General features: G+C 44.8%; 6 protein-coding genes across 7 annotated transcripts; 2 read left to right on the forward strand and 4 right to left on the reverse strand.

The window, feature by feature from the left end:
- The first annotated feature begins 1,310 nt into the window (after positions 1 to 1,310).
- Positions 1,311 to 8,351, forward strand: LOC108707775 (fibrous sheath CABYR-binding protein). The gene is made up of 4 exons (XM_018245753.2): positions 1,311 to 1,664; positions 2,613 to 2,664; positions 3,133 to 4,131; positions 8,098 to 8,351. Exons 1-4 carry the CDS (start codon positions 1,416 to 1,418, stop codon positions 8,289 to 8,291), a joined length of 1,494 nt encoding a protein of 497 aa, XP_018101242.1. The 5' UTR covers positions 1,311 to 1,415; the 3' UTR covers positions 8,292 to 8,351.
- A 2,303-nt stretch (positions 8,352 to 10,654) lies between these two features.
- Positions 10,655 to 22,872, reverse strand: pknox1.L (PBX/knotted 1 homeobox 1 L homeolog). The gene is given in 11 exon segments (NM_001096382.1): positions 10,655 to 11,647; positions 11,731 to 11,906; positions 12,133 to 12,209; positions 12,650 to 12,778; positions 12,984 to 13,081; positions 13,178 to 13,268; positions 13,601 to 13,765; positions 17,319 to 17,490; positions 17,598 to 17,713; positions 17,936 to 18,048; positions 22,812 to 22,872. Coding segments are annotated over 10 exon segments (1,287 nt in total). The 5' UTR covers positions 17,987 to 18,048; positions 22,812 to 22,872; the 3' UTR covers positions 10,655 to 11,435.
- A 1,722-nt stretch (positions 22,873 to 24,594) lies between these two features.
- On the reverse strand, positions 24,595 to 36,458 carry cbs.L (cystathionine-beta-synthase L homeolog; the record flags this gene model as incomplete). Its single annotated transcript, NM_001087147.1, is given in 16 exon segments — positions 24,595 to 24,946; positions 25,174 to 25,258; positions 25,891 to 25,999; positions 26,548 to 26,682; positions 26,766 to 26,843; positions 27,276 to 27,381; positions 27,534 to 27,618; positions 27,913 to 28,038; positions 30,298 to 30,389; positions 30,551 to 30,620; positions 31,009 to 31,143; positions 32,011 to 32,090; positions 33,108 to 33,242; positions 34,634 to 34,740; positions 34,862 to 35,064; positions 36,410 to 36,458. Coding segments are annotated over 15 exon segments (1,698 nt in total). The 3' UTR covers positions 24,595 to 24,788.
- Positions 36,459 to 46,099: 9,641 nt separating this feature from the next.
- ptgfrn.L (prostaglandin F2 receptor inhibitor L homeolog) lies at positions 46,100 to 69,097 on the reverse strand. Its single transcript, XM_041581153.1, is given in 11 exon segments — positions 46,100 to 46,669; positions 47,883 to 48,179; positions 48,502 to 48,609; positions 49,574 to 49,612; positions 49,615 to 49,984; positions 50,426 to 50,796; positions 51,634 to 51,984; positions 52,063 to 52,485; positions 53,070 to 53,377; positions 53,379 to 53,424; positions 69,070 to 69,097. Coding segments are annotated over 11 exon segments (2,511 nt in total). The 3' UTR covers positions 46,100 to 46,499.
- Positions 69,098 to 72,536: 3,439 nt separating this feature from the next.
- On the forward strand, positions 72,537 to 92,893 carry LOC108707776 (immunoglobulin superfamily member 3-like). Its single transcript, XM_018245754.2, has 10 exons — positions 72,537 to 72,732; positions 74,234 to 74,611; positions 75,100 to 75,507; positions 83,594 to 83,971; positions 84,415 to 84,807; positions 84,947 to 85,330; positions 88,666 to 89,070; positions 89,329 to 89,724; positions 91,254 to 91,658; positions 92,143 to 92,893. Exons 1-10 carry the CDS (start codon positions 72,690 to 72,692, stop codon positions 92,415 to 92,417), a joined length of 3,465 nt encoding a protein of 1,154 aa, XP_018101243.1. The 5' UTR covers positions 72,537 to 72,689; the 3' UTR covers positions 92,418 to 92,893.
- An 8,958-nt stretch (positions 92,894 to 101,851) lies between these two features.
- trim45.L (tripartite motif containing 45 L homeolog) lies at positions 101,852 to 113,308 on the reverse strand. Of its 2 annotated transcripts, none has more exons than XM_018245755.2 (6): positions 112,485 to 113,308; positions 108,497 to 109,233; positions 107,979 to 108,105; positions 102,839 to 102,953; positions 102,612 to 102,762; positions 101,852 to 102,231 (listed from the first exon to the last, which is right to left on the reverse strand). In XM_018245755.2, exons 1-6 carry the CDS (start codon positions 112,877 to 112,879, stop codon positions 102,086 to 102,088), a joined length of 1,671 nt encoding a protein of 556 aa, XP_018101244.1. In that variant the 5' UTR covers positions 112,880 to 113,308; the 3' UTR covers positions 101,852 to 102,085. The 2 variants fall into 2 exon arrangements, with proteins under 2 accessions (XP_018101244.1, XP_018101245.1); XM_018245756.2 differs by having other exon boundaries at positions 102,636 to 102,762; positions 112,485 to 113,307.
- Between the last annotated feature and the right edge of the window lie 1,118 nt (positions 113,309 to 114,426).

Raw genomic sequence — 114,426 nt, forward strand, 5'->3', positions numbered from 1 at the left:
CCACTGAGATGCTGCTGGGGCAATTAGGTACAGAACATTAATGGGGTAACACTCACTGAACCCCTTTACACTGACACCACTGACAGATCAATATGAAGGCAATTGTGCCAATAAAGCATTCATTTCTTTATTAAAACATCATATTGGTTATAAACTCAGTTAAAACTCTCAGCTGTCAATAATATATGACTTCCACTTTCCATTCTGTAATCTCTAGATGTCACTGCTTTCCTTACATTTAGTTTTGTAGCCAGTGAATAAACAAGATTTTGGCATGAGCTAACGCTTGTCTGAATAACGGTGTCCACAAAATGGCTGCTGCCTGTTTCAAGTGATTGTCAATTCCAAGACTCCAAAAGAAACAAGATTGAATTTTTTTTTTTTTAGTATAAGTGAAGTTTATTTTGTTTGACTTAACATCATAGAAAGGATTTGGAATGGTTGTTTAGGGTAACAGGTCTCCTTTAAGTCATTTACTTACAGATAAATCACAGACGGGTTGTTCTTGTTGTGGTGCCCCTGTGGGATGAAACATGTAGTGCTGCTGTGTATCTTTAAATGAACAGTTCAGTGTAAAAATAAAAACTGGGTAAATAGACAGGCTGTACAAAATAAAACATGTATCTAAGATAGTTAGTTAGGCAAAAATGTAATGTATAAAGACTGGAGTGAGTGGAGGTGTAACATAATAGCCAGAACACTACTTCCTGCTTTTCAGCTCTCTAACTCTGAGTTAGTCAGTGACTATAAGGGGGGCCACATGGGACATAACTGTTCAGTGAGTTTGTAATTGATCCTCAGCATTCAGCTCAGATTCAAAAGCAACAGATATGTCCCATGTGACCTCCCCTCAAGTCTCTGATTGGTTATTGCCTGGTAACCAATCAGTGGAAAGCAAGAGAGCTGAAAAGCAGGAAGTAGTGTTCTGGCTATTATGTTACACATCCACTCACTCCAGCCTTTATACATTACATTTTTGCCTAACTAACTATATTAGATATATTATTTTTTCTAATTGATTTACCCAGTTTTTATTTTCACACTGAACTGTTCCTTGAATGACCTTGATTCTGTACAGGACACATTTAGTGTGGGAGAGCAGGAAGAGACCAGTGTTTGATCACGTGACAGTTGTCCATGTCTCACCCTGGGGCTGCACTCGGCTTCTCCAATAAACTACAATCCAAGTGGGAGGGGCAGCGGTCAGTCAGGGACCAATGGGATGAGTAAGGGACAAAGATGTGTCACATGGTACAGAGAGGTGAAACAATCAGGGGCAACAAGAAATGTTTAACTACAACTCCCACTGGCTCCTTTACAGCTCAGCCTCAGTGCTGGGGAGGCCTGAGTGACACTTCAGATATTCCCCCTCCCCCACACATCTGTATCACGTGACAGCACAGGCGGGGCCCCACATGAGAGCAGAGAGAACGAGTGACAGGAGAGGGGGAGAGAATATTGGGGTTCAGTACAGGAGACTTTACTCGAGGCGAGTGTTTCCTACGAGCAGCCTCCTGTCTCCTTTCCTGTCCGCCACCACCACGTGTTCTCCCGTCGGGCGCGCCTCATTGACGTCACTAGTGTCCCTCAATCCCCGCGTCATCAGCGCGCGCCTCAATCCCAGGGTCAGAATGGCGGCTCCGGCCGGGAGATCTCTGCGCCAGGTACTGGGGAATGAGACAATACAGGGGACCCCGGGTGCGGAGCTTCTCTCTGGCCGGACTGAGTTACACTGAGGATCTATTAAAGGGACACTGTCATGGGAAATAATGTTTCTCACAAAACACACCAGTTAATGAATTCTGCACTAGAATCCATTTCTCAAAACAGCAAACAGGTTTTTTTATATTGAATTTTACAACCTGACATGGGGCTAGACATATTATCAGTTTCCCAGCTGCCCCCAGTCATGTGACTTGTGCTCTGATAAACTTCAGTCTCTCTTTACTGCTGTACTGCAAGTTGGACTGATATCACCCCCTCCCTTCCCTCCAGCAGCCTAACAACAGAACAATGGGAAGGTAACCAGATAGCAGCTCCCTAACACAAGATAACAGCTGCCTGGTAGATCTAAGAACAACACTCAATAGTAAAATCCAGGTCCCACTGAGACACATTCAGTTACATTGAGTAGGAGAAACAACAGGCTGCCAGAAAGCAGTTCCATCCTAAAGTGCTGGCTCTTTGTGAAATCACATGACCAGGCAAAATGAGCTGAGATGCCCCTACACACCAATATTACAACTAAATACACTTGCTGCTTCAGGAATGACATTTTATATTGTACAGTGAATTATTTGCAGTGTAAACAGTGTCATTTAGAGATAGAAACTACACCATAAAAATCCTGACAGAATCCATTTAATTAATAGCTTCTCCCAGCCATTGGGGAGTAAGTGCAGGGAGGCCACACAGCTCCATTATAAGAAGTGGGAGAGGAATATGAGAGGGATTAATTCTTGTACATTTGGCTGAAGGGAAGAGGAGAGGCTGCTGGGAGAAATGGGATAAATTTCTCTGCAATATGGGGGAACAAACGGGTTTTCGGGCCAGTGGGAAGGAGGAAGAAGCTTTTCCAGTGTCACTGATTGTTTTTTTTTTCTCTTCTCCAGGTTCTTCTTCTGCGCATGATCGCTGTCACTCCAGCCCGACCCAAAAGTGGAGGTGAGTGTCTCCTTCATACCCTCCCCCCTCTGTCGTTACCACTCCCCTCTCTGTCATTTCCCCCTCCCCTCTCTGTCATTTCCCCCTCCCCTCTCTGCTGCCCCATTAGCCCCTACATTGTCCCACCATTGAGCAACATTCAGATGTAGAATGAATTGGGGAGCAAATGAAGAATGAGAAATGTTCCTGGGGGTGCATAATAAGTGCCATGATTGGCTATTGGTAGCCCCTATGTGGACTGGCAGCTACAGGAGCCTCTGTTTGGCAGCACAGCTGGTTTTTATACAACAAAACTTGCCTGGCATTCAAACATAAACAACTACTTGGGGGCTACTGGGAGCAACATTCATGTTGATCTGCCCTATAGTATCTACTCCATTAGCCCCTCCATTGAACTATATCCTCCTGTACTGCTCCCTTAGTGCCGTATATCCACCTATATCAGTTTTGGGCTCTCTTTTTCCCCAGGTAAGGGATCCCCACAGCACAGAGCAAGCAAGACCTTGGTTTCTTTTCCAGTTAAATTCTCTGCAGCTTCCCAGGACTCGGTGACAGGTGAGGGCAGAAGTGATGTTCTCTCCAAACTTACCCAACCTGCAGCATCCATTGCTCTTAAGGAACTAGGAGCCCAGGGGGCAGCAGAACATTTCCCTAGTATGAGTTTAGGACCAGAGGGTGTGCTCCATCCTGGAGAAGAAGGGTCACAAGAAAAAGCAAAGAGTGTGGGCAAAGGTCCTGAGCAGGATGAGGATTCATCATCCAGTTCTAGTTCTGATTCTAGTTCTGACTCTAGTTCTGACTCTGAAGATGAAGGAGACATAGGTGCCAAGGCAGGGGTGAAGGCTGCAAGTGAAGCACCAGGTGTCAAAGAGAATGCATTTTTCTCTGTTCATCCTGAGCCCAAAACATCTGATCCTAGAGTGGATCTCCTAACCCATGATGGGAGTACTCCAGTCACAGTACATCCAGAAGTCCATCCAGGAGAGGGCATCACTGGGAAACAAACTGAGCAACTGATTGACCAGGCGCCAGTCATAGACACCAAAGAAAAGGCACAAGACAAAGAGCCTCCACACAAGACTGAGGCTTCAGCATTCACAGGGGCACCCGGTCCTGAAGATGCTGAGACTGAGCAGTCTTTACCAGAAGCTGGGCCTGTGCTACATCAGGAATGTCAGCCAGAAGAGGAAAGAATAAGAGATAACAGCGAGCAGCTGATGGACCAGGCGCCACTCATAAACATCAAAGGATTGGAACAAGACAAAGCTCCAGAGACGCTCAGTGCTCCAGTTGAACATGTTCCATTAACAGAGGCTCCAGGTCCTGAAGGAGTTGAGATGGAGAGGTCTGGAGAAGACAAGGAACCTGCAGGGGAAGCCTCCTCAGCCACTCAGAGCCCAGTTCCTCCAGCAGAAGTGTGTGAGGCAAATCCTGTGGGTACAGAAGAAGAAATCGCACCAAAATTATGTGAGCAAAGACACAAGTCATTCTTATGAATCAATGTCTTTTGTCCGGCATCTTCCTCTCTTCTCCTCTTGGTGGCCTTGTTTCCCTGACCTTCCATCCCAGACTAAACACTTTATTAATCCCTCAACACTTAATTTATCCCTCAACACTTCATTAATCCCTCAAAAGTCTTCTGACCCTTAACCGCACTCCTTAAATCTTGAATTTGTTTGAACTTCTTCCTTCATCCAGAGGAAAGCAAACCAACACTTATTCTTATCATGGGGAAATGTCTTGGGATGGGCAGAATCCAGTGGGGCAATTGTTCTTCTAACCTGCTTTTGCATTTATGTGCTGGTATTAACTGTATATATGCATGTCTGCTTGCTGAAAGGGACTTCCATGACATGAGGATAAGGGCAGTTCTATATCTGCTCAGAGGGGAATTGCTAGGTGTTTTGTAGTCTCTTTGGTGCCAGACACAAGGTGTCTCTCCTTAGTTTGGGGACATGACTGCTCCCATTCCTGATGGTTCAGAACAGCTGGGCATTTAGTGTCTCAGAACTCACCAAACCCAACACCATTTTGTCCTCATCGGCAGAAGTGTGTTTGCCTCATATATAACATTATTGTGGGTAGAGACTGTGTGCAGCCCAGTAATTGGTCTGAAAACCCATACTACCCCTACTGTATCCTTCTCATGTCAATCTAATGTATGGACCTGAATGAGCTTGCACCTATTATACAGGATCATTATAGAAGAAAGAAAATTCTGGCTAAATATTTGGAAGGAGTTTGTTACAGTGAGAGCTGTGAAGATGTGGAATTGTCTCCCTGAATCAGTGGTACAGGCTGATACATTAGATAGGTACAAGGAAGGGTCGGATGCTTTATTCACCAGTAGCTCCTCCCAGCAGACAGGAGGGAGCCAATGAGATTAGAGGAGGGAAAGGGGTGATACAGGGAGAGCTGGGAAGTGAATCAGTGGTACAGGCTGATACATTAGATAGGTACAAGGAAGGGTCGGATGCTTTATTCACCAGTAGCTCCTCCCAGCAGACAGGAGGGAGCCAATGAGATTAGAGGAGGGAAAGGGGTGTTACAGGGAGAGCTGGGAAGTGAATCAGGGGTACAGGCTGATACATTAGATAGGTACAAGGAAGGGTCGGATGCTTTATTCACCAGTAGCTCCTCCCAGCAGACAGGAGGGAGCCAATGAGATTAGAGGAGGGCAAGGGGTGTTACAGGGAGAGCTGGGAAGTGAATCAGGGGTACAGGCTGATACATTAGATAGGTACAAGGAAGGGTCAGATGCTTTATTCACCAGTAGCTCCTCCCAGCAGACAGGAGGGAGCCAATGAGATTAGAGGAGGGAAAGGGGTGTTACAGGGAGAGCTGGGAAGTGAATCAGGGGTACAGGCTGATACATTAGATAGGTATAAGGAAGGGTCGGATGCTTTATTCACCAGTAGCTCCTCCCAGCAGACAGGAGGGAGCCAATGAGATTAGAGGAGGGAAAGGGGTGTTACAGGGAGAGCTGGGAAGTGAATCAGGGGTACAGGCTGATACATTAGATAGGTATAAGAAGGGGTTGGATGGTGTTTAGCAAGTGAGGGAATACAGGGATATGGGAGAGAGCTCATAGTACAAGTTGATCCAGGGACTGGTCCCATTGCAAGTCAAGAAGGAATTTTTCCCCCTCTAAGGCAAATTGGAGAGGCTTCAGATGGGGCTTTTTTGGCTTCCTCTGAATCAACTGGCAGTTAGGCAGGTTAAAATAGAGTTAAAAGGTTGAACTTGATGGACGTGTGTCTTTTTTCAACCAAACTTACTATGTTACTATTATATGTTCTATTGTCAGCTGGTTCCTTCATAAGTAACCCTACTGGGAGGTTCCCTCCAGCCTACAGCCCAGCCTAGCTCTAGGGTTACTTCTTACCAATCCCGCCAGGTGGTTCCCTTCAGCCTATAGCCCAACTCTTGAGGTACTTTCTGCCAATACCCATTGACCAGTTCCTACCAGCCTAGAACAAGCCATCATACTTACTAACAATGCCACTCAATGAGGCTTCTAATATAGAAGAACAGAAAGTGTATATTAAATATAAAGTTGCCTCTCTCTCTCTCTGAATTAATGACCCCACTTGCCGGTCATTGGTCTGACTTCCCCACATCTTTGTCTCTGTATGTTGCGTTTCCTTGGGGTTCTGCGCAGCCTGTGAGAGACCGGGGTGTTCATCATTCTCCTTGTCATTGGCTCCCATGATCCCAGGTGCTTATCGTTGGCTTCCCCCTATAATTCTGATTGGTTTATAGTCCACTAGTTTGACAGAAAGATTGAGACCTGACTGCATTTTTGTCCAAAGTGAAATCATATTGGGAACATGAAGTGTGGACAGTAGGCTGTGTTGCTGCTCAACTCCACCATCTAAATAGATTTACCCTGCTGAAGCCACATGAGACCATCAGAAGAAGAGATGAGCTTTGAGTCTGTCCTTAATGCCCCTTACCAGCCTGGTGTTGGGCTACTAAATGCTACATGCTCTATTTATTGTGCCCATGTATTCCATACAGTGCTACGCAATATGTTGGCGCTATATAAATATATGTTAATAATAATACTCTGCTTGCATCCCAGCACTCTGGCTACAGCTTGAACCCCCTCCCACAAAAAAAAAAAAAAATTTCCTGAAGGTTCCCAGTCCTTGGTTAAAATGGTCGCTCCAGGTCTTTCACCTGCCATTCTTCTGTATGGATTGCTAGATAAGAGATTATTAATGGCTGACCTCTCCTGATGAGAACGTGAATCCCCCGTATGGTGATGAAGCACCACCAATTTATACAATCCTGGCCCATGAGTGGTTCTTGTACAATGGAACGACCAGTTGAAGCAAGAATGCACCTTGTTCTCACATATGTTTAATGGGCAGAGGCCCTTGTGTGGACAGGCTGGTAGGGAGTTTACTGGTGCTTAGCAGGAGAAGGCACCATGGCTGCAATACTACCAACATGGCTTTTTGGAGGATTGGATTTTATGAGGCAAAGAGCTGACACAGATGCCCTGTAAGATCCCAGACTGGGGATGATGGGCAAAGACTTAACTGACCAATTGCATGACTTATTGTGAGGAGCTTAATCTTGAGGTGCTTCTTTCTCCACCAGGTGACACTTGTCCACCAGCATTTAGCCAAACAATCTCACAAATTTTCTTGATCTTCTGCCCCCAGACATAGATTTGGGTTCTATTAATTTCAGCCTCGGCCATCATATTCCTCCCCAGTCCTGTGCCTATGGAACGTTGACAGGTCTGGTACTATGAGGAGGTTGTTTGATGGCCAGTTCAGTGGCCCACCTGCAGGTTCATGGACAAGCAAGGTGTATCTGATGAGACTGCACCCACAATGGTTTCCAGAGAACCCGATGCCCCTGGATCTGCTAACTGTGGGAATGAGGATGAAGGGCAGCCATCCCCAGCCCACTCCTCACACTGTTGCTTTGATCCTGTCCGCAACCTTGAGATCCATAGGAAACACGTCACACTCCTTGTACCTACCTGGTGGGCTGTGCCATTCCCAGGAGGAGTCCCAATTGCTGCCCCCAAGAATCACTAGACATTTGTTACTTAAGGGAAAGTTAAAGGCCAAAATCCCTTGGTATCATTTGCCTCGTGTGCATTGGCTTCTACCCATTCCCCTTTTGCTTCTGTAGTTCCTGTTGCCATTCCGCAAGATCCAGGCTGGAAATGTTCGGGCTTGGAAATGATACTGTATGTGGAATTGGCCAGAAAGGAGTCAGACCAAGAGGCAGCCCCCACACACAGACATGGCACCCCTGAATCCGTGGGAGGTCCCCAGTGTCCTGCCTGGTGCCGTGTCTATGCTTGGATCTTTTTTGGGCTGATGTAATAAATATTGGCTGTGATTGTGTTTATGATGAGTGTCACAATGTATCTGCTTTCTTTTCATTCATTGACTTTTCATTTTGTAGCTGCACCTTCTCCTCCTCCACCACCTGCTGCTTCGGTCCCTCCAGTTGTGGAAGAGGCTCCGTTTGACAACTCAAAGTACCAGAACCTGCAGCATTACTCCTACACGCCGTATACCTTTGTGGATTCTGACTTGGAGCTCTCGAAGTCCCGCTTACCTCAGCCTTCATCAGGAAGACCTTCCCCACGTCACTGAGCCTGTGGCAAGCTACTAAATGTGTGCTACAATGTGTAATAAATCCTGTATATACCATTACATTGGCTAGTGTCTCTGTCTGTGCCACGTCCTGGGGGATTGGGCGTCTCGATGACCTCAGACTACAGGCAAATACAGTTGTGTGTCTCCAGACTTAGTGGAACTCACAAGTTGGATCTGTAAGAATGGAGTTACCATCCAACCTGACACAATACAAGCAGAACAGTCAAATAAGCCTTTGCGTTCCATTGGTTGTCACATATAGGACAAGGAAACCTCCCGTTTTATCTGATCAGATATTGATCAAAGTGTCTCCTAGTTCAGTCCTAACGCAGAGGCCCATGATGCTTGATGAACATCACAATTCTAGTAGAACTTTCACTTTGGACCAAAAACTATTATCTTTAAAAACAGGCCCTTTATTGAAGCTCCCTATAGAACTGATATGGTCCTTGTCCATGTTTCAAATGAGGGATGGCCTGTCCTAAAAGTAGGACAACCAATCACAGCCCTGCAGTCACATAAGCAAAGACAGGCTTCAGTTCCCTGTCAGGTCAGCTTAGCTAATGATTGGTTCCTGACCTACAGTGTAGTGTGCTGAGTGCTGCACCCCCCCCACACACAGCCTGAGATAGAAGGTGGCACCAAGTGGAACTGATGGGCGGGACTAGTAAGCTTATTTATAATAAATCAAACCAAAACATTACTTTTTAAAGCACATTCCGCCTTATTACAAGAGTATAATGCACTAGCACATTCTTGTTTTTCACACAATAGGTCTCCTTTAACACGTATGCCCAGGATGATTCCTTTTCCAGCCAAATCCAGTTCAGTATAGAATGCGTAGGGCTTGGCACCCGTACAGCAGCAATGATATCACTTAGAACTTTTCCAGCAGCTGCTCCAGTTGAAGTTATACCAGTCTTTTCCCAATGGTGGATATTTGGATGGATTTGCGCTCATGCCCACCTATAGGAGGTCTTTCTGTACATTGACTTGCAATTTGTGCCTTATAAACCTTCCCAGATATTTTCCTTCTGTGAGATCCCTGCAAATAAAGTCTCAGCTTGGTATCAACGCAAGGCCAAAGCTCCTGAGCAAACTGACAGGCTACTGTTTCGATATTGAGGTGTAGCACCTTGTGATGGGCTAATAATGAAGCACTCCTAATTAGACCTTGCTTTAACTAATGAACTGATATGGATGCGGTAAGGTGGGGCCTCTTCGTGTTGCCTAAATACTCAGGGTGGGGATGATCCCAAGTCTGACTATAGAGGAACTTGTAACGGCATCAGTTGGGTTTATCCAAGTTGGTCTCGAAAGGAAGAGTTGGCCACCAATCCGGCTATAAAGGAACTGGAAGTGATGATCATCTTGAGTACACAGGGACACACAATAGCTTGGGCAGAGATGATAGCCAATCAGACTAAATGGAACTCTGTAAGTCTGTTGTACTGATGATCCCGAGTTGGAATAAAGGTATTCAGTAGGGTGCAATGAGGATGATCCTAGTTAGGCTAGAAACGTGCTCGGAAAGGCTGTAGTAGGGATGAGCCCCAGTCAGTCTGTAAAGGTTCTCTCTGCGGTAGGGCTGGTCACTATTTAGTCTGTAAAGGTTCTCTCTGTGGTCGGGCTGGTCACTATTTAGTCTGTAAAGGTTCTCTCTGCGGTAGGGCTGGTCACTAGTCAGTCTGTAAAGGGTCTCTTAATACAACGACAGGTCGTGAGTTGGCCGTGCAAATGGTACAGTAATTCTCATCATCAGCCCAAAGATATTTTGTTTTTCTGACCTGTTACTTTTATAGCATTTTGTAGTCTGGGTATCTCCATCCCTAGGTCTGTGTCTTTGCAACCCCATCTTGTATATGTATCAAGTGCAGCACACATTTCCTCCGTTTAAGTGATGCCGTTGCTGTATGTACACTACCCTAGCAACCAGTTGGGCCTATAGGCTGTCGCTGCCTTTCTTCCTCACTGTCAGCTTTCTTTTTGCTACAGGCATTAGTGAAAAAATACCATCCACCTTCACAGATGCAGCAAATGTAGCCCTAAAGGGGTCCCTCACTATAAACTGCCACCCCCCAGTACCATATCTTGCACCGAACCCCTCTCCATTCATCTCTGTACATAGAGATTTCACCCCACCTTGTTCCATGTTGAAGTGATGGATTCTGGGAGAAGGGGGTAATCCACCCCCCAAACTCAGCTCAGCACCAGCTTCCTGCCCTCCTGACTGCCAGTGCTTGTCCCACCCCTCACATAACCACATCTTAGATTAGACTGTAAGCTCTTGCTTGCACACAGGGCAGCCTTCCTTCCTGTAGACTCTCAACCAATAGGACAACAAAAAGGAAGCTGGGAGATTAGATCTTTCAAGGTTTATTTTCTCACAACCCTACAAAAATACAGTTCTATCATTAGGGGAGTAAAATCAGCCAACATTTGGGCTACTATAGTTGGGAAACAAATTATGGTGGCCCAGTGCAGGACCCAGAGTGCGGCTCCTATTGCAGACACATGGGCACCATAACTCACACACTCCATGCACTGTAGGAGTCGGCATCAGTCAGAAACCAGAGTCTCCCACCATTTCTTCTCAAGATTCACTGGCACCATAACTTGTGCAATTGATGGGCTGTAAGATTTGGCAAGTGAATCATGGCAGCCCAATGTGAGAGCCAGTCACCTAGAACTCTTTCTCCAGACTCGTTGGCACCATAACTGGTACAATTGATGGATATTAAGGGTCGGCATGGAAATCACCAACAACTTTCTCGAGATGCCCTGGCACAATAACTCAAAAACAAATAAAAAATCCAGCCATAGCGGCCTGACCATACACTTGACTGGTAGTGACCTACACATGATACAAAATTCCCCTTTCTGGGCTGGGGGAGCCCTTTATTGTCCACATTACATCCCCCGCTCCTGGTCTGTTTGGGTCACTTCCCCTTGGCTCTAGGAGACGAGGGTCTCGTGGCAAGTGACCCATAGAAGCCGGAGTCCACTTATTAAGGTGCAAAATAAGTCGTCACAAGTGAAGGACACGTTGATTGTGGCAGTGAGGGAGGGCACACTGTGGGTACAATTCATCAGATTAAAGGTGCGCCCCTCAAATGAAACCCATGAATCACTACTGAGCAGTCACTGGAGCCCCCCAGCACTCAGCACCAGTCCCCTCAGCTCCCCCTCACTGATTCCAGTGTCTGTTTCCTCCTGATCTGTATCCAATGATTCGTCATCACTTTGCCCTCCCAGCATGACCTGCTGAACAGCCAGCGTGGCTCCATCTGATGTCAATGACTGCAAACTGTCTGTTGTGAGACCCCCGGGGGCTGAGAGTGTCACGACTGTACCTGGGAAGAGACAGAGTCAATGTATAAAGAGCAGGAATGTGATGCGGGCAGTAACAGAAGCAGACAATCCTACGTTGTGTTACCATCAGAAATAGTAATGTCTGTGTCCGGCTGTGATGCCCCCCCAGCAATGGAGTCAGGCCAGAATCTCTGCACCGGACGACTCTGCCCACTCTTCTTCTTGGCTTTTGGTGTCTCGCTGCTGCTGCTGCTGGAGTCCAACATGGGCTGTAAGATTCTGCGCCTGGCGTTGATAAACCTGAAGGAATGACAGGATGAGTTTATTCTGGGAACAGGTAGAAAACGTTCATCTATTTGGGTCTGGTGAGGGGCGAGAGCTGAAGGAATTTCTAAAGCAAAGTCATTTGTATCAATCAATCAATCAATCAATGGAAACGGTTTCCCAAAAACATGAAGCACAAAACATGGTCCCCTACTCTGCACTTACCTTACCCTTAATACTAGCCCCAGGCCAAGATACTCACCAATTATTAACCTGGAGCAGCGTCAGGTTTGTCTGAATAGCAATCTGCTTCTTTTCATCCTCTGTGGGGTACGGGTGCTACACAGGAACACAATCGATTAGACTGGCATAGAGCTGACACTCCATGGGCACAATCATCTCCCAAACACCCATAGTAATGTGCGGCAGCCTCACAGGGTTAGGGAACATGGGAGTGGCAGTGAGGGGGTTAGGGAACATGGGAGTGGAAGTGACGGGGTTAGGGAACATGGGAGTGGAAGTGACGGGGTTAGGGAACATGGGAGTGGAAGTGACGGGGTTAGGGAACATGGGAGTGGAAGTGACGGGGTTAGGGAACATGGGAGTGGAAGTGAAAGGGTTAGGGAACATGGGAGTGGAGCAGGATTATGTAGAAAGAGAAGCAGAAAGTAATAAGGAGACATGAAAACAGAAACCAGAGAGAAGGTGATTGTGCTTAGACACTGGTGCAACTCCATGCTTGTACTTGAGTGAGACTGAGAGAGTGAGTGCACACTTACCCCAATGTGCTGGAAGAGCCAGGATCTCATGACGTTAGTGGCCTGTTTGGGAAGGACTCCTCGCTTGTTCTTTCCTGAGCCCTCGTCTGAGTGCAGAAACCCCAGATCCTGACTGAGCTGTAACTGCAGCTGCACACAAAGACAGAAAGCATTACTGGGGGGGAGGTATTACTGGGGGGCATTACTGGAGGCCATTACTGGGGGGAGTGGCAGACATAAAGCACAGCTGCTCAATCTCACATAAATGTGCACAGGACACACAGACACATATAGACACACACATACGTACAGATTGACACACACACATATGACAAACAGACACCGGGCCCCTCACCTGAGAGTTCTGAAAACGAATGGTGCCAGGGGACAGAGCCTGAGCCACAAGCTGTCCCTGTGGGGTCACAACAGTCACAGGCTGGTACACTGTGCCCCCTATAGAGAAGGGCATCAGAGAAAGTCAACACAAAGAAGAAACAATAGGAAAGAATGAAATAAAGTATATCCAGGAATGGGTGGAATGTACAATACCTGCCACTGTTGCCACAGCCACGTTCCCTTGCTGCAAAGCTGAGGCTGGAACTACAATTCCCTGCGAGCTGAGGGCCCCGCTGATCCCACTCTGAAAGTACAAACAGAGAGAGAACCATGTCATCATCAAGGAGAGACAAGAAGGAGTCCTCAGATCCCCATCAAACAACACTTGACTTTGGAGAAAATGCGTGTGGTTTGAGTGGGTCAGTAGCATGTTCATGTAGGTATGCTGGACTCCATAGTCCAGTCCAATCCCTCTTTCCCTAGTTCCACTCCTCCTAATCCCACTATGTAAGTAGGAATATAGGGAAAGTGTATAAGTCTGGGACAATTCTTCCCCCTATGTTTAATTCCACACTGCCTTATAAGTGAGAATCTCCCCCTCCACTCATGGTGCCCCTTCAATAAAACCATCGGTACCTGCACAGGTGAGTACGGGCCAGCAGCTTCCCCACTCAGCAGTGTCTCACTGTTCATTTTAGTTTTCAAGCAGGAGATGTAGCGACTGCAGAAATCCTTACAGAGCTCATTCACTTTCTCCAACTCCAACAGGTGGATCCGCAGCACTTGTATAGCTTTCACCATCTGTGGAGAAGACACAGTTACACTCTTGCACATTGACTGTACACACACAGATATATAGTGAATAAAGCACCCCCTGTTGTAAAATATAAGGATATTATAAGTCACCGAGGAGTTCCATGATCATATAAAAGCACAAGGCTCAGGTCATGGAACTCCTCATATTTTCCAACAAGGGCTACTTTATTTATTATAATACACAAGTTTTAGTGAGTCGTGTGACAAAAATGACATCACTACTCACCGTTTATAACTGATGACATCACTAGTCACCTTTATAAGGATATATTTTACCAGATATACGTGGCTTTTGTGTACTATAAGTAGTTATCGTACATTTGCACATAAAAGCCAGGGGTTTGGGGGTTAGAAACAAACATTTCTGAGGGTAGACGAGGAGCTTTCCACCTTGCGGTTATTATTTTGTATTGGAGAAAATGCATTGCAGGCTTAGTGGCCCTGGATTCAAGTCCAATATGGCACCTGGAATAAAATAATTCTCCCAGAGATGAAGCAAAGAGTCAGATTCTTTGTCACATGAGAATCTTCCTTTGTGAATGAACAGACTGCCTGTTGGCCAGATTGAAGTAACAGCAGATCACCAGATCATCTAAAGCCAAGTGCATTCTGGAACTGAGGGGATCTCTCTTGAGCATCAGAGAAATGAGAAAGATTCCATTCACAAGGATCAGAGCGGCGATCTGGTAATCATGAGCCTTTGACATTACTGTAAATTACCAGTTTGGCCCTTGTCTCTCTGAACAAGACTCCTGACAGGGTTTCAAACAGCAGAACCTTGAAGATATAAGCCTTCCATCCCTTTCTTCTCTGGGGGGATAATCCCACTGCAAAAAGAATGACCTGAAGTAACAAAAGCTATCAGTAGAATCTATTAAGATCTCATTTTGACATTATCCTTAATTCCTAGAAGGAATATAACTGTAGTGTTCCTTACAGGCTTTACTGCCTCTCACTGGCGTGCAACAGCCTTGACAAGAAGCACAGCCTAGGTATCTGAGATTCATCATTTGTTTTGGCATAAAAACTGCAATCTTCTCCGTCTCATATTCTTCCTGACAGAATCCCTCAGCTGCATTACTGGTTTCAGCAGTCCACAAGTCTCCAATAACAAGTACAATGATGATGTGTTCCCACCCTGCACTGTATCTGACTGATCTATTTTCAGATTTGGCCTTCATAAGAGCTTCTTCTTTTTCAGCTTGGACTTGATGGACCTCCAGAACAGGTTTATCAGGTCACCAGTATCTAAAGCCAGATTCTAATTCTTTTGCCAAAGACAATACATGGGGGTTTGAGAAAAATACCACAGAATTCTTTGGTTCTAGTTGGACTCTTCTAGTTGGGCTTTTCTCATAGATAGATACAAACGTTCTCCTAGTCTGTCTCACCAGGTTCACTAAGATGGCCAACATTTCATTTCAATACATTCAAAAACACCAGCCATCATTTTGTATGAGCTCATCAGGCAAATAAATTGATTTCTGCAGCCATCTTTATCCATTGTGGCCCTACCCAGCCATGTTTGTCAATTGACCAGCTGATACTTTAGAGAGTATATCTCTGGGGCTTTGGATGTAGCCCAACAAATACTGAAGGTTATTAAAAGTATAATAGCTAAACCGCATGGGAGATTTTGTAGGATGGTGTCAGATCGACAGAATGTGTCCTGCTAGTGCGAGGTAGTTGCATGGGTCAGTATATAATGGACTGATAGAGGAATGTGATATGTAAACTACACGGTAGTGTTGCCATGTGACGAGCCTATCGGAAAGACTAAACTGGATGGAGTCTGAAAGACACTTGAAATACACTGAGTGTCAGATGTAGATGCAGGAGCAAAACCCACAATCTAACTTACATTACATCGAGGGGGGGGATTCAGCTTTTGTAGGGTGACACAAAATCTTTTGCTGTTGCATGTGGGTCCAATAAAGTCTGACCCACAAACTCTAATCAAAATCTCCTGTGTAGTTTAGCCCTTAACCTAATCTAGGATGCAGGAGACTGAGAAATACCAACAGGTAATTAAATCAGGTGCCTGAGCCTCTGACAAAATTTGCACGTGACAAAATATATATGATCAGACTCCAGCTCCTCTAAGAACCTTCTCCTGCTCTTGTGATCTATTGAACTTCTGTGTCCAGGTACCGAATCTCTAATGCCATTGTATTTATTTCCCTTTCACTGCATCTCGCAGGAAGTTGATTTCTTGTTCATATCACAATACTTTTGCAGTCATTAAAGGGGCTGTTCACCTTTAAACACCTTTTTTCATTTCAGTTGGTTTCAGATTGTTCACCAGAAATAAAGACTTTTTCCAATCCCTTTCTATTTTCTATATGTGACTGTTTTTCTAATATTTAAGAGTAAAGTTTCTTTTTTCACCTTCTAAAGCAGCTCTGGGAGGAGTCGCCGACCCTGTAAACTGTTCTAAATTGATACATTTAGTTGATACATTTCTTATCTTTGTCAGTGCTGAGCAGAATCCGTGTTTCATTAAAGGCAGCTGTTAGAATTGATACAATAGTTGCTCATATTCCACAGATACTGCTGAGAAATGTATCAACTAATTGTATCAACTAATGTAGCAAATTGTAACAGTTTTACTCTTCTTTGCTCTGATCATGCCTACTTCTAATGATGTCACTTCCGGTTTACAATGACAGCACTTACTGTTTCTTGAAGGTCAGCGGGCTGCGGATAAGGTACTTGCTGGTCAGGTAGTGGGTAAGTATGCGGGTTGCGGGTTGGGTTTAACAAATTGGTTCCATGCAGGACTCTACACTGAGACACTAGAGACACGAACATTAAACTTAAATATTGGGAAAACTGTAAAAAAAACACAAAAGATGGAAAGCAAATGGAAAAAGTCTTTGTTTATGGTGATCAATCTGAAAACAACTAAATTGAAAAAAGTGTTTGGAAGGTGAACAACCCCTTTAAAGATCTCTTTTCCTCCTAAGAAGGTCTTATGATTATTCCAAATCCACAATGCACTCACTTTACAAATAAAGAATGCTGTAAAATGATCTTGATCTGATAGCAAGGATCAGTAAGAATTTGGGAAAATCTCATGAGAAACATCTGCCAATGTTAATGCTTCAGGCTTCTATTGATCAGGATTATCCAGTCAACAAAGACAGGAGTAATGGATTGTAGCTCTGGATCTCAGTCACGGTTGGTAGGAGCTGGTATTGATGCAACTAAATCACTGAATTTACTATAGGCTGGGCTGTGCATCTTTCATCACTTGTGTTTCCACCATTGTGTAGGTAAATGTGAGTTACTGGTTTCCTGCTGCTCTGAAATGACTTGTACAAAGATCCTTCTAATTGTTCGTCTCCTCTTTATCAACCTCTGGTCTTTCTACCAATTGAAACACTTACTGCCAACATTGACCTCTAGCCTGTACATTAAGAAAGCAATGGCAAACAAGTTCTGAAAGCTTGCTGTTGTTTCCATCACACGCATGTGGTAGCGACAGAGGAGGAACAAGCAGACACAAAGTTAGACACACAGTAACACAGACACACACCAGGCTGTCAGTCTCTGGGTCATTAGAGTAGAAATCCTTTCCCTCCTTGTGATGGCGCCTGACGAATGTATCAATATCCAAGTCAAAGCTGGCGGATGTTGTGCCTTCTGCTCCCTGGGTGCAGCCTTCACATTTCTCAAAGAGCAGAGCAAGAAGGGGAAAGAGTGGGTGCCTGGGGAGAGACAATTTGATCAATGAGCCAAAATAGTGGGAAACACCCTACTATATAGAGAAATATGGAGCATGTTGCTATAGGAAAGGTGCACAAGGACGACTGACCTGTATATGGACTGTTTGTCGGCCTCCATCAGATTATCCCCAGACATAGGAGATGGAGCAGAGGAATTGACACACACTGGATCTTCCTCAGTTTTAAATTGAGTGATGACTTGTAGCTAAAAAGATAAAAAGACATGATTAAAGGGCACCGCCCATTTATATACATGCACCAATGCCCCTATATACACAGTCACCCACACCCCTACCCATTTATAGAAATGCAGCTGTCCCCCACCCATCTATAGACAGCAAACCACCCCCATTTAATTACAGACACCCATCTACATACAGGCAATCACATCCATTTATATACAGCCATACCCCAACACTGGCAATACCTGCTGTTCCTCGGAGTAATTGTCCATGTCCAGTCTCTCAGCAGACATCATGATACACTGCCCCTTGGCCTTTCACATCACGCTGACAGGGGACAGGGCTACTGAGCCAGTATCTGTATGTGGAAAGAAACTATAAGGTTATTATTCATGTTTACAGGCTCATTAAAGGGGACTTGTCACCCAAAAAAATGATTCCAAATCCTATTTTATCACATTTGTCAAGCAAAATAAACTTTAATTACACTGTATAAATTATCTGGATCTTGTTTCCCTTGCTTTGGGAATTCATAATTATAACAAGCAGACAGCAGCCATTTTGTGGACACTGTTATTAAGAGGAGACTTGTATCATCTCAGAATCTTGTTTATACACCAGAATGGGGGACCTGATGTCCATCCCCATGTCCTGGTTACACAATTAAATGGTGAAGAGATTGGGGGGAATGTGGGGAGAGCAGTGACATGTAGGAAGTGCTGAATGGAAAGTGAAAGTAACTGCCCAAGGCATAGAGGAGGGGCAGACTATATTTGTTTGACAGCTGAGATTTTTAAATGAGTTTATAACAGCTATGAATGCTTTCATAAAAAAAAGAATTTGGATTTCACGTTTAATTTGAAAAATACTTTTATTATACAGATTTTTATGTCTGGATGACAGGTCCAATTTAAAGAAGAACTAAACCCTAAAAATGAATGTGGGTAAAAATGTCCTATTTTCCATAGTGAACTTATTGCAGGAGGCTAAAGTTTGAGCTTGTCAATAGCAGCAATGATCCAGGACTTCAAACTTGTCACAGGGGGTCACCATCTTGGAAAGTGTCTGTGACACTCACATGCTCAGTGGGCTCTGATTGGCTGTTGAGAAGCTAAGCTTAGGGCTCGTCACTAATTATCCAGCAGCAGAAAATGAGCTTCCCTGGCTGTAATATAAACTGATGCTACAGGTTTGCTGATTATTCAATTCTGATGCTAATTGCACTGGTTTCTGTGCTGCCATGTAGTAATTATGTGTATTAATTACTAATCAGCCTTATATTGTGACATTTCTATTCTATGTGTACTGTATATTGTGAGTGGCTCCCTAAGCTCAGTAAGTGACAGCAGCACAGAGCATGTGAATCAGTGAATCAGCAGAAAAGAAGATGGGGAGCTACTGGGGCATCTTTGGAGACACAGATCTTTACTGCTAAAGGGATGTGGTTGCCTTGGGCTGGTACAGAAGAACAAAACATCATGTACAACATTTCTACCTACTTCTTTAGTTAGGCTTTAGTTCTCCTAAGAGTTAATGTGCAATTGGGGGCAATTAATACCAAGAAACCCATTACCTGAAAAGCATGCAACTATTGTTAATAGACATCTCAACCCCCCCCCCCTTCACTCAGGGGAGAGGGGATTTATAAACAAGACAAAATAAAACATAATGTTAGAATGAAAGTGAGTGGGGTAATTAGTAACCAGAAAAGAACTGCCCTCTGTGGGGGCAAATAAAACTGGTTCAGTGGAGTGTCCAGCCCATAATTCCCAACATCACTATATATATATATATATATATATATATATATATATATATATATATATATATATATATATATATATATATATATATATATATATATATATATATATATATATATATATACATATACTGTGCAAATACACACTGTATGTAACCATCATGCCCTCTCTGTATGCACACTAGCCCTGTCCCCCTATCAGTGGCATCTCCAGGCTTAGCAAGTGACAGTAATCAGACAACACTTTGTTTCTCACCAACAAACATACAATGTGGCTTTATCCAACAATATTTTCATTTACCTGTAACTGTATTGGGGTAAGGGGGACTCTAATCAATGAACTCTGAAAGCCTCTGCCTTAAAGGAACAGTTCAGTGTGAAAATAAAAACTGTGTAAATATATAGACTGTACAAAATAAATAATGTATCTAATATAGTCAGTTAGCCAGTGAGTGAGTGGATGTGTAACATAATAGCCAGAACACTACTTCCTGCTTTTCAGCTCTCTAACTCTGAGTTAGTCAGTGACTATAAGGGGGGCCACATGGGACATAACTGTTCAGTGAGTTTGTAATTGATCCTCAGCATTCAGCTCAGATTCAAAAGCAACAGTTATGTCCCATGTGGCCCCCCTCAAGTCTCTGATTGGTTACTGCCTGGTAACCAATCAGTGGAAAGCAAGAGATCCAAAAAAAAAACATAAATTCTACAGCAAAAACTGGAACCTGCAAGGATGTTACCCTCTCCTACTGCCCAGTTCCATGGAATCAGTCCTATGGCAGCAACAAACTTACCCCTACAATTCCCAAATGGATCCTAACAAAAACCAAAGCCCTCATTATAATGGATTCTACCCTGTGTACTGTGCCAGACATACCTGCAAAAAACTTACCCAACTCTAAATGCTCAACAAGTAATACCCCAGATATACCTACAATGATTTATCCCAGTCCAACTAGACAAAGACTAAAGCCCAAGAGATACACAGCAGAGCACATGTAATGCAGTAGGAGTGAATAGATTTTTCAATAAAGACTCTCAGCCAAAAGGCACAGAGCAAGGCCGATGAGCCCGTACATGGCAGGAGTATCACTTCTAGGGATAAAAATAATATATCAGTGCACAGGCCACTTCATGGATATCAAAAAAGTATTTTTATTATTACACATTATAGGCCTGTGTTTATCCTAGGCATGTGCCTAGCCTGGCAAAGACCTGAGATTGGGGGTCCAAATGCTTTAGGATTTTTGTATCTTGTATAAATAAAAATACTTTTTACATTTTTCATGCAATATGATATTATAGGGGGCATCTAGGTATTTTGTGACAGAGAGCACTCCCCTATGTCATTGTTTAGCTGTGAGACAATCCAGCACATTTGCCTTTTACTTCTAGGGATGCACCAAGCACAGGATTCAGTTCAGGATCTATAGGTTCCATGCAGGATGCTGCCACTTTGCACAGTGATTTGTCTAAACTGGAAAACTGGGCAGCAAACTGGAAATTGAGGTTCAATGTTGATAAATGCAGGTTATGCACTTTGGCAAAAATAATATAAATGCAAGTTATACACTAAATGGCAGTGTGTTGGGAGTTTCCTTAAATGAGAAGGATCTTGGGGTCTTTGTAGATAACAAGTTGTCTAATTCTGGGCAGTGTCATTCTGTGGCTACTAAAGCAAATAAAGTTCTTGTATAAAAAAGGGCATTAACTCAAGGGATGAAACCTAATTGTGTCTCTTTATAGGTCCCTGGTGAGGCCTCATCTGGAGTATGGGGGCAGTTTTGGACTCCAGTCCTTAAGAGGGATATAAATGAGCTGGAGAGAGTGCAGAGACTAAGTGCAACTAAACTGGTTAGAGGGAGGGAAGAGTTAAATTATGAGGGGAGACTGACAAGGTTGGGGTTGTTTTCTCTGGGGGAAAAAAGGCGCTTGTGAGGGGACATGATTAGACTTTACAAGTACATTAGAGGACATTATAGACAAATAGCAGGGGACCTTTTTACCCATAAAGAGAATCACGTACCAGAGGCCTCCCCTTCAGACTAGAGGAAAAGAAGTTTCATTTAAAGGAACAGAGTAGGGGGTTCATCACAGTGAGGACAGTGAGGTTGGGGAATGCACTGCCGGGTGATGATTCAGTTAATGACTATAAGAGGGACTTGGATGATTTCTTGGACAGACATAATACAAAGGCTATTGTGATACTAAACTCTATAGTTAGTATAGATATGGGTATATATCATTTATGTGACAGTAGGGAGGGGTGTGTGTATGGGGCTGGGTTTTACTTTGGAGGGGTTGGACTTGATGGACTTTGGCTTTTTTCATCCCAATTTAACTATGTAACTCACTTAGTCTTAGGTTTGTCCCTATACTAAATATCTGAATTAATCCCTATACTAAATATCTGAAATACAAGTGGAACATTATACAAGTGACACATTAAAGAAGTAAAAGAATAAAGAAGTGAAACCTATAATTGCTACATAATAAAGTGAAAGACTATGGGAGGACAAGGGCAGAGGAGAATAATGATCATTTCTAGTTATTTCACCACTTTCACACGTTTTCTTCAGTGTGGGAATACAATGTGGCACAATGTGGGGTAAAACAGGCAGAAAGTAAGATTTTTGGTTTATAAAGAGGAGGATAAGTTCATTTTATCTGGGATTTTGACCTCAGAACTGAGAGGCTTTCCCATTGGGCCTCAGATGCACGTGACCCCTCTCTCACTAAACACACAGATATGAGCCCACCACAGACACATACTGTAATATCCCCGTCACCCCACAAACAGCGCCTCTAAACACAGCCCCAATGTTACCCGTGAGTCCCACCCACTGGCGGCTCATTAATATATCTCATTGCCTCACACAGTACAACACTTTCTGTACAAAACAAATACATGTGACCCAAGACGTCTGTGAGTATTATGCCCCTCCCACCGGCACACAAACACCGCCCACTGACCTATCCCGCCCCATGAACTGGCCCCTCCCCGCGCGCGCCTCACATTCCCTTCCCTGCCCAGTAACAATTCACGCTCAGCGCCAACTGGCAGAGAGAAAAAGAAACGGGCACGGATTGGCTAAGGAACCCACGTGACTACTGCCAGGGGTGTGCGCGCACCATCCGGGGGATGTAAGGGGAGGGTCCGGCCGCGCGCAGTGCAGGAGAGCGGGTGGGTGCGGGTGGGTGCGGGAGCGCGCAGAGCGGAAAGGCGGGAGCCTGGCGGTATCCAAAAGGCCCAGTGGGGCAGGGAGAGGCGCTAGCGGTGGCCTGTGGGGGCGCGGCGAGTGCCGGGAAGCAGCGGGAGCCAGGCGGGCGGGCGGGAGGCGCTGTGACTGACACATTACCCGCTGCCAATCTTCGTCACACTGACAAGCGGCTGCAGCAATCGGGACCCGCAGGGGCGCTTGCGTCATCACGTAGCACGCTGCTTATTAACATGCCTCCCTAAAGCGGAACGCGTATGTACGCACCGACCGCCCTCCTATGAATAGTAACAGCACAGACTTGCTCTCTCCTTATTCTACCGGCCCAGTCTGAACCTTACACTGAGCATGCGCACTGCCCTCACCGTCTTGTGTGGTAACTGGCTCAGTGGGAAAGGAAGAGTTCTAAGTGCTCCAAACACCAGGCCTACAGGCACCTTCTTTGTAGTTCTTACACCCCTTTTATTTAATGAGCTCTCTCTTCTGCTCCAAACTGATTAGCAAATCACTAAAATGCCCTTTCCAAGCATGCCTCACTCTACTCCTGTCCAAAAGAGGCTTCCAGCCCTTATTAGTGCTATTCCCTTGCCCCTGTTCTGCCATATGACAGCTGAAACCTATCTGATTCCATTGTAAGCAGCAGTCCTGTCCTGCTTTATGGCAGCTGAGATTCTAGCTATCTGTATAACAGAACATTCTGTCCCAGTGGCTGCACAGATCCTATCTGATCCCCATTGTAAGCAGCAGTCCTGTCCTGCTTTATGGCAGCTGAGATTCTAGCTATCTGTATAACAGAACATTCTGTCCCAGTGGCTGCACAGATCCTATCTGATCCCCATTGTAAGCAGCAGTCCTGTCCTGCTTTATGGCAGCTGAGATTCTAGCTATCTGTATAACAGAACATTCTGTCCCAGTGGCTGCACAGATCCTATCTGATCCCCATTGTAAGCAGCAGTCCTGTCCTGCTTTATGGCAGCTGAGATTCTAGCTATCTGTATAACAGAACATTCTGTCCCAGTGGCTGCACAGTTCCTATCTGATCCCCATTGTAAGCAGCAGTCCTGTCCTGCTTTATGGCAGCTGAGATTCTAGCTATCTGTATAACAGAACATTCTGTCCCAGTGGCTGCACAGATCCTATCTGATCCCCATTGTAAGCAACAGTCCTGCCCTGCTTTATGGCAGCTGAGATTCTAGCTATCTGTATAACAGAACATTCTGTCCCAGTGGCTGCACAGATCCTATCTGATCCCCATTGTAAGCAGCAGTCCTGTCCTGCTTTATGGCAGCTGAGATTCTAGCTATCTGTATAACAGAACATTCTGTCCCAGTGGCTGCACAGATCCTATCTGATCCCCATTGTAAGCAGCAGTCCTGTCCTGCTTTATGGCAGCTGAGATTCTAGCTATCTGTATAACAGAACATTCTGTCCCAGTGGCTGCACAGATCCTATCTGATCCACATTGTAAGCAGCAGTCCTGTCCTGCTTTATGGCAGCTGAGATTTTTATCTATCTATCTCCTCATGCAGGATCTGTATATCAGGTGACTGTATACACTCCATATAGCCCTGGATAATATAAAAGTCTTGCTAGCTTGGAATCTTGTGCTAATTATGGCTCCAAATCTCGCCTCCTTTGGTGTGAAAACTCTTATGCTGCAGTGAAATTCTTTGTTTATAATAACAGAATCAGGAGATGAACTTTAATGATGCAACATTTTCCCACAAGTTTTACAAGACAGCAAATGATGGGCAGAAGACGCAGCACAACTTATATTATATATATACAGACATTGCCACAGAGGCAGGGGAACATAGTGTAGCTTCCAAATACCCCCAGAGTGCTGCTACAATCCCCCTGGGGCAGACAAGCTTGTCACACAGAATGAACATAGAACATTAGAAGCAGAGCAAGAGACTCAGTGTTTTATGCACAATGACCTTTAATTTATGAAGTGCAGTTAAGCAGCAGAATCAATCTGCGCAATCATGTAACAGCCAATTAAAAGTGACCTACGGTCTGACAGGTAACAGCGAATGGAAGGAGACAAAACGATTGACAGTACAGGAGGAAAGGTTTGATTGTACATAACACACTAGTGGGACATTTTCCTCCACTTTATGATGCGCTGAAGTGCCGGACTCGTTCCACCAGATCCTTCTCCCCAGATTCACTGACTCGTCGCTCCCGCTCTCTCGTAATGAAATTGAGCAGATCAATGGCGGTCACCACCCCAAAAACCATCTGCTTCTTACTGGAGGAGCCGTCGCTGTGATCTGCTAAGAGACAGCAAGTTTGTTACTGGCCAGGAAAGAAGGAGCAACAGATGGAGCAGATAAATAAAGGGGAAAGAGAGGACACTGGGCACATACTGGGGTGAGGAGAAATGCAGGAGAAATGGTGGGGCAGGAAGAGTAAAAAAGGGCAGAATGTAGGAATTGGGAGGCAGAGGAGTAGCAGGCATTAGATAGGGATTAATGAATTTCTACAGACTCAAACTTACACTGAATTTGTTCGTGAAGAACCAAAGCAAAGTGATCCGTCTCCAGAATGCGGGAAAGCTTTCCGAGGCTGTCGGCCAGATTCACCTGCAATCAATGAGACATCAGTAACCTGCAACTACATCATCTCTACCCACGTGTGTGGCGCACAATTTCACTGGCAATATTACTAAATACTCTTTACTAAATGCCTCCACAGCCTGAACCTAAAAAGAATTCCATGGACATGCTAAGCCAATAGAAACGGAATAACCGGGAGGATTCAGACCAAGAAAGAATTTCAAGGACAGGCCAAAGGTGGCCATAGACTCAAAGATCCACTCGTTTGGCAACATCGCCAACATCTTTCCCCGATATGCCATAAACGATCCGATTAAGATGTGCCATGGGCTCCGGCGGGATCGGTCGGATCAAAATCAAACCTGACCGATCGACCAAACGACCGATCTCTGCCGGACGAAAGATGTTGGCACACGCCACACACGATCCGAAAATCGTACGATTCCTCGATTCGTACTATAGGTTCTGTGTGTCTATGGCCACATTAAGACTATGGAAACAGAATAACTTGGGAGGATTAAATCTAAATAATATTTCCATGGTTAGGCTAATCCCAAGGAAACAGCTCCACTAAATAGGCTAAACTTAAGGAAACAAGTTCTTTAAGGCTTCCCTCGTAATAATGACTAGAAATTCCCTATTACCCCAAATCAACAAACCTGGGTGAACTGCTTGTAGATAACTTTAGTGACCAGATCTGACGGCTTCACTTTTCCCGCAAGGACAGATGAGAGCATATTCCCCAGTGTCACCATCCCCAGCACCAGCCTGTATATTAAAGACATACTAAAGTTAACACAACTGAGCTCTGAAAGTTTAAGGGTTAGTCCCCCCTAAGCCCAAAATCTAATTCCAAGATTCCTAATGTTCCACCCACCAGCCCTGGTTGTAAGAGGACACATTCAATGGTCAGTCTTGTATAAGAACTATAAGTTGTTCAGGGGACATTCTGAAGACTTGGTGGTGGAGACAAAGAATGGATGGGATTACTGTAGGCTGCATTAAGGGGAAAGTGGGTGTGGAAGTAAGGAGATGTGACATTGGCAGAGATACAAGGTGCAGGGTAATCATGGGGTTTGCATACTGATTTATAGCAACACACTGGACAACTGGAGGATGAAGGACCTGAAATAAGTGGGTTGGTATATTTGTTACGGCCTTAGGACAGTAATTTTGGCCTCCAAACCTGTAAGGTGTGTAGGGCAGGCTCAGCCCAAGTACAGAGCCAAGTGCCACTAGTAGAGTATGGGGTACATGGATGTCACAGCAAACACAAGCAACAGTAAATGAGTTTGGTGGGTGGAAAGGTCACTTACCCTGTCTCAGACACAATGGGCACCTGATCGAAGCCTTTGTCTCGCAGCAGTTGGATGGTTTGGCCACAGCTCACTGTCGGGAGAACGGTGAGGGGAGCAGAGAGAGACAGAGACGATACCTTCAAGTTCCACCACCTGGTGCAGAAAACAACATGAAAAGGAGTGAAATGGGGCACGTGCCCAGGATTGGACTTGGACAGAAGAGACACAGCTCTTACCAAGGCTTTCTTTCCTCCAGTTCTTCCACCTTCAGGAACTGCTTCTGTGTCATCCATTTGTCACTGAGGAACTTGGACCTGAGAGAGACAGAGAGATGAATCGGAGTGATCCTCACAGGGAGGTACAGTGGCAGAGCAGTCTGGGCAGCCATCAAGGCCTGGCATGATGATTCCCTTGGGCACAGAGTGGTACCAACCAGGCTAAGGTAAAAAGTCTTAGACCCCGGGAGCAAGTGAATGGGGAAGACAAGATTGCCTGTCCACTCTGGGAGTCTCTTCAGGAAGATTTTAGCCCGTGCACAATTATGAATTATTTAAATGAATTTGAAATGCAGCTCTACAATTTGCCATTTAAACTGCCATGTGATTGTTAGATTAAGGGACGCTAGCAACAGGGCACAGGTTGGAATGACTGGAGGGGGAATAGGAGGAGCTGCACAATAAATTCCTATAAATCAAATGCAAACTGCCCTAGGACATTCACATGATGCCCCCTGGTATGTAACTCACATGTAATTGCGTACAGAGTCTGGCAGGATCACCACGCAGCGTTGCCCCTCACCCAATTCCTTTGCTGCCTTCATTGCCGCTGACATTGCACTGCCTGAACTGCCTCCTGCAATGGCAAAAAGCAAACATGTAGCCCACACTATAAGCCTGAACTGCCTCCTGGGGAGGTAATAGCAAGCACGGCACAAATGTACAGATAAAGGGGCTACTAAACATAAAATATACCCCTTATATTCCCACCCTCCATGGAATGCTCACCGCATAACAGCCCCTCCTCTCGGATTAATGCCCGAGCCATAAAGAAAGATTCCTCATCATTAGACTTGTACCATTCATCCACCACCTGGTTATGAGAAGAGAAAGGAGTCAAAATTGCACAAGTTCTTCCCTTGTACCAGCCCCATAATAACATACAAGTTGCTCCACCCCCAGTATTCCTTGACCCCACCCCTACAGAATTCCTCACATTTCATTCCACTCCTGTGAAATTCCTTACACTGCACCTCAACTGTATGGGATTCCCTTGCTCCTCCTTCCCAACTCCTAGTGTTTCCTTGCCCCACCCCTGAGGAATTCCACCCACTGCCCCTTTTAACCCCCATCCCAGCATTATTCCTCCCTCTCTGTGGCATTTTACCGTCCGATCCAGCACAGTAGGAATGAAGTCGTATCCGATCCCCTCCACCTCATACCCAGTCTTATCCGTCTGGTTCAGTTCCTCGGGTTCTGCTAAGATAGAACCGTCAGGATCCACTCCAACAATCTGGGGGACAGAGAGATCAGATATGTTATTGTATACATTAGAGAAATCCACAGGGAACGTTTTCTCAGCCAAGAGACTGATGTCCATGGGCCACAATCACACAACATAAACCACCTTTATATTGTCTTATATTATCTATTATATCTTATATTATCTATTATATCTTGTATTATCCTATATTGTATCTTATATTATCTATTATATCTTATATTATCTATTATAGAAAAATTTATATCAAAAAATGATATAAGTCCCAAAGCTTTCTTCAAGTAAAAAATATTAATTTATTGAAGTACATTTTAAAAGAATTATAGCTGGTACATACTACCCCCCATATCCCACCTTACGCGTTTCGCACCCTCCGGCGCTTAGTCATAGGTGTGAGACACACCTATGACTAAGCGCCGGAGGGTGCGAAACGCGTAAGGTGGGATATGGGGGGTAGTATGCACCAGCTATAATTCTTTTAAAATGTACTTCAATAAATTAATATTTTTTACTTGAAGAAAGCTTTGGGACTTATATCATTTTTTGATATAAATTTTTCTATAGTTGATGGCCCTTTTGAACTGGGGCGAGTCCCGTGGGCTTGGTTTGATAATAATATGGACTCCCGACTTTGTATAGAATTATTTTATCTATTACCTGTATATCTTGTATTATCTAATATATCTTGTATTATCTATTATATCTTGTATTATCTATTATATCTTGTATTATCTATTATATCTTGTATTATCTATTATATCTTGTATTATCCTATATTATATTATCTATTATATGTTGTATTATATTATCTATTACATCTTGTATTATCCTATATTATATCTTATATTATCTATTACATCTTATATTATCTATTATATATTGTATTATCTATTATATCTTGTACTATCCTATATCATATCTTATTTTATCTTTTATATCTTATATTATCTATTATATCTTATATTATCTATTATATATTGTATTATCTATTATATCTTGTACTACCCTATATCATATCTTATTTTATCTATTATATCTTATATTATCTATTATATCTTATATTTAGGGATGCACCGAATCAGCAGGATTCGGATTCTGCCGAATCCTTATGCCTGGCCGAACCTTTGCATTTGTAAATTAGGGGCAGTAGGGAAATCACATGACTTTGTCACAAAAGAAGAATTTTTTCCACTTTTCCCTTTCCTGCCCCTACTTTGCATATGCAAATTAGGATTCGGTTCGGTATTCGGCCGAATTATATTATCTATTATATATATATTATCTATTATATCTTGTATTATCCTATATTATATATTATCTATTATATCTTGTATTATCCTATATTATAACTTATATTATCTATTACAGTATATCTTGTATTATCTATTATGTCTTATAGTATCTATTATGTCTTATAGTATCTATTATATCTTATATTATCTATTATATCTTATATTATCTATTATATCTTGTATTATCCTATATTATATATTATCTATATTATCTTGTATTATCCTATATTATATTATCTATTATATCTTGTATTATCCTATATTATATATTATCTATTATATCTTGTATTATCCTATATTATATATTATCTATTATATCTTGTATTATCCTATATTATATATTATCTATTATATATATATCTATTATATATTGTATTATCCTATATGATATCTTATATTATCTATTATATATTGTATTATCCTATATAATATCTTATATTATCTATTATATCTTATATTATCTATTATATCTTGTAGTATCTTATATTATATCTTATATTATCTTGTATTATGCTATATTATATCTTATATTATCTATTATATTTTGTATTATCCTATATTATATGTAATATTATCTATTATATATTGAATTATCTTATATTATATCTTATAGTATCTATTATATCTTGTATTATCTATTATATCTTATATTATCTATTATATCTTGTATTATCCTAGATTATATCTTATATTATCTATTACATCTTGTATTATCCTATTTATTACATCTTGTATTATCCTATATTATATCATATTATCTATATCATCTTTCTGTTACATTATAGGGCTCAATATTATCCAGAGCCACAAGTCCTGCACATATTCATGGTTTCAGAAATCTGTTCATTAAAGTCTATTCAGGCACCAATTAGTTCCCCCCAGTACTGTCTTATGTCTGTCTCGTACCTGCCCATTCTAACTAGAGATTCGGTTTGTTCCCTCCCCAATATAACTGTATTTTAAAGTTTAAACCACTTACCTTACAATTTGGACACTTCTCTTTCAGCTTGCGAGCGAGACCAGTAATTGTTCCTCCAGTTCCAGCTCCTGCCACTAACATGTCCAACTGTCCTGAGGAAACACAAAGAGAAGAGACATCTCATCTCTCTGCTCACAGGAAGGGACAGAGGCTTTTCATTTAGTCATGATGTGGTGGCTCCATACACTATAGCGCACAGTAACAGCCCCCAGGCCCCCCACTACAGCACACAGACTACCCCCCAAATACAGACCTTGGCACTGCTGGAGGATTTCCTCGGCTGTACTGTCATAATGAGCGAGGGGGTTACTGGCATTCCGATACTAAACAAAAAAGAGAGGGACATATGATGACAATCAGCAGTTCTCTAGCCCCCCCGAAATCTTAACCCCCCCGCCAGCTTAATAATGAAATTTATATGAATCGTAGTTAAACAAGTAATTTGAAGGGCCGGAAAACATGACATGAGCAAAATAGTAGAAGTAACGCCTGTTTAAATGAAATCCATACTTTCTTGTTTATGAAGTAGGATTTCATAATTGTTTTGCTGTAATTAATAATAATAATGTCAATGTGATCTGTATAAACAACCCCCTCTGGCAATACCCCTAATACACTTTGTTTGACAATACTAGGCCTAGTGCCCATCAGCCCCAGGCTTGATATGAAGATGGAAATGCCAGAATCAGAAGACTGGTGCCACCCCCTCACCTGATCCAGAATGTGGGAATTTGGGATCTCATTCTTCAGCCGCCATGCGACGCCCACATGGGACTCTGGGGAATCAAAGCGGGCGCTTGTGGGAGTCCGAACAATCTCAGCCCCAAGGGCACGTAGTACGTCCACCTGTGGAAATGAACACTGTGGCATTCTGGGATATCTGATAAAGGGTCCCTGTAGCTCATGAGTGTCCCTCTTTTGCTCCTTCAAGGGGGTCTCACCTTTCCCCCCTGCTGCCCACTCACTGCTGTTTTACTTGTCCATTAAATATCCCACTCTGAACCTCTGCTCCATATGAACAGCACACAGTGACTCCATTAAATACTTGTATGAACCCTGAGGCCTGCGCCAACCCCGCCCACGAGGAGCTTAATCACCATCATCATGTTACTGGCAGCAAACAACTCCTTGTGCTTAAGCACACAATCAAGCTTATATTCCCACACAGAAGCGCACACTCATACTCATGCATAAGTGCACACTCACTTATATTCCAAAAACATAAGTGCACACTCCTTCTCATACATAAGCGCACACAATCTTATATTCCCACAAATAAGCACACACTCACTCATGCATAAGTGCACACTCACTTATATTCTAAAAACATAAGTGCACACTCACTTATGCATAAGCGCACACTAGCTTATATTCAAAAAACAAGCACTCCTACTCATGCATAAGAGCACACTCACTCAATTATATATTCCCACAGATAAGCACACACTCATACTCATACATAAATGCAGTCATGCTCATACTCAATGGTACAGATACTGTTACACTCACACGTTCACATTTGCTTGTTCAAACCTCTAAACATCAGACATGTACACACTCACATGAGCAAGAACAAGATACACACACGTGTAGCTATAAAGCCTGAAGCCCCAGAACAGTCGGTAGAATAGAACGTTGCCATTGTACCCCCAGCTGGCACAGAGAAGCATCAATAGATGAGAATGATCTACGTGGCCTTTATGGGCTCCCCACCTTCTCCATACTCATCTTCTCCGGCATGACAATGATACAGCGATACCCCTTTACTGCCGCTGCCAGGGCCAACCCGATTCCTGTAATGGAGGAAACCAACGTTACTGTGGGGGGACACCTAAAGGCTGGCACATAAATGAATTTGGTGTAACATACAGATCCCGTCTGTGTAGGGTCAGAACAAAGGGGGTGGGGCAGATAGCATTGGGGGTGGAGCAGTGGTGACAGAGGCGGGCACAATGAAGTAGGTGGAGTTATGATGCCAGGGTGGGGTTATTGCATCACTTAAGACATAACTGGCTGGATCTCCATTCAGTTTTCTCAATGTTATAAAGCAGACCAGTCCAGTCCAGTTCAGAACCACACAGGTGGCAACTCTATCTCTTGTCTATATTCTGCCTGGTGAGTTAAGCCCAATCCTGTAATTACTGGTATGGGATCTATTATACAGAAATCAGTTATCCAGAAAGCACTGAAATCCAGCAATGACAATTTAGAAAAACAGTTTCATATTTTTATATAATCGATTTGCACTTTTTTTTGTTGTTTCTGTAATTAGAAATGACCTCACTTGATGATTTATTGACCAGATTTGTGTTCAGTTTTCATAAGGCTCAAAACCAAACAGAAACTTCAGACCCAAACAGGTCTAGAAAAATTGAACTGTTCAGGTCAAAACCGAACAGATGTCAAGCCTACGTCTGTGCCATCCCTCCCATAATAACACAGACCAACCTCCTCTATCCGTATGACTCCTCCCATATCCTCTCTATCTGTGGGGTCCCTCCCATCAGAGCTCAGGCCACTCAATGTGCAGAAATGCTGCTGCCACTCTGGAGAACTCAGAACCACAATATAAATGAACGGGTCCAGTTAGAGGGGAGCAAAACCCAGGTTCTTATACACAGGCAACAGGACCATATGGAGCTACTGGGAAGTCAGGAAGCCAGTGCTGTTGTGCTGGTGATGGTCTGATGAAGGTTGGCCGTTCCAACAAGACAATGAGCTAATATATCTGAGCCCCCGTCCCCAGATTTTCATTTCCCACCTGCCTCTTCCTGGGAATCCAGCGTTCCCGTCTCTCCCACCCAGTTTACCTGTATTCCCAGACGTTGGCTCAATGATTGTGTCTCCGGGCTTGAGAATTCCATCTCTCTCGGCATCTTCCACCATCCGCAGACTGATCCGATCCTTTACACTGCCCCCCGCGTTGAAGAACTCACACTTGGCCACTAGGGAAGGAGAGGGTTTGTCTGAGACACGTGAGGATCAAATGCGAGGCCAATGTGAAAGACAATTGTTCCAAGATCTGAAAAGATGGCTTATCTCAGCTGCTAGATACCCCAAAAGGGCAATTAGTGCAATATTTGGGGGTGAACATTTCTCTGCTGTGATGTCCATTATTGCAACTATGTCTATTCCAGGAATGGTCTGCAACCTTGTTATAATCTGTGGGGCCCCAATGCTGCTCCTGCCACGGGGCCACCAATGAACCTCACCCAGTAACTGTATGGGACATCAGACTTCTAGAGACCCCACACCTTGTGACCCCAAATAGCAGCTCTTTTACTTTATAATAGTGGCTCATGCCAAGTATGTGGAGCAATGTGGTGACTACATCATAACCGTAATAGTTAGACAAGATGGAGACACCAGAGTGAGATGGAGACACTAGGACAAGACAACAGGGTCAGATGGAGACGACAAGAAGCCCAATGAGGACACAATGGAAACAGCAGCACTTTGTATCTGTGTTTCATAATCATTACCCCCCAGTTGTTGGGCAACATCATAGGGCTCAGTATCAGGCAAACCCTGTTGTGGGAATTGTAGTCCAAGAGCAGCTGAAGAGCCACAGGCTGTATGTGACTCATGTAGAGCTGCAATGTGTGCTGTACCCCGGGCCCCACATTGGGGGGGCAGAATGGAGAGGGTCTGTATGTCCCAAGGGGGCGCGACACTGGCCAATGGAACCCGGGGCAGAAGGTGACAGTGGAAAACAGAAGCTCAGCCCTTGTCCTAAACACATAAAGCAAATATTTACCCACCCTATTTATATACACAGCACAGGGAGGCGAAAGGGTAAGTAAACACAGATATGACGCCATGTGATCCATTGTTATCATGTTCCACCCTGGAAAGAACATTCTCAGCCGCCTTACAAAGGGCCCAGCAAGAAATAGTCCTGTCAGAGGGGCCAAACTGTGCCAGAGGGGCTACACCGTTCCAGAGGGGCCACAGCGTGCCAGACTGCCTAGTCTTTAACCCTCCATAAAGGAAACTTGTATTTGGGAACCCTTTGTCATTGTATTTAACCCCTTAATGTAGAGCTTTTCACTTCCCTGAATCAGCAGCCCCCCCCCCCCCACACCTTGGGGCAATTAATCGGAGTATTAACTCTGAGGGGATTTACTGAAGAGATTGGTTTTACAGGGGCAGGGAACCTCAAATACCCCCTGATCCCATGAAAATGCCTTAAAGGGGATGTGGCCTTATATTTAATCTGTCAGTTCTTGGCCAGTACAGACAGAGGTTGGCGGGTGGGAAGGGGGAGCCAAGAAGAAGGAAACACGGGGGTGAGGTTAGGAGGGGGTTCAGGATGGGGGAAAGTGACAAAACTCACGCAGTTCACACTTCAGCCCAAATCTCTTCCCAATCTGATTGATCCGAACCAGTGGGGTGTCCCCAATCTTCTGCAGGATACTGGATAGAATCTGGGGCCGCTCACACCTGAGGCACAGCAGGTACGGAAACATTAAGCACCAGGTACCCACCCTCCCCCACATATCCACCCACCCTCCCCCAGCACACAAATGCCCAAACCAGACAGTTATTCTTGGGGGACACTCACAGTTGCACATGGTGATGGGGGGATTCAGTCGGTGCTTTTCCCAGTTCCCAGGTGCACTTGCTGGGCAAGTCTGGCCGAATCCACTTCCTGTCCACACTAAGCTCCGCCTCCACGCTGTCGTTGTTGCCGTTGGTCACATGGTTTTCTTTAAGGTGGGGGCAGGAGGCAGAATCCGTGGTGGGCGGCACAGCCGGCATAATGAGCTGCAGGAGCAAAAGGATTAATAGGGTGACTATGTGGCCGGCTAGTGATTAGGGGCCGATGGGAGGTGGGGCGTTTTTATTGGAAGGAGAAATCACACAAAATGGGGAGAGAGGGGGGTTATGGAGGGGAGAGAGGGGGATATGGAGGGGAGAGAGGGCGATATGGAGGGGGAGAGAGGGCGATATGGAGGGGGAGAGAGGGGGGTTATGGAGGGGAGAGAGGGGGATATGGAGGGAGAGAGGGGATATGGAGGGGAGAGAGGGGGTTATGGAGGAGAGAGGGGGGATTTGGAGGGAAGAGGGGGATATGGAGGGGAGAGAGGGGGATATGGAGGGGAGAGAGGGGGATATGGAGGGGAGAGAGGGGGGATATGGAGGGGAGAGAGGGGATAATGAGGGAGAGAGGGGATATGGAGGGAGAGAGGGGATATGGATGGGAGAGAGGGGGATATGGAGGGGAGAGAGGGGGATATGGAGGGGAGAGAGGGGGGTTATGGAGGGGAGAGAGGGGTTAAGGAGGGGAGAGAGGGGTTATGGAGGGGAGAGAAGGGGATATGGAGGGAGAGAGGGGATATGGAGGGGAGAGAGGGGGATATGGAGGGGAGAGAGGGGGGTTATGGAGGGGAGAGAGGGGTTATGGAGGGGAGAGAAGGGGTATGGAGGGGAGAGAGGGGGATATGGAGGGAGAGAGGGGGGGGTTATGGAGGGGAGAGAGGAGGGTTATGGAGGGGAGAGAGGGGGATATGGAGGGGAGAGAGGGGGATATGGAGGGGAGAGAGGGCGGATATAGGGGGTGCAGTGCTCAGCTCAGTAGGTGAATTTGTTGTAAAAGGAAGATCAGGAGACTGAGATGTATAATAATATGTTGTCATTATATAAATACATGTTAATAAGAAGAAGTGTAATTGCTGTTGGAGAATTAAAGGAACAGATACGTGAGTAGGAGCCGACCCAGTCCTGGGGCAGAACATAATGTTCAGTAGAGACAGTGAGATAATTATTATTATTATTATTATTTAATACAGGGGGGGGGAGAGGAGACAGTTGGTTCAGTCTGATCTCTGGGCCCAGTGTCTCCCCCCGGGAAAGTGCTGAGTGACGTCACGTGACCATTTGTCTAATCCCCCCCCCCAGCTGTCTGGTCTGTGAGTGATGAAATGTCTCCTGCACCGAAAGTCTCTGTGTGTCTGTATTGTATCTATATGTGTCTGTATATAAATATATGTATCTATATGTCTGTATATAAATGTGTGTCTATAGAAGTGTCTGTACAGAGGGGACAGCGGGATGTGGGACAGTGAGAGTCAGACACAAGTGGCCCCGGGGCCCCGCACTCATCTCTCACCTCTCGGTCACGTTCCCTTTTCTCCTAATGCTCAAACCTCTCCGGCTGCCTCTGACCCACGCTCCGACTCAGCTCCCTCTCATTGGCCGGACACACAGGGGCCGGTACATCTCACCTCCTATTGGCGCTCGCTCAGGCGGTGCCGCTATACGGCTCTGTTGATTGGCTACAGGCCAGGAGGTAGGTGCGACTATTAGCAAACCGGGAAAGCCAATTAGGTACAAGGGAGTGTCACTATCCCTCCAAGCACGTGACCAAGAGCGCAGCAACAGTTATGGAATTAAAGGGACCGCGTAACTTTCATTTTATTCCTCTGCGCTTTATCCTCGTTTATTTCTATAGCCTGACTGAGACCCCTCCCACCTCAAGCCCCGCCCCCGGCACAAAATATCCCCAGAAATAAACATCACAATCAACAAAACTGGAATTGTATCAAATATTGAATTCAATTAGTGCTGAATACAGAAGCCTCCCTTGTGCTCAAACAATAGAGAAACGTTGTGTCCCACTTCTCTTCCCAAATTAACTACATTTACACATTTGCAATTGGTCTTTATTTCTCATTTAGCGCCAGATTTATCAAGAGTCAAAGTCACTTTTCAAAGTTAAAAACATCAAATTTCAAGGTATTTTTTGTGTTCATTCGACTAGAGAAGAGTCCGACTTCGATTTCAATTTGAAGGAAACGTCAAAATGAGATTATCGAAATTTATCATGTACCGTCTCTTTAAGGGGCAGATTTACTAAACTCGAGTGAAGAATTCGAATGAAAAAAAATTCAAATTCAAGTATTTTTTTTGGGTACTTCGACCATCAAATGGGTCAAATTCGATCAAATGAAATGATTCAAACGATTCAAACTAAAAATCGTTCGACTATTAGACCATTCTATAATCTAAGTACTGTCTCTTTAAAAAATACTTCGACTACATAATTCACCACTTTAAACCTACCGAGGTTCAGTGTCAGCCTATGGGGACCTTCCCCAGCACTTCTCTAACGTTTTTTTGATCAAATAAAAATCCTTCGATTGATCGCTTAAAATCGTTAGAGTCGTTCAATTCGAACGATTTTTACTTCGATCATTTGATCAAAGCATTTGCGCTAAATCTTTCGAATTCAATATTTGAATGATTTAACTTCGAGGGTTGAATTCGAGGGTTTATTAACCCCTGAAATTTGACCCTTCATAAACGTGCCCTTAAAACTTCGACTTCGACCATTCGCCATCTAAAAGCTGCCGAATTGCTGTTTTAGCCTATAGGGAACCTCCTAGAACCTATTGGGAGTCAATTGGTTGACTTTGAAAAATCAAAGTTTTTTTGGGGGGGAAAAACGTCAAATCGAATTCAATCAAATGTGATATTCCTTCAATCGTACAATTAGAATTCGGCCGAATACGGACCTCTTCCACCCAAAAAAAACGTCAACTTCACTTCGGTTGGTATTTTTGAAATCTAGTTTAGTAAATTTTTTCAATTCGAAACTCAACCCTTGATAAATATGCCCCTTAGTGTCTTATTCAACTGTCCAATTTAGAATTTCAGCACTGATCTGGTTGCTAGGGTGTAAGTTACGCTAGCAACCAGCCATTGGTTTGAGTGAGAAGAAGGCAAAGTAGACAAATAAAAAATGAAATGAAGACCAGTTGAAAAGTTGCTGAGAATTGACCATCCTATAATATAATAAGAATTAAATGAAAGTTGTTCTACTCCTGAAGAGATGACAACAAACACGACACTGTGGAAATATTTGTTACACAACTTTTTGTCTCTTTGTCCCAAACCCAGAACATTTCTACACAGTTTTAAATTCCTTGTTTTTCATTTGTGTTTTATCTATAAAAGCTTCTCTTTAGCACAAATGAAATGTGAAGAGTCAGTGGCTCATGTGATGCTGCAGCAGTTTATTCACTAGTCACAGAGGGTGTTGTGCAACTGCCAAGCTCTGCTCATATGAACATTACACAGAAGAGGCAGATCAGTGTGTTACACTCAGAGCCGCACGCAATACAAGTTCTCATGCAGAGGTGGAGTCTGCAAATCATTGGTGACCAGGGGCCCCCCTTACAAGTTAAAAAAAATTGGGGCCCCAGAGAATATTTTTAAAAAAAACATTGGTGTCAGGGGCCTAAAGAGAATGAAAATAATACATTGGTGGCCTGGGGATTCAAAAAACACAAATTGCTGTTCAGGGGAATTGAACTCGCGGCTTCAGGACTTCAACTTCTCCTCCTTTCGTGGCTCCCGTTCTGTTCAGCAATTCCGCATTTTGGCTCTTCGGGACTTCGGAAATGGCTGCAACGTTTCAAGGGGTTTCAAGGGGTCTCAAGGGGGGCTGCTCTTTCCAAAGTGCCGCACTGCTGGGCCCCCCTTCAGGCCCACAACACAGGGAGGGTGGAAACAACACTAACAAATGGGACAACTGACAATTGATTAACAGTGCGCCCCTGGTTTTAGTGTGGCCCCATGTCTGTATCACTTAACTGTACAGACTGCAGTATAAAACATTCATCTTTATTAATATACAATGGCTGGGCAAATTAATTAGAGCAAAGGCCTACAGGCCCACTGGGTTTTTACCCGGGATCCCAGCAGGCCAGTCCGTCCCAACCGGTGCCTTAACACTTGTTACCTACTTCTCTGACTGTATATAACAACTGTATATATCACTCATGTATTATAAGGGATAATGTACCCCCTACTGTAAATGATAAGGATATTAGAAGTCACTGAGGGGTTGTTCTGTGACCATATAAAGGCACAAGGCTGCAGGCTGAGGTATACAGGGAACTCTGAGTATCACTCATGTATTATAAGGGATAATGTACCCCCTACTGTAAATGATAAGGATATTAGAAGTCACTGAGGGGTTGTTCTGTGACCATATAAAGGCACAAGGCTGCAGGCTGAGTTATACAGGGAACTCTGAGTATCACTCATGTAATATAAGGGATAATGTACCCCCTACTGTAAATGATAAGGATATTAGAAGTCACTGAGGGGTTGTTCTGTGACCATATAAAGGCACAAGGCTGCAGGCTGAGTTATACAGGGAACTCTGAGTATCACTCATGTATTATAAGGGATAATGTACCCCCTACTGTAAACGATAAGGATATTAGAAGTCACAGAGGGGTTGTTCTGTGACCATATAAAGACACAAGGCTGCAGGCTGAGTTATACAGGGAACTCTGAGTATCACTCATGTATTATAAGGGATAATGTACCCCCTACTACTGTAAATGATAAGGATATTAGAAGTCACTGAGGGGTTGTTCTGTGACCATATAAAGGCACAAGGCTGCAGGCTGAGTTATACAGGGAACTCTGAGTATCACTCATGTATTATAAGGGATAATGTACCCCCTACTGTAAATGATAAGGATATTAGAAGTCACTGAGGGGTTGTTCTGTGACCATATAAAGGCACAAGGCTGCAGGCTGAGTTATACAGGGAACTTTGAGTATCACTCATGTATTATAAGGGATAATGTACCCCCTACTGTAAATGATAAGGATATTAGAAGTCACTGAGGGGTTATATGACCATATAAAGACACAAGGCTGCAGGCTGAGTTATACAGGGAACTCTGAGTATCACTCATGTATTATAAGGGATAATGTACCCCCTACTGTAAATGATAAGGATATTAAAAGTCACTGAGGGGTTATTCTGTGACCATATAAAGGCACAAGGCTGCAGGCTGAGTTATACAGGGAACTCTGAGTATCACTCATGTATTATAAGGGATAATGTACCCCCTACTGTAAATGATAAGGAGATAGATATACTTTGGATTGTGCCACAAGTTGAGCCAATAAACATGGCAGACACTGTCAGATGAAGAAGAGGAAAGTCACAGGGTGAGAGAATATAAATATTGACTAATAGTCCCAGACAATAATGAAGTGTTGCACCTCTGTGTGTTCTCTCCTGTAGGATCAGGTGTGACGCAGTTTATTACCCAAGATAAAAAGAAGACAATGTTTCATCAGTCAGTCATAGTCTCTGCTCTGTGTTACATTGTGTTACATTGTGTTACATTGTGTTACATTGTGTTACACTGTGTTACATTGTGTTACACTGTGTTACATTGTGTTACATTGTGTCACATTGTGTTACATTGGGACATCACAGAGGGAACGCCGAGTACAAGAACATTAACCCTACAAGTGTCTCACAGTTTTTCTAGTCACTTGGGTTAATTGTTTTCCTTGTTGATATAATTTGGGGTAAAACCGTTTTTGTAATCGTTTTTGTAATCAAACAGCAGTTGAATAATATTATTATTATTCTGGACAATGTCAGAAATCCTGATGGAACAAGGGACGGGTTTTATTTACAATGGACTGGGATAGTAGGAAAGGACTAGTTAAAGGAGACATATAGGATAAAAGAAAAAAACCCTAATTTTGTAGGCAATTATAAGTAATATTTGGTGTTGCTTTTACATTCTGCTAAACATTAATATTATCTTTAAAATTAGCCCCTTTATTGGAGCTCCCTATAGATGTTCTCTGGCCCCTGTTTCAAATGAGGGGTGGGCGTGTCCCTGCCAGAAGCATTGTAGGAGGAGACAGCCAATCACAGCCCTGCAGTCACACAAGCACAGACAGGCTTCAGTTCCCTATCAGGTCCTGCTAGCTGCTGATTGGTTCCTGTCCTACAGTGCAGAGAGCTGAGAGCACAGCCTGGGAATTCAGGGAGCAGCAAGTGGAAGAGAAGAGAGGGATTATTAGGGGTTTTTGCAGAAATATTCAATAAATCAGCCTAAAAAAACACTACTTTTTTATACTTTACTTTTTTATACTCATTTTTTCTAAATGAGTATAATGTACTCATGTAACTCAAGCTACGTTGTGTTTGCTAAAGTGCCCGTGTGCTATGGGCTCCGTGGGTCAGACAAAAGGAGAGGTGAAAAGAAGAAGAGTCCAAGAGCTCAGAGGAAACATAAGAAACTTTAAAGAAAACTCACAGACAGACACACAGGATTCAAACACTTTAATCAGATCAAACACAATCCAATACAAGTGAGATGTGTGTGTTGTTAGAAATGAGAGAAGAGCTGGAGATGGACATAAGAAGTTATTAGAGAATGAAGGGAAATGGATTAAACACTTAATACACTGGTCCCACAGGAGATTCATGGATTGTGGAGCCTTAAACCTTTTCTATAATAGATTTAATGAGGCAGAACAATTTTGTTTTCTTCTTTACTTGTAGGAACTGAATATAGAACTGACCAGTGACACAACTGAATAAAGTGAAAAATAAATACACTGCTGTCAGGGGCGATCCTGGCCCCTCTCCGCCACCTGAGGCAGTTGCTGCTGCCCCCCCTCCCCCAGAAATTGGCTCTTAAAGTACCAGGAGCAGCATTTTTGCCTGAGGCGACAGCCACAACTTGCCTCATTGGCGAAGCACCCCTGACTGCTGTTAACAAGTAGTAAATGGAATTTCCTTAATAATAGTTCATCATAAAAATAACCAGTGACGTGACATACAGTAGCTGAATAAAGGTTAAAGTAATAGCTAATAAGTAGAAATCTGTATAACTTTTTCAAATAACAAATAGACAATATTCTTCTTAGTGTTTAATTGGATCATTTTGTGTATCACGACACTGATAAGGAAATGACACAACATTACTGGGTCACTAATGACACAATATATTTTTATGCAGTTTAAAGGCTTTTTCTAGAGAAACGACTGGAACTTAACAAATGGACTTTTTTCTGGCAAACGCATGAACTTTAGAAAATAGTTGGATTCTTCACTGGGCTGTAAAGTCATGGACCCACCTGAGGACACAAATAAGCCAATTGGGGGGGGGGGGAGGAATGGGGTTGTTTAATAGGTTTCATGTTCTGTCTGGGGGGTTACACTTGAGAAAGGGCCTGAAACATATTGTGTTTGTTATGTTGTCTGAATAAATAGATTCACAGCACAATTGCTCTCCCCTAATTACTACTATAAGGTTCTTTATAGGGATTGCTGTAATTCTGATGAGGATTGAAACACTGACACACTGATCACTCAGTAAGTACAACCCTCACATGTTCTATAATACACTGGTACATTCTTGTTTTTTACACAATATGTCTCCTTCATGTGTATATATGTGTATTTCTGTATATATGTGTGTGGGTCAATGTGTTGGTGGAACCAATTAACTCTCTTGTTCGCCCCGGTGCCTCCCTAATACACATCACGACACAATGTAACACAAAGCAAAGTGTGTGACTGATTAAAGGCCCAGCGAGGCCGGAACGTTCCCTTATTTTAGTCTAATTCTTGTGTGAGCCAATAAACTGTCCATAATGAAGAGCTGATTCACCTTCAGGGCAGGACTAGATGAAGCAATTGGACCCAACACATCACAATGCGACTAAACACTTACAACATGTCGGATGTTTTACAGAAAACAGAAGTGAAGGAAAATCACAGGAAACAACTACATTGATCCGACTGTTGGATAAAAACATCAGACACATCACATGAGTTTAGTCGCATTTCGACGTGAGGGTCCAAGCGCTTCATCTAGTCCTGCCCTTAGTCTGTTGCACTTCCCTGGACTCTGCAGGTGAATCTCAGCTGCTCCAGACTTAATGGGACAGGTAAAGGGTAAGTGGGTCCAACTGAATTTATTGTGTAATGGGGAAGTGGAAATCAACATTGGCACCAATGGGATTTTTATTTACAAGGCGGCATATAAATGGGGTGATATAAATGGGGTGTAATACCTGATCATTACCACTGGGTGTCACTGCACCCACATTTCCAGGTTTACATGCCATACAGTCAAACAATCAGTTTTCTAGGGGGGCAGAAGGGCAGATTTACTGCTGTACTGACCCACCTGAGCAGAACCAGCATTGTCACCCCCAAAGTGGCCACATTCAGCTCTTACATTGGTCTTATCATGAGAGGACTTGTTTTTTGGACAAACAGAAGCCCCACCACGGAGGGAAAGAGGCGACTTCTGATTAGCCAGCCTCGTCATATGAGAAGATGTTACAAAATCTGCCTGGAGGAGGGAACCCTACAGAGGAGGCCAGTGAACTATAACTCCTCCCTCTGCTCACCATTGGTTGAAATTAAAGAACCCTTTGCAGGTGGGGCTTAGCGGATTCAGATCATGTGCCGCTCATTTGCATATTGGGCAAAAACACGTTGGGAAAATGGCCAGATGGTTTGTCACTGTTTTGGTGGGGGTCTCATAACATCAGCTCATACTGGGGTTCCTTCACCTTTCTTTTTGGGGGCACAGCTGAGGGGCAGAATTGCTTTAACATTAATAAAAGCCCCCATTTTAATTACTGTACCTTATGCCCATGTCACACAGACAGGCTCTGAATGGGCAGTGCCAGGAATGATTCCTCTTTGTCAGAGGGGAGCAGAAACTTATGGAAGTTTTATGGGATAACAGGTCCTTCTCCATTGAGGATTTGCCCCATGAAAGGTATATGTGGGTGCATGTAATTAAACCCCAGGTGCAGGACTTTACATTTATCAACATTGAATCTCATTTGCCCTGCTCTAAGCACCTGTGGATGTTTTCCATCCAGCCCTTTATGAATCATATCCTGAGTCAGCCACTGACTAGATTGAGCTGAGCCATTAGTGCAGCTATAAAGTGAGCCTGGGAACTCACACTCCTCTATTGTATACACTGAAGAAAAGAACTGATTTATCACATTTGCCTTTTCTGTATTCTTTATAATCTGCATCTTTTTACTATTAATATACATCAACTTTTTGGGGTTAGTCTTAGCCTGTGCCACAATCAGTTCCTCATTTCCTATATTTGCCTTCCGGATTGCTGATTTACAACATTTATTACAGTGTTTATATTCATTAAATGCAGCTTTTGTCCCTACAGATTTGTAGTTATTAAATGCCTTTCTCTTCTTCCCCATTAACTTCTTTACTTCTGTATTAAGCCACACAGGATGATTCTTAGAGATTCTACGTTTAGTCCTTAAGGGAATAAATTGAGAACAGTAACGATTTAATCTAATTTTAAATGACAACCATTTCTGTTCTGTGTTTTTAGCTGAAAACTTAATGCCCCAATCAATACTCTGTAGGGCAGCCCTCAAGGCACTAAAATGAGCTTTTCTGAAATTCCTGTTTTTTGTTGCCCCAGTATATATTAGTTTTTTGCACCAGACATTAAATGATATAACATTATGGTCACTATTACCCAGGGGTACTGGCACATATGGGTGGTTAGAGATCACTAGATTCAGTACAGAATGATTTCACTGCCAACTCCAGCCTAAGGGCAACAGGGTAACACAGCTGGTTCTGACTACATAATCCCAAAGCCAACTCTCGCTCCCAGAATCCTTTGTGGTACAGGAAACAGAAGAGTCATATGGAGGGTAAAAAAATATAATGGTCTTTTATTGTTTATTGCTCAGGGGGGAAAACAGACCCAAACGGAGGGGGGGGGGGTAGTGCAAGTAAATCCACTGCAGCCAGGCCCAATGGGTCTCTTATAGCACCACTGGCACCACTGGCACAGCCCTTATATAGCAGCATTGGCACCAAACCTGTACCATTTATATTCTATTGGAATCACAGTACATCTTTATGTAGTGGCACTGGGTCATGTGCCCTTTATACTGGTATTGGCGCCAATATACCCGCCCAGCACCATTGGCACCAAGTCACGTAGCCTTTATCGTTGCACCACTATTGAGTCACTTTCTATTGGCACCAAGGAACCGAAATATGAGCCAATCAGAGTGGCACAAAGCACACAAAGGGGTGTTGTCTTCACAGCTGGCCGGGCCTGGCACTCACTGTTTTCATGAATTGGGGGTGATGCTGGGAAAGGGCAGTAGTTAGAGGGGCACATTCCCATGGGGGGCAACAGTATAAGGAAAGTTCAGCTCTTAATAAAAACCATTTAACAGATAAAGGAAACATTCAAAAATATTTCTGCCAGCGGTTATAGATTGTGCAGCCCAGTGGGGCACCCCCTGCTGGGGGTAACAGTTCTGTACTATGGGGTACCCCACCCACCGTACTATGGGGTACCCCACCCACCTTGTCCAGCTGCTCAGCTACTCACCCCTACACTGGGCACATACTGCAACAATGGGCGGCATGGCTGTAGTATTGTGTGTGTAGGGCTGAAAGGATGGGGCTCCCCGAGACTGGAGTGTTGTATAGAGGGGCTCCCCCCAGACTGGAGTGCTGTAGAGGTGGGGCTCCCTCAGACTGGAGTGCTGTAAAGAGGGGCTCCCCCAGACTGGAGTGCTGTAGTGATGGGGCTCCCCCAGACTGGAGTGCTGTAAAGAGGGGCTCCCCCAGACTGGAGTGCTGTAAAGAGGGGCTCCCCCAGACTGGAGTGCTGTAAAGAGGGGCTCCCCAGACTGGAGTGCTGTAGAGATGGGGCTCCCCAGACTGGAGTGCTGTAGAGATGGGGCTCCCCCAGACTGGAGTGCTGTAGAGATGGGGCTCCCCCAGACTGGAGTGCTGTAGAGATGGGGCTCCCCCAGACTGGAGTGCTGTAGAGATGGGGCTCCCCCAGACTGGAGTGCTGTAGAGATGGGGCTCCCCCAGACTGGAGTGCTGTAGAGATGGGGCTCCCCCAGACTGGAGTGCTGTAGAGATGGGGCTCCCCCAGACTGGAGTGCTGTAGAGATGGGGCTCCCCCAGACTGGAGTGCTGTAGAGATGGGGGCTCCCCCAGACTGGAGTGCTGTAGAGATGGGGCTCCCCCAGACTGGAGTGCTGTAGAGATGGGGCTCCCCCAGACTGGAGTGCTGTAGAGATGGGGCTCCCCCAGACTGGAGTGCTGTATAGAAGCTGCTGGTTTCTCTTCATTTCTGGTGTTGAGGCTGCAGGTAAGTCAAATTGAAGAATAAAACAGTGACAAAGACTTTGTGCATCAGTAGGGCAAGGGTTAATGTGATGATTGCTGAGTTTGAGAGTCGGGGCCCTGGGGCCCAATTATTGCAGAAGGAGGGGCAGAGCAGAATATGGGGCACAGAGCTGACAATCTCTCAGTTGTGCCCCAGTCCTCAGATTGCGCTGCCCCCTCGTACCCACCAGTTGGCGCCACTCCCGGCCCCTCAGTCCAGTTCCATCGACATGAGTCTGCGCTGCTCCTTGTGAGGCTCTGGGGTTTCTTTGTTTCTGCAGCAGAACCTGGAGCTACAGTATCCGATGATACAGGAGAGGAGGCCCCCCAGCACCGCCACGGAGCCCCCCAACAGCAGGGGGAACTTGAATGCGCTCAGTACTGTGGGGGCAACGAGAGAAACAATAAGTGGCACAATGTCAAAACCAACCTCCTGGCACTGCCCACGTTATTGTGTATTATTGTGTATTATTGATATTATTGTGTATTATTGATATTATTGTGTATTATTGTGTATTATTGTGTATTATTGATATTATTGTGTATTATTGTGTTAGTGCGGCTCTCTGAGTGGGTGCAAGTGTGTCACGTATGTGATTGTGAGTGGAGGAGTGTGAGTATTGATCTGTGAGTATGAGCCAATGTGTTTGTGAGTGGGAGTCAGTATTGCTCTGTGTGTACAAGAGTGTGTATGAGTGTGAGTATGAGTGCATGGGGGAGTGAGTCAGTGTGAGTTTGTATAAGTATGAGAGTGATTTGGAGAGGGAGTCAGTATGAGTGCATGGGAGAGTGAGTGAATATGTATGAGTGTGAGTCAGTGTGAGTATGAGTGCATGTGAGAGTGAGTCAGAATGAGTGTGAATGCAGGGGAAAGTGAGTCAGTATGAGTGCAGAGGAGAGTGAGTACATGGGAGAGTAAGTCAGTATGAGAGTGAGTATGAGTACATGGGAGAGTGAGTCAGTGTGAGTGCAGTGGAGAGTAAGTCAGTATGAGTGTGAGTATGAGTGCATGGGAGAGTGAGTCAGTGTGAGTATGAGTGCAGGGGAAAGTGAGTCAGTGTGAGTATGAGTGTGAGTACATGGGAAAGTGAGTCAGTGTGTGAGTATGAGTGCAGGGGAGAGTGAGTGTGAGTACATGGTAGAGTGAGTCAGTGTGAGTGCATGGGAGAGTACGTCAGTATGAGTGTGAGTATGAGTGCAGGGGAGAGTGAGTCAGTGTGAGTATGAGTGCAGGGGAGAGTGAGTCAGTGTGAGTATGAGTGCAGGGGAGAGTGAGTCAGTGTGAGTATGAGTGCAGGGGAGAGTGAGTCAGTGTGAGTATGAGTGCAGGGGAGAGTGAGTCAGTGTGAGTATGAGTGCAGGGGAGAGTGAGTCACTGTGAGTATGAGTGCAGGGGAGAGTGAGTCAGTGTGAGTATGAGTGTGAGTACATGGGAAAGTGAGTCAGTGTGTGAGTATGAGTGCAGGGGAGAGTGAGTACATGGTAGAGTGAGTCAGTGTGAGTGCATGGGAGAGTAAGTCAGTATGAGTGTGAGTATGAGTGCAGGGGAGAGTGAGTGTGAGTGCAGGGGTGAGTGAATGAGAAGGTTACTCACAGTCCATCCTGACAGACAAGGAGATGACATTTGAGGTGAGAGCTGATTGGCTACTCCAGACGCCGGTGCCAGAGAGCACCCACGGGGTGACAGAACAGAAATGGCCGCCGCCATCATCTTCCTCGGTGCCAAAAATGCGCAGACGGAAATCCATGTGACTGACTCGCTCTATGGCAACGTCACTGCTGCTGTTCCTCCTGCTCTGCTGCACCTGACCCCAGCGATCCACCGACCCCAACTGAACCGCAGTCTGAGCCGACCTCTGGCCAAACCAGGACACGTGAAAGCCCAGACTGTCTGCAAACAGAGAGATATATGAGGGGCCCTCCTGCTCCCCCGTCTCTGGACATCACTTACTCCATGTACCCCAAAATCAGTTTTATAGAATATGTGACCCCTCTCTATAGATTACGAGTCACCTGACCTGCTGTAACAATTGTACAGGTCTCTGCGCCTTTAAATGCCCCTTATAAATTAAGGGAGAAATAAAGCAGCGATTCTCTTCATTAGTCTTGGGGTTCAGTCCCTGGCCAAGGCCCCCCTCTTATTTTCCGCACATTCCCAGCACAAGCTCTGAGCTGAGGGACTGACCCCCCCGTGGCTGAGCGCTGGTACTTACCTGTATCCACTGAGGGGCCAATCAGGGAGATGCTGCACCAAAACTCCGCCCTCTCTCCATGGTAAATAGAGGGGTTGTCAGAATGGGCGGTGACATTAAACATCAGACCTGGGGGGGGGACATAACAATGAGCCCAAAACTGACCCCTTGTCCTGACACTTTTATACCCACACTGGCACTGCCCACATCCGACCACACCCACATCAGACCACACCCACAGTCGCAGAGCATCATGGGAGACACCCTAGTAATTCTGGGCCTTGTCCCCCCCCCCCGTGTATAAAAAGCTACAGGACTAGGGGGTCCCACAAACATTCAGTCTCCTGCTATAGGTGGGGGCTATACTGGGGGGCACTACTGTGTATTTGGGGTGATGTCCAATAGTAAATCTCACAAACAAACTTGGGGGGGATTGTCAGCAATAAGAACATTCATGTAAATGATTTTCCTACTCGCTCCCTAGTTCCCCCTCTCATTAAGTTTAATGGCCGTTACCTGGAGCTGAGATTGACGGGGGGGGGGGCAAATAGAATGATCCCCCCCCCCGGGGTGCAGACAAGCTCTAATTACAAACATGACTTGGTTCTAAGTGTGAGGCTGCTGGGAGTTGTAGTCCAGTAAATCAGGGGGTGTCAGGCTAAGAATCGATGTTCTGCAGAGAAGACCCCCGTCTCCCCCCAACACTTGAGAAAGTTGTGTATTGTAGGACCCCCAGATGTGCATATGATACACAAGCCTTTTAAGGTGGCCATAGACGCAAAGATCCGCTCATTTGGCGATGTTGATCTTTCCCCGATATGCCATTAACGAGCATGTCTATATCGGGGGTAATTGATTGTTCGGCCGTATGGCGCAATGGGCTCCGGTGGGATCGGTCGGGACAAAATCAAACCTGACCAATCGACCAAATGACCGATCTCCGCTGGACGAAAGATGTCGGCACACACGATCCGAAAATCGTACAAATCCTCGATTCGTACGATAGGATCTGTGTGTCTATGGCCACCGTTACTGTCACTGCACCCCTTGTACCCCCTGATGTTCCTCTTTTGTTGCCCCCCTCACCCCGTACCTGAGGTGTGGAAGTGCAAAGCCACCGGATTGGACGCGTTGCTTCCCTCCAGGCCCCGCCTCCCCCTTGAGTCCATGCAGTGACTGAGCAGAGGTAGGTGGCCGCCTCCTGCGCCTGATACTGACGGAATCGATACTCTCCCTCCTTCACCTTCTCCAGCGAGGCTTTCCCAAAACTCTCCCCCTTTCTGTGAGTCACTCCTTCCCGACTCAGCAGCAGGACTTGGGGGCCACTGGCAGCGTGAGGGCCCGACCGTTCCATTGTCACCTGTACGGAGTATTGGGGGGAGGGAATGTTCTGGGCAAAGACGTAACACCGCATCTCAAACGTGCCTCCCGAACTTGCCACAGTCTTGGTCACAGAGGCCCTGACTGCCAGCGAGTACTCTGCACAACAAGAGATTGGATCAGACTGTAACCATGACAACTGCCACTGCCCAACCCCCCCATTACCCTCATTATCTCACCATTGGTCCTGCCCTTATTCCCACTGCTCTATATTCACTGCATGGGAGGGGCTTCCCCTTCCTCTCAACCTATCACTGAGCTCCTGTATTATAAGAAGGTTTGCCAAATTCTCATTGGCCTATATTCACCTCTGGGGAGGGGCTCCTGTTTCTTGCTGTTGATTAAAGCAGAGGATTTAGTAGAGGGTGGGTAGAAATAAGTGGGGGCACCTGAATTCTGCGCATGGGAGGATATGACAGGTGGGTTTACACGGGTGCTGTGGCCCCACTTGCTTTGGACACGGGGCTAGAGTGGTGCCCATTGGTACAGTCAGTGAGCCAATCACAATATATATTGTTGCCTCAATTTGTTACAAGTGTCCCCATAATAAGTATTGTCTTAGGGCCCCACACTGCCTAGTCCAGCTGTCATTTCGCTGCTGTTGCCAGACTGTGCCCACACACTGGTACTGCCCACTGTCCCTGTTGGAAGTCCATTGGATACGCAGCACAAATGTCTGGGGGTTCTTACGTGAAAGGATAATCCCCCCACTCTCCAGTCGTTCCTTGTAATGATCCCCCACATGCACCGTCCAGTCCTGATCCAGGGACCCCAGAAGCAGAGGCTGAGACGCTTCATTTTCTGGCCTTGGGGTGTAATACCAGGAGACAGACAGACGGGCCCCATCACATCCAGTCATGTGACACACAAACTCTGTCGCCTCCTCTGAGATCTGAGGCACCAACCTGGCACTGAGTGAGACCTCCAGCTCTGCCACTGACATTGGAACAGACAAAGAGACTGCTGAGAATTCCACTGAGACTGTCACACACACACGGGCACAGAGAATATCACACACAGAGAATGCCAGACATGGGCACAGAGAATTCCAGACACTGGCACAGAGAATATCACACACACACAGAGAATGCCAGACATGGGCACAGAGAATGCCAGACACTGGCACAGAGAATATCACACAAACACACAGAGAATGGCACACACACACACACACACTGGCACAGAGAATGTCACACACACAGAGAATGCCAGACATGGGCACAGAGAATGTGACACACACTGGCACAGAGAATGTCACACAAACACACAGAGAATGCCAGACACTGGCACAGAGAATATCACACACACACTGGCACAGAGAATGTCACACACACACACAGAGAATGCCACACACACACACACACACACACACACACACTGGCACAGAGAATATCACACACAGAGAATGCCAGACATTGGCACAGAGAATGTCACACACACTGGCACAGAGAATGGCACACACTGGCACAGAGAATGTCACACACACACACAGAGAATGCCACACACACACACACACACACACACACACACACACACACACACACACTGGCACAGAGAATATCACACACAGAGAATGCCAGACATTGGCACAGAGAATGTCACACACACTGGCACAGAGAATGTCACACACTGGCACAGAGAATGTCACACACTCACTGGCACAGAGAATGCCAGACATGGGCACAGGGTGAAGGACACTGACATACAAAGAGTGAGAGAGAGTGGCAAAGGTGCCCAGGCACAGAGAGAAGCGTGTGCCAGTCTCATATTTACCTGATGAATTGAGCAGCACTTTGATTGGCTCAGAGCTTCTCTCTATGATTGGATGCCAGGTCCCATTACTGCTCGATGCCCAGACTGTTGCCTGGCAGGTGTAGAGTCCTGTGTCGCACCCACGTGGCACTTGCAGGAGGTGTGTACTTGCCCCCTCATGGGTAGGATCAGGGTCGTGCCCCCCTAGCAACTCCTGAGTTTCTCCAGGGCCGGGCGTCTGCTCAGCAGAGTGAACCCATCGCACGCGGGTATAGACTGGCACAGCACAGTTGTGCCACACCTTGCAGGAGAGGAGCAGGGGCTCCCCCACATTCACACACACTTCAGAGACTGGCACCGTTACATTGATACCTGCATGAGAGCAAAGCATGATGGGATGAGGGACATGGCAGCTAGTGATGGGCACCACTCAGTACAGTCAGTACTTACCTATAGGCTCCACCTCTATTGTACCAACAGAAATCTTCTTCTCCTGGATCTGTGCCCAGCCCTGAGCACCCAGCACCCACGTCCTTGCCACACAGCTGTATTCTCCCACATCTGAACTGTGCGCCCCATCCACTGTCAGACGATACCCGTCGCCCCCCACGGTGTCCAACCTCACTTTCCCACTGCTGTGTCTCTCCTCATACCCCGTGCCAGCCTGGAAGTGCCCCAAATGTGACAACGTCACAACATCACTGGCTGAGCCCGCCGGACCTTGGTGCTGCCATGTGAGAGACAGGTGAGTGTGTTCCTGCAAGTCCTCAGACACAGCCTGGCACTGCAGCTGAAATGTGCCCCCCTCAGTTACTATACGGGTGCCCACCAGCCGTCCCTTTGTCCTCCGCACTGTCAGGGTGTCCGGGATCACTGGGCAAAGAGAGAAACACTAGTGACTGCAACAAACTGCACCCGGGTCTGAACAGAGAGAGTAAGATGGGCCCCGCTCTCCTGAAACATGGCACATGGGATATTCATGCACAATGGCAACATACGGGGAGGGGAGGAGCCAGCCATACAGGCCATACAGGGGTATCATGAGGGGAGGAGCCAGCCATACAGGAGTATCATGAGGGGAGGAGCCAGCCATACAGGAGTATCATGAGGGGAGGAGCCAGCCATACAGGAGTATCATGAGGGGAGGAGCCAGCCATACAGGGGTATCATGAGGGGAGGAGCCAGCCATACAGGAAAATATCATGAGGGGAGGAGCCAGCCATACAGGAGTATCATGAGGGGAGGAGCCAGCCATACAGGAGTATCATGAGGGGAGGAGCCAGCCATACAGGGGTATCATGAGGAGAGGAGCCAGCCATACAGGGGTATAGAGGGTATATAGTCTGTACATTATACAGGAATCATTCCCTGAGGCTATTAACCCCCTATGGTTTGGCACTCCCAGGGCAGCACATTGATTGGAAGGGAACACACAGGGGCCCAAAGTGACTTGTTACCTCTGAGTCGGACTTTGTCCTTGTAGTTTCCACTGATGGTGGCGTCGGTGCTGGGGGTGGAGCAGGTGAACTCCCCCTCATCTGATTTACTCAGCACCCCGATATGGAACAGGACCCCGTTGTGGCTGAGCCTCTCCAGCTGGATCCCTCCAGCACCCACTCTATCAGCGAATGAGGGGTCTGTGAATGTGGGATCAAACGTGCTGAGGACCCTCACAGAGGAGCCGCCGGATGAAGAAAAAGTCCACTCAAAGTTCTGCTCCAGGGGTCCCTCATAATCACTGACATTACACGGGATGGACACGTCCAACAAGAGGGCCGGCGGGGACACGGACTGAGTGGGACCACACGCAGCCTGTAGTTTATATTAGTGGGAGAATGAGAAGGAACTGGAGCCTGGGAGGAACATGCAGTACCACATATCACCTGTAGGGGCAATGCCTCTGGCTGGACATTATTACATAAAGCAACAGCATATGGAGCAGAGCTGGACAATAGCTGAATATAGATCCCAAAAAGCACAGGTCCTAAGTTGGTTGGCTCTTACAGTATGGCAGCATGTGATGGGTTAACAAGGCAGTTTTATACAGTCAAATTGACGGGTTTGTTGGGCTCTCAAGGACCATGTGCCAACCAGCATGGCAGCTCCACGTGTGTGTGAAACAGTCAGGGCAGTTTCTAATAACAGCAATAGGGGTGAAGCCTGGGGCGGGGTCTCCAGCTGGATACAGGGCCCCCCTATATAATACAATTATTGACCCCCCATTCTTATTATGAGGATGACTCTCCCATTCACATACATTATCTTCTTCCCAGGGACAGGTTATTCCTGTGACTCATACCTCTGTAACTAGCCCCCCAGGGAGTGTAGGGGTTAATGTTGTGATTTGCTCCTTTATAACAAGTCCTCCAGGGGCACAATCCTTGACACTATCCTCACTAACAAGCCCCCAAGGGAGTGCAGGGGTTAATGTGGTTACTCATACCTCTCTCACAAGCCCCCCAGGGAGCGCAGGGGTTAATGCTGTGACTGGTACCTCTGTAACACTCCCCCCCAGGGAGTGCAGGGGTTAATCCTGTGAGTGTATCAGGTTCTGTATCAATTTCAGTGAGAGCAGTCAATGAGACAAAACCAGTGGATCATGGCTGCTTAACCCCTTCCAACCTGGGCTGGAACTAACTATACACTATATAACTAGCTATACACTATATAACTAACTATTCACTATATAGCTAACTATTCAACTAATTATACACTATATAACTAACTATTCACTATATAACTAACTATTCACTATACAACTAACTATACACTATATAACCAACTATAACTAACTATACACTAAATAACTAACTATTAACTATATAACCAACTATGCACTATATAACCATACACTATATAGCTATACACTAAATAACTAACTATTCACTATGTAACCAACTATACACTATATAACTATACACTATATAGCTATACACTATATAACTAACTATTCACTATATAACTATACAGTATATAACTAACTATATAACCAACTATTCACTATATAACTAACTATATAACTAACTCAACACTATATAACTAACTATACACTATATAACTAACTATTCACTATAGAACTATTCACTATATAACTATACACTATATAACTAACTATTAACTATATAACTAACTCTAACTATTCACTAATCCGTGTGCCCCTCCCCAGCCTGACCTACTCCCTATAATAACAATTAAGGGTCCCAGATTGGCTCCAAGCCTTTAACCCCTGCCTGGCTGAGAATACACAGCATTATATAAGCAGCGGGGAGTGCTGGGAGTTACAGTTATTAACCAGTAGCAAATACAGGAAATCTGTGCGAGACACTCGGGTGCTGTATGTGTAAAAAGTGCCAAACACTGTGTCTGATTGGTGACCTCATTGTAATGTGATGTCACAGGCAGCCAAGACTCTTCCTCAGCCAATAAGAGAAGCTCTGTTCATAGGATCCTGCCATGGGATGTACCACCTGCAGGGGAATTAACCCTGTCACTGTCAGTCAGCCCACAACAACCAGAGGGTTAATAGCAATCAGGAAAGAGGAAGTAGTGTCGACTGTACTACTCCCTGCAACTACTATGTACTCCCTGCATCCTCCGGCCTATTCCCACACACACACCTGGGAGTGTCTCAACCATTGGAAATGTTACATCACTTGCAGCCCAACAATGTAACAACAGGTACAAATACTCTGTAAGGCTACAAATGTATTGTTATTGCTACTTTTTATTCCTCATCTTTCTATTCAGGCCTCTCCTATTCATATTCCAGTCTCTTATTCATATCAATGCATGGTTGCTAGGGGAATTTGGACCATAGCAACCACATGGCTGACATTACAAACTGCAGAGCTGCTGAATAAAAAGCTAAATAATAAAAATTGAAAACCAATTACCAATTGTCTCAGAATATCCCTCTGTACATCCTACTAACAGTTAATTTAAAGGTGAACTACCCCTTCAGCTGCCTGATACACCCTAGAGCAGGGCCTGTAAATGATAAAAGTGAAAACGTTACCCCTACTTTGAACAGCGCTACAGAAGCAGCCGGTGTGAACTCAAACCTCAGTAATGCCGGGAATGTATAATCTCCCAGCGACTCCCCAAAAGGACTTTTATGTCTCACTAAAGCCCCACTCTATAGGCCTCACCTCTGTCTGGGGGGGGGGGCTTGTAACCTGACATTCCCACATACACAATGTCACACACACACAATGTCCCACACACACAATGTCACACACACACAATGTCGCACACAATGTCACACACACACAATGTCACACACACACAATGTCACACACAATGTCACACATACACAATGTCACACACACACAATGTCCCACACACACAATGTCGCACACACACAATGTCACACACAATGTCACACACACACAATGTCACATACACACAATGTCCCACACACACAATGTCACACACACACAATGTCACACACAATGTCGCGCACACACAATGTCACACACACACAATGTCCCACACACACAATGTCACACACAATGTCGCACACACACAATGTCACACACACACAATGTCACACACACACAATGTCACACACACACAATGTCCCACACACACAATGTCACACACACACAATGTCACACACAATGTCGCACACACACAATGTCACACACACACAATGTCCCACACACACAATGTCGCACACACACAATGTCGCACACACACAATGTCACACACACACAATGTCCCACACACACAATGTCACACATACACAATGTCACACACACACAATGTCACACACACACAATGTCGCACACACACAATGTCGCACACACACAATGTCACACACACACAATGTCACACATACACAACCCCCCATTTAGTAGATGCCATTCCAGCAGCTCCTGCAGTGTCACATTACTCAGCCTTTCTATGAAGTATTTAAAGTTGTGGTTGTGTTTCCTCCCCCTTTGTTTAGTGCAATTACCACAACTACACAAACATATGAGAGATTTGTATAGTGGCACCAGAGAACAATCGGGCAAGTAAAGTGACATGCTGGGGCTTGTGCAGACGCACACTCTCACGCACAGAATGACAGTCTCATGCACAGAATGAGTCTCACTTACAGAATGACTGTCTCACGCACAGAATGACAGTCTCATGCACAGAATGAGTCTCACGCACAGAATGACTGTCTCACGCACAGAATGACAGTCTCACTTACAGAATGACTGTCTCACGCACAGAATGACTGTCTCACGCACAGAATGACTGTCTCACGCACAGAATGAGTCTCACTTACAGAATGACTGTCTCACGCACAGAATGACAGTCTCACGCACAGAATGACTGTCTCACGCACAGAATGACTGTCTCACGCACAGAATGACTGTCTCACACACAGAATGACAGTCTCACGCACAGAATGACAGTCTCACGCACAGAATGACTGTCTCACGCACAGAATGACTGTCTCACGCACAGAATGACTGTCTCACGCACAGAATGACTGTCTCACGCACAGAATGAGTCATGCACAGAATGACAGTCTCACGCACAGAATGACAGTCTCACGCACAGAATGAGTCTCACGCACAGAATGACTGTCTCACGCACAGAATGACAGTCTCACGCACAGAATGACTGTCTTACGCACAGAATGACAGTCTCACGCACAGAATGACAGTCTCACGCACAGAATGACTGTCTCACACACAGAATGACAGTCTCACGCACAGAATGACTGTCTCACGCACAGAATGACTGTCTCATGCACAGAATGACTGTCTCATGCACAGAATGACTGTCTCACGCACAGAATGACAGTCTCACACACAGAATGTCTCAATCAGATCTGGGGCATCGAGTAGGAGGGAGAATGTTGGGGCGTGCAGGAACCCCTTGTGTCTGAACTCCCCGCCACCCTGTTTAATCCTCTCCCAGCTCTTTGCCTGTAAATTGCCTTTTTAATGGTTTCTGTTTGTAGCCTGAGGCTCAGCCTTGATTAGTCCCGAGCAGCCCCTCACTTGCCACCCGCAGCCCCTCATTTGCCACCCGCAGCCCCTCATACGTCTCACTACCCAGGACTGGCCAATATTCAATCAGTCACATGATGTGCACCCCAATAATTGGTCAGTTACCCCTGAGTGCAGACACTTCCAAGCAAATACCCAGCGCACCCCTCTACTCCCGGGAGCCACATGTGGGCACAGTCTGAGCGGTTCCACACTGGGGGCCACACAAATGAAAGTGCACAGGGGCTGCTGGGAAACTTCCACTAATAATCCAATTTCAGATAAAGGGTAAGTGACCCTGCCTGGGACCAAGAACGTCTGCCATAAAGTGAGACACGGCAGCTGTGTGACCCCAATAGGAAGTAGAGAGACAGGAGCCCCACACTTCCTGCAGAATACTGCCCCCCCATAACATCAATGACTGCAACTAATCCCCCCCCGTGTCTGTGTGTGTGTTGGCTGTGCAGGGGTTAATTACAGCTGTGCCCCCCCATGTGCTGGGTACAGGCCCCCCCAGAGGATGACAATTGAGCAGCTGAGGTTCATGTTCATCACTTACAGTGGGAATGGGGGGGGGGCAGTATATTCAGTTCTGCTACACTCAATTATACTCTAATGGGGGTCCCTGTTGTATCAATGAATCTCATGCAGGTGGACCCCTAATCATACAGGGGGGGCACACAATGAATTAGGACTATTCCATCAGTATAAAGTACAGGGGGAGGTGACAGTTGGACTGCCCCCCCCCAGGGAGAACACGCTGACCCCTCCCCCCCCAGCACACACAGGAGTTGTAGTTTAGTAACAAGGGGGGGCACAATCAGCCCGGGGGGGGAATCCCATTGTCTCAGTAACAACAAGTCCCAACGTGACAGTCACAAGTGACATTTAGTGACACCCGAGGCCCCTCCCACAATGTCCGGCCACAGCACCAAATAAAGTGCCAGGGCCCCCCCTTGTGTTCAGCCTGTTTATAGGGGGGCACTGGCACATTAATAGGGGGTTGTGGTGATAATTAATTCTACTCCATTTAACCCTCTCACTGTTTAACCCTCAACATTTCTGGCCTGAATTTATTATAAACCTCCCTGTACTGAGTCTCAGCGGCACATAAATGGTTACATGACCCTCATTTCTTTATTACCCCCGAGACTCCCCCTGTAATAAATTTATTACCCCAGAGACACCCCCTGTAATAAATGTATTACCCCAGAGACTCCCCCTGTAATAAATTTATTACCCCCGAGACTCCCCCTGTAATAAATTTATTACCCCCGAGACTCCCCCTGTAATAAATTTATTACCCCTGAGACTCCCCCTGTAATAAAGGGGAGACGGGGGGGGTAAATGTAACAAATGGAGAAAGAAAGAAGTGTCAGTGTCTCTGCTGAACTGAGGGGAAATCACTAGAATCTGTTTATTTATATTTATTTATATGTGTCATTAATACATTAATACTCGTGTCTGGGGCATGGCACGAGTGCTAACCTTTCCTAAGTGCTAAAATTTCTCAAGTGCTTAGAAATGACAGTTAAACAAGACAGTTGGACAAGGCATTGACAAGGCAAAAGGAACCGGATTCCCCTGCAATCAACAGTGAACCGTCTGGGATAAGAAGAAAACAGATTTGTTTGTACCTGCTAGTTTGTTACTTCTTACTCCAAACATACTTTATCCTGTATTTCTCCTCCTTTCACTCTCATGTTTCATAAAACATTTTTCACTACCTCCTCCGGCAAGTCCCACTTCTATACAAATCTCAGCCTCTCTCCTCTCCTTCCCTCTCCACACACGAAGTCTATAAAGTTCTCTGTTTAGCTATTCCACAAAACTCCTCCTTTTCATACAAACCAAGGACTTATAAATCCCACTCACACTTAGTCTTTCTTTCCTTTCTACTGCTGGCAGCTGGGTACATTTCCCCAAACCCTGGCCCTTACCCCATCCCAGTTATATCACGACCACGAGCTCCTTCTCTCCGGAGCAAATTCACACAGTACAGAACACTTACTCCTATACCCAAAACACCAGTTAATCTTTCCTGTGCTCTCTGGAATGTCAGATCTGTCTGCAACAAGCTCACCGCTATACACGACCATTTCATTGCCAATTCCTTTAACTACTCGCACTTACTGACACCTGTCTCTCTCCTACTGACACTGCCTCACCTGCTGCCCTGTCCTATGGGTCTACACCTTACTCATACTTACTCATACTTACTCATACTTACTCATACTTACTCATACTTACTCATACTTACTCATACTTACTCATACTTACTCATACTTACTCATACTTACTCATACTCCTAGACCTGGTAACAGACCTGGAGGTGGGGTGGGTTTGCTTCTCTCTCCCCGCTGTACTTTTAAAGTTCTTCCACCTGTTCCCTCTCTATCATTCTCCTCATTTGAGTCTCACTGCATTAGGCTCTTTTCTCCTGTTTCACTCTGCATTGCTCTTATATATCCACCACCAGGAGCAACTGCACAATCTCTGGACAACTTTGCTGCTTGGCTTCCTTACTTTCTTTCATCTAACATCCCATCCATCATATTAGGTGACTTTAATATACCCGTTAACAACATTAACAACTCTTCTGTCTCTAAACTTCTTTCACTAACCTCCTCCCTAGGCTTATCTTTGTGCTCAGACTCCCCCTCTCACTCCAATGGTAATGCTCTGGATCTCATATTTACCAGACTCTGTTCAACCAGCAATTTTACTAACTCCCCATTTCCCCTCTCTGATCACAATATGGTCACATTTCAACTCTCACTAACTCCCTCCTCACCCCCTGCTATTCCCCAAACACGTACTTACCGTGACTTGCAAGCTGTAGACGTGTCACATCTCTCTTCTTCCTTTTACTCTCTTCACTCTAATATCTCAGCCATCTCATGTCCTAATGTGGCTACTACTATAGTCCTCTCACCACTGCCCTAAATGAGCTGCTCCTATAAAAACTAAACGTTCTCGACTCAAACCCCTTCAACCGTGACATACTGCTCATACAAAAGCGCTCCAAAGACATTCACGTGCACTTGAGCGTCGCTGGCGCAAATCCCGTTCAGAATCAGACTTTTGGAGCTACAAATCCGCCCTGCGCTCCTTTAACACCAGCCTCTTCCAAGCCAAACAAACTTACTTTACTTCACTCATTAACTCCCTTTCTAAAAAACCAGCACAACTTTTCTCCACCTTTAACCCTCTCCTTTCCCCTTCTCCACCCCCTCCATGCACATCTGTCTCTGCTCAAGATATTGCTGAGCACTTCAAAAACAAAATTGACACTATCAGAAGGGACATTCCACTACTCAACCCCCCTAGACTTCCACCACCCTCCCTCCACACTCCCCAGTCTCTCCTGTGCTCCTTCACCCCTGTCACTGATGAGGAATCTCAAAGCTTTTGGCCTCTTCTCACCTTACCACCTGCCGCTTGATCCAATTTCCTCAAAACTTCTCCGCAATACCAATCCTTGTCTAATCAAAGCCTTAACTCACCTATTTAATCTTTCCCTCTCAACTGGACTGTTTCCTTCTCAACTAAAACATGCTCTTGTCACCCCCATTCTGAAAAAACCCTCTCTTGATCCCTCCAATCTTGACAACCTCCGACCTATCTCTCTGCTACCTTTCATCTCTAAACTACTTGAGCGCCTAGTCTACAACCGACTTACCTTATTCCTCTCTGACAATAACCTGCTGGACCCCCTACAATCTGGTTTTAAGCCACAACACTCCACGGAAACTGCCCTGACTCGACTGACTAATGACCTTTTAACCGCTAAAGCCAACAATCACTTCTCACTACTAATACTGCTTGATCTCTCAGCCGCATTTGACACTGTAGATCACCCTCTCCTCCTCCAGTCCCTCCAGTCACTTGGCCTTCGTGACACAGCCCTGTCCTGGTTCTCTTCTTACATCACCAATCGTTCCTTCAGTGTCTCCTACAATGGAGTATCATCTTCTCCCCTACCTCTTTCTGTTGGAGTTCCCCAAGGCTCTGTCCTGGGACCATTACTATTCTCCCTCTATACTTCCTCCCTTGGCAAATTAATAAATTCTTATGGTTTCCACTACCACCTCTATGCTGACGATACTCAGATCTATCTCTCATCTCCTGATCTCAACCCAGAACTCCTAACTCGCGTCTCCTCCTGCCTGTCCGCTATCTCTACCTGGATGTCACAACGCTACCTTAAATTAAACCTCTCTAAAACTGAAATGGTTCTCTTTCCTCCAACTAACACCAGTAGCATCCCCGAAGTATCCATCATAGTTAACAATTCCACTATCACCCCCTCTCCCCAGGCCCGGTGCCTTGGGGTTATCCTAGATTCTGCCCTGTCATTCACTCCTCATATCCAGTCACTTATTAAATCTTGTCACTTCCACCTAAGGAACATATCCAAAATACCATCATTTATCACCCAAGACGCTGCCAAAATTCTTATTCACTCTCTCATCATATCGCGTCTAGACTACTTTAACTCTCTTTTAATTGGCCTCCCCCTCCAGAGACTGTCACCTCTCCAGTCCATAATGAACACTGCTGCGAGGCTCATACACCTCAGCAACCGCTCCTCCTCTGCCTCGCCATTCTGTCAATCCCTGCACTGGCTTCCGTTACCTTTCAGAATTAAATTCAAATTAATGACACTGACTTTCAAAGCACTTCATAACTCTGCCCCACCCTACATCTCTGAACTCATCTCTATATACTCACCCACTCGCTTACTACGCTCCTCTACTGACCTGCTACTCAACTCTTCTCTCATTACCTCCTCACATGCTCACATTCAAGACTTTGCAAGGGCTGCACCCCTCCTCTGGAACGCTCTCCCACGGTCTGTCCGACTTTCTCCCAACCTTTCTACTTTCAAGAAATCTCTGAAAACACACTTCTTTCGAGAAGCCTCCCCTCACTCTGCTTAACTACCAAACGCAATACCACATTTCTCACCCACTTAATTCGATCTTGCCCACTCCCACACCTTGTGTATTACTCCCTTCCCTTTAGACTGTATGCCTATGCATAGGGCCTTCCTCACCTTTTTGTACCTGTATTGACTGTGATGTTTGTTACTCCATATATTCTATGTATGTAATTCATGTGATGTAGTTGTATAATCACATTTACTTTACAGTGCTACGCAATATGTTAGCGCTATATAAATACATGTTAATAATAATAATAATAATAATAACAATGTGTCACTTTATTGACCCCCCCCCCGGGCACTCACACAGGACATTCCCCTCCAGCAAATAAAGTTGGGGTGTCAGTCAGTGAGAATACATGTGTCTCCCCCAGTAGTGAATATACAGGTGTCTGTGTGTATTATATATATATATATATATACATGTGAGTGTATAATGGGGGGTACAGACAGAGCCGCATTGTCACTCCGCTCTCCCCTCACTCACTCACTGTGGGACTCAAACACTCGGGGCGTGGCCTCAGCCGATACTTCTTCCCGCCCCTTTTCCTAGTCCCAACCCCTCCACTATCCCTCCCTCCTACTGCATTACGTCAGCCACTCAGGTGCTCATCATCACCTGCTCCCACCCCCCAATCAGCGCGCTGCTCCCTGCCCCGCCCTCTCACTGGCGGAAGTCCAGCTACAGAAGCTTTCAGTGACGGAATGTGGAGATTTCTGATGTGTTTTATAATTTCTCTCATGTCTTGTCTCCTACTCTGTCCGCTAGTGACCCTCACTCTGGATTTCTTCTTACCCACAATCCCCTCTCTGCCCCCCACTGCTCTTTATTCCTACCCACAATCCTTCACTCCTCACATTAACCCCCACACTGGCCTTTATCCCTCTAGAGTTGTCTCCTCTTGTTCAAACCAAACGCAAAACACACTTCCCAAGCGAAATTTTCTTGACCACACCCATTTTATGGCCACACCCCCTAATTACCATATTCATTTTACACAATTTGGCAGGTGATAAAACTAGGGTTGCCACCTTTCCCTGTGGCTCCAGCCGGACAGGGGGTGGTCCCGTGACGTCACGGGGCGGTCCCATGACGTCAGTGGGCGTTCCCGTGACGTCAGTGGGCGGTCCCGTGACGTCACGGGGCGGAGCTATGACGTCGCGATCGCCGATTGGCCGATCACGGCGTCAATCAAGCTAATCCCGCCCGGTTTTCCTTATTTGGAAAACCGGGCAGGAAGCATTGAACCGGGCAGCCCTTCAAAATACCAGGCTGTCCGGTTCAAAACCGGACAGGTGGCAACCCTAGATAAAACATATTTCTGTGTTTTGTTTTCACTTATTACAGTTTTGCTAATGAAGGTGAATTGTCCTTTAAGCTGTGAGTCTGACTTCTCCCAAGGGATCTGTTATCTTATATTGTTACAATTACTTATTTGCTTATTTCAAAATTGTTACAGAATATCTTATCTGCTGCTGTGGCTGTTCTGGGCTCTCTCCTTTAAGTATCCATTTAAGTACTACAAGACCTCACTACAAATGTGTCACTGCACTTCCATCATTCAATGCCAACGAAGATGCTCACTTGCTCGCAGGAATAATTGCAGGAATGTGCTGATGTCAATAAGCAGCAGTGAAGGTAAAAAGAGAATTATATAGGCCTTTCCCCTGCTGGCGGCTACTTGATTCCATTTCATTTCACAATACCAAAGACACATTTGTAGCTCATAACGGTTTCTAAACGTGTTTTTTGTTAATGACTCTCTTGCAATCTATAGGTAATGTTCAACTTTAAAGGCAGAATTCAACACCATACACATATTATTGATGTTTATTCAGTAAGTCTAGTCCAGAGCAGTTACAGTAGTAGCAACAGCACAGAGCGGCTTCACTTCTCTAAACCAATATACTGGTCTTCCAACGAACCTGCAGTTATTTGTCTTAAAGGACCAGTAACATCAAATTTTAAAATGGTTAGTATACATCGAAAAATAAACACAAACACAAATTAAATTTTTAAATTGCAAAGCCTTTATTAAAAAATAACTTACTGAAACTCCACTTCTGGTCCTCTTGAGAAAAGGCGACACGGCGACCATCGATCCTGCAGCAGTTGATTTCTTCTCCCTGGTTATCTCTCCTGGCTGCCTTATGTCTGCCGCGCTCTCCTCTGCCGGCAAGATTGACAGCCAGCTTCTTCTCCTCCTCCTCCTCCTGCAGGCACTTCTTTATGGGACAGTACTGGGACTGGTCTATGGAGCAGTCGTGTTGGCACAAAATCGGCGTGTGCTGTCCTATACACTTTCTTTGCAGGATCAGGACGATTTCCTTCCGACTGTCCCAGCGGAGACGTTTCCTTTCCTCCCTTGTCGCTCTGAGACTGACACGGACTACACGGCGCACAGGACACACATTACAGCGAGGAAGTGTAAATTGTAGCCCGGATCTGCCAGCACTTAAGAAAGAGGGTTGTTTTCTCCTAAGTTGTCACTGACTGTTAAAACTTAGTTTAGCCTCTCCAATTTGTTTCCTGACTCCAAGATGCAATGGGACCAGTCCCTGGATCAACTTGTACTATGAGCTCTCTCCCATATCCCTGTATTCCCTCACTTGCTAAACACCATCCAACCCCTTCTTATACCTATCTAATGTATCAGCCTGTACCCCTGATTCACTTCCTAGCTCTCCCTGTAACACCCCTTTCCCTCCTCTAATCTCATTGGCTTCCTCCTGTCTGCTGGGAGGAGCTACTGGTGAATAAAGCATCCGACCCTTCCTTGTACCTATCTAATGTATCAGCCTGTACCACTGATTCATTTCCCAGCTCTCCTGTAACACCCCTTCCCCTCCTCTAATCTCATTGGCTCCCTCCTGTCTGCTGGGAGGAGCTACTGGTGAATAAAGCATCCAACCCTTCCTTGTACCTATCTAATGTATCAGCCTGTACCCCTGATTCACTTCCCAGCTCTCCCTGTAACACCCCTTTCCCTCCTCTAATCTCATTGGCTCCCTCCTGTCTGCTGGGAGGAGCTCCTGGTGAATAAAGCATCCGACCCTTCCTTGTACCTATCTAATGTATCAGCCTGTACCCCTGATTCACTTCCCAGTTCTCTCTGTAACACCCCTTTCCCTCCTCTAATCTCATTGGCTCCCTCCTGTCTGCTGGGAGGAGCTACTGGTGAATAAAGCATCTGACCCTTCCTTGTACCTATCTAATGTATCAGCCTGTACCCCTGATTCACTTCCCAGCTCTCCCTGTAACACCCCTTTCCCTCCTCTAATCTCATTGGCTCCCTCCTGTCTGCTGGGAGGAGCTACTGGTAAATAAATCATTAGAGAGATTATTATATGATCCCCTTATATATTTATACATAATTATCATATCACCCCTTAAGCGCCTCTTCTCCAGAGTGAACATCCCCAATTTGGCCAGTCTTTCCTCATAGCTAAGATTTTCCCTTTACCATCTTAGTTGCCCTTCTCTGTCCCCTCTCTAATACAATAATGTCCTGTTTGAGTGATGGAGACCAAAACTGTAGGGCATATTCTAGATGGGGCCTTACCAGTGCTCTATACAGTGGGACCCCCTCCTCCCGTGACTCTCTGCCCCATTTAATACAAGTCAAGACCTTATTTGCCCTTGATGCTGCTGACTGGCATTGCTTGCTACAGACAAGTTTATTATCTACAAGGACTCCAAGCTCCGTCTCCATTATGGATTTGCCTAGTGCAGTCCCATTAAGGGTATAAGTGGATATTGTTACATCCCAGGTGAAGGACTTTACATTTATCAACATTGAATCTCATTTGCCACTTAGCTGCCCAGATTGCCAGTTAGTCAAGATCCTGTTGCAAGTGCCACATCCTGGATGGAATTAATTGGGCTGATCTTAGTTTAGACCTTAGTTTAGAAAGCAGTCGTTTGTGGGGCACAGTATCAAACGCTTTGGCAAAATCCAAATAGATCTACTGCCCCCCCACTGTCAGCATCTTACTTACCTCATCATAAAAAGCATTCAGATTAGTCTGACATGACCTATCCTTCATAAAGCCATGCTGATTGCTGCTCATAATGACATTCACCAGGACAAAATTTTGAATGTGATCCCTTAACAAGCCTTCAAATAATTTGCACAGATGTCAGATTTACTGGCCTATAATTACCAGGCTGAGATCATAATCCCTTTTTAAATATTGGAATGATCTGAGCCATCAGTGCAGCTATAAAGTGAGCCTGGGAACTCAGACTCCTCTATTGTATACACTGAAGAAAAGAACTGATTTAGTACATTTGCTTTTTTTGTATCTGTTGCTGGTACCATTATTTAATGGAGCAACACTCTCAACCCACATGTTTTTACTATTAATATACTTAAAAAACTTTTTGTGGTTAGACTTAGCCTCAGCTGCAATTAACTCTTCATTTCCTTTTTTAGCCTTCCGGATTGCTGATTTACAACATTTATTACAGTGTTTATATTCATTAAATGCAGCTTCTGTCCCTACAGACTTGTAGTTATTAAATGCCTTTCTCTTCTTTCCCATTAACTTCTTTCCTTCTGTATTAAGCCACACAGGATGATTCTTAGAGCTTCTACATTTACTCTTTAAGGGAATAAATTGAGAACAGTAATGATTTAATATCATTTTAAATGACAACCATTTATATTCTGTGTTTTTAGCTGAAACCTTAATGCCCCAATCAATACTCTGTAGGGCAGCCCTCAAGGCACTAAAATGAGCTTTTCTGTGAGCTTTTTGTTGCCCCAGTATATATTAGTTTTTTGCACCAGACATTAAATGATATAACATTATGGTCACTATTACCCAGGGGTTCAATGACTTGCACATTTGCTATAAGTTCTGGCTCATTAGAGATCACTAGATCCAGAATAGCATTTTTTCTGGTTGGCTCCTCAACAACCTGTGCCATAAAATTGTCATGTAACAGTTTATAAACTTGTTCCCATTAACTGATCTGGCAGTACCGTTGCTCCAGTCAATATCTGGCTAATTAAAATCCCCCATTATCATTACTTTACCCAAACTAGCAGCCTTTTCTATTTGCATCAGGAGCTTATCCTCGTCACTTACATTAGGGGGTCTATAGTGACCCCTACAATTAATTTGCTGGACTCTTTACAATTGGTGAAGAACTCCACTCATAAGACTTCTGCCCCCTCAATTTCTAACATAACCGCCTCCTTTATATTAGATTTAAATCCTGCCTAACAAACAGACATACCCCTCCTCCTTTTCTATTGCCTCTGTCCCTCCGAAACAAAGTATAGCCACTGATATTTACTGCCCAGTCATGCGACTCATTCAGCCATGTTTCAGCCAATCACATCATATTTTCCCACCAGCATCTCCAGTTCTCCCATTTTACCAGTCAGACTCGTTGCATTTGTAAACATACATTTAATACTGGTCCCATATTGAACAAATGACATGTGCTCCTCCCTATCCTTAACCCCCAGCCAAATCTCCTCCCCCATTTTCCCTTTCTTTGCCCACTATCTCATCTAACCTGTCTACCACTGAATCATTTACTGAACCCTCCCCACCCACACCTAGTTTAAAATCTCCTCCAACCCTCTAGCCATCTTCTCTCCCAAAACAGCTGCCCCATCATCATTGAGGTGCCCCCATCCCTAGCAAAGAGCCTGTAGCCGACTGAGAAATCAGCCCAGTTCTCCAAAAACCCAAAACCCTCCTCCCTACACCAATCTCTCAGCCCCACATTAATCTCCTTAGTGTTGCTCGTGGCTCAGGGAATATCTCTGAGAAAATTTTCTTAGAAGTCCTCGCCCTCAACTTTACACCTAGTTTTTTAAAATTGTTCTTTAAGGATGTCACCACCTCCTCTAACTTTGTCATTGGTACCTATGTGTACCCCAACTCCTGGGACTTCCCCAGCCCCTCCCAATAATCTGTCCCCTCGTTCCACCACATGCAGAACCCCAGCACCAGGCAAGCAGCAGACTGTTCAGCATAAAGGGTCCTTGAGACAGATTCCCCTATCCACCTTTCTAATAATTGAATCCCCTATAAGTAAAACCTGCCTTTTCTTTTTTTGCATGTGCCCCATATTAGAGATTCACATGCAACACTTAGTCACAGAGTTGAGGTATGAAACCACAGAACACAAAGCCTGATCACAATTTACCTGATTAACTCCTCCCCCTTAATTAGCAGAAAGAGGGGAAAAAATGCTGTTTGCTACCAGCAGTAAAATAACAACCCCTTATTTACTTTTTTAAAAAATGTTCCCCTTAGAAACTGTCAGGCTAAAACACAAAAAGAAAACAAGTGCACTTGCGATTTTACCCCAAAGTGAGAAAAGAAAAAGCTGTTTGTCTCAGTCAGATCCCACTCAGAACACACAGCAGTTATTTGCACTTACTCCTTCCTTGCACCCAGCACTCCCAGCATGCACAGCAAACACCAATGCCTTAAGCTTTTTACCGCTGCTGAACACTTACTCACATGCAACACTTATTCACACGCAACACTCACTTAGCAGCTCCCACACTCGCTCTGCCATCACTGACTTAAAGGTTTCAAAGTGTGTGGGGGGGGGGGCAGTGTACTATTTGGATCTTTCCTCTCACCCTCACTGAGTTTATTACAATGAGAAGCTGCTATTAAATGGGTGAAATTAATGAAGGGCTTATTCTGTTGCCAGGGTAACCAGAGCTCATTATCATTATGAAACCCAATTACCTGCTAATGAAGGGGAAATGGCTCCCCAGCCCCATATTTACACAAATTGAGATGTGTATGAGGGACGGGTTAGAGTGAAAGCTCTGCTGTCTAATATATGACCAGGAATGAGATATGCCTGTATATAGCTGTGCCTTCTCTGTAGTGTCTATGGGGGTTTAGAGTGAAAGCTCTGCAGCATTATATATACCTAGTCATCAGGCAGTGCTGCTGTGTTTGTAATTAGTGGTGGGGGGAAGGGGGTCAATTAAAAGTTCTGCTGCTTAATATCTACCCACAGTGTAGGTACCACATCATCGGGCAGTGCTGTGTCTATAATGAGTAGAAGCACCAAATTACTGGGCATTGGAATGTTGCAGAACTCAGGTCCATCTACATATCGTCTAGAGAGGAGGGATTAGGTGAGATTTAGACTGTAAGAAACTTGTGATGGAATCTTCTAGACAAGAGTGATACTGTCAAATTTAGACCATGAGAAGCCTATGGAGAAATCTTCTTGAGGGGAGGAATTAGTTCAAATTCAGACCATGAGAAGCCAGTGGAGAAATCTTCTTGAGGGGAGGGATAAGGTCATATTTAGACTGTAAGAGACTTGTGATGGAATCTTCAAGACAAGAGTGATACTGTCAGATTCAGACCATGAGAAGCCTATGGAGAAATCTTCTAGAGGGGAGGGATAAGGTCAGATTCAGACCATGAGAAATGTTTGTAGAATCTTCTAGAGGGGAGGAATAAGGTCAGATTCAGACCATGAGATGTCTGTGGGGGATTCTACTAGATGAATCTTTGCCATAGTATTGAAGCTTATTATGGATGAATCTTCTAGATGGAGGGGCTATGACTGCTGAAGGGTGGGAAGCCTCTCTAGTTTGTCTCAGAGGATGAAAATCCCTTCCTGCTACATAGAGGACAATTGGAGCAGCCCCTGGATGAACAATGTATTAATGTATTATTTTGTCCCTTGTCAGTACATCAAAACCAGGGAGTGAATCCCAAAACTTTCCATCTCTCACTAACAATTCTTTCTCAGTTTGTAAGATTAAAGGACAAGGAAACCCTAAATATGAATGCTGGTATCCAGATAGGGTATATAAAAAGTAAAACATTGCCCCTTACAAAGTGTTTCTGGGGTGCACCCTTCCCCAACATCTGTAAACCGAAGGCACTGCATTAAAGTACTAGGAGCAGGGCACTTGCGTCTAAGCCTGAGCCCTTGGATTTAGAGACGGGGAAGCACACGCACATGTATGAAGGTATTGCTCAGCTGCACATGAACAGAAGATATTTGCCAATCCAGTGACTGATGTTGATATAAGTGGTACTCCATGAAGAATAAATGTAGACGTATAACTAAACAAGTAAAGGTTTTTTAAAGTAAAAAAACAAGGGTCTAGGGATTGATACTATTCTGAAAAGAGACGTTCCTTGTCCTTTAAGCATTAGCAAGAGCAAGAAACCTTAGTTTAGAAATTGGATTGTGCTAAAGCATTTCTCCAAGTACATCCCATCTATTTTACTTCCCCCATCAAACATCTGCACCCCCACTGTCCGACTACTGCAGTCTGCACCCCGTGACTTGTTTGAGCTGAGCTCTCTGTGTCACAATGAAGAGGGCCTGTGACGTCTCTATTATAAACCCTGAAGAAAAGAACTGAATAAGCACATTATTTTAATATTTATTAAAATGTTATTTATTGTATTATTAAATGGATCCACATTCTCAACCCACACCATTTTACTATTAATATACATATTTTCAGGATTAATCTTTACATGTGAAGCAATCAGTTCCTCATTTTTGCTTTCTTGATTGCTGCTTTATAACACTTATTATTTTTAGTATTTGTTTACTCTTAAATAAGCAGTTGCCCTCAGATCTGTATTTATTTCTGGTGCTGACCTTGGCACTAGACTTCAGCAAACTCCCCCACTCATGCAGATCCTGAGTGTCCCAATAACCTAAGCATCCTACTAACCTGACCCTCCCACTTACCTGATTGTACTACTAACCTGACCCTCCCACTTACCTGATTGTACTACTAACCTGACCCTCCCACTTACCTGATTGTACTACTAACCCGACCCTCCCACTTACCTGATTGTACTACTAACCTGACCCTCCCACTTACCTGATTGTACTACTAACCTGACCCTCCCACTTACCTGATTGTACTACTAACCTGACCCTCCCACTTAGAGAGAGAGAGAGAGAGAATCTTGTTCACAATTTAAAGGAGATTTAGCTCCACTGACTTTAAAATCTATTTACTTATTTCATAATAAAATATTTTTTAAAGACACCCTGTTGGTGGTTCAGCCAGTCCTAATCACCATTAATTGTGTGCTTGGATAATAACTGTGGGAAACTCCTCAACGGCACCTGTAGTAACTGGTGAATCTGCAGCAGTGAGACAGGGGTGCTGGTGGGACTACACTCAGAGAGAGAGGGGAGCAATGTGCCTTAGTCCCCCCCAATGGTGATCTCTAAATACCTGCCTACCCCCAGTTCCAACCCTGAGCCTATGACTGCAGGCATTATAGCTGCTATGAGGTCACCCACTGTCCATGACATCATCAACTTCATATGGACATTAAAGGGGAGCCATTGCACAAAACATTATTCCAAATCCTATTTTATTGTATTAGCCATGCCAAATAAGCTTTATTTTGAACTGTATACATTTTTTGAATTGTTTCCTTCAGTCTGGGAGGGAGGAGTCATTCTGTGACACTGTTGTTAAGGCAACTTAATACAATTTTGTTTGTTTGTGCAGCAGAATGGGGGAGGGGGCTGATGTCCATCCCAACGCATTGGTTACTCCGACATGCAGGAAGTGCTGAATGGAAAGTGAAAGGCATAGAGGAGGGGCAGGCGATATTTGATTGACAGCTGAGACTTTTAAATAAGTTTACAAGAGCTACAAATGAAATTAAAAAAGAAATTGGGTTTCATGTTTAATTTGAAAAGTACTTTTATTATTATAGCTTTTATGTCTGGGTGACAGGTCCACTTTAAGCATCTGGCAGATTCAGTCCATTCTGTCCACCGTGGGCCACCAGCCTTCCTGCTAATATGCCAGCCAACTGTGTGTGTGCAAGTGTGTAATTGTGTGTGTGAGCGTGCGAGTGAGTGTATGAGAGTGTGTACATGTATGAATGTGTGTGCATGTGTGTGAGTATGTGTGAGTGTGCATGTGTGTGTGCAAGTGAGTGTGCATGTGTGTGAGTATGTGTGTGAGTGTGTGTGTGAGTGTGTGTGAGTGTGTGTGTGAATGTGCGAGTGTGTGTCAGTGTCTGAGTTGTGTGGTTGGCAGAACACTGTCTGTGGTTTCCTGTGGTGGGAAGTGAGTGTCTGATTCTTATTGAGAAGTAAAGCAACTTCAGTCTCTCACAATCTCATTGTGTCTGTGATCATGGCTCCAGCCTTTGGAGGTCTCCTGCTGCTTGGCATTCTGGGTAAGGGTCCTCTACCTTCTTTTTGTTGTTTGAGATATTACTGTTTTGGGGCTTGTGACAGTTGTTAAAGCTGAGGTCCGTGGGGGAGGCAATTGTGTATTATGTGACATTCAGGTGGGACCATAGGACTCGCCACAAATAGAGTCTGACACCAGTCACGCCATCGAGTTTAATGCAGTTTGGTTTTAACTTGTGTCACATTTTACATCCGCATTGTTGTACAAACTGACACATTATATCCAGCAACTACACACTTGGACATATCATGTCCCACAATCCTCTGCTAGACTCTCACTAAACTCTCAGTCTCTGGGGTTTTCTCTTCCTCTCCCTCTCACTTGTTCCTTTCACCAACACTTCAGCTCAGCATGAGAATAAACACAGATTCCTTCCCAGCTACTCACACTCACCCTCCTCCAGCACATGGACGTCTCCAGGGCCACTCACCCTCTTCCAGGGCCACTCACCCTCCTCCAGGAGCCACTCACCCTCCTCCAGGGCCACTCACCCACCTCCAGGGCCACTCACCCTCCTCCAGGAGCCACTCACCCACCTCCAGGGCCACTCACCCTCCTCCAGGAGCCACTCACCCTCTTCCAGTGCCACTCACCCTCCTCCAGGAGCCACTCACCTACCTCCAGGAGCCACTCACCCTTCTCCAGGAGCCACTCACCCTCCTCCAGGAGCCACTCACCCTTCTCCAGGGCCACTCACCCTCCTCCAGGAGCCACTCACCCTCCTCCAGCAGGGCACTGAGTTGTAGTCCCACATCTCCCTTTATCTGCAGCCTCACATGACATAACTAGCTGTAACTGGGCAGCAGCAAATCCCTAAATGGAGTATGGAATGTATTCCATTCACTCCAGGGACCCATTTATCCAGCTTTTGCTGAATACAGCCACACTTGCTGCAGAAACATATTTTTTTCCTGGAGTTTTCCATTCATCAGTCTAATACTTGTGAAAATCCCACATAAACATTACAATCTCAAGCTCATCTCTTACAATCCCCACTGCATCAATAGCTTTTATTATAGAGACGGAAAGTGGCAACGCCCAACATTGCCACCAATGTCACTCAGTCAATTGCCCCAAGACGTGGTTATGTAGCTTTAAGTGGGAATATTCAATTAACCACTGATATATGTTGTCTTTGTGTAATCAGTTGTCTGCAGCCCTAAATCTTCCCAATCTGTCTGACTAGCAGTGTCAGACTTTCTGGCCTGTGACTCTCTGCTGTGATCCTGTTTTGCTTTCAGTACCGCAGTTTATTAGCTGTATGTACCACAAGCCCTTGAGTTACTCAACCCTGAATCTTTCCAATTACTCTGCCTGCCACTGTCAGACTTACTGGCCTCTAACTCTCTGCTGTGATCCTGTTCTGCTTTTCTGCCCATGAATTCCCCGACGATTCCTCTTAGCCCAATAGATTTGTCAGCATTTTCTTTGTGGGAGGAATATAAAAGTATCTGATTGACTCGAGTGTCCCAATTCTCTTGCAGGTGCCTCCTGGGCCCAGCGGGAAGTGACCATACAACAGGGGCCCCTGTATCGTACAGAAGGCACACACATCAGTATCTGGTGCATGGTGCGTGGGTACCAGGGACCCTCAGGACAGACTTTTGATTGGTCAATATACCTGCCCTCTGCCCCTAACAAGGAGATCCAGATAGTCAGCAGCAACAAGACTTCCTTCTCCTATGCCATCTACTCACAGCGAGTGCGCTCCAGGGACATCTACGTGGAGCGAGTGAGCGGGGACCATGCCCTGTTACATATCCGCCAGCTGCAGGAACAGGACGAGGGGGAGTACGAGTGCCACACCCCCAACACTGACCCCACATTTCATGGCAGTTACAGCGCCAAGATGAACCTGTACGGTAAGAGCCAGGAGACTTCCCATCATTCCTCAGCAATGGGGACCCTGTCTCACTCATGTCTACACCTTGCAAGAAAAGGGGAGGGGGTGCAGGTTAAAGGAAAAGTAAAGTGCCTGGTATTATCCATTAGGAATTCATCATGAGAAGCTTTAGGACTGGGGAGAAGTGGGTGTATGTGTGGGGGTGAATAAATGGAGATACTAATATGGGCACCAATAAAATTCACAATTATTTTCAAAGTCCAGTGCATGTGACCCGTGGTCCACTCACTGCCCAGATTGTGAAGTTCTAGTATATAAGGATATATAGCACAAACACCTTTATTTATATGACTTTAAATCTGAGACAATGGCCTGATCCCTTTATCAGCTTCATAACGTTGCATGTGTCATATAAACTTAACTGTCATATTCTTGAACTGCTGGAGGCCCATCATGTTCCCAAGAATCACTGGGCTGGGGCTCACATTGTCTTTCTTCTTCCCTTAGTCCTACCTGACACCCTAGTGGTCATGATGCCCCCGCAGGACCTACAGAAACTAGAAGGGACCCCACTGGAGTTGTACTGCCACGTGTCAGTGTCACCCACTCAGCACACTCACCTCTCCATCACGTGGCTACTTACCTCTGGGAGGGACATGGAAATCGTAAGCCTGACCAGGGACTTTGTGCTTCTCCCGGGGGCCGGGTATATGGACCGATTCCTTGCTGGGGACGTGCGAATGGACAAACTCAACAGCACCCACTACAGACTGCAGATTCGGGCCCTGCAGAAGTCAGAGCAGGGTCACATCTCTTGTCAGGCCCAGGAATGGATCCAGGATCCAGATGGGAAGTGGACCATCATTACCCAGAAGCAGTCGAACAGAACCAGTGTCATGGTCCAACCTCTGGGAGGTAAAGAAAATGCTTTCCTTCTGGGGGAACTAGTGGGAATGAAGATTCAGAGTAGAAATGTGCACCAGATGCAGTTAAATCATAAAATTATGGTACAAGGGGATAATCTATACCCATTCTGCAGGATATACAGCACTGTCTGTATGAGTCAGGGATAAAATAATATGGGATCCATCAAGTAGGACCATCTTGGCCTTGTCCTATAGGATATACAGCACTGTCTGTATGAGTCGGGGATTAGGGATGTAGCGAACGTCGGAAAAAAAGTTCGCGAACATATTCGCGAACTTGCGCAAAAATGCGAGAGGTTCGCGAACGGTTCGCGAACCCCATAGACTTCAATGGGAAGGCGAACTTTAACATCTAAAAAAGACATTTCTGGCCAGAAAAATGATTTTAAAGTTGTTTAAAGGGTGCACCGACCTGGACAGTGGCATGCCAGAGGGGGATCAAGGGCAAAAATGTATCTGAAAAATCTGCCTGTGTGTGCTTGGAAGAGATAGTGTAGGGGGAGAGCTGTTAGTGATTTCAGGGACAGATGATAGTAAGTTTGCTGGCTAGTAATCTGCTTGATACTGCTCTGCATTGGAGGGACAGAAGTCTGCAGGGATTTGAGGGACATTTTAGCTTAGGTAGCTTTGCTGGCTAGTAATCTACTGTTCTCTTTAAACAACTGCCATACGTTGACCTTGTAGGCATTGTTTGCCCAGTTTTTATGGACGCAGCCACTGAAGCACAGTTGCCAGACAAAATATGCCATATAAATGCTGAAAATAGTCATTTTTCGCCATACGTTGACCTTGTAGACATTGTTTGCCCAGTTTTTTTGGTTGCAGCCACTGAAGCACAGTTGCCAGAAAAAATATGCCATATAAATGCTGAAAATAGTCATTTTTTGCCATACGTTGACCTTGTAGGCATTGTTTGCCCAGTTTTTTTGGTCGCAGCCACTGAAGCACAGTTGCCAGAAAAAATATGCCATATAAATGCTGAAAATAGTAATTTTTCGCCATACGTTGACCTTGTAGACATTGTTTGCCCAGTTTTTTTGGTTGCAGCCACTGAAGCACAGTTGCCAGAAAAAATATGCCATATAAATGCTGAAAATAGTCATTTTTTGCCATACGTTGACCTTGTAGGCATTGTTTGCCCAGTTTTTTTGGTCGCAGCCACTGAAGCACAGTTGCCAGAAAAAATATGCCATATAAATGCTGAAAATAGTAATTTTTTGCCATATACGTTGAGTCAACGTATGGCAAAAAATGACTATTTTCAGCATTTATATGGCATATTTTTTCTGGCCTCTGTGCTTCAGTGGCTGCGGCCAAAAAAACTGGGCAAACAATGCCTACAAGGTCAACGTCGTTGACCTTGTAGGCATTGTTTGCCCAGTTTTTGAAAAATGATGCCATATAAATGCAGAAAATATGCATTTTTTTGGTCGCAGCCACTGAAGCACAGTTGCCAGAAAAATTATGCCATATAAATGCTGAAAATATAAATTTTTTTGGTTGCAGCCACTGAAGCACAGAGGCCAGAAAAATTATGCCATATAAATGCTGAAAATATAAATTTTTTGGTTGCAGCCACTGAAGCACAGAGGCCAGAAAAATTATGCCATATAAATGCTGAAAATATAAATTTTTTTGGTTGCAGCCACTGAAGCACAGAGGCCAGAAAAATTATGCCATATAAATGCTGAAAATATGCATTTTTTTGGTTGCAGCCACTGAAGCACAGAGGCCAGAAAAATTATGCCATATAAATGCAGAAAATATGCATTTTTTTGGTTGCAGCCACTGAAGCACAGAGGCCAGAAAAATTATGCCATATAAATGCAGAAAATATGCATTTTTTTGGTTGCAGCCACTGAAGCACAGAGGCCAGAAAAATTATGCCATATAAATGCAGAAAATATGCATTTTTTTGGACGCAGCCACTGAAGCACAGTTGCCAGAAAAAATATGCCATATAAATGCTGAAAATAGTCATTTTTTGCCATACGTTGACCTTGTAGACATTGTTTGCCCAGTTTTTTTGGTTGCAGCCACTGAAGCACAGAGGCCAGAAAAAATTAAACCAGTAGGGTTTGCACCCTAGTTTGTAACGGTGGCGGAGGGAGGAGGAGGACGCTAAAGGACAGCTGTGTGTGGAGTCATGAGGCTTGAAGAGAAGGACAGCTGCATAGAAGTCAGAACAAGTCTTCCGGCGTGCAGTAACCCTCCGAGATCCACCCCTCATTCATTTTAATAAAGGTCAGGTAATCGACACTTTTGTGACCTAGGCGAGTTCTCTTCTCAGTTACAATCCCTCCTGCTGCACTGAAGGTCCTTTCTGAGAGCACACTTGAGGCTGGGCAAGACAAGAGGTTCATGGCAAATTGTGACAGCTCTGGCCACAGATCAAGCCTGCGCACCCAGTAGTCCAGGGGTTCATCGCTCCTCAGAGTGTCGATATCTGCAGTTAATGCCAGGTAGTCCGCTACCTGCCGGTCGAGGCGTTCTTTGAGGGTGGATCCAGAAGGGTTGTGGCGCTGCCTTGGACAGAAAAACATTTGCATGTCTGACGTTACAGACTGGCCAAAGGGCTTTGTCCTTGCAGGTGTGCTCGTGGCAGGATTACTGGCACCTCTGCCCCTGGAATGTTGATGAGTTCCTGAAGTGACATCACCCTTAAAAGCATTGTACAACATGTTTTGCAGGCTGGTTTGTAAATGCCGCATCTTTTCGGACTTGTGGTATGTTGGTAACATTTCTGACACTTTATGCTTGTACCGAGGGTCTAGTAGCGTTGCGACCCAGTACAGGTCCTTCTCCTTAAGCCTCTTGATACGGGGGTCCTTCAACAGGCATGACAGCATGAAAGACCCCATTCTCACAAGGTTGGATGCAGAGCTATCCATCTCCGCTTCCTCATTATCAAGGACTGCATCATCCACGGTCTCCTCCCCCCAGCCACGTACAAGACCAGGGGTCCCCAAAAGGTCACCACTAGCCCCCTGGGAAGCCTGCTCCTGTTGGTCCTCCTCCTCCTCCTCCACAAAGCCACCTTCCTCCTCTGACTCCACTTCTGGCACCTCTCCCTGCGTTGCAGCAGGTGCCTGGGTTCGTTCTGGTGATTCCGACCAGAAATCGTGCGCTTCCAGCTCCTCGTCACGCTGGTCTACAGCCTCATCTGTCACTCGTCGCACGGCACGCTCCAGGAAGAAAGCGAAGGGTATTAGGTCGCTGATGGTGCCTTCGGTGCGACTGACCATATTTGTCACCTCTTCAAAAGGTCGCATGAGCCTGCAGGCATCGCGCATAAGCACCCAGTAACGGGGGAAAAAAATCCCCAGCTCTGCAGATCCAGTCCTACCACCCAGTTCAAAAAGGTACTCGTTGACGGCCCTTTGTTGTTGCAGCAGACGTTCCAACATAAGGAGCGTTGAATTCCAGCGAGTCTGGCTGTCAGAAATCAAACGCCTGACTGGCATGTTGTAGCGCTGCTGAATGTCAGCAAGGCGTGCCATGGCTGTGTAGGAACGTCTGAAATGGGCCGACACCTTTCTGGACTGGGTGAGAACGTCCTGGAATCCTGGGTACTTGGAGACAAAACGTTGGACTATTAAATTTAACACATGTGCCATGCAGGGCACATGTGTTAAATTGCCTAGTCTCAACGCTGCCAAAAGATTGCTTCCATTGTCACACACCACTTTTCCGATCTGCAGTTGGTGTGGGGTCAGCCACCGATCGGCCTGTGACTGCAGAGATGACAGGAGTACAGATCCGGTATGGTTTTTGCTTTCCAGGCACGTCATCCCCAAGACAGCGTGACAACGGCGTACCTGGCACGTCGAATAGCCTAGGGGGAGCTGGGGGTGCACAGGTGTGGAGGAGGAGAAGGAGGACCCAGCAGCAGAGTAAGAAGAAGAAGAGGAAGAAGACGAGGTAGAGAGCGATGGAGGAGTAGAGGTGGTGGCAGAACCGCGTGCAATCCGTGGCGGTGACACCAACTCCACTGTTGTTGTTGAGCTACCCATTCCCTGCTTCCCAGCCATTACCAAGTTCACCCAGTGGGCAGTGTAGGTGACATACCTGCCCTGACCATGCTTGGAGGACCATGCGTCAGTAGTCATATGGACCTTTGGCCCAACACTAAGTGACAGAGATGCGGTAACTTGGCTCTGCACATGTTGGTACAGGTGTGGTATTCCCTTTTTAGAAAAAAAATTGCGGCTGGGTACCTTCCACTGCGGTGTCCCAATTGCTACAAATTTGCGGAAGGCCTCAGAGTCCACCAGCTGGTATGGTAAAAGCTGGCGGTCTAAGAGTGCAGACAAGCCAGCTGTCAGACGCCGGGCAAGGGGGTGACAGTCAGACATTGGCTTCTTACGCTCAAACATGGCCTTCACAGAAACTTGGCTGGTGGCAGATGACTGGGAATGGGAACAGGTGGTCAAGGTGGAAGGCGGAGTGGAGGGTGGTTCAGACGGGTCAAGGAGAGCAGAGGTAGAGCAGTAAGATGCTGGACCAGAAGGAGTGTGGCTTTTAGTTTGCCTGTTGCCTTTGAGGTGTTGCTCCCAAAGTGCTTTGTGCTTGCCGCTCATGTGCCTTTGCATAGAAGTTGTACCTATGTGGCTGTTGGGCTTACCAAGGCTCAGTTTCTGACTGCACTCATTGCAAATTACAATGCTTTTGTCAGAGGCACACACATTAAAAAAATCCCACACTGCTGACTTTTTGGAAGTGTGCGATCTGGCGGTAACAGTAGAAGTTGGCGGCATTGGCGGCAATGGCGGGTGCGTTGGCCGGCTGAACACAGGTGCCGATACATGTTGTTGCCCTACTGATCCCTGCGGGCTGTCCTCCCTGCTTCTTCTAAGTCTTATTCTCCTACTGCCTCTCTGACTCTCCGTCTCTCCATCTGAACTACCCTCCTCTTGCTCTCTTCTACTAGGCACCCACAAAACATCAATCTCCTCATCATCATTCTCCTCAGATGCATCAATTTCTTCTGACACATCACAGAAGGAAGCAGCAGCGGGGACCTCCTCCTCATCACTAATTATGTCCATCTCTGTCGTGTTCTCTGCCAGAATTAAATCTGGTGTAACGTCCTCATCTCCTTCATCTTCTTCTGGCAATAATGGTTGCGCATTACTCAGTTCAAGAAACTCATGGGAAAATAACTCCTCTGACTCCAGTGAAGAAGGGGCACCGGTGGTGGAGGAAGTGTTACGTGGGGTGGCCATAGCAGTGGAGGATGAGGAGGATGTTGTGGTAAAGTTAGAAACGGTAGAGGATGGGGTGTGCTGTGTAAGCCAGTCAACTACCTCTTCAGCATTTTGGGAGTTCAGGGTCATTGGCTTTTTAAAACTGGGCAATTTGCTAGGGCCACAGGATTGCATAGCAGCACGGCCCCTAGCACGGCCTCTGCGTGGCGGCCTGCCTTTGCCTGGCATTATTTTTAAAAAAACAACAACAACAAAAACTCAGTTGGTTTTTCTGGAAACGATAATACACACAGCTAGATGGCAGTTTGAAGAAAACAGTGTGCAAATAATGCCTACAAGATCAACGTATACACTACTACAGCGGTGGATACGGATTACGTAAAATATATGAATGCTGCTTGAAAAAAAGTAACTCAAGTGGTTTTTCTAGAGACGATAATATTATCAATATTTAGACAAAATGTGAACAAGCTCACACAGCTAGATGGCGGTTTGAAGAAAACACTGTGCAAATACTGCCCACAAGATCAACGTATACACTACTACAGCGGTGGATACGGATCTCGTAAAATTTATTATGGCTGCTTGAAAAAAGTCACTCCGGTCTTTTTTCTGGAGACGGTAATATTATGGATATTTAGACAGAATGTGAACAAGGTCACACAGCTAGATGGCAGTTGGTTGAATAACACACTGGGCAAAAAATGCCTACAGGGCAAATAATGCCTAAAAGGTCAACTTATACACTACTACAGCGATGGATACGGATTACGTAAAATATATTATGGCTGCTTGAAAAAAGTCACTCCGGTGTTTTTTCTGGAGACGGTAATATTATGGATATTTAGACAGAATGTGAACAAGGTCACACAGCTAGATGGCAGTTGGTTGAATAACACACTGGGCAAAAAATGCCTACAGGGCAAATAATGCCTAAAAGGTCAACTTATACACTACTACAGCGATGGATACGGATTACGTAAAATATATTATGGCTGCTTGAAAAAAGTCACTCCGGTGTTTTTTCTGGAGACGGTAATATTATGGATATTTAGACAGAATGTGAACAAGGTCACACAGCTAGATGGCAGTTGGTTGAATAACACACTGGGCAAAAAATGCCTACAGGGCAAATAATGCCTAAAAGGTCAACTTATACACTACTACAGCGATGGATACGGATTACGTAAAATATATTATGGCTGCTTGAAAAAAGTCACTCCGGTGTTTTTTCTGGAGACGGTAATATTATGGATATTTAGACAGAATGTGAACAAGGTCACACAGCTAGATGGCAGTTGGTTGAATAACACACTGGGCAAAAAATGCCTACAGGGCAAATAATGCCTAAAAGGTCAACTTATACACTACTACAGCGATGGATACGGATTACGTAAAATATATTATGGCTGCTTGAAAAAAGTCACTCCGGTGTTTTTTCTGGAGACGGTAATATTATGGATATTTAGACAGAATGTGAACAAGGTCACACAGCTAGATGGCAGTTGGTTGAATAACACACTGGGCAAAAAATGCCTACAGGGCAAATAATGCCTAAAAGGTCAACTTATACACTACTACAGCGGTAGTAAAATAAAAAAAGTAAAATAAAAAAAAATGAATATTAAAAAAAAAAAATTAAAGTTGGTGCTGCTGAACTACTAGGAGCAGCAGATTAGCACACCAGTCCCACTCCCCAACACTGCTAGACTAATAGCACTGGGCTCTTATAGTAGTAGTAGTAGTAGTAGTAGTAAAACAACAAAAAAATAAATAAAAGCAGTCCTTACAAGGACTACTGTTATTGCAGCAGTCAGCAGATGAGATCAGAAGCAGGACAGCTGCCCACTGCAGCTACATACAGAGCACTGCAGTAGAAGGTAGATTACTAGCCAGCAAAGCTACCTAAGCTTAAATGTCCCTCAAACCCCTGCAGACTTCTGTCCCTCCAATAACAGAGCAGTATCAAAACGATTACTAGCCAGCAAACTTTCAACTGTCCCTGAAATCACTAACAGGCAGCAGCTCTCTCCCTACACTATCTCTTCAGCACACACAGGCAGAGTGAAAAAACGCTGCAGGGCTTCGGTTTTTATAGGGAAGGGGAGTGGTCCAGGGGAGAGCTTCCTGATTGGCTGCCATGTACCTGCTGGTCTGGGGTGAGAGGGCAAAAAAAAGCGCCAACAATGGCGAACCCAAAATGGCGAACGTCGCCCGACGTTCGCGAACTTCCGGCGAGCGCGAACACCCGATGTTCGCGCGAACAAGTTCGCCTGCGAACAGTTCGCGCCATCTCTATCGGGGATAAAATAATCTCGGGGATACAATAATATGGGGTCCATCAAGTAGGCATCTGAGCTTGTCCTGCAGGATATACAGCACTAAAAGCTGAGCAGAATTTTGAAACTTCCCATTTAGCTGGGGGGTGACTGTCATGGCCACTAGTGAGTAACCCCTCACCCCCCATTCCTATAGACTTTCTGCAAATGTGAGGCTGAAGGAGCTCCTGGTGCAGAGAGATGTGCAGCGGGCGCAGTACCTGCGAGTCACACAGAATTGCATGCGACCAGTCACACCCGCAGGCACTGGCATGGACACAAGACTCATGCTGATCTCTGTGTCTCTTTGGACATCGTATGTGCCATGGATGTTGCCCCAGTTTGATCCCATTTGATCCAATAGCTGATGCCTCATGTCAGCAGGTGCTGGTGCATTTAGTCTCCGGGGCTCAGATCCAAAGAACAGAACTGGGACCTTCCCCTCTATGGCCACATGGCACTATACCTAATTTACCGCTTTGGCCTGCAGAGGGATTAAGAATAAACAACATGGAATTCTGGGAATTAATGTCATTGTTTCTCATTTCAGGGAATGACTTTGAGGTTCAGGCCCAGGCCACTGACTCCCCCATTCTTCCAGGGAGCCCCCTAGAGGTCACTTGTACCATCAGCACCCAGGACCCAACTGGGCGCCTATTCCATGTTACGTGGCTGCTGGACAGCAAGAAAGTGGTCTCCCTACACCCATCCGGCATCCTCTCCTTCGGAGGGAACTTGGGGGCTAGAAATACTCTGGGGCAAATCTCTGTAGGTAGGAGAACCCTGGTGTCCTGGTACTTAAGGATCAGCCAAGTCCTTAGGGAAGATGGAGGCTCCTACACCTGTCAGGTCTCAGAGGAGAGAGCAGCTCAGGGGCCAACAGAGAGCAAGACCTCAGCCCCCGTGTCTGTCATTGTGGCACAGAAAGGTAAGTTATAGGGGTTCTCTTTCCGTCCATGGGTATGTGGTTCCCTGGCAGTCCGTGGGTATGGGGTTCCCTGGCAGTCCGTGGGTATGGGGTTCCCTGGCAGTCTGTGGGTATGGGGTTCCCTGGCAGTCCGTGGGTATGGAGTTCCCTGGCAGTCCGTGGGTATGGAGTTCCCTGGCAGTCTGTGGGTATGGGGTTCCCTGGCAGTCCGTGGGTATGGAGTTCCCTGGCAGTCTGTGGGTATGGAGTTCCCTGGCAGTCTGTGGGTATGGGGTTCCCTGGCAGTCCGTGGGTATGGGGTTCCCTGGCAGTCCGTGGGTATGGGGTTCCCTGGCAGTCTGTGGGTATGGGGTTCCCTGGCAGTCCATGGGTATGGGGTTCCCAGTGGGTGGTGAGTAGGTTCCCTTCCAGCAATAAATGTTGATTTCTCTTTCCCATTGCAGAGAGTCAGCTGGGAGTGATACTCAGCACTTCTGTACACAAGGTGTATGAGGGGGAATCGGTGCAGTTCCAGTGCCAGGTGACGGGATATTCAGGTTTGGTGTCCCTGAGTTGGTACATGACGGGGTCTGATGGGCAGCGGGCAGAGCTGGTGGCATTACAACGGGATGGATCCCTGGTGGTGGGTGAGACTTACTTGGATCGGCACAACGAGGGGCTCCTGCTGGCACAGAGGATGGAGGGGGGTCACTTCTCTCTTAAACTGGAGCAGGTGAGGGCAAGAGACAAGGGCAAATACACCTGCCAGGCCACAGAGTGGCAAATAGGATCCGACTCCAATTGGATAAAACTGGGCAGTCAGAGTGCAGAGAAGGAAGTGGACATCACCCCACTGGGTAAGAGTTTGCTGCCCCCATGTATTATGTGGTATTAGGTTCCTATTGTCTGGGCATTTGGGGTGAATTCCTTCATTCACTCACTGAGTGCCCACTGTGCTGCCATACCGCTCCATTCTCTATTCCTCTTTTCCCACAGGCTCCTCCCTCTCATTGAGTCTGAGTGTCAGGAGCTCACAGGTGATCACTGGCAGCACCATCCGCCTGATCTGCAAAGTGTCAGCTGAATATTCATTGCTTGGCAAACCTAAGTCTTGGTCTTGGCACCACCAGAACAGCTCTGATCCCAACCGCCAGTTCCAGCAGCTGGTAAAGAGCCACTACACTGGCACCACAGTCTGGCACGAGGGGATGTCCGGCTTCCAGGGGAAACTTCAACTGGAGATAAGAGTCGACTACTCAGTACTGACAGTTTATAACATTGAGAGAGGACAGGCTGGTTTGTACTGCTGTAAAGTGGGTATTGTCAATGATCAAGCGGGAACCACCTCAAACAAACTGGCCATACAACTCACTGTACCAGGTACGGACCTGCTCATGTTGGTAGCCATTACTCTTACTGGCACAGCCTGGCATTGGTACAGGAGTGGGCGGCACAGTGAAGCCCTTAGTCACATTAGGAGCCAGTGTGTGCGTCACAGAGTCACACTTATGGGGGGGGGGGGTAGGTAAAGGCACAAAAGCTGTGTGTGGGGGGGGGACAGTCGTGGGAGAGAAAAGTATATAAGAGACTGAGTGTGTAACTGGCAGGTTCCTGTGAAATGAGGATGTTACTGAAACTCTGGTGTCTGTGTCTCTTATTGCCCCATCCAGAATGTGCACAGCAGTTGTGGGCTACAGGGCTCAAATAGGATATTAATGAAATAGAGAAAGTACAGAGAAGAGCGACTAAGCTGATAAAGGGAATGGAAGGGATCAGTTATGGGGAAAGGCAAGTTGTGATTGTTACACAGTTAAGGGGGATATGATCACTATATATAAATATATAAGGGGGTTATGATCACTATATATAAATATATAAGGGGATATGATCACTATATATAAATATATAAGGGGATATGATCACTATATATAAATATATAAGGGGATATGATCACTATATATAAATATATAAGGGGATATGATCACTATATATAAATATATAAGGGGATATGATCACTATATATAAATATATAAGGGGGATATGATCACTATATATAAATATATAAGGGGGATATGATCACTATATATAAATATATAAGGGGATATGATCACTATATATAAATATATAAGAGGGATATGATCACTATATATAAATATATAAGGGGATATGATCACTATATATAAATATATAAGGGGATATGATCACTATATATAAATATATAAGAGGGATATGATCACTATATATACATATATAAGGGGGATATGATCACTATGTAGAAATATATAAGGGGATATGATCACTATATATAAATATATAAGGGGGATATGATCACTATATATAAATATATAAGGGGGATATGATCACTATATATACATATATAAGGGGGATATGATCACTATGTAGAAATATATAAGGGGATATGATCACTATATATAAATATATAAGGGGATATGATCACTATATATAAATATATAAGGGGATATGATCACTATATATATAAATATATAAGGGGGATATGATCACTATATATACATATATAAGGGGGATATGATCACTATGTAGAAATATATAAGGGGATATGATCACTATATATATAAATATATAAGGGGATATGATCACTATATATAAATATATAAGGGGGATATGATCACTATATATAAATATATGAGGGATATGATCACTATATATAAATATATGAGGGATATGATCACTGTATATAAATATATGAGGGATATGATCACTGTATATAAATATATGAGGGATATGATCACTGTATATAAATATATAAGGGGGATATGATCACTATATATAAATATATAAGGGGGATATGATCACTATATATAAATATATAAGGGGGATATGATCACTATATATAAATATATAAGGGGGATATGATCACTATATATAAATATATAAGGGGATATGATCACTATATATAAATATATAAGGGGGATATGATCACTATATATAAATATATAAGGGGATATGATCACTATATATAAATATATAAGGGGATATGATCACTATATATAAATATATAAGGGGGATATGATCACTATATATAAATATATAAGGGGGATATGATCACTATATATACATATATAAGGGGGATATGATCACTATGTAGAAATATATAAGGGGATATGATCACTATATATAAATATATAAGGGGATATGATCACTATATATAAATATATAAGGGGATATGATCACTATATATAAATATATAAGGGGGATATGATCACTATATATACATATATAAGGGGGATATGATCACTATGTAGAAATATATAAGGGGATATGATCACTATATATATAAATATATAAGGGGATATGATCACTATATATAAATATATAAGGGGGATATGATCACTATATATAAATATATGAGGGATATGATCACTATATATAAATATATGAGGGATATGATCACTGTATATAAATATATGAGGGATATGATCACTGTATATAAATATATGAGGGATATGATCACTGTATATAAATATATAAGGGGGATATGATCACTATATATAAATATATAAGGGGGATATGATCACTATATATAAATATATAAGGGGGATATGATCACTATATATAAATATATAAGGGGGATATGATCACTATATATAAATATATAAGGGGATATGATCACTATATATAAATATATAAGGGGGATATGATCACTATATATAAATATATAAGGGGATATGATCACTATATATAAATATATAAGAGGGATATGATCACTATATATAAATATATAAGGGGATATGATCACTATATATAAATATATAAGGGGATATGATCACTATATATAAATATATAAGGGGGATATGATCACTATATATAAATATATAAGGGGGATATGATCACTATATATAAATATATAAGGGGGATATGATCACTATATATAAATATATAAGGGGGATATGATCACTATGTAGAAATATATAAGGGGATATGATCACTATATATAAATATATAAGAGGGATATGATCACTATATATAAATATATAAGGGGGATATGATCACTATGTAGAAATATATAAGGGGATATGATCACTATATATAAATATATAAGAGGGATATGATCACTATATATAAATATATAAGGGGATATGATCACTATATATAAATATATAAGGGGGATATGATCACTATATATAAATATATAAGGGGGATATGATCACTATATATAAATATATAAGGGGGATATGATCACTATATATAAATATATAAGGGGGATATGATCACTATGTAGAAATATATAAGGGGATATGATCACTATATATATATATATGTGTATATATATATATATATATATATATATATATATATATATATATATATATATATATATATATAGGGACCATACTATTAGCTCCTCCCAGCAGACAGGAGGTTCGATGTAAAAGAGAGAAAGGGGTTGTGGGATTCTCTCCCTGAATCAGTTGAACTGTCAGATACATTAGGTAGGTACAAGGAAGGGATGTTTGCCTTTTTAGTGATAAATACAAGACTAATGATAATTAGTACAACGCTGATCCAGGGAAACCTCTCATTGGCCCATTGTAGTCAAAAAGTATTATTTCTCCTTTGTGGGGTAAATTAGAGTCAGATTTGGGGGTTACCTTCCTTCCTGTATATGAGTTCAGTAGAAATGATGTGAGAGTTGTGTTTATGCCCCTAAGCTGTTCTATCTCTGTTCTTCCCAGAGAGCCTGCTACTGTTGGAGACCTCCCCCGAGGAGCTGCTTCTCACCAGAGGACAAGATGACATGAGCATAACCTGCCACATCGACTCCAGGGTCCCCGGGGCCCAGGTGAGAGTCACATGGAAATTCTTTCCAGCTGGTGTCACATCAGCCCAAGAAATAGTAACTGTGACCCAGGAAGGGCTCCTGAGCTACAGCTCCGACATCTCATCTGCCCTGAGATCCAGAATCCTGATCGAGAGAAACTCCCCCGACTCCTTCACCCTACGGATCATGAGGCCAAGTCAAGAGCAGTGGGGCTCCTACGGATGTGCAGTGAGTGAGTGGCTCTTGGAAGGCTCTGGGAACTGGGTCAAACTAGGAGAGAAGAACACTGGGCTGGTTCCTGTGCAATTCAGGGATTCAGGTAAGTAGATAATGTCTATTTTCCAACATAGACTGTAGCACCCCCCCATCTCTCTAGGGAAAACCAGTTCTGAGCCCAACTGAGAGGGTCCATTTATTAAGCAAAGTTCTCTGTTACACCTTTTTATATATCAGGGTTCAAATATTATTCCCATGTGTCTCCTATTCAGTCTCCAGTCTCCCATATGTCTCATATTAAGTCTCCAGTCTCCCATGTTACTGTCCCCACCTCACCCCTCTCTGTATGATGTCTCCCCAGAAGAGACCCTGCATATTCCCAAGATGAACATCACGGCAGAAGTGACAGAGGCGGAGGATGTGACACTATACTGCCCCCTGGGGGACGTGAGGAGTCTGGCATCTAGATACTCATTGTCTTGGTACTTTCAGGCCTCTGGCTCCAGAATTTCCAAGCTCATTTATCAAGCAAGCTGGGAGGGTGTGATTGAGTATGAAGAGTCATTGGCCAAACGTCTGCTCTTGGTGGCCCCAAACTGGGGAAATTACAGTCTGATCCTGCAGAGTGTGGGGCTGGAGGATGCTGGAGTCTACCATTGCCAAGTGGAGGAATGGAGGCTGGAGCCAGAGGAAGGGGAGTGGAGGCTCAAGGCTGCAGATGGTTCAGGATTCCACAATCTCAAAGTTCTTTCCCCAGGTGAGACGCAAAAGTACAAGACATTGGGAACCAGAGTATGAATTGCAGCAGCCAGTCAGTATGTCTTGCCCCTTTAATGATCAGCACAAGCCTATTCATTGCACTCATAGTTACATACTTAGTTACATAGTTATATAGTTAGTTACATACTTAGTTACAAAGTGACATAGTTAGTTACATAGTTAGTTACAGTGACATAGTTAGTTACATAGTTAGTTACATAGTTACATAGTTAGTTACATACTTAGTTACATAGTGACATAGTTAGTTACATAGTTAGTTACATAGTTACATAGTTAGTTACATACTTAGTTACATAGTGACACAGTTAGTTACATAGTTAGTTACATAGTTACATACTTAGTTACATACTTAGTTACATAGTGACATAGTTAGTTACATAGTTAGTTACATAGTTACATACTTAGTTACATAGTTAGTTACATAGTTACATAGTTAGTTACATAGTTAGTTACATAGTTACATAGTTAGTTACATAGTTACACAGTTACATAGTTACATAGTTAAATTGGGTTGAAAACAGACAAAGTCCATCAAGTGCAACCCCTCCAAATGAAAACCCAGCCCCATACACACACCCCTCCCTACTGTCACATAAATGATATATCCCCATATCTATACTAACTATAGAGTTTAGTATCACAATAGCCTTTGTATTATGTCTGTCCAAGAAATCATCCAAGTCCCTCTTATAGTCATTAACTGAATCATCACCCGGCAGTGCATTCCCCAACCTCACTGTCCTCACTGTGATGAACCCCCTACTCTGTTCCTTTAAATGAAACTTCTTTTCCTCTAGTCTGAAGGGGAGGCCTCTGGTACGTGATTCTCTTTATGGGTAAAAAGGTCCCCTGCTATTTGTCTATAATGTCCTCTAATGTACTTGTAAAGTCTAATCATGTCCCCTCACAAGCGCCTTTTTTCCCCCAGAGAAAACAACCCCAACCTTGTCAGTCTCCCCTCATAATTTAACTCTTCCCTCCCTCTAACCAGTTTAGTTGCACTTAGTCTCTGCACTCTCTCCAGCTCATTTATATCCCTCTTAAGGACTGGAGTCCAAAACTGCCCCCATACTCCAGATGAGGCCTCACCAGGGACCTATAAAGAGACACAATTAGGTTTTCATCCCTTGAGTTAATGCTCTTTTTTTATACTAAACAGAATATTATTTGTTGTAGTGGCCACAGAATGACACTTCCTAGAGTTGCACAGTCTGTTATCCACAAATTCCCCAAATTCTTCTCAGCTAAGGAAACTGCCAACACACTGCCATTTAGTGTAGAACTTGCATTTATATTATTTTGGCCACCTCCAGGTCAATAACCCCAGAGTTGAGGTCCCTACTCATGATTAAATGAATCTATAGTAAGATCTATAAGATATAAAACCACACTGACACATACTCATAGTATTATTATTTGTAATGTTTGGTACTCCAGGTAGCACAACTCCCAGCACCCCCATCAGTGCAACTGTTTCTCACTACTGTCATTGTGTTTATATTTCAGGGGTCGGCCTTACTCTGAACAGCACCAACCTGACCCTACTTGTCCTGCAGGGGGGACAGAATAATATCACGTTGCCCTGCCAGGTTCTCAGCCTCTCCAGTACTAATTCTGCCCTGTCTGTGGCCTGGTGGAAATCCTCATTATTGGGGCAGGAGGAGCAGTTGCTGTTTAGTGTCAGTTACGAGGGGCAGTTTACGTACCCCACACAGGAGGAGTTGGAGGGGGCTCGGCTCCAGTTTGAGAGACCTTCAAAGCTTCTCTTCCTGCTCAGGATCCTGCAGCCCGGATTGGACAGTTCAGGGACGTATCACTGCAGAGTGAGGGAGAGTGTGTCCAGCCCCCGAGGAGCCCGATATCTACAGACGGAGCTCAGAGCTGGGAATATATCTGTCACCTTCCTGCCAGGTATGTGCCACGTGGGAGATATTGCCCCTCTATATAGTGCCGACCATTCCTTATGTGTGTGATGTGAGTGATACAAGTGTGGGTACAGGTGTGTGATATGTTAGTGTGTAAGACTTGTGCGTGTGCAGAGCACAAGATTGTGCAAGAGATCAGTGTGTGACATGTGTTACGTAGGTTTTGATGTGAGTGTGTGTAATGTGCACAGGAGGTGAGTGAGCGTGTGGGCAGGAGAGAGTATGAGTGCAGGGGTGAGTGTGTGAGTGCAGGGGTGAGTGAGCGTGTGGGCAGGAGTGAGAATGAGTGCAGGGGTGAGTATGTGAGTGCAGGGGTGAGTGTGCATGTGGGCTGGAGTGAGTATTGGTGCAGGGGTGAGTGTGCATGTGGGCAGCGGAAGTGTTTGTGCAGGATTGAGTGTGTATTTGGGTGGGCTGAGTGTGCAAGGCAGTGCACATATACATAAAAGGTTGATATTTTGTCTCCTCAGAAGAATCAGGCCCCTCCCAGATTTGCACAACTGCCTCTATTTTCCACTTGCTCCTGGGGGCGGCGGGGCTGCTGCTCCTATTGGTTGCTCTGCTGTTAGTTTTCGGGGGCAGACGTTGGTGCAGGGGAGTTGGCTCCACCAGGATGGATGGTCGGAAGGGCCACAGAGGACTTTGGGCTCCTACAAATATGGCTGATCCCCCTGTATATGGGGGCGCTGACATCGAGGAGAAGGAGCCAATGGGAATGGACCGGTATGAAGAGACCAAAGCATAAATCTCAGCTACTGCTTCAGTTCTGCTTCCCTCATACACAACAGACCCAGCTGATAATATCCAACCAGTATCCACCAATCAGCCAGTACAGACCAACAGGTCCCTCCAGCAACCTATCAGCTCCCAGTCAGGGCAAGCCAATAGGAACTGCCCTCAGCTCCCTGTCCAAACAAGACCCCTTTAATCATAAGGTCAATTGGACAACTGTCCAGGACCCACTGATCTGGGGCCCCACTGTGTCACAATGTTATTTTTAATTTCCCTCCCTGTTCCCCTTCTGCTGTCACCGCCGCTCCTCCTGCCCTGCTGATCCCGCTGCTCTTCTGTTCTTTGTGAGTCCTGTGTGTTCCACTGTGGAATGCACGGCCATCTTGGATTTTCAGCAGTGTATTGAGCAGACAGGGGGGGGGGAGCACAAGGAAAGAAAAAACTTTTGGTATTGGTATTGGTATTCCATTTACTTCTCCTTTAACATTAAAGGGGTTGTTCACCTTCAAATTAACTGTTAGTATGATGTAGAGATATTCTGAGACAATTTGCAATTGGTTTTCATTTTTTATTATTTGTAGTTTTTGACTTATTTAGCTTTTTATTCAGCAGCTCTCCAGTTTGTAATTTCAGCTGTCTGGTTGCTAGGGTCCAAATTCCCCTAGCAACCATGCACTGATGTGAATAAGAGACTGGAATATGAATAGGAGAGGCCTGAATAGAAAGATGAGGAATAAAAAGTAACAATAACAATACATTTGTAGCCTTGCAGAGCTTTTGTTTTTTAGATGGGGTCAGTGACCCCCATTTGAAAGCTGGAAAGAATCAGAAGACAAATAATAAAAAAAACTATTAACAATAAATAATGAAGAGGCACTGGGATTGGCTGCCTGATATCTGATTTGTAATAGTCAATCCCCAATTATCAGCTCCCTCCCCTGCCCTGTGGATTCTACAGCAAAGTGAGGGCCCCAAACAGGGAGTAAAATGGCCAGAGGTGGCCCATGGGCTGATCCAATTGTCCCACTGGGGTCAGGAAACTGGAGGCAAAGTTAGAGGGGTCGGGCTTTTGTTGGGCTGGTTTAGAAGCTGAGTTTGTAGTGATCCCTCCAGCAAAGGGCTGAACTTGATGCCCCTCAATTACTGGGACTACTCAGGAGGGTAATTAGGCCTGACAATCTCCTTCCAGCCAACCAGATTGTATGTTGCAGCCAAAACTGGGTTGGCCGTAATTATAGTGATCCAATTTTACTGGCACACAAAGCAGGGGGCACCCAGACTAAACCCAAAAAATCAATTGCTACAAAACTTATACAGAATGTTCCTCTGAGCACTTTTTCAGATTCTGCTTTTTTAGTTGAGTTATTTGCAGTTTTAGACATGTTTATGCTGCTAGACATGGGCTTGCAGGTCACTTTAAAGGCCCAGGGTGTCAGTGACCCTGACTGTCTCTATGCTGTCTGAAAATACTAATAATGCCAATAATAATAATTTGCTAAATAGAAATAATGTAAAATTAGTAAAAGTACTCACTGGAGCACCCTGATTAAGGGCAATTCATTTTTTGGGTTTAGATCCCTAAACTGTAACCTCTCTGCATTTGAATGAGCAGCCCCCCATTTGTATGAATAGGGAGTACCCAGAGAGGAGACGTAAGGTCAGTAAAGGGCAGCTGGGATGTACTGGGATGTACAGTGCTACGCTATATGTTGGCGCTATATAAATACATGTTAATAATAGTAATAAAATGTACTGGGAGATGTGACAGTTGTACCCCTCATTCACTAGACTTGAGCTTCTCCTGTATCTGTGCAATTACACTCAAGTCACACTAGGTGGCAGCACCACAACTTGTATAGGCCCAGTATTGTAGTGATATTAGATTTGTATTACATGCCCAGCGCAGGGGCCAGCACTATATGGGTCAATACCTCCCACATTTTGGACCCCATAATTACCACGTTCATTTACAAAATTTGGCAGGTTATGAAAGTTTCAACATATTTCTGTGTTTTCAGGCAGTTTTGCTAATGAAGGTGAATTGCCCTTTAAGCTGTGAGTAACTTCTCCCGAGGGATCTGTTATCTTATATTGTTACAATTACTTATTTGCTTATCTCAAAATTGTTACAAAAGTATCTTATCTGCAACTGTGGCTGTTCTGGGCTCTCTGCCAAAAGCCAATTAAGTTAGAAACTTTGTTTCTTTTTCTGTCTGTTCAGTGCAGAGAAAGTCTGGACTTTCCAGTACAAATGAGGGACTGCGGGTTGAGCTGTGAAAAGAGGGACTGTCCCTCTAAAAACAGGACAGTTGGGAGGTATACATTCACTTCAAGCCAATAAAACTGTGTTATTATTTTAATTACCAACTGCTAATTACTCGCACTGTCCTTATTTAGTCCCATTCCTTCAGCATCTCATAGTGTCCTGTATGGCAGCTCCACTTACACGTCTATCAGTCCATTAACCTCTGCACTGCTGGGATGGGGCCACAAATGCACCACTTGTTACAGTGAGTCTGGGGGTGGGCAGAGCCGGGGGCTCAACACATGGGTTTTTGATGTTATAGAAATGGGGTTGTAAGTGGCAGGTTCACAGCACAAGAGTCTGAATCAGGGGGGGGCCCTCCTTCCAGGGACCCGTGACGCCCCCCCAGACTCATCCCCCCCCAAACCAGACCCTCAGGACACTCACTGGCGAGATCTTTATTTACTGTCAGTGTCTGTCAGACACCCCCCTGTCCTCTCCTCCTCATCCTCCCCCCCCCACATGGGCCCCGGGGCCCAACATATTGTGTCATGTGACACAGCCGGGGATTGTGGGTAATGTCGTGGGCCCTGGGGCAGTTTGTGCAGAACTGACAGATATAAGGGGGGGGGGGGGTGGGACAGACGTCACTGAGGCTCAAGTTCTGCTTTAGGACCAGGGAGGGGTTTGAAGGGGTCGGTGGTGAGAAAGGGTGTGAGGGGGGGTCAGAGGGGGTGTGAGGGGGTTGAGTATTAGTCGGGTGGGAGCAGAAGTTTCCCATGTAACAAGGGGTCGGGGGCAGACGTGAGATGTCAGTGAAGTCAGTGAATGAGTCGCTCTCATGTCTCTAATGATGAGAAGCAAATCCACTGGGGAGAGGGGGGCCGAGGGGTCGGGGGGAGACACTGGGGAGAGGGGGCCGAGGGGTCGGGGGGAGACAAGAAAGACATTGAGGGAACAAAGAGACACAACGAGGGGAGCAGAGCTGGAGTGTCAGAGAAACAGGGGGGGTTGGGATGAAGAATATTGGGGGGGGACAGCAAGGGTGATCCTGGCCCCTCCGCTGCCTGAGGCAGCAGTTGCTGCTGCCCCCCCTCCCCCGGAAATTCGCTCTTAAAGTACCAGGAGCAGCATTTTTGCCGCCCCTGGTACCTAATGGGGCGCTGCTGCCTGAGGCGACAGCCTCAACTCATTGGGGAAGCTCCCCTGGGGGACAGGAGGGAAATATAAAACTATAATAAGTGGGAGAAACAAGAAATGGCTGTAGGATGGGGGGGGAGAGAAGTAAAAGGCGTCAGGGAAATGACTTATTGGTTGTTTTGTGTATAAATCTGAATGTTCAACACGGGGAGCGTTTATTTATCATATATGCCCCCCCCATTAGGAAAATAACAATTGGGGGGCAGGAGTTTGGGCTGAAATAAAGGAGTAGTCCGGACGGGATCACAATTTGTCCCACAGGAGGTGAATGGAAGGAGCAGAGTAAAAGTGGGGGGATCATTAGTGAAGGGCAGAAAATATTCACCCATTTAGACTGTAAGCTCTATGGGGCAGGGACCTCCTCCTTCCTACTGTCTTTTTTATCACATGCTACTTAACCTTTTAAGTGCCAGAAGAATTTTGCATTTAATTGGACTCAATGTCAGATGTTTGTGGACATTTTGTGCTCTCACATTTTAGGGGCATTTCCTGGAGGGGGGGCACTTGTTCCACTGATCTGCTTGTTGCCTAGGGGTGGGGGAAGGGGCAGATTTACAAGTTGATCCTCTGCTTCTCAGCCCAGAAATGCAGCAGATTGTACATAATATCATCCCTGGCATTTAAAGGGTTAAGCCGAGTGTATTTCTATAGAATACACAGGAGCCATGAATATCCTGTAATGTAAATGATTTCCTTATAAACGGTGACTATTAATATCATCAGTTATAATTAGAGCTTAGTGATGTCATCTCTGTCACATGACTCACTGAAACCTGTTTATTATAATAAATAAAGTTCCCCCTGTTACACAATATAAGGATATTAGTCACCTCTGAGTTCTATGACCTGTATAAAAACACTGGCCTTTTATATGATCATGTGACTTATAATATCCTTATATTTTACAAGAGGGGGCACTTTATTCAGTATATATTTATTGTATTTCTTATGTTACTTGTCCTCCCTGTGCACATTCTGTATAAATAAATATAAAGATACATCGGATGTAGGAAGAACATGAGAGAGACAGAAGTTCTGCCGACAGGGGGAGAAGCACAAGTATCTCTGTTGGGTTTGACCCCATTTGCTAATACTAATATTGTATTGGTCTTCATGGTAAAAGACAAACAAACATGGGGCAACTGAAGGAGAAGAGTTTAAGTTATTTCGCTGGAGTCCCGTCCCCTGTACAACACCTACACTGATAACACACCTCCCAACTGGACCATTTCTTGTGGGACAGTCCCGATTTTACCAGCTCAGCCCACAGTCCCAGATTGTAACTGAAATGTTCCGACTTTCTCTTTGATCTCCTGCACTGATCAGCCAGAAATTGATACAACGTTTCTAACTTAATTGGCTTTTGGCCAGAATACGTGGCAGGCGCACTTAGATACATTTGTAACAATTTAAGATAAGCAACGAAACAATTGTAACAATTTAAGATAAGCAGGTCTCTTGGGGAAATGGTGACTTGCAGCTTAAAGGGCAATTCACCTTCATTAGCAAAACTGTAATAACACATAAAAACCCAGAAATGTGTTGATACTTTCATAACCTGCCAAATTGTGTAAAACAGAGACGGTAATTAGGGGTGTGGCCACAAAAATGGGCGTGGTCAAACATTTTTTGTCCCTCTTTCTATTTCCAAAACGTTGGGAGCTGTGGAGCCTGAGAGACCCTGCTGCCCCCCCTGCAGTAACTGGTAATGGGGGGGCACCCCTAAATGGCCTGAAATCTGAATCTTTCTCCCGTTATTAATCCCATTGATGTGGTGGGCCCTGTATCATGTGACTCGTGGACATTATGTATTATCCAACCACATCACACAACATTCCTTTGTCTCAAGGGGGGGGGGAACATGTGATGAGATCAGAATAATTTTGCCCAGTCCCACCCAGTATAACACCCCAGGGTCCCTCTCTGCTAATTCCTTCCATCTCCCACATTCTCTGGAGCCCCCCAATAAGAACGGCCTAAAGCTTCAGTTACGTTGGAATTGGCAGAAGTGACCCATCTGGGGCCCCACCAGGGTCCTCATGTTGCAGTGGCAATGGTTCTCTTCTGAACTGTAAAGGGGCTAATTGTGGATGTGGGTGGGCAGTGGGTGAGGTTTGTAATAATTATACTGTACCATAATATCAATATCATAGTTCTAGATTAAGACCAGCTGGTACTTGCAGTGATCTTTGGGTCTGTTTTACTATAGAAAAGGGACACTAGAACTTACGGTACACAGTAGTGATGTGCAGGTCGACACAAGGCCAGCGGGTCGGGCAGGTTCGGGCCGACCCCTGGACAAAATGCACGGGTGCGTGTCTCCTGCTCTCCCCGCCCTGCGACCTAGTACTGCCGGCGCCGGAATTTATAGACTTCCACCTGCCCCGCCCCTTTTGTGACGTCACTGTGGGGCGGGTCTACATAGAAACATCATCGCCTACTGAGAACAACCAGTCCATAGATTTTTGTGGTTGAATAAATACTCACCACTCTGTAACTGAAATACTTAAGTATTGTCATGCTCCTTATTAGTAGCATGTGTGATGAACCCTTCCATACTCAAGTTAAATGAAACGGGTAGATGAGCTAGTTAAAGGGACTTTAACCTGTTGAAAGATTGATCATTTTTTGAAACCTTCAGATAAATAATGTTAATTATTATAGTGAATAACATGTTGGTAAGATTATGCAGTGTAAAGTAGTAGACAAGATAGGATTGTGTAAAACTGTCTATAGAAGAACAACTGAGCCAACATGATAACATAAATGATGAAACTATATACAACATATTGGGGGGAATTCACAAAAGTGTCGGGAACAAAAAAATGTCTTTAAAATGTCGTAGAAAGTGTCGTAACAACAGCCGACAAATTCACAGAGCATTTCTCCGCCAATTTTCCAACATGTACGACACTTTTGAATTAGTGTCGTTAAAAGTGGGCGTGGTTTTTTCGGCGCCACTTTTCCCGACATTTTTATGAATTACTCGTAAACTCATTTTTTTTACCGACAATTTTTCAGACACTTTAGGCTCTCCCAAATGAAAATGTCAGACAAATTGTCGTTTAAAAAGTCTTGGTAAATGTCGTTTGTACGATGAAAAGATAAACGAGATTTTAGAAAATTGTCGGACTTACGAGACATTCAGAGACGGTAACATCTGCCTTTGTGAATTTGCCGTTCATACGACATTTTACAAATTTGTCGACCGCCACTTCTGGGTTATTTATTTTACCGACACTTTTGTGAATTCCCCCCATTGTGTTGAATTGGCTGCACTACAACAAATAGTACTAAAGATGAACTACAGAAGGTTAAAGATATCAAACCCACATTACAATGTGATACATTGACTTGGTCCACATCATATTTACCTGCTGCAGCGACAAGAAGTGTCATTGTAATAATGAGCTGAAAATAAAATGCTAAATATAAAGGTAAAAAGGGTAAGTCAGGAGCCTAGAATAAGACACGTTGCATGGATACTTCAGTATCAATCTGCTGAAAGGTAAAAAGATACTATATACATACTACAGCTATTGACTAGTAATGGGTGAATTTGCGCCATTTTGCTTCGCCGGAAAATTCGCGAATTTTGCGTGAAATTTGCAAAACGGCAAATATATTCGCAAAACGGCACCTGTTTTTTGACACCAGTGCCCGTTTTTGATGCCAGCGTCCGTTTATTTTCGATGCCGGCGAGTTTTTTCGGGCGAATTTTCGCGGGCGTTTCGTGAATTTATTCGCTGGCCCATCACTAGTATTGACGTTTTGCCTCATTACTGTTATACTGATAAATAACTTACTGTTCTACAGCTCCATTTTGAATGAACTTACTGTACCTACTGTAAAGGAAAAGAAAATGGTTTAGAGGATTAGCTGTAAGTTACATGCGCAGAATCAGTAAAGTAATATCAACCCTCTTTATTAGTAGGATATTGTAAAAAAACACAGATCTAACACAACGTAGAAGATCAATACACAATATTGATACTGTGTTAGTGTAAATTAACGGTCACAATGACTAAACATATCTGAGCTATTTTATCACAGTTTTACGATGACCTTTAATAATATAGTAACTTGCAGCATGAATCCATGCAGAGAACCCTGTATGACTATAAACTTGTATATTACAACTTCTGTACATTCTTACTACAAGACAGATACACGAACAGCTGAAACTGGAATTTGCTACTGAAATGAGCTGCTAAACTGACAAGCAGAATCTACGATTAACTCTTACATGGTATAACAATCTGTATAGCAGAGAGATCACTTGTATAGAACCCATAATAATATGCTGAATTCACCATGTCTTAGTTTACTCAGTTGTAGCAGATACATTGATTATAATTAATAGTATTTACCATTGAAGAGCACGATGCAACAATAATTAATTGCAGATACCAAGTATTAACTCCTTGCTGGTTACTTACAGGACCATAGCTCATAATTAGCATTGCTCTGCACTAAAGTTTCCTGCACCACATTAGAAGCTTTGCAGAGATGCTGAACCAGGAGTAACATGAATAATTCTGTTAATTTAGTTACCTATGATAATGCTGGACTGCAAGAAGTATACAGTACTAATACAAAGAAAATGCATTTAATAGAACTGTACAAACCATCAATACTGAACTAGAGTAATAAGGACGATAGTTGTGAAATAAATCCTGATAATAATCAGATGATACAAGAACTATGAATGTATGGAATTCACGATTTGCATAAATATTAGGGGTTTAGTAGTAACATATAGTAAATATTGATAGTAAAGTGCATGACTTAAATAGTTCTGCCATGATAACTGCAGAATGTCCAGTAACCTGCTTATCAATTGTACATTAGATATATATATATATAATTTTGTTTATTTGAGCCGTTGCATCATGATAGAAGGAAGAATTGCAAAGTACAGTATTAATATACTGTGTATTGTAGTTGATAGAATACACAATACATGCGGAGAATTGTCATGAATTGACCCGTTACATGCAGAGTGTATGTTGCAATCTAGTTATAAATATGACTTCAGGTACATCTTTATCATTAATAGTGACACCCAGAAAAATGATGGACTGCCGAATGAGGCATAAAAATTTGCCTATGGATGTTAAACCCACATTGTAATTACATAGCAGGCTTCAAGCTATTAAACAGAGTGTACCTGAGGAGAGACCTTGTCCTCATTTACATTCTCAAATCATTTGGAATTTAACCATCGACTTACTGCGCCAGTTCAACCACCATGCGGCTTACTGCGATGTACCGACAACGGAAGGCCATGGTCTGGATAAGACCCTCGCCGGATACATTTATTAAACCCTGGAGCTTCAGCAGTCACAGGCCAGAGACCCTGCTGCTATTGGGATGGATTGTGGGGCTGGGATTCAAATTTATTCTATTTCATGTGCGTCACGTGACCAGGGGTTAACCCATTAGTACCCACTGCCATGTGAAGTACAGGAAATTTTAGTACAGAGAGGAGACACCGGATGGGCAGAGAAGGTTAATTGTAATGTCTAATAAAACCCAAAGTTAAAGCAACTCCCCAATAAGCTCCAGAGCAGAGTATTGGGGGGCACCTGGTATGTCATTTCCCTACATTAATGGGGGTGTTCAGTTCAGTTGGTTTCAGTTCCCCAGAAATAAATGACTTTTCCCAAAGACTTTCTATTTTCTATTTGTGACAGTTTTTTTAATATTGAAGTTAAGATTCCATGTTTCCCCTTGTTATGTGTTTGTGAAGCAGCTGTGGGAGGTGGGTCAGCGACCCTGTAACTGATTTTGTCCCTGCTGAGTGTCATTACAGGCAGCTGTTAGAATTGATACAATAGTTGCACTTATATTCCCCATAGAACCTACTGAGAAATGGATCAACTCATGGATCAGAATCTACACCCGGATCACTGAGCTGCCCCACTCACACTCACATACCACACTTACTCACAAGCACAGGCATTACATTTTGAAACAGTAAAAAATAAAAAGATGGAAAGTAATTCAAAAAAAGTCTTTATTTCTGTAGAACAAACTGAAAACAACTGGACTGAAACAAGTGTTGGGAGGTGAAGTTGCCCTTTAATGGCCAATGAAGTCTCTTTTGGAAGGAGCCAGTTCTGGATCTGGATTGTCTATTAGAGGTTGGAGGTGAAGAGATTGGGTTCCTGGTTCAGTTCTCCGTGTGATCCCAATGTCACCAGCTGAGAATGTTGCCCAATGGCCAATCTCTATCACAGAGCCACAGTCCTTAACAGGTTTCGGGGGGCGGTGGAACTAACCCCTAAACACTCTGATTTCTTCTTGGTGTCGCCACAACACGACCAGTGGGAATGTCCAGGGTGGCCCTTGTGACCGTGCCCACAGCCCTGGTAGCCACCTGCAAGGGCAAGACAAGGGGTTACAATGAAGCTCTGCTACCATGTTGTCTAGGGGGGTAGTACTGGGGGACCATATCTGGGAGCCTGTCAGGGAGTGGGGTCACATGTTGGATGTTTCCCTTGGCCGTTGCTCTCACATACAGATGCAGCCACTTTGGTTTGTCTGTTTGACACAGAATAACTAAACACAGATATCCCATTTATCTCATTTAACACAGAAAACTGTGACACAACATCCCATCTAATTAAAGCATTCACCATTGTGAACAATGGTGCTTTGGTATGCTAATGAAAAGGTTAAATGCATTAAATGAGTTAAGACAACTTTAGATAACACAGTTTCTTCAATTAACTCTGAGTCATGACGCATTTAACTCACAAATCCAAGTGGCTTCATCTGTACCTGGCATGGTGCCCCCACATCCACATCGAGCCTCCTTCTGCCCCCCACTGGAGCAAAATGTACAGCAGTGGTAGATGCCCGGGTGCCTCTGAGACTTGTCCCTCACCTTCACACTGAATGGAGATCCCTGGGCATTAGAGAGAGGGGAGAGTCAATACACGGGTCAGTCACTGCCCACACTGTGCCCACTGCTCTGCGCTCACCTGAATGTGACGGGCCCCTTGGGTGAGGCTGATGGAGAGGTCCCCGGCCTCTGTGGCCCTATAGGAGACATGGAAGGTGCCATCTTGGTTGTCTTGGATGGACGGGGGGAGAGATCTGGGAGGTGCAGAAAGGTAAATGATTAGTGGTGGGACTCGCAGGGTTTTACTTACATGACCAGGTAAAGTTGTTACTGTGTTACCAGATGAATCAATTATAGGGTCAAATGTTTCATATGAGACACAACTCAGTGGTGAGGAGTGACCCCTTTATTGGCCAACGGAGATGTCAATCACTGCAGCTTTCACTACATTTCTGTTCCTTCTTCAGACTCATTCCAAACAAGCCGTGTGACATAAAGAAATAAATATATATACATATATATATATACAGAGGATTATCTGGGCAGACATATGGGGAGTGGGTTATACAAAGGGCTCCACATAAGGAACAGTTGGACTTAGGGAATTGCACATTAGTAGTTTGTTCTCTCCACACATATTTCTTGTTTAGGATTATTCCCAGTGTAGGGAGTTACCCAGAAACAAAATTAGAAGTATTTTAAAAGAGATACAAGAGATTACACGACTGGCAGTGTTTATTCCTGGCAAGGCAATTCCCCAAGGCAGCAAACCCAGATCAGGAGTAGTTTTGGTCTGCAAGGACACCGTATCCAACAGAGGGAATCCCCAGTGCGTCAGCGGCCGCCCCCAACATACGTGGGGAGGAGGAGCCTGCGTCTATAGGATCTGACCCAGTGGCGTAACTACTCACCAGCGGGCCCTGGTACAGCATGGGCACCTGGGCCCCCCTGTTGGGCCCTCCCCCTATGAATCGTGCGAGCTGTAAAATCTCCCCCTGCCCAGCCTCTGGCGATAACCGTTATTGCGGCTCCAGTGGGCCCCAAGGGGATGTGGACCCGGGTGCGATCGCACCTCCTGCACCCCTGGTAGATACGCCACTGATCTGACCACAACACGAGCAGTGACCAGAGTACCTCGAGGCACTTTTTAGGTTTTGGCCAGAGAAGAGGTCGGGGGAACAAACAAAGAGACAGAGGGGAACCAGGCAACACTTACAATGACTACGGCACAACACAGAGGCGAACACAGCGGGCACTAGTGAGGCGACAGTTTTACCCCCCATAGCTGAAGTTATAAACCAATCATGTTTTATCACAAGCTGAGAGGGATGTACTTAACAAAGGCTTAGGCTTCATCCCGACACACTCTACTGACAGATTTCAGCGGAAAGTTGACTTTTATAAACTCATCAGAAGATTGAAATGAAAAATGCACTTTATGGGCAAAAATATGGTTTAAATACACACAGAAGTGAGCAACGGAGAGTGAAAAGTGACTTTATACCTGATATCACTTGTCAAACACTGGAGACATGTCAGAATGTTGTACTGCAGGAGGTTTCTGAGATATGGGATTTTTATAATACAGCAGATAAAAGGTTTATACAGAATATCACTAAGTTAGAAAAGGAAGCAATGAGAAACCTACAAAGCAATGAGAGTATTGTTATCAAAAAGGCTGACAATCCTCAATAAGAAGAACTACATCAAGGAAGCTGCTAAACAACTCACCACCCCAGGTCATTATGAATTTATAGATCACGACCCCACGTGGGAAATTAAATAAAATGGTGGATGAGACAGTTTGAATGCAAAACTATTCCTGAAAGTACTGGAGATTTCCTAATTACTGCACACCCCAGAACCCCACTTTTATACTTACTACCAAAAGTACATAAAAAATTGATAGACCCACCTGGACGACCAATAGTCTCAGGGATGGACTCAACCCCTATCTCGAATGGAAGTGGGCACTCAACGGCAAAAACTTCCACCAGGCACATGTTCAAATGGGAAGAAGTTTATTGTGTCAAACAGCCTGACGCGTTTTGTGTTCCAAACACTTAATCATAGGCTAAAATCCTAGAGCCATGCCTCAAATATTTATACATCAAAGGTCCAATCAAATCAACACCCCAATTACCAGTCCACCCAATCCCACGAAACTCTACCCAGGTGCATCAAATGAGACTCCAACACAGTCAAATTGAATAAAGGTCAGAACAGGGGTCAAAAGGAAAAGGTCACCAGTAGCCATATTTGTACACCCTTGGACTCAACCCCTGTCCCAATATGTGGATACGTTTTTACAGGAAATTGTACAGAAAATACCCCAATGCCTAAAAGATACAACTGACTTTTTGGTTAGATTGTCCAACATGTCTAAGATTAACCCATAAAGTACCCTATGCAGCATTGATGTCCAATCCCTGTACACTTTGATTCCCCATGATGAAGGAATGGCAAATATAGAAGAGATGTTGCTGGTTGAAAATATATCACATGCTAACGTTTTCTTTATCATGGACCTGTTGGCGTTGGGCTTGAAGAAAAATGACTTCCGATTTGACAAGATTCACTTTATCCAAAAGCAGAGGACCACGATGGGAAGTGATTTAGCTCCAAGTTATGTTAACATATTTATCAATGCAATTCAACAAAAACTTATAACCCCCTATATCAGGATAAAATATTGTGCTACTTTCCCTTTGTGGACGATATATTCATGACTTGGGACTCAACAATTGAGGAATTTGAACTGTTCCTAGCCTTTTTTAAATTTCCAACACAAAACTATAAAATTCACAGCTGAATTTAGTCCCATAGGTTTACTTTACCTTGACGTGTAAATCAATAATCTGAATGGGGAACTAACTATTGAATTGTATAGTAAACCTCTAGAAAGAAATAATCTCCTGTTATATGATAGTTTTCATACCCCCAATACAATGAGAGGCATCTCAAAGGGACCATTTCTACGGGTAAGAAGGGTGTCCTCTGATGATACGAAATTTCTGAATGCTTCAATACCCTGATTGAAAAATGTGTTAACCGGGGATACAATAGAACCCTAATGGAACAAACCAGGGGAGTCATAAGTCATAAAATATCTTACTCACTAATACTAATAAAACAGAACATGTGATAAGGTCCCACTGGTCACAGAATATGGACCATTGAGTAAAAGAATTGAGCTGAAAACACTGGACCTGCTAGGGAAGGATTTTACCTTTGGAAAGCTATTCAAGAAAATAAACTATTCTCCTATAAAAGAGGGAGAAATGACCAATTCCCTGGTGAGGGCCGAGATAAATAGACCAAATACAAACGGCAATACAAGATTCCCGGCTAAGCCTAAAAACGGGACTTAATTGTAACAATTGCAACTCCATAATAAAAGGGGACCATATCACACACCCACATCAGGGCTATAAGATTCCCAATATAACACGTGTAACTCTGGTCATGTTATTGGTGGGACAGACGACCCCTGCTGTCAGAGTTAGGATTGGTCAACACAAAAGATCTATCAGGTCTTTTAACCCTAACAATAAAAAGACACACACACCAGTAGGAAGGAATAATAATCATACAATATAATGTTGCTAAAACTCTTCATTACTGTCATTTCTCAATGGTGTTGGTTTGGATAGACTAATAAGTATTTTCCTTAAGCTGTATTGGATGTTATACCTAAACCTGGCCTGGTTTGGAATTTTTGAACACTTAATTGGACCCAAGAGGTCTGAAACCTCCCAGAATAAAAACAATTTAAATTGAACACAATTGCTCTCCAGTGAACCTTCATTTTCTAAATGTTACCCAGAAACCCATGGGCTAAATTCCATCCTGTGTCCAGACAATTTGCATAAGCGATACAAGCCACGCCCACACCCCCCCCTCCCCAAAGAAACTGCCAACTCCTGGCACTAAAGGAATATCTGGGGGCACTGCACCCGCTCCTCCAGCACTTTTGTCACTTCTTGTACAATAATATTCACTAAGTGCCCAACATGAGACATTTTTGTCGGGGAAACTGGGCAAACCCTCAGGGTGCCAGTAGAACATTAGGGTACCAGTAAAACATTAGGGTGCCAGTGGAACATTAGGGTGCCAGTAGAACATTAGGGTACCAGTAAAGCATTGGGGTGCCAGTAGAATATTAAGGTGCCAGTAGAATATTAGGGTGCCAGTAGAACATTAGGGTGCCAGTAGAATATTAGGGTGCCAGTAGAACATTAGAGTGCCAGTAGAACATTAGGGTGCCAATAGAACATTAGGGTGCCAGTAGAGCATTAGGGTGCCAGTAGAGCATTAGGGTGCCAGTAGAGCATTAGGGTGCCAGTAGAGCATTAGGGTGCCAGTAGAACATTAGGATGCCAGTAGAACATTGGGGTGCCAGTAGAACATTAGGGTGCCAGTAAAACATAACATTAGGGTACCAGTAGAACATTAGGGTGCCAGTAAAATATTAGGGTGCCAGTAAAACATAACATTAGGGTGCCATTAGAATATTAGGGTGCCAGTAGAACATTAGGGTGCCAGTAGAATATAAGGGTGCCAGTAGAACATTAGGGTGCCAGTAGAATATTAGGGTGCCAGTAGAACATTAGGGTACCAGTAGAACATTAGGGTGCCAGTAGAATATTAGGGTGCCAGTAGAATATTAAGGTGCCAGTAGAACATTAGGGTGCCAGTAAAACATAACATTAGGGTGCCAGTAGAACATTAGGGTGCCAGTAAAACATAACATTAGGGTGCCAGTAGAACATTAGGGTGCCAGTAAAACATAACATTAGGGTGCCAGTAGAACATTAGGGTGCCAGTAAAAAATAACATTAGGGTGCCATTAGAACATTAGGGTGCCAGTAAAACATAATATTAGGGTGCCAGTAGAACATTAGGGTGCCAGTAAAAAATAACATTAGGGTGCCATTAGAACATTAGGGTGCCAGTAAAACATAACATTAGGGTACCAGTAGAACATTAGGGTGCCAGTAGAATATTAGGGTGCCAGTAGAACATTAGGGTGCCAGTAAAACATAACATTAGGGTACCAGTAGAACATTAGGGTACCAGTAGAACATTAGGGTACCAGTAAAACATTAGGGTGCCAGTAGAACATTAGGGTGCCAGTAGAACATTAGGGTGCCAGTAGAACATTAGGGTGCCAGTAAAACATAACATTAGGGTACCAGTAGAACATTAGGGTGCCAGTAGAATATTAGGGTGCCAGTAGAACATTAGGGTGCCAGTAGAAGATAAGGGGGTGCTGTTACCTGTTTGTTTCCTTGTGCACAATGGTGACAGTTGGCGGCTGCCCCCCAGTTCCCAGGAGATCCCCACTTGTTGTTCTGCAGAAGAAGGTGAAGCTGGTGAGTTGCCCCTGACACACGGACTGGAGACCTGAGGGACAGAAGCACAGACATAACCTGGGCACTGGCACAATCAGTATAAGGAGACAACCGGGTCACACACACATAAAGCTCTACAATTCCCATTCTCCTGCTGTATCTACACTTCCTGTGTGAGTGCAAGCTCTTCTGCCTCCTCTCTCCCCACTGTATTGCCTGTACCCCCACACACAGGGAGTCTCCCCTGCATTGGGTTATTGTTAGTCTCCCTGGTGCAACCGGATCAGCGCCCAGTGGGTTCTGCAGGGAATTCCAGGAAACTTGGAAACAGGTGACTTTCCCCTCGCCACTCCCATAGGAATGTACTTATATATTCCTGTTCCTGTGTCTCCCAGAATTGGTTGGTTTAACAAATGGAAACAATATTTGGGGGTTCTCCTCACCTGCCCCTCGCACCTCACATTTGCCTGGATCCGCCACCTTTCCTCTCAGTACCCCGTGCATTTGGTACCCTTGGTACAGTCCGGCCTCTTCCCAGGGACTAAATTGGATCCCCGCAGGGTCGTTGAGCTCCGCTGGCCTGGGCTCCCCCTGATTCAGTTGCTTCAGGCGGGTCAGTGCCAGGCCCTGGGCTTTGATGAGATGGAGGTCTGGGCCCCGGGCCACCAGGTCTCTAGTGAAGCCCAAGGCAGTGCGTAGGTCCAGAAGCTGTTGCTGTAACCGGGCTCTTCTCAGGTCCAGAAGCTGCTGCCTCCGCTGAGTCTCCTCCTCAATGTCCCTGAGCAGGGCCGCTTTGTGCTCCAGTACAGCCTTCACATACCCCTCAATAAAGGCTTCAATCTCTGCCCTCAGCCCCACAGTTCTGTGCCCCAGAGCCTCCCCTGCCTCCTCTACCCCCCTGAGGGCAGCCTCCAGCTCCTGTATGTGAGGCTCAGACTCCTGTAGGGCCTTGAGTAGAGACTCCCGGTGTCTCCCTGCACATTCAGCCGTCGGCTTCAGCTCGTGGCCCCTGTGATTGGTGATGGCACAGTCCCGGCAGCAGGGTACAGCACAGGGCTCACAGAATAAGCCAAGTGCCTCCAGGGGGTGCAACGTGCAGCAGGGGGCAGGTGGGAGGATGGTGCCCAGGGACAACTCCTGCAGGGGGTGCAGGGGGTGCGAGGCCGTTCTCTTCTGTCTCCTGCAAAGAAATGGCACATGTGTCACCCAATGGGAAATACCATATAATAACTGGGAGACTTTGTATATTAATCACATGATGCCAACAGGACATGTGATGTGTAGGCCCCGCCCCTATTCCTATCCCACAGTGGATTGGATGGAAGTGTGAACACAAATATTGTATATATATATAAATATATATAGTGCACAAACAATGTACTGTGCCCCCCATACAGTTATACACCCCCACACACCTTCAAAGTGGAAATGTACCCCAACATACCCCCATCCCCTCCAACTATATATGCACCCCAAAATACACCCCCCTCCAAGTGTACATGCACCCCCAAAATATATCCCTGCCCCCTCCAAGTGTACATGCACCCCCAAAATATATCCCTGCCCCCTCCAAGTGTAAATGTACCCCCAAAATACATCCCTGCCCTCTCTAGGTGTAAGTGTACCCCCAAAATACATCCCGCCCCCTCCAAGTGTAAATGTACCCCAAAATACATCCCTGCCCTCTCCAAGTGTAAATGTACCCCCAAAATACATCCCCGCCCCCTCCAAGTGTAAAAGTACCCCCAAAATACATCCCTGCCCTCTCCAAGTGTAAATGTACCCCCAAAATACATCCCGCCCCCTCGAAGTGTAAATGTACCCCTAAAATACATCCCTGCCCCCTCCAAGTGTAAATGTACCCCCAAAATACATCCCTGCCCCCTCCAAGTGTAAATGTACCCCCAAAATACATCCCTGCCCCCTCCAAGTGTAAATGTACCCCCAAAATACATCCCGCCCCCTCCAAGTGTAAATGTACCCCTAAAATACATCCCTGCCCCCTCCAAGTGTAAATGTATGGGGATCAGTAATTGACCCCTTAGTGTTGGAATCCCCCAACCTCCCCATGTGGCACTTGTTGCAAAACAGAGTCTCTTGTAGCTGCCAGTCCACATAGGGGCTACTAAAAGTCCTCATTTGGCCCCCCTGGGACTCTTTCATGTTTGTGTTGCTCCCAAACTTTGTTTACATTTGAGTGTGGCTCATGGGTAAAAAAGTTTGGGGACCCCTGCACTAGTCCTTGTCTCCCCTGTATCAGCGCATGTGACCCACCGGCAGATAAATACTGGCCCCACCCCCCCTTCATATCCCCCAACCCCCCAAAAGTAACAGTGAGATGTTTGTAGGATAAAGGGGAAGTGGGGGTTTCCAGAGAAATAAGATAAAAATCATATAGGTGGGGGGGGGGGGGTGCTGGTGCTTTCCTGTCCCTAAGGGAAATATAAATACAACTGCCACCCCCCCTCATCATATGGGGGAAGTTCTGTCCCCAGCAGAGTCACTGTGTCCTAATACTGGGGAGTCCCCCAAACAGGAAGGAACAGCTCAGACCCAACATTCTCTCATAAGCACCCCCCATTTATATACAGTATATACAGACTGATTGTGTGCACCCCCAAACACCTCCCTGTGCACTGACACTTCTATCAGACACTCACCCTAAATCTGCCCATAGACACAAAGATCTGATCATTAGACTCCTGGACCAATCAGACTTCCCCATCTCCCGACCTGCCACTAACTATTCAGATGAAATAAAGTAGTAAACACACACTCACACACTTATACACACACTCACTTACACACTTATACACACACTCACTTACACACTTATACACACACTCACTTACACACTTATACACACACTCACTTACACACTTATACACACACTCACTTTCTCTCCTCTCTTGCTGTGGGCCCAGGAAGTTGTAGTTCCCCAGTGAGTAGAGGGCAGTGAGTAGAGGGGAGTGAGTAGAGGGGAGTGAGTAGGGGGAAGTAAAGGAAAGTGAATAGAGGGGAGTGAGTAGAAGGGAGTGAGTAGAGAGAAGTGAATAGAGGGGAGTAAGTAGAAGGGAGTGAGTAGAGGCGAGTGAGTAGGGGTAAGTAAAGGAAAGTGAATAGAGGGGAGTGAGTAGAAGGGAGTGAGTAGAGAGAAGTGAGTAGAGGGGAATAAGTAGAAGGGAGTGAGTAGAGGGGAGTCAGTAAAGGGGACTGAGTAGAGGCGAGTGAATAGAAGGGAGTGAGTAGAGAGAAGTGAGTAGAGGGGAATAAGTAGAAGGGAGTGAGTAGGGGGAAGTAGAGGAAAGTGAATAGAGGGGAGTGAGTAGAAGGGAGTGAGTAGAGGGGAGTCAGTAAAGGGGAGTGAGTAGAAGGGAGTGAGTAGAGAGAAGTGAGTAGAGGGGAGAAAGTAGAAGGGAGTGAGTAGGGGGGAGTCAGTAAAGGGGATTGAGTAGAGGCGAGTGAGTAGAAGGGAGTGAGTAGAGAGAAGTGAGTAGAGGGGAATAAGTAGAAGGGAGTGAGTAGGGGGAAGTAGAGGAAAGTGAATAGAGGGGAGTGAGTAGAAGGGAGTGACTAGAGGGGAGTGAGTAGAGGCGAGTGAGTAGAAGGGAGTGAGTAGAGAGAAATGAGTAGAGGGGAGTGAGTAGAGGAGAGGTAGGGGGTGCAGGTAGGTAAGTCACTGGCAGGGAGAGCCCAGTAGGTGACACAATGTCTCCCAGGTCCCAGAAGGGGCACAAGGGTAGGACTTTGCTGTGTGTAAGGGCCACTCAGTTCACAACTCCCTGTAACTGGAATCCACATAGGTGCCTGGGAGTTCAGACACACACGGTGCTTCCCACTGGACCAATCAGAATCTGTTTCAGCCCTATGTGAATTCAGTTTCACGTGTCCAGACATTCCTGCCCTGAGGGGCTGTAGGTGCTGCTCAGACTCCGCCCCCTGGGAATTCCAGTGGGGCAATAACTGAGATTTGCCCCAGTGGCAGTAACTCAGGGAGCAGAGTGAGCCCAGGCAATGGCAACAGAATTTTAGATAGAGCTACGTCTGTGCAATTGGTCGTTTATAAGAAAACCGCAGCATTTCCTGCAAACAGTAACCCCAAAGCATGCTGGGTAACTTGCTCCAAACAGGTCAATCTAACAACAAGGGCATCCCGTCAGTTCCTTTATGGTTGTTAGGCTAACTTCCCCCTAGCAACCCAGATATAGCCACCATCAGTGTTTAGGAGGTTGCAGAACACAGTTCAGATCCTGTAGGGATGCTGGGAGTTGTAGTCGTACAACATTAGATCTTGCCTTTCACTCTGCAAGGTTGCTTAGATATAAATATATAAGTTCCCCTTCTGTGACACTTCTAGGTGTTACTTCCCCTTGAAACACCCCCCCCCAGCACCAAAGCAGAAAACCAGTGGCCAGTCTGTGCCCTACTCACCTGTGCGCTCGGCAGCAGAACTCACACACGTTCACCTTGCACTCCTGGCACCGCCTCTCCGCTGGCCCCTCTCTGCACAGGTCACATGGCAACTGCAGCCCCCCGCTCTGCACTTGGGCAAGTAGCACCTCACCCTCTGCCAGCCAATCAGGTAACAGATCTTCTAGCCCTCCAGCCGGCAGCTCCACTTCACAATCACACACTGGGCACAATATGCTCCACTGGGTGCCCACACTCTGCCCCTTCCCCAGGGCACTGAAGGGCTCCAGCTTGGCCAGGCACCCCCCACACACAGAGTGCAGACAGGGCAGGACCCGGGGCTCAGAGAAGAGCTGCTGGCACTGAGGGCAACGAGTCCGACCCCGGGGCTCCTGCCAACTGTCACTTTCTGCCATCTGCTCCTCAGCTTCACCTACTCACTCCTGATCCAGATATTCCTCCTCCAACTCCTGATCCAGATATTCCTCCACTCACTCCTGATCCAGATATTCCTCCCCTCACTCCTGATCCAGATATTCCTCCACCCACTCCTGATCCAGATATTCCTCCACTCACTCCTGATCCAGATATTCCTCCCCTCACTCCTGATCCAGATATTCCTCCACCAACTCCTGATCCAGATATTCCTCCACTCCTGATCCAGATATTCCTCCACTCACTCCTGATCCAGATATTCCTCCTCTAACTCCTGATCCAGATATTCCTCCACCAACTCCTGATCAGAACCAGGAAAGCTGCTGGGAAAAAGAGGGGCCGTGGGAAGGAGTTTGGGAATCTCCCCTCCCTCAGCTGTAATTGCCTGAATTATCCTCAGTCTGACCCTAAAGGGCCCCCAGCTCCCTCCCCCAACCCCCTCCCCTCTGGGAGTGTAAGGAATGTGCCCGCCTGTTGCACTAACTCTTCCTGTAGTAACGACTCACTCACACACCCCCCTCCTCCGACATGGAATAAAGGTAAAATGTTCCCACAATTCCTAAAGGAACCACAGTCTATGGACTCGCTGCCATAAAGCAGGACCTTTACAAGTCACAAAACCCAGATTTAAATGTATTGCACTAAAAGTGCAGTTGATCTAGGGTTGCCTGCTGGCCGGTATTTCACCAGCCTGGCCAGTAAAAATGATGGCTGATCCCAATGTTATTAATAGGGAATAAAGATAAATATATAGGAAGGTCAGTGATCCCAATGTTATTAATAGGGAATAAAGATAAATATATAGGAAGGTCAGTGATCCCAATGTTATTAATAGGGAATAAAGATAAATATATAGGAAGGTCAGTGATCCCAATGTTATTAATAGGGAATAAAGATAAATATATAGGAAGGTCAGTGATCCCAATGTTATTAATAGGGAATAAAGAGAAATATATAGGAAGGTCAGTGATCCCAATGTTATTAATAGGGAATAAAGATAAATATATAGGAAGGTCAGTGATCCCAATGTTATTAATAGGGAATAAAGATAAATATATAGGAAGGTCAGTGATCCCAATGTTATTAATAGGGAATAAAGATAAATATATAGGAAGGTCAGTGATCCCAATGTTATTAATAGGGAATAAAGATAAATCTATAGGAAGGTCAGTGATCCCAATGTTATTAATAGGGAATAAAGATAAATATATAGGAAGGTCAGTGATCCCAATGTTATTAATAGGGAATAAAGATAAATATATAGGAAGGTCAGTGATCCCAATGTTATTAATAGGGAATAAAGATAAATCTATAGGAAGGTCAGTGATCCCAATGTTATTAATAGGGAATAAAGAGAAATATATAGGAAGGTCAGTGATCCCAATGTTATTAATAGGGAATAAAGATAAATATATAGGAAGGTCAGTGATCCCAATGTTATTAATAGGGAATAAAGATAAATATATAGGAAGGTCAGTGATCCCAATGTTATTAATAGGGAATAAAGATAAATCTATAGGAAGGTCAG

This window comes from Xenopus laevis, chromosome 2L (assembly GCF_017654675.1).
Source record: "Xenopus laevis strain J_2021 chromosome 2L, Xenopus_laevis_v10.1, whole genome shotgun sequence".
NCBI lineage: Eukaryota > Metazoa > Chordata > Amphibia > Anura > Pipidae > Xenopus > Xenopus laevis.

Coding starts and splice junctions, on each gene's coding strand:
- LOC108707775 (XM_018245753.2), top strand. CDS start 1,416: ATGAGAGCAGAGAGAACGAGTGACAGGAGAGGGGGAGAGAATATTGGG. Junction 1,665..2,612: donor CCGGGAGATCTCTGCGCCAG/GTACTGGGGAAT, acceptor TCTCTTCTCCAG/GTTCTTCTTCTGCGCATGAT. Junction 2,665..3,132: donor AGCCCGACCCAAAAGTGGAG/GTGAGTGTCTCC, acceptor CTTTTTCCCCAG/GTAAGGGATCCCCACAGCAC.
- LOC108707776 (XM_018245754.2), top strand. CDS start 72,690: ATGGCTCCAGCCTTTGGAGGTCTCCTGCTGCTTGGCATTCTGG. Junction 72,733..74,233: donor CCTGCTGCTTGGCATTCTGG/GTAAGGGTCCTC, acceptor ATTCTCTTGCAG/GTGCCTCCTGGGCCCAGCGG. Junction 83,972..84,414: donor TGTCATTGTGGCACAGAAAG/GTAAGTTATAGG, acceptor TTCCCATTGCAG/AGAGTCAGCTGGGAGTGATA.
- trim45.L (XM_018245755.2), bottom strand. CDS start 112,879: ATGGCAGAAAGTGACAGTTGGCAGGAGCCCCGGGGTCGGACTCGTTGC. Junction 109,234..112,484: donor TTCTGCTGCCGAGCGCACAG/GTGAGTAGGGCA, acceptor ATTTCTTTGCAG/GAGACAGAAGAGAACGGCCT. Junction 102,954..107,978: donor GTGCACAAGGAAACAAACAG/GTAACAGCACCC, acceptor TGCACCTCCCAG/ATCTCTCCCCCCGTCCATCC.